At 52.1% G+C, this 121,896-nt stretch overlaps 3 protein-coding genes and 1 long non-coding RNA gene across 9 annotated transcripts; 3 read left to right on the forward strand and 1 right to left on the reverse strand.

The window, feature by feature from the left end:
* Window positions 1-27,934: 27,934 nt before the first annotated feature.
* Window positions 27,935-30,199, forward strand: FAM181A (family with sequence similarity 181 member A). Of its 2 annotated transcripts, none has more exons than XM_027957524.3 (2): window positions 27,935-28,072; window positions 28,817-30,199. In XM_027957524.3, the coding sequence occupies exon 2, from the start codon at window positions 28,904-28,906 to the stop codon at window positions 29,783-29,785; it is 882 nt and encodes a 293-aa protein (XP_027813325.3). In that variant the 5' UTR covers window positions 27,935-28,072; window positions 28,817-28,903; the 3' UTR covers window positions 29,786-30,199. The 2 variants fall into 2 exon arrangements, with proteins under 2 accessions (XP_027813325.3, XP_060257880.1); XM_060401897.1 differs by having other exon boundaries at window positions 27,935-28,007.
* Window positions 30,200-34,907: 4,708 nt separating this feature from the next.
* ASB2 (ankyrin repeat and SOCS box containing 2) lies at window positions 34,908-82,955 on the reverse strand. The gene is made up of 10 exons (XM_027957345.3): window positions 82,830-82,955; window positions 69,040-69,316; window positions 60,567-60,665; window positions 56,938-57,104; window positions 55,930-56,085; window positions 53,441-53,686; window positions 49,486-49,657; window positions 42,137-42,701; window positions 40,815-40,968; window positions 34,908-35,590 (listed from the first exon to the last, which is right to left on the reverse strand). Exons 2-10 carry the CDS (start codon window positions 69,243-69,245, stop codon window positions 35,454-35,456), a joined length of 1,902 nt encoding a protein of 633 aa, XP_027813146.2. The 5' UTR covers window positions 69,246-69,316; window positions 82,830-82,955; the 3' UTR covers window positions 34,908-35,453.
* LOC121817117 (uncharacterized) lies at window positions 59,260-60,119 on the forward strand. Its single transcript, XR_006056883.1, has 2 exons — window positions 59,260-59,402; window positions 59,713-60,119. It is a non-coding gene; the product is annotated as an uncharacterized LOC121817117 (long non-coding RNA).
* Window positions 82,956-83,070: 115 nt separating the features above from the next.
* On the forward strand, window positions 83,071-120,975 carry CCDC197 (coiled-coil domain containing 197). 5 transcript variants are annotated; one of them, XM_027957348.2, is made up of 8 exons: window positions 83,071-83,210; window positions 108,390-108,645; window positions 109,899-109,981; window positions 111,746-111,924; window positions 115,185-115,295; window positions 116,731-116,799; window positions 117,096-117,209; window positions 120,721-120,975. In XM_027957348.2, exons 2-8 carry the CDS (start codon window positions 108,539-108,541, stop codon window positions 120,922-120,924), a joined length of 867 nt encoding a protein of 288 aa, XP_027813149.2. In that variant the 5' UTR covers window positions 83,071-83,210; window positions 108,390-108,538; the 3' UTR covers window positions 120,925-120,975. The 5 variants fall into 5 exon arrangements, 4 of the variants coding, with proteins under 4 accessions (XP_027813149.2, XP_027813147.2, XP_042091335.1 ...); XR_009597261.1 differs by lacking the exon at window positions 83,071-83,210 and adding an exon at window positions 102,654-102,737 and having other exon boundaries at window positions 117,096-118,898; window positions 120,721-120,834; XM_027957346.3 differs by lacking the exon at window positions 83,071-83,210 and adding an exon at window positions 102,654-102,737.
* The last annotated feature ends 921 nt before the right edge of the window (window positions 120,976-121,896 follow it).

The following is a 121,896-nucleotide window of genomic DNA, read 5'->3' on the forward strand; positions in this document are numbered from 1 at the left end:
GTCGCACAGAGTCGGACTGAAGCAATTTAGCAGCAGCAGCAGCATAGTTGATTTAAAATGTTGTGTTAATTACTGTTGTACAGCAAAGTAATTCAGTTATATACATACACATATGTGTCCGTTCCTTTTTTTTTTTTTTTTTTTAATTTGGCTGTGCTGGGTCTTAGTTGGGCTTCCCAGTTAGTGCTAGTGGTACAGAACCCACCTGCCAGTGCAGGAGACATAAGAGATGCAGGTTTGATTCCTGGGTTGGGAAGATCCCCTGGAGAAGGAAATGGCACCTCATTGCAGTATTCTTGCCTGGAGCATCCCATGGACAGAGAAGCCTGATCGGCTACAGTCCATAGGGTCGCAAAGAGTCAGACACAACTGCAGCAACTTAGCACAAACGCATGGGTCTTAATTGAGGCAAGCATGATCTTTAGTTGCAGCTTGTGGGGTCTAGTTCCCTGACCAGGAATCCATACTGGGTCCCCTGCATTGGGAGTCCAGCATCTTAGACACTAGACCACCAGGAAAGTCCCTTTTCCTTTTAAAAAAATATTTTCTTTTCTATGATGGTTTATCAATGAGCTGCTTCTAATTCCATGCACTGCTCTCACCCTGGGGCCCTGGGCTGAGGCCTCATGGGCAGAGACCAGGTGCACAGGAGCCTTGAGCTCCATCGCTGTGAGCAGGCCCACTGTTTCTCCTTCACCCTCTGCAGGTTCTGCCACTTCCACCCTGTGCACAGCGTGGCCAGGTCTGGCCTCTGACAGTCTCCCCACTCCCCTCCACAGCCCAGCATCTTTGCAATGTGAGACATTGTGGGGAAAAATGAAACGCCAGCTTCGGGGCTGACACTTGGGTCAGGGCTGGCGGACGTCAGCTCTCAGGCAGGGTAGTGGGCAGCTGGAACTCGGACTGCGTGATGTTTATAGTTTATAAAGTGAGCTGAGCGTGTCTCAGTCTTGGCCTGAACACCTGCTGGCCCGGTTGGCTTGCCAGGCAGAGTCTGTTCTGATTTAGAGCTCTCGGTCTGCCAACTTGATCTTAGAAGCTAACTCTTTTGCTTGTCAAACCCATGGCCGATATAGGATCAAAGGATCTGTGACATCACAGCTGTGTTATCACTGCAGGTTCCCTGTCACTGGACAGGCCAGGAAACTGAGGCCCAGAAAGGGAAGGTGCTGGACCCAGGTGCCAGTACCTGGGGTGGAACAAAGAACCCGAGGGTTAGAGTTTGCTGCCTGTGTTCAAGACCTAGCCACGAGCACTTGGATAAGTCCCTCAGTCTTCCTGTCCCAGTTTCCATCTCTGCAAAATGGGGCTGAAAATAATTCCAAGCTCATTGTTCATGAGACTCAAATGAGCTCTGAGGCAGGTGCTCTGTGAATGATTTTGAGCAATGCGGATTCATGTCCATGGCCCCTGTGAGCTAACCCAAAAAGACCCTTGGTGTTTGTCGAGTGACTTAATGAGCATGGAAAGGGCTCTACGGACTGTAAAGTATGCGTGCATGCTATGCATTATGTTAAGTGGTACTCTGTAATGAGGCTGGATTTCTGCAAATCAGTGAATCTCACCAACCCCATCCATGGGCTAGAGGGTCCCCAAAATGAAGGTCCTGTGTGCTTTTCTCAGCAGCAGATCCAGAGGTTTTATTCATGGGATGTAAAGGCGATACTGATGGTTTAAACAAGAACTGCCCAGCTGTCACGTGCTTCTTGATCAACTGCTTAGTCCAGACATTTAATGCTGGCCTGGCACCCAAGGCAGTCATGAAGCCCTGGTTCACAGGCACAGCCAGGAGGAAGCCACTGATGCTGGAAGTGAGTTCCCAGGGCTCCTGGGACCATGTGGGTTGGACTGGGCCCAGCATAGGGTCTGCTCTGCAGTATGCGGACCCACGGAAAAGTCTCAGCTTCCAAGGCTAGCAGGGAGGGGCTGGGAGAGGCCACATGGCCTCCTCAGTGCTGGAGTCTGTCATGGACCCTGGCAGGGATCATGACCTCTGCATCAGCCATGTGGGGGCTGCTGCAAGCTCCACAGAGAAAAGTGAACTCTGGCAAAAGGAACACAGCTGGACGAGGCCTTGAAGACCCACTTGTCCCAGGTACTTTGCAGAGAAACAGACAGAGGCCCAGAAAGGGGAAGGCCTGCCATGTAACACAGCAGGTCAGCCTTGAACTCAGGTCCTCGCTTTCCTGATACATGGCCTTTCCCAGTCTCTCCAGTGACTTTAGAGAATAGTTTCCAGGCTCCCGGGGGTAGGCACTGCAGCTGCTCTATGTGGGGCATGTCCATGGAACAGCCAGGATGCTCTCAGCAGAGTGGCTGCTTTGCATGCCTCCCTCATGCTCTAGTCTAAAGATATGGCATTGCCTGGAGTTGTGCAATGCGTAGCCTGTGCAACTGTACATAGCAGCCCTGTCTGGACTTACACAAAATAGACTTCTATGACAGGTCAGAGGGCATGTCCAGAAGTGGCCTATTTGCCGTGTAGACATCCCCATCAATTTTGCTAGCTGATGTTTTCCTTAAGAAGTAGGAATATACTCTAGTTACACAACTCAGGAAGGTCCACACTCTCAGGACCTTACCTCATCCACCCTTTCATTTACTGCATAAATAAGGAAAACAAGGCTGAGAGGCGAGAAGTGATTTGTATATGATCACACAGTGAGTTGGTCCCAATTATTCTTGAGCTACTCCTCTGCAGACCCCTCTGGGGCCCTTGAAGTTTCTGTGAGTCTGCCCTTGGTTTCTCTCCCTTGGAATTCCACCTGTGTCCCCTGCAGTCCTGGCTGTGTACTCACCTCCACATCCTCATTCATCTGCTCTGTGCGCCTCTGCAGAGGGATCTTTCCTTGAACATTGACTCCCTACCCCTTCTCTGGGTCCTTTTGCCAATCCTTCCTGCTCCCTCTGCTCCAGATGCCACCAGCTGTCGGGCGCCCTGTCCCCTGCCCCCTCCTCCTTCCCTCTGACCACTCTGATTTTTCTGCAGTCCTCGGCCCGTCCGTTGCTGCTGTGGACCCATGTCCCGTAGATCCCGCAGCCTAAACATCTCCAGTATCTGGCCCTGCCTCCCACCTCTGCTGTCACTTCTGCTGCTCTATCCCCCTGCTGCTCCTGCCATCTGGTCTCCCTGTCCCTCAGTCCATGCCCTCGAGGAAGTGAGAAGTCTTCAGAGGTCCTTGTAAATTTCTGTGTAAAATCTGAACAGCTCAGCCTGGCTTAGGAGCCCTTCCAGGTCCAGCCCCTGTGAGACTACCCCACCCATTGCCCACCTTCTGCTCCCTTCTTTCCAGCCTTATCAGATGTTTGTGGCCCCATCAGGCTTTGGCATTATTCTGTCCCTTTCACACGTGCTCTCACTTCCTGGGCATCCTCTCACCTCCTCGAAGACCCAGCTCGAGAGTCCCCTCTGCCACACATCAACCCTAAACCACTTTTCTGGTAAGGGTAGTGTTCAAAGCACAAAGACTCCCCGTCTTATCCACTACCCCAAGGCATCTCAGCAGGACACAGGCCTGAGGTTTTGGGGCTGAACTCTCTGCATGGTCATGCTATATCTACCCCCAGAACATTCTGGAAAGCCTGCCTTGCATGAGAGTGATGTTTGTATGGGAATAGCTTGAAATCTGCTTTCATTTGTTGAGTGCCTCATGGACACGCACCGGGCTTCTGGAAGTGGTTGGAAGCCGTGGCCTTGCCCAGCAGCTCACAGTGGATCACCGCACCCCAGCAGGTGTCCTGCGAGGCCGTCACCTCCCAGGCAGGGCTGTAACTGTTTGCATGGTCTGCCTCCCACCAGAATGAGTGCAGGGTGGTGCAGGTGTCTTGGCGACCTTTCTTTTGCCCTGGAGGAAGATGGCTCTGGTGCAAGGGGCGAGCTCTGGGCCAGTGCTGAGGGTCAGGACCCCGCCTTCGTGAGCATTCTGTGTCGAGACGTACTCCCCTCCACCTGCTTGCCTGCTAGCAGGGAGGACCCTCACCGATGGATCTGCCTGCTCTGGACCTTTTGCTTCTGACTCTGCCTCCCAGGCGGTGCTTGTCAACAGTCTCCCAGAGGATGCGACTCTGGTCTGGCATTCGGAACTTTGGGGCTGCCATTCCCACGGGGCTCCACACTCAGTATTGTTATAATAACTCTGTGAGGTAGGAGGCTATTAACACACCTGTTCACAGGTGTGTGAGTAAGGAAGCGTAAGGGAGACTCAGAGATAAGAGGCGACACGCTCAGGACACCTGAGCAGGCCTCTCCCTCCAGTCCTTGTGCTTCTGCACCTGCTGAAAATTTAGGATCTGAACTTTCACTGTTCGGCGGATTCAATTTACAAGGAGAGGGGAGGATGGAGACCAACACGATCGCTCTGCGCTCTTCCAGACCCTGTGGGTGGAAACCTACTGGACCCTGAAGCGCTGGTTAGCGATGCCTGGGGCCACCTGGTGGCGGCCCTGGGAACTGCAGACAGGTACCCAGGAGGCCATAAGGAGCTTGACCAGCACCAGCCCTTAGACCCCCAATTTGTGCACCCTTGGGTGGCAGAGGCCCTTCCATTTATCACGGCAGCAAGATGGCTCTACAGAGGGCCCAACATCCATCTGAGGTGTTTGCTCCTTTGGATTCTGGTTTAGAAATCTAGAGTCTTTAAGTTGGGTCTGGCTGGGTTCCAAGCAAGTCCGGGCCCTTTGGGAACTCCATTTCCCCACTTGTCAGTGAAAAGGCTGGTTTTGATCTCTGAGGAATCCTCTTGGCTTGAACATTTCCTATGTCATGACTGAGGACAACAGATGGCATTCAGACTTTCTCAAGTATGAAGTTCAGGATCTGGGAAGAGGACCCAGATCCCAGAGCTGGGAAATGTGCTTCGTCCACTCCAGGAAGGAGGGAAAGACAGGCTGAACCATGCCCAGCTCTCCTCTGGGACTCCTGTGTTCACCAGGCGTTCTCTGTAGATGTTCAAATTAAAATATAATTGAAAAATGAGGCTGTAGCTCTGGGATGAAGGGTGGCAGGGCCCAGGGCTGCTGACTTAATCAGGCGGCTTAATGTCATTACATCTGTGTTAATAAGAGGCGCCGCGGCTGCGGGAGGGGGCTGCTCGCTGGGGCCCGGACGCTTTCCATCTGACGGGGCTTCTCTTCTGCTGCCTTTCACGGCACTTGGGTTCTTTCTCCATTCCGGAGAATTCCCTGGAGTGAGATGAACATATGGGCCAAGATGGACTTTTATATATGTGTTCAGCCACTAAGTCATGTCTGCTTCTCTTTGAAAGCTTGAGCAGGAAAAGCTGCCTGGTTTGTAACCTGGGAAGAAGTGATGGTTTATCCTCAGGGAGACTCTGCAAGGGGCCCCGGCCCAGCCCTGGAGAAGGCACCCCTTTCCCTCTCCCCCTCCTCTCTCTGACTCATATTCTCTGCCCCCTTCCGTATCCTTAGCATCCCTTCCTCTTCAGCTGCTCCTTTCCCAACATGTTTGACAATGGCCCCACCAAGCCCCAGACAAACAGAAGCTGGCACGACTGCTTTGGGCTCTGTTGCTGTCTAGTCGCCAAGTCTTGTCTGAATGTGTGACCCAAGGACTGTGACCCATGGGCTCCTCCAGCAAGAATGCTGGAGTGAGTTGCCATTTCCTTCTCCAGGGGATCTTCCCAACGCAGGGAATCGAACCTGGTCTCCTGAGTCCCCTGCATTTGTAGGTGGATTCTTTACCATTGAGCCACCAGGGAAGTCTGTCTCCCAAATGCTGGGGTCCTCTGGACCCTGGGCCCTGGGCCTCATTTTATTTAGGAAAATTTAACAGAGAAAAATTCTCATAGGAAAATGATGACATCACATACCTGCATTACTCTGAATTAACCACTGTTAGTATGTAACACATCATCTTAGTTAGTATCGGACACAATTGTGGCTTCAGGGAGGGAAGACCAGCCTGGGGAGACCAGTTAAGCGCCTGTCTTTATGCAGGAGCTCATTTAAGTACTGCTGTGGACTGATCACTAAAATCAAGTCAGTAGAAAAAGTTAGCACAGACTCATGGTCAGAAGGACTGTGCTGCCCTTTGTGGATAGGGTACACAAACAGATGGAGCTGGAAAATATTCTTGTCCACACAAGCAGCTGGAGCTGCCTAGACTATCTCTGTGGAAATGTGGCTACCTACAGAGAGGGGGATGATTGGATAGCATCACGGATTCGATGGACATGAACTTGGGCAAACGCCGGGAGGCAGTGAGGGACAGGGAGGCCTGGCGTGCTGCAGTCCATGGGGGTCTCAAAGAGTCGGACATGATTTAGTGACTGAACAACTGCAATAACACAGAGAAGGGACCTTGGAGGCTGGGGCAGGGGAGGATGTGACAGTCACTTTTTACTTTCTATTCTAGATCTTTAGGGAACCAGGCATGTGTGTAACTCTACTGTCCACGGGGAATGATGGGGTTCCAGAAGCAGGGTGGGCTCAAGTCTAGAGTCCAAGGCTCATCCTTTGGACCATGCGTATCATGAATGATCTGTCCAGAAGCGGACGAGCACTGCCTTCCTTTCTCCTGCATCTTCACTCATGGTGACATCCTTCCTGCTAGAGCCAGGGAGACCTGGCTTCTCACCAAATCGGAGACGACCCAAGGAGACCCAAGGTCTTTGATAAAGAAGCGGAAAATCACTGCTGTGTCTCCTCATATGATGGATTCGCCCCACTGGAGCATCTGTCGTGTGTCGCCAGCTCACCAGGAACCCTGCCTGGGAATCTGGGGAGCGCGAGGAGGTGGGCAGACAGGGACGCCTTCTGCTTCCACCTCCAGCCCTGTCTCTGGGCAATGCTCCCTTCTCTCTCTAAAGCTGCCGTAGAACAGCGGTCTGCTCGTCTCTCTGAAGGAGGTGCAGGTTCCACAATGCCCTGCATCTTCCTGATCCTGGGTTGCCATGTGCTCCTTCCAGTCTGTGTCCAGGACAGGCTCCAGCCCCTGGCTGGGAGCACCCCGAGGCCCAGACTGGCAGGTGAGGGCTGGGTTCCTGACCAACCAGAGGGGGGCCAGGGGGAGAGGCCATGTCTCCCAGTGGGACTCTGTACAGGACGCACAGTGTGCAGTGAAGGAGCAAGGACCTGGCCTTCCTGCCTGCCTTAGCCCCCTTTCTGGGCTCTGGTCTCCGGCCCCTGTGCGCCCGCCCCCCCCCCCCCCCCGCCCCGCCCCAGGGTGTTTCAGCCCCACCCGCTGGCTGTCCCCAGGACTGCTGCTGCTGCGCCTGGATCCTTGCTCCTGGTACAAGCTTTACTTCTCCCCACTTGGGTGCTAGCACCCTCCTGGAGAGCCCTACTCTGTCGCAGGGACCAGTGAAGTCTCTTCCAGGATAATCTCTTGCACCCACTCGCACACCTTGAACTTGGAATCCACGCAGGCGGGGCTGGAAGCCGATGAGAGTGGCAAGCCTGCGTCCTGCCGGCTCTGGGGGCCGAGTCCTTTAACTGCTCCTCCAGCAGGGGGCGCCTTGGGGCACCATCTCCCACTGCCCGGGGCCGACAAGGGGGCCATACAGGGTTGGACCTGTCTGGACCACAGGGTGACCAGCTGACACTCAAAGCTGCCCACCCTGCACCCCCAGTGTTAAGTGCCGGGGTTCCCACTAGCTGCTCTGTAGTTTGAGTTGCTGTCAGTAAGCCACTGTGGGCCATGATGTGCCAGTTCCAAGCTCTGAGCCAAGCCCATCCCCAGCACAGGCAGGTCACAGCACTGCCTGGTGACCTGGTCAGGCCCCTCCCACCTCTGAGCCTCCCCATCTGTAAAACAAAAGATCAGGAAGCATCTTCTCTAAGACTCGTGCAGTCATGCAAAGGCCTTCTTGTCGTCATCTTGCCTGACACTGCAGACATGAGATTTTACTAAAGAAATATCCCCTTGCCTGTCCATGGGGATCTAGGCATTGCCTGTGTTTCTAATTGTCAAGTTCCCCTCCAGTAGTGACAACCTCCTTCTACCTAAAATGCTTAGAAACACACTGCAGTCAGGAGGGGCTGGGACAGCTTAACTCACTCTTTGTTTACCTTGCTTCTCAAGGGGGCCTGAGGCCCCTGGATGGACTAAGGGCAGGACATGTGATCTCCTTTAGGGCACCTAGGAAGCAATTAGGGAAGTCCCAGGTGGTGTTAGTGGTTAAGAACCCACCTGCCAATGCAGGAGATGTAAGAGACACGGGTTCGATCCCTGGGTCAGGAAGATCCCCTGAAGTAGAGCATGACAACCCACTCCAGTATTTTTGCTCAGAGAATCTCATGCACAGAGGAGCCTGGCAGGCTATAGTCCATAGGGTTGCAAAGAGTCAGACACTACTGAAGCAACTTAGCATGCAGGAAGTAATTTCCCCAGCCTGAGGGGAAGAGAAGGGGAGGCAAGTATAGAATAATAGAAACCCAGAGAGAAGCCCAAGTGGGTGCTGTGGGAACTCCAAGGGGTTAATCAATTGTGAATGGCGAGTACTGGGAGACTTCCTGGAGGGGGTGATACTTGGGCTGTGTCTTGATGGATGAGTAGGAGTTTTCCAGAAAGAAGTCGGGGTACAACAGGTGGAGGGCATGATACCTGCAAAGGAGAAAAAATAAAGGGCAGCATGAAGACTTCAAAGTCCTGGAGTGCAGACTTTGGCTCTTGCCCCACATGACTTCAGAGAACTAGCGCTTGGACACGAGGTGGGGGATGGTGGAGGGAAATGAGCCCCGAAGGGACAAGAGTGCCCCCTTTCTTCTCCCTGCTGCCACCAGCCTTCAGGCTGCAGTCTAGCTCCCTCCCAGACTCCACGTCCAAGCCTCAATTTGCTAAAGAATCTGTCAACTCAAATCCCCAAAGGAGGCGCTCTTGACTCCCTCACCTCTGCTGACCCTGCTCGGTGCCCTGCAAATCTCGTCTAATTGCTGGTCCCCTGGCTTCAGTGGGATCCCCTTTAAAAACCCACCCTCTATGTGGCCCCAGTTGACTTTCCTGGTGGAGTCACTTGTTTGTGGCATCCACAAATCCAAGCACCAAACTCCAAAGTTGTTCCCATCTGCCCTGCAATCCAGCTCTCCAAGGCGTGTGGAAATCATATTACAAAACCCTCCAGCCCAGCCTGCATCCACATCCCCAACCGCCCTGTTGGTCTCCCCTCCCCCACCACTTCAGCGCCCAGGCCCAGTGCCTACAGCTAGAGATCTCCCCTGTGCCCCGAGTCCCCTACCCCGTCCCAAATTATTCAAGCTCTCCAGGCCCCAGCTGTTCTCAGCACCTGGCCCTGCCTTGTCTGCAGAAACACCAATGAAGGCAGCGGCCCAGGCCCTCCGCTTGCTTTTTTCTGCCTCTGACCCACCAGCCCTGGTGCTTCCCTGTGACCGTGCCTGGCATGCTATCCTCCTGTTTCTAGGGGAGCTATGAGTACATTAAAGTTTCTTTCAATGGCATCGGCCTCTGTGTGGTGCCTCAGTCACTTTTATGATAAATTCTAAGACCTGGGCACAACTCAGCAATCTCCTCTAACTCCCAGGCCTTAGACACTGGTCCATCGTGGTCTCCCACACTCGCGCTTTCCCTAAGAATCCAAGCTCACGTTTCTACCTGCCCTCATGACACTCCAGATCCATGTCTAAGTGATATATCAGGTTTATGGTGGCTAGACCTGAACTCTGGATTTCCTCCCACAAACTCACTCCTGCCTCTGCTTTTCTTTTCCCAGAAAATATCCCTCCTGTTCATCTGCTTGCTCAGGTCAAAGATCACTCCCTTTTTCTTGAAAGCCCATGCATCCCCACATCAGGGGCTCTCTCTGGGAGATACCTACTCTTACCTTGACATTCAGGTCCCAGATTACATGTCCCCTCCCCAGAAAGGCCCTCCCTGACCTGTCTCATGGCCCCTGTTATTCCCTGCTTGGGAATCAAGGCCAGAAGCTTGGATGTGTTCAGGATCTGTCTTTTGCACATGATGGAATGGGCTGGGCTCTCCTAGGCGTCTGCTGTGTCCCAGCATCCCAGGGAAGCCCGGGCACAGAGTAACACCTCGGAGCGCCTCTGCTGGGTGTCCGGCGGAATGGCCCAAAAGTCCTCAGGCCTGGGGGCTCAGGCACCTGGCGTGTATTCTTGGGAGGGAGGAGCAAAGAAGAAGCTTAGAGAGGATAGGGAGGAGGTCGTGGCCAAGCCAGCGAGAGAGGCAGCTGACACTCGGGCTGACCCTGGCCCAGGACCCAGAGCGCTGTCAACTCCAGCCATTCACTTCCTGATTCATACGCGTCCATGTCCACTCTCTTTTTTTTAAAGAAAACTATTTTTATTTTTTTGGCTGTGCCAGTTCTTAGTTGCAGCATCTGGGACGGACTCTTAGCCACTGGACCAGCAGGGAAGTCCCCAAGTCCACGCTTCTTTACAGTCACATACATCTGAATGAGATGTGGTCATCTCAGCCTTCAAAGCCATTTGAAATCTGGTTAAAATGGGCATTTAAGGTGGCTTCCCTAGGAAGAGGTCTGGGAAGGGTGCCTGATAGGTATACGAGCCTCCAGTTTCTCATGGTAGTGGGTGGTGATCCCACTCCTCCTTGACCAGGGAGAGAAAGACCCTCCCCAAATCCTGCTGAGCCTTTGATCCTGGACCCAGAGCCCAGGACCCTCAGCAGGCCTCCCATCTCGGGGCAGAGGCGGGGACTCCCAGGTCAATCAGAGCCCCAGAGAGGCCGCTTGGTCTCTGACAATGCTTCCCCACTTATCTGAGTGAGATCTCAGATGGTTCCATCCTGCCCTCCAGGAGGAGAATGCCTTTGGGAGGAGTGGAGACTAGCACACTTGGTGATGCATGGCCAGGCGAGGAGAGAACGCAAAGCAAAGTGAACCACAGGCTTTGGAACGTAAGCGTGCTTTTGGGCTCCTTGAAAGTGGTCCACTGAACCCCAGGAGGGTGTGGTTATGGTATCGAGGGGCTCCCTTCTCACTCCACCCCCGCCCCAGACCAGAAGGACTCTTTGGAAAAATGAAATTTGAAGCTAGCTTGTCATCTGTGAGTCTAAAATGATGGAAAAGGGGTGATGAGGCAATGCCAACATTCAAACAGTGCTTTTCACCCCAGAGTCGGGTCCTCCTGGCCGGCAGCCTCAGGGTGCAGGGGGCACGGTGCCCATAGCCACCTGGGATCATTTCCATAGACTTTAATCTTCTAAGAGCTGCAGGATGGTCTCCAGGGAGCCTGGCTTGTCTTTCTTCTTGCTTTTATTCTAATAGGTCTTATACGAGAAACTTAAAATGACTCCGGGGAAGCTGAGGAAGGAAAAGGGGAGGGCTGCCCTGGCGGGGTCAGCAGCAGGAGCCCTGCAGGGACTGTCATTAGGGACCCAGGAAATGCATCTGCAAGCAGGTCAAGGAAGGAAGGTTGCATGCTGGAGACCGTGACCTGGAGGCTTACTGAGTAGAGCCTCGTGAGAGACGAAAACTCTGGTGCTGCAATATATTGTTTAATACCCATGTTGGTGTAGGTTTTTTTTTTGTTTGTTTGTTTTTTTTTTTTTTTAGCATTTCCAGCCTGCTTCCATTGTTAGTTGCTGTATCCTTTTTCATTCTAAGAGGAGGTAGAATAGGCATGAATTGTTATTCCCATTTACAGATGGGGAGAAGGGTCCAGAGTGGGGATCCTCACCCAAAGGCATGGGTCTCCCCCTGTGACTTCTTTGAACCAGGGGCTTTCTTTACTTGGACAACTCCTTTGCTTCTTTGAGAATGCAAATCAGGAGAACCGGCCTCCAGAAACTGCCCTGGGCTCCCACCCTCATCCCCAGTAACGTGATGAAGTACACCTTGTCATCAGTGTTGTAACTAAGTCCCCCTCCCCTCCTGGAACATTCCCTCCGAGAGGCAGGTGACTCCCTTGGGCCCTGCTCCATCTCCCAGGCCTGGCCTCACCCTCCTACCAGCAAGTGCTGAGCAGATGTCAGTGGGTAGATGTTTGGGGGTGTGGGTGGAAGCAATGAACAAACATCAATGTGATCCTGAACCCCCTGCTCAGCAGAAACAAGGAGGGGCTTCCACGGATCCCAGATCTATTCAGAAATGGAGACTAGATCTTCCTGGGGTGGGAGGTGGGAGGTGGGGGCAGGAAGGAGGTGGGCAGGGGCTCTGGAAGGTGCTGGATGGGGTGGGACGTGAAGGGCTCCCTTCAGAAGCCTGATGGGGTGGGAGCTTGGGCTGCCTGCCCGGGAGACCATGAACCTTGGAGCAGAAGGACCTAAAGTCTCCCTCACCTGGAACTCAGGAGACTCTGAACAATTCAGAGGGCGCCCCCTTGTGGTCACTTGAGGTCAAAGCCGAGCACCCACAGACGAACCCCGCATTTTCCTCTCCCAGCCAACCAACAGTGCAGAAAAAAAGGCTCAAAAGAGAGGGTGGGAGCTCTGCTTTCAGAGTCAGGAAGCTTGACCTCACATGCCACTCGTTCACCAGGGTGCTTTGGACAAGCCGTTTCACCTCTCAGCTTTAGTTTCCTCACCTGATTAATAAGGAGGTCACATGAAATGAAAGGGGATGGATGACAGAGGATGAGATGGTTGGATGGCATCACCAACTCGATGGACATGAGTCTGAGCAAGCTGCAGGAGTTGGTGATGGACAGGGAAGCCTGTCCAGGCGTGCTGCAGTCCATGGGTCGCAAAGAGTCAGACACGACTGAGCGACTGAGCTGAACTGGACTGATGAAATGAATGGGAAATGCTGCCCACCGGCCAGCCGTGGGCTAAGCACAGGCCTGTGTTATCTGGGCTTCTTCAAGGGCAAGGCTGGTAGGCGACAGAGGAAAAACTGAGGCTCAGATTGGTTGAGTGGCTTGTCTTTAGTCACCCAGCTGGTAAGTGGCAGGACTGGGCACGCCCCCCACCCCAACTCCCATGGGTTTCTCATGGCCTCCAAAGTCCCTGCTATTTCTGTCCTGTGGTTCACGGTGTAGCTGGAGAGAGAGATTCGCAGGAGCCCTTAGGGTCCTGGCAGGCAGCTAAGACAGGAAGTGAAGAATCAGTTGGCCAGGCTTTCAGGCCACAGTGCTAAGTTGCTTCAGTTGTGTCCGACTCTTTGCGACCCTGTGGGCCATATCCTGCTCCTCCGTCCAAGGGAGTCTCCAGGCAAGAATACTGGGGTGGGTTGCCATTTCCTCCTCCAGCGGATCTCCCCAACCCAGGGATCGAACCCACGTCTCTTATGTCTCCTACACTGGCAGGCAGTTCTTTAGCACTAGGGCCTCTTGGGAAGCCCTAAGTAAGCTCATATACAAAATGCACCGTCAGGACCCTGGTGGCACAGTGGTTAAGACTCCATCATCCCTATGCAGAGGACCTGGGTTCAATCTCTGGTCAGGGAACTAAAATCCCACATGCCACATGGTGTGGCCAAAAATTTAAAGCACTATCTATGGGAGTTCCCTGGTGGCCTATGGTTGGGATTCCAGGCTTTCACTGCCGCGGCTCAGGTTCAGTCTCTGGGCAGGGAACTGAAATCCCACAGGCTGCATGGCATGACCCCCCCCCACCCCCCCCCCCCCGACACACACACAAAAACAAACAAACCCCAAACCAAAATGTACTGTCTTTGCAGAAGAAATTATGACCACCACTCAAGTAACCATCAAAAAACTATGTTCTCTGGAACATAGGAGAAGATCCCAGGAGAAGATCCAGCTGCCCCAGGGCTCAGTTCTTATCCTCTGCCCTGCGGTGGTGGAGGATTTGGGGAGTGAACCTGAGCTCCTGTGTGTCTCCTTATAGATGGATGTAGTGCTCTGACAAGGGCTTACTGGTTTCAAGGGAAGCTCCCGACAGGGGGCGTCTGATAGGGACTCACAGGGACCCAGGGGGGCAGGTTGAGTGGGAATGGAGGGGAAGCTGATGGCAGGGCAGAGACCCTCCTACACTGCTCTAGGTGTCTTAAGGGGAGTTAGAAGTGCTCCAGCACTGAGGTTTTGGATTTGCTTTTTCTGGTCCAGGCTTTGGACATTCCCTCCAACGAGATGACCATTTCATAGGATCGAGGAAAGAAGAAAAGAAGGAGTGACTCTCTAACATCATTCACCTGTGTCCTCCCGGGCACTGTTCATCAACATCTGAGTTAACCTTCACTTTAACTATTTCAAAATTAATTATTTACCTTATTGTAATAGATGTCAATTAATATTTTAACTGAATTGAATTAAAAGCAAAAATAAACTCTGTAACTATCGTGTAAGTTTCACCATTATATTGCAAAGCTTTTCTGTGTTGCTGCTGCTGCTAAGTCGCTTCAGTCGTGTCTGACTCTGTGCGACCCCATAGACGGCAGCCCACCAGGATCCCCTGTCTCTAGGATTCTCCAGGCAAGAACACTGGACTGGGTTGCCATTTCCTTCTCCAATGCATCAAAGTGAAAAGTGAAAGTGAAGTTGCTCAGTCACATCCGACTCTTAGCAACCCCATGGACTGCAGCCTACCAGGCTCCTCCGTCCATGGGAGTTTCCAGGCAAAAGTACTGGAGTGGGTTGCCATTGCCTTCTGTGTTAGGAGAGTATTATTTTTCTGTCACATGTAAACATTTCAAACATCACCATGTCTGCATCTCCCTCTAAGTTAGAATGTGTTAATTTTTTTTTTTTTAATATGATGAGAACTTCATGACATGGAAGTGGTACAGGGCTTGCCTGAACCCAGGCTGAGTTTCCCTGGGGACTGCATCCATTCATAACGGGACTCAGCCTCCTTGGGGAGAGACCTGGCAAAGGAAACTGAGTCAGAGGCCCAGAGGTATGGGCCAGACCAGTGTCCCGGAGTGTGGGAAACATTCATTCATTGAGAACTTACTTCTCCAGCACCACGTGTGCCGTACTGTTCTAGGCACTGGGACAATCAAGTTAGCAGGAGTCCAAGTTCCTGCCTTCCGTGTGGCTGACCTCTAGTGGCGTCAGGCAGTAAAGCAGGTGAGTAAACATCCACAGGGCTTCATGGAGGTGAGTGCGACGGGAAGAATAAAGCAGAGAACGCAGCAGGAGGATAGGGGGGGATAAAGACATAAATGGAGTTTTCTATAAAGGACCGGATGGTAAATACTTCTGGCTTTGTACGCCCTCTGGTGTCTGTCGCAGCCACTCTTGCCCCTAAGCGGCATAGATGGATCAGGGCATGGCTGTGTCCCAGTAAAACTTTATTTATATCACTAGGTGGCGGGAAGGGAGTTCCTGAAAGCTGGAACAGCAAATGCAAAGATGGAGTGCCTGGTGATTGAGAAAAAGCAAGGAGAACTGTGGTTGCATGAAACAAACCCAGGAACACAGTACAAGGGGGGTGATGTTGGCCAGAAGACCTCAGGTCTGGCGTGGGGGCAGAGGTGAGCGGGCACTGCGTTCACCACGGTAACTCTTCTCATTTATTTATCTGTTTGTTCATTTGGCTGCTTGGGGTCTTAGCTGTGGGGTGTGGGATCTTTCACTGCAGAGTGTGGATCCGCCAGTTGTGGTGTGTGGTCTCCATGTGGGGATCTTAGTTCCCTGACCAGGGATCGAACCTGTGTCTCTTGCATTGCAAGGAGGATTCTTAACCTCTGGATCACTGAGGAAGTCCCGTGGTAACTCTTCTTCCTCCCCTCCTACCTAGTCAGGACCCGTGAAGGACCCTGGGAAGGGAATCCACGAAGCAGGCTTGAAGAGCCCATTTGCTAGTTACGTAATTGTTCCTCTCCTGTGGCAAGACTTTGTTCAGAGGATCCTTTAAAGATATATTTTGGGTTGGATTTGGGTGACATACAGAATTGCAATCAGAGGTCAGGAAGCGAAAGTTAGATGATGAAAAGGAGTCCACTGTGCAGGACCAAAGAGGAGCAGATGCCCCAGGTGGGAAGTACAGGGCTGGAAATCCAAGAGGCCAGACAAGACAAGAGGGGACAATGCCCCCCAACTTCTCTGAGGGGTGCAGTGGTGTAGACACAGACTGAGGTCAGACCCAGCCCTTCTCCTGCTCAGTACAGTGACAGTAAAGCATTTGAACTCCCCAAACCTCAGTTTCTTAACCTGTCAAATGGGAAAGCTAACTCTCATCTTAGAAAGTTTCATTCATTCATTCGTTCACTGAGGATTAAATGAGACGGCAGGTATAAAACTCTCAGCACATTGTGGGGTTCAAGGGGCGTCAGGCCCCTGCCCCACCACCTTTCTCTGGGGGAATCCCATTCCCAGGGGGCAGAGGCTCCTCTTTGAAGATGAGAGTGTGTTGTTTGTGCAAAGCAGCCAAGAGGGAGAGCTGTGGCCAGGAGGGCCAAGCATTGCAGAGGCACCTGCTGTTTACACATCGGGAGGCGACTGTCGAGTTTCCAAGATGGCTTGGAAGCCAACCAGTCATTTTGCTCCATATTCTAGTTTGTTCACTGAATCATATTCGACAGGCTTTATTATGCGCCTACTGCATGCAAATACGGCTTCCCAGGTGGCGCTAGTGGTAAAGAACCCACCTGCCAGAGCAGGAGATGGAGGAGAAGAGGGTTCAATCCCTGGGTCAGGAAGATCCTCTAGAGGAGAGTATGGCAACCTACTCCAGTATTCCTGCCTGAAGAATCCCATGGACAGAGGAGCCTGGTGGGCTACAGTCCGTGGGGTCACAAAGTGTAGGACACGACCGAAGCGACTTAGCACACGCGCGTGCAAATACACACGGAGGACAACTTCCTTTCTCGCCTTACCCTGCCCTGCTCCCTGGGGCGACCTCCCCCCTCCATTGCACTAGAGTTCTTTCTGGCTCCATTCTCCAGCATTCCTAACACCCCAGTCTCAGTCTGTTGAACTGAATCAGTGAACTCTGGCCTGGAGCGAGGGAGCTCTTGAGTCCTTGGGGAGTCACTTCCCTTCTCTTTGCCCTGTTCCCTTAATGAAAACCCCAGAGACTGGGTTACCAGCATGTCAACCTTAGCATCCTGTGATGGGTTACCAGAATGCCGAGTTTTGCATCCTGTGATCTCAGACCGGATCCAGGGACACCTAGCTAATCCAGGCCCGTGGAAGACATCACTAGCTGATTACGGCATTCTCACTGCTAAGCCCCGAGGGGCCCTCGGAATCTTTCCAGGGGCACCCGCCAGCCATCACCAATCAAATCCGAGTTGGCAGTTGAGATTAAACGGACTTTTCTTCCCGGGCTGGTGTCCTGGGTGAGGTGAAGAGACACATCAGAAAGGCGCCAGAAGATACAGTCAAGGTGATGGGGCATGTGAAGGGTGGCAGGGACCAGAATGGGATCTCTCATGGTGAGAAGTGGAACCCTGGTCCACTGGGGGCGTCCACAGGGGCACTGAGATACTACTTCCATGTCACTCCAGCCCCTCTATGGGTGAGACAAGCCCAAGGTGGACTTCACCTGGGTAGTTTTGGACCCAGCACAAAGGGGAAGCGAAGGAGAGGGAAGGGCATCAACTATGAGCCAGGCACCTCGTTAGTCTTTTTCCAAGATGATATTTCTTACTTCCCATTATCTGCCCTGCCAGGGAACTTCATTTTAAAGATGAAGAACCTGAGACTCAGAGCTTATTATCATAAAACTATGATAATCTGCTGGGGTTGAACTCCAGCTTCACCTCTTCTAGCTGTGATGTCTTGGGCAAGTCCCCTAGTCAGCCTGTGGCTCAGTCTTCTCATCTGTAGAGTGGGGATGATAGCAACAGCCAGCTTGTTATGAAGGAGTTGATACAGATAACATTTTTGGAACATTCTCTACAGCGTAGAAATAAGAGGTCTATTTGCTAGGCTGTAAGCATGGATGTCTTATTTATTTTGACATCTCTTGTGCTTCATAGAATGCCTTGCACATAGTAGGTGCTCATTAAATACTTTGGAACCAAACCACTGGGCTCTGACTATCCTTAGAAGAGTCCTGCGTAACTCTCCATGTCTCCATTTCACAGAGAGAAAAACTGAAGCTCGGTGTGATTAGCTGACCTGCCCAAAGTGCCAGAGTTAAGAAGTGGTGGAGCCAGCCTCCACTCCAGGTGTATCCCCCAGAGTGCTTCCCTAAGGGGCTTTACCCTTCACTTTTTCCTTAAGATGTCTCTAAGTCTCACCTGCTGCTCAGCCCCTGAACAGAGGATATATAACCATGTGACATGAGGATGCACAAGTGGACAGTGATTCTGGCCAGAAGGAATTCATTAGCCAGTGAAGTCTGAAAGCTAGATCTATAAAGAAAATGAGGTGTTTGATAAGTGTGTTCCAAGCTAACTTTGATTCCAGGCAGTGGGACGTAAAAAAAATGAATATGATATCAAGTGGATTAAGAGAGTTCAAGGTGCCCTTAAGCTGGGTAGGGATTGAACACAGGTTTTACCTTATTTGTTTAGTCGAGGCTGCTGAAAGGTACAGCGCCACTGCAGGGGTCAGCAGGAGAGGGTGTTGTGATCTATTAGTGATGTCTGCATGGGGAAGGAAGTGACCAATGGGGATGGAAGTGAACAACAGGCGTCCGATGACCATCTGTAAAGGAAATGATAAAAGGCTGGTTCCTTGGCTGGGATCTGGCCCCAAACCTGGTGGCAAAGGGTCCTGAGCCTTTCCTCTATCTCCTGATGCTCACTCAGTGACTGAGGTGTTTTGTGAATGGCCAGCCTCCAGAACAATCAGGAGCACTGATTTTAGAGAAACTGAGCATGGGCAAAGAGCAGAGCCCTCCTTGGTGAGGCAGACACGTGTCTGTCTTATTCTTCCTAACCACATCTGAAAGTTTGCTTTAGTGTCCAGTTCAGTCACTCAGTTGTGTCCGACTCTTTGCAACTCCATGGACTGCAGCATGCCAGGCTTCTCTGTCCATTACCAACTCCCAGAGCTTGCTCAGACTCACATCCATTGAGTCAGTGATGCCATCCAACCAGCTCATCCTCTGTTGTCCCTTTCGCCTCCTGCCTTCAATCTTTCCCAGCATCAGTGTCTTTTCCAATGAGTTAGTTCTTCGCATTAGGTGGCCAAAATACCAGAGTTTCAGCTTCAGCATCAATCCTTCCAATGAATATTCAGGACTGATTTCCTTTAGGATGGACTGGTTTAACCTCCTTGAAGTCCAAGGGACTCTCAGGAGTTTTCTCCAACACCGCCATTCAAAAGCATCAGTTCTTTGGCACTCAGCTTTCTTTTTTTTTTTTTTTTGCCTCGGTCCCTCCTCCTCTCAGCTTTCTTTATGGTCCAACTCTCACATCCATATATGACCACTGGAAAAATCGTAGCTTCGACTAGATTGACCTTTGTTGGCTGAGCAATGTCTCTGCTTTTTAATAAGCTGTCTAGTTTGGTCATAGCTTTTTATCTAAGGAGCAAGTGTCTTTTAATTTCATGGCTGCAGTCACTATCTGCAGTGATTTTGGAGCCCCCAAAATTAAAGTCCCTCACTTGTTTTCCCATCTATTTGCCATGAAGTGATGGGACTGGATGTCATGATCTTAGTTTTCTGAATGTTGAGTTTTAAGCCTGCTTATTCGCTCTCCTCTTTCACTTTCATCAAGAGGCTCTTTAGTTCTTTGCTTTCTGCCATAAGGGTAGTGCTTTAGTGTACTAAGTGACTTCTAGTCTTGGAACTATAATGAGGCTTTGGACCTGGACAGGTTTCCAGGCTCTCTGAGAATCTTCACCTGCCTAATTTATCTGTCCTGGAAAGAGTCTCAGAGAGCACCCAGGGACTGAACTTCCCAGCCTGACTGCACATTAGAATCAACTGGTTAAAAAAAAAACAACAACAACAGGGTCTGACTCACCTCCCTCATCCCATCCAAGAAAAGATTCTGAATTTGCTGGTCTGGGGAAGGGCCTGGCATCAGATAGAGAAGCACTGATCTAAGACAACAGTAAAATGATGGTAACATGATGAAAATAACAAGTTATGTATGTACACTGAAATATGTAGGGCAACCACTAAAAAAGAAAAAAAAAACTATATGAAGAGATACATTAAAAAAAAAAAAACAGAAAACAAATGACCACATGTCAGATTTAAGCCCTAACATTTCATCAGTTAATGTAACTTAAATGGCATAAAAATTAGAAGAGATTGGCAGAGTTGATTAATATAATGATCCAATCACATATTGTCCCACAAGAGACTCACTTCAAATATAACTGTAATAGGCAGGTTGAAGGTAGAAAGATGAATAAAGATATATTATGCAAGTATTAATTTTTTAAAAATCAGGAGTGGCTATATTAATACCAAGTAAAGTAGATGTTAGAACAGAGAGAACTACCAGGGATAAAGAGAAGCATTATGTAATACTTAAAGTGTCAATCAACAAAGAAACAGAAAACACAGCCATCCTAAATGTCTGTGCATCAAAAAACAGAACTGCAAAGTATATGAAGTAAACCCCACGAGGCTGAAAGGAAAAGACAAGTCCACAATTATAGTTGATACTTAGACACCCCTCTTTCAGCAACTGATAGAACTACTATCTGATAGAAACAGAAAACCAGCAAAGATATAAAAGAACTGAACAGCATCATCAGCCAGCAGGATCTAATTGACATATAACTCTCCAGCCACCAAGAGCAGAATATACATTCTTCTCAGGTGTTTGTGGAATATTTGCTAGGATAGACCATATCCTGGCTCATTAAACAAACGTCCACAAATTTAAAAGAATTTAAATTACACTATGCATGTTCTCTGACCCTAATGAAATCAAATTAGAATCAATAGCGGAAAGATCTCCTCAAATCTCTAGATGCTAGAAATTAAAACAACATATTTCACGAATATATGGGCGAGAGAGATTTATTACGAGGCACTGACTCATGCAATTATAGAGGCTAAGAGATCCTATGGTCTCTTAGTGTGCCAAATGCAAGCTAGAGGCCCAGCAAAGCTGGTAGTGTGCTTCCAGTCTGCGTACAAAGGTCTGAGAACCAGGTGAGCTGAATATGTCAATCCTGGTTCAGTTCAATGGCAGGAGAAGACTGATGTTCCTGCTCAAGCAGGGAACCGGGAAGAAAATAAATCCTTTGCTTTTTGTTTTGTTCAGGTCCTCCACAGATTGCGTGGTGCCCGCCCACACTGGGAAGGGCAATGCCTTCTTCTCAGTCCAGTATTTCAAATTCTCATCTCTTACAGAAACACCCTGACAGACACACCCAGAACTCATGACTAACCAGACATCTGGGCACCTCGTAATGGAGTCAAGTTGACACGTAAAATCAACCATCACAGGGTCGAAGAGGATGTATCAAGGGAAATACAAAAATGTACTGAACCGATTGAAAATGGAAATAAAACATGTCAAAGTATGTGAGATGCAGCTAAAGCAGCCCTGAGAGGAAATTTTATAGCGCCAACTTTTTACATTAGGAAAGAAAATCTCTATAATCTAAGTTCAGGAAACCAGAAAAAGAGAAACAAAACAAATCCAAAGAAGAAGAAAGTTAAATAATAAAGACTAGAAATCAATGAAATTGAAAACAGAACACAATAGAGAAAATCAATAAAATGCTTGTTCTTTGAAAGATCAATAAGATTGTTTAGCAAGGCTGACAAAAAAAGACACAAATCACTAGCATCAAGGATGAAATGGGATTGTACTGCAGATCCGACAGATATCAAAAGGATGATAAGAGAAAAAACATGAACAACTCTGCGCACATAAATTCAATAACCTAGAGGAGATGGGTCCATTCTTGAAAGACTACGAACTCCCAAAGTGCATCCAATAGGAAGGAGATATTCTGAGTGACTCTATAAATATTGAAGACATTGAATCCACGGTTAAAAACCTCCCTCAAAATAAATCCCCAGGCCTGGATATTCTCATGGGAGAATCTTATCAAACATTTGATGAGTTAGCATCAATATTACACCCTTCTAGGGGAAAACATGCAAAGGAAACACCTCCCAATTCGTTTTATGAGGCCAGTGTTATCATGAAGCCAACACTAGGGGAAAAAATTACAAAAAAACAAGCCTATAGACTAATACATTCAATAAACACAGGGAAAAGCAAAGAAAAAAACTCTGCAACAAAATGTTAGCATATTCAGCTTATATTAAAAGAATTCTACACCCCAAGTGAATAGGATATTTTCCCCAGGAATGCAAAGCTGGTTCAGTATTTGAATATCAATCAGTATGATCCACCATATCAATAGGATAAACAAGAAAAACAACATGATCATATAAACTGATGGAAAAAAATTACTTGACAATATTCAACACACATTTGTGATTTATAAAAAAAAAACACACACACAAATGTCTGCACATTAGGAATAAAAGAAAACTTTCTCAATTAGATGAAGAGCATCTACAAAAATCCTATAGCTAACATCAGACTGACTGCATTCCCCCTAACACCTAGGACAAGGCACAGATGTCTGTGCTCACCTCATCCAGCATAAAATTCTTTCCTGAACCCTGATCTTTCTGAGACCCCACATGATGAATGAAAATTCAACGCCCCATCCTCTCTTCCTTGAGAGTTGGGTTGTCAGACTTACCAGCTCTTTCATATCACTTTCAAGAAAGCACAGGGGAATGCAAGGGAGTACATCTAACTTTATTATGCTGTTTGTTCTAATTTATGTTAAGAAAAAGCATATTTGCTAAGTTTGGAACCTTTGTAAATAACACTGACTTGTGACACACCAGCCCCTCACCAATGTCCGTGTGTGCAAAAATGGAGGCTGAGAACCGCTTATGTAATCCAGCCGTGAAACTGAGGCCCAGAGAGAGTGAGTGACTGGTCCAAGATCACACAGCCAGCTATAGGTAGAGTTCAGAGAGCTTGTCTCCATAGCCAGTGGTGAAATTGCTTCCAATATGGGACTTAATCACACTGACATTTGTCCCTGTCACTGCAGCCAGGGACACAGGGACTGTCTGAGCTGGGCTATGACTTCTCCTAGGTCATTATGAGGTCTCCAGTCGCTCTGAGGGCCCAGCCATGCTGATGTTCAGCCTCAGTTGTAAGGCAAGCTTCGCCAAGACAGGAAGCCCGCGGCTCAGCAGCCACATTTCAACCCCACACCTCCCATTCCAAGGAAGCAGGAAGCCTGTCTGCTCTGATTACAGTTGACAGCAAGCCTCAGGCTGGTCTTTGATAGAAATACTCCCATTATATAAAGAGGTTACATAAATCATCTTGTGATTTCTGCATCACACATCCACAGAGGTGCTGGTTGGACCACTGTGCCCTCGCCCTCCATGTAGCCTTTGTATGTTTCCTGAGCTGGGGTGGTTGGACAGTACAGCTGATGTCAGACTGTAATCTATAGACCCTTGTTTCAACATTCCCTGTCATCAAAACAACTTCCTTGTTCTGATCTACTGTTTGCAAAATAAATAGGAAGCATGCATTTGTGTGTGCAAAAATCAATCTGTGTTCACTGCACACCACTGCCGCTATTTTACATGTTAACCTCCCACACAATATTTAATGGGTTTCTCTGCATAAAAGCAGTTTGAAAGCCCACTGCCCCCAGATCACCTCCCCAGGTTCCCTCTGGCTTGGCTGGCACAAGACGTGGCCAAATGCTTCCTTTAGTTTTCAGGTTCAGGTCACACCTGCGTCAGCTAACTCCAGAAGAGGGCCGTGTCAGATGACATCTAAAGATTCTGTAAGGGTGGCCCCTAGTAGTTTGTTTAAGAAACAGAGGAAAGTTAGTGTTCATTTCGCTGGCGGTTGGGCAGAAAATGGGTGCTTAATCATCCAGACAAAGTTGATCTGTTCCGTAGTAAGTTGCCTCGGGAAGAAAGGAGCAAGCCAAGCGAGCCCACCCTGGCCTCTCTGGTCCCTGGCACATGACGGGTACTGAATGGAGTCCCTCGTGATGAACGGTGTGGATAAATTTGAGGCGGGGTTAACATGACTGGAATGTCGGAGATCAGCGGATGGTTGGGACAGGACCCTCAAGTCCAAGTCAGTACAGCTGGCTTGCCTTCAACAGAGCTTTCTAGGGCCCCTGCTGCGGTGTAGGGGGTCGCAATTGGGAAACAGTGCCTCCTGTTTGAAGACACACGGAGCACATGATTGGTCATCAAGTGCAAGCATGGCAGCCACAAGTGTCCGTCATGAAGGCCTGATCTTTGCCAAGGCCATGCTAGGCACTGGAGATACAGAAATGAGCCAGCGGACAAGCTCCCTGCTTTCGTGGAGCTCACACAGGTGGCGCTGGATGGGTGGGCTTTATAAACAATAATACTAGACTGGGAGCAGTTGCTTCTAGTCCACAGGGTAAATTCTATGTGATGGGATGTCCAAAGTACTTAATTCATAAAACATTTAGTGAGAAGCTGCTTTCTTGGGCTCCAAAACCACTGCGGACAGTGACTGCAGCCACAAAATTAAGACTCTTGCTCCTTGGAAGAAAAGCTATGACAAACCTAGACAGCATATTAAAAAACAGAGACATTACTTTGCCGACAGAGGTCCATATAGTCAAAGCTATGGTTTTTCCAGTAGTTATGTACAGATGTGAGAGGTGAACCATAAAGAAGGCTGAGTGCCAAAGAATTGATGCTTTTGAATTGTGGTGCTGGAGAAGACTCTTGAGAGTCCCTTGGACTGCAAGGAGGTCAAAATAGTCAACTCTAAAGGAAATCAACCCTCTATACTCATCAGAACTGATGCTGAAGCTGAAGCTCCAATACTTTGGCCACTTGATGTGGAGAGCTGACTCACTGGAAAAGATCCTAATGCTGGGAGGGATTGAGGGCAAGAGGAGAAGGGGCTGACAGAGGATAAGATGGCTGGATGGTATCACTGACTTAATGCACATGAGTTTGAGCAAGCAAGGAGGCAGCGAAGGACAGGGAAGCCTGGCGTGCTCCAGTCCATGGGGTCTCAAAGAGTCAGACATGACTTAGCGACTGAACAACGATAATCCTCTGTGCCAGGCTTCTGCGTTAAACCAAGGAGATTAGACTTCTTCTTTGAATCTGAAAATGGAGGATGAGAGCATATATAATTCTGGCACGTTGGTGAAAGATTTCCTGGATGTTTGAGCTGGGCCTGAAAGAGTGCTGAGGGGACAGGGTTGCCTGAGTTGGGCCCAAGAAGCAGAAGTCTGAAGCTTGTCTTTGTGTCACCCACTGTGAACAGGGAGAACAACTGCTTCCCTGCACAGACCCAGGACCACACTGAGAGAATGACTGTGGAAATTCTCTCCAGAGCAAGGCATGGGTATTATCAGTGATGCGTTTCCACCTGTGTATACAGGCCATCAGAAAATCATGGAGAAGGCTTCCTCAGCAAGGGTCACAGGCAGTCCCAGCGGTATGGCCTGAGGCCTGGGGTGGGGCTGCGTCCATGCACGGTAGTGGTTCACGTTCTCAGGCCACAGTTCAAGCCATAGTCGCCACCTCTCCCCTCGCCTGATCACCCATCGCTGTAGCTCCCATGTTCCTGAGTCAGAAGTTGAGAGTCACGTCCTGAGGAAGGACAGAAGAGCTGAAGCCAGGACTTGACACAGAAAACCCAGTCTGAGAGGCCGTCCAACCCAACAGCTCAGGGGAGCGTCATGGCCTGGCGGGACTGACATGGGCTTTGTATACAGATAGTCCTGGCTTCAGGTTCAAGTTCTACCAGTTAGTAGCTGTGCGCGCTTGGGAAACTAACTGCCTCTTGGGCTGCCCATCTGGGCTGGCCACACCCACACCCTCGGAGCTGTCCCAGGGCCACGTGAGCTGGGCCAGGTGCGTGCATCTCAGTGGGGACCAGGTGCTCTACAAGTGTCCATTATCTTCACCCTGTTTTTCTCTCTCCCCCTTCCTTCCTCGCTCTCTCCTTTATTTAGTGGAAGAACAGCCCCTATCAAGAGCTCTGGAGATTTTTAAAGATGCAGACTCAAGTCCCACAGAGCTCAGGGACCTGTTGGGGATGGGAGTCCATCATTGGTGGATGGGGATGACGTCATGGGCAGGCGGCGTCGGGTAGGCTGGAGGGACGGCAGGCTGGTCTCTGAGGAAGCTGACATCCGAGCAGAGTGTGCAGAGAGCATCCCCACGCTCCTAGAGGAGGGAACCTTCCAGACAGAGAGGCTGGTGGGAGCAGACACAGAGGGTCCGGAGGCCAGGCGGGACTGGGGCTGGGGTAATTTGAGGTCAATCTCCCAGCAAGAGAATGACGGAGAAGGTGGCTCCTGGGCCGGCGCTAGGTTGTGGAGGGGCTGGAATTCATATGAGGCTGGGTGCCCCCGGCAGCAGGCAGTGTGGAGCCATGATGAGAGCTGCTCCAGAGCCTAATCGGGTGACCTCGGGCAGCAGAGTGCTTTTTCCAGCTGTGTGGGCAGGGCACTTTGGAGCGGAAAGGATGTCTCCTGCGTCTACCAGTCAGGGTGGGCTGGACGGTGCTGCAGAAGCAAATAACCGCTACATCTCAGGGTGGTTTAGCCCTCGGGCAGGCAGAGGCTGCTGCAGATAGGGGCCCACAGTCCGAATGCTGCAGCCCAGGGTCAAGCCTTCATCCCAGCAGCAGGGGAAGAGGGCCTGGAGTCGCTACAGCGGGCTCCTCAGGGCCTAAACTGTCTCCTCCAAACCCCTCATTCAGCCTGTGGGGACCCTCAGGCCAGAGTGGGGTGACTTGGGGCCTCCGTGCTGCCTGCAGGCACCTGGCGCTGGGAGTGGCTGCCCTTTGGCCGGCAGGAAGGGGTGGGAGCATTAGTGGTGGGTGAGTCCTCCTGCCCTGCCAGCGCTCTCAGTCTGGGGATGGGGAGGGGGCTTTGGAGAGCATCCTTGGCATTTTAGTTTGTGATGTCAAGGTGTGGGCTTGTGTTGGTTGGCTAGGGGGCAGGAGGGGAAGGTGGCAGAGGGGAGGGAGAGGAGGAGAGGAAAGAAGAGGCAGAGGGTGGCATGCCGGGGGCCCACCCAGCTGGCTGGCACGGAGGCCTCACCCATCTGGATTTCCCAGGCAGTCTCCCTCCGCCTGCAGCCTCACCTTCCTTCGGGCCAGTCGGTGGGCAGGGCCAGCGGCCGGCCCCGGGTTCCCTTGCTCGCTCGGAGCGGCCCTGCTTGCGGCCCCGCCGGCGTTGGCACGGTGACAGTAGCCAAGTGTGCAAACTTGTGCCATTGTCCCCAGGCCAAGGGGAGCCATGGAGACTGGCTAATATGACACAGGAAAATGTTTGCTGATGGCAATTCTATGGGCTTTGTCCACCTCTTTCTCCATCATGACGACTCGATTTAAGTCCCTAACTGTTTGACTACAAATGCTAGGGGACCGTGCAACGCCAACCTTTTGTCCGGCCTCACTGAATGGGCAATTCAGGCTTTGTGCAGCTCAATTGAGGAAGCAAACATAAAGACAAGATTCCTGAGAGCTCCGGCCCCCTTCCCATGGATATCCCAGCACCTCGTTAGAGGGCCCTTCCCTGGCCACCTTTCCAACATCAGCGTGCTGCCCGCCCTCGCAGCCCCGCCAGTGCCCATGCCTTGGGAAGGGGGTGGGGAGAGAGAGAAAGAGAGGGAGAGAGAGAGACAGACAGGGCGAGTGAGCCACTCAACACTCAAGGACAGCGGGGAAAGCAGCCCGCCCTGGCTTACCCCGTCCGATTGTCTGTCTGCACTGGAGCATGGCAGCTGCAGGCCCGGAGTCTTGGGGGTAGGTTTGCAAGCCCATCTTCTCTGGGTCCAGCCCCTCCTCAATCTTGGACCTTATAAATACATACACACACACACACACACACACACACACACACATATGCGTACGCACACGACACACCCCGCCCCCTCAAGAAACCAGGGAACCGAGGTCAAGGGGAGGAGGGGCGTGGAGGCTGAGAAGGGAGAGTGGGCTGAAGGGTAGAAATTTACCGGGAAATGATTGCATTTGGGAGCTGTCTTTTTTGTGATGGTCCCCATGGTGACAATTTGTGACGGCAAAGAATGTGGGAACGGGGCCGCCGCCTGCTTGGGATGCTTTGTATCTGGAGAGGCGCTCCTGATTGGCCTGAGGGCCCCCCAGCTCCGGGGACCCGTCGTCCTCCATTCAGCCCACTCGAGGGCGGCACAACTGCCTCCAGCCGGACCACGGAGCTCGCCGGCCGCACCAGGCCTGGCCCAGGTCTGCGGCGTGGGGGAAACCTCTGCCGGGCCGCCTTGGCGGGGTCCCGGGCCCCTGCACCCTTGGTCAGTGGGGAGGCCCAGGCGGCTCAGGCCCCACTGGGTGGGGGGCGTGGGGCTGGCCGGGGCCTGGGGGAGGGGCGGGGGGCTGCGGGGTGGTGGCCGAGGAGGCATGAAATTGCTGCAGATGCTTCTACGGGGGAGCCCCCGCTGCCCGCAGCCTGCGATCAGCCCGCCAGGCAGGCCTCGGCTTGAGTGCCAGACAGGGGTCCTGCCTGTCCTGCGTGAGACCTGTGGGTGGAGCGTGGGGACCGAGGGGGGGCTGCGGCTGCTAGCAGGACTTGGGGGCGGGGGTGGGAGGAGGAGGGGGCACCGCCAGGCAACCAGGGGGCTTGGCCTTGCCTTAAAGTGGAGCGGCTGCCTCGGCTCAGAAAATGAAAACCTTGCTGGCAAGTCATGCCCTTCGGGCAGCGTGGTGTGTGGGGAGACATGCACCATTGCTGGTGGGCTCCCGCCCCAGCAATGCCACTTGGTAGGGCCAGGTGGCCTTGGGCAAGTTGACTGACCTGTCTCAGCCTCACCTGCAGATGCGGAGCTCTGTTGAAGATGAAATGGGTTTCTTCCCATTGCATCCCAGAGGCTCTGGGAAATGCTTAGCAGCCTGAATGGGTATCCCATGACCCAGGGACTCTATCTAGGGCTGAGGGGGGCTGAGGTGGGGACCACTGCTGTCTGCAGCTATGTGGCCTTTGGGGAGGGTAGAGTGTGGATGCTCGGAGAGACACCAACGGCTGCTGTGTCCTTCGCCAGGTTGGCTCTGTGCTCTTCCCTGGAGCTGCCAGCTGCCTGGAAAACCCAGCCTCTTCATGGAAAGCCCGGGGCAGTGGCGCTCTGGTGATGGCATCCGACAGTGACGTGAAGATGCTGCTAAACTTCGTGAACCTGGCGTCCAGCGACATCAAGGCGGCCCTGGACAAGTCTGCGCCCTGCCGCCGCTCAGTGGACCACCGCAAGTACCTGCAGAAGCAGCTCAAACGCTTCTCCCAGAAGTATTCCCGGCTCCCGCGGGGACTCCCAGGCAGAGGGGCCGAGCCTCACCTGAAAAGGGGGCCCGAGGACCGGCCCGGGAGGCCGCTGCACCTCGAATCTGGCCACGGTTCCAGCCCCAGCGGGGGTGGGGGCTACAAGGAGAAGGCACTGGGGAACCCGGACCGGGAGGAAAGCCTCTCTAAGGAGCGGACCCTCCATGGGCCGGATCCAGGAGCTGCCAGGCCTGGCCAGGTGCCCATGAGGAAAAGACAGCTGCCTGCTTCCTTCTGGGAAGAGCCACGGCCCACCCACAGCTACCCCGTGGGGCTGGAGGGGGGACTGGGACCCCGGGAGGGACCTCCCTATGAGGGTAAGAAACACTGTAAAGGCTTGGAGCCCCTGGGGCCCGAGACCGCCCCGGTGCCCACCTCCCCCAGGGCACCGGCTGAAAAGGAGCCACTCAAGATGCCCGGGGTTTCCCTGGTGGGCCGCGTCAGTGCCTGGAGCTGCTGCCCCTTCCAGTACCATGGACAGCCCATCTACCCAAGCCCTCCAGGAGCCCTGCCCCAGAGCCCGATGCCCAGCCTGGGCCTCTGGCGGAAAAGTGCAGCTTCCCCTGGCGAGCTGGCCCACTTCTGCAAGGACGCGGAGGGCCCGGGGCAGAAAGTGTACAGACCTGTGGTTCTGAAACCCATCCCCACCAAGCCGGCCGTGCCCCCACCCATCTTCAACGTCTTCGGCTACCTCTAGCCAGGTGGGGAGGGCCTTGGCTCCCTCCTCTGGCCTGCAGGGTATAGGGGACCCCCAGGAGCGAGCGCTTCTCGTGAGGAGTGGGCTGGGTGAGAACCATCCCTTTGCATCGAGGGGAGAAGGGCAGGGCAGGATGGGGCAGGGGCTTCTTCTCGGGCAGCCGTGCAGCCAGCCCGCACAGCCTCTGGAGGCCAGCCCCTCCGCAAGCAGGCCAGTGCCCAACAGATCACCCGTGTGCCCGTGCAGACCTCAGGTGGCTGGGGCCCTTGCCCTGGCCCTCCGGCCACCCCAGAAGCCAGCGTTACACCACCTGTTCACGTGCTACCCACTGTGTAAGCCAGTCTCAGTATTGCTCTTCTTGTTCTTTGTAAATACTAAGAAGGTTAAGAGAATAAAGACATTTCTTTTTCAGTTTCCACATTCTCAGGTTCATGAAGTTGACTGGTCCCCCAGCCTAGGAAATGCTGGCTATGCCCAGGTGGAGGGCTGCTTACAGAGGCTGTCGTGGGTGGCTGGGGGCGTTGCCCAGAGTGGCCCAGAGGCCTCCGTGATGCCTGGAATGGGCCTGGGAGCCTGACAGCTCAACCTGAAGGAGGGTGGAGGGGATTCCTGGGAAAGGGGGCTCTGGTTCCCCATGTCAGAAAGTAGAGGCCAGGGGAGGCATGGAGCCCCAGAGGGCCCAAACTGCTCTGGAGAATAGGAACTGGTACTGGAGTGTGGGGGGTGGGTAGGGAGGGGTGAATCTGTCCTCCTGGTTCTGCCGTGGGATGTAGGGCTGGACCCTTCCTCTCCGGGCCTCCCTGCCCCACCTGCGGGATGAGGGGTGAGATGAGAATAGGCCCCTCGGTGGCACCTCCCACCCCATCACAGCCTCAGAGCAGAGGCTGGGCCAAGGCAGTCACGTTCGACCCTGGTCAGAGGGGAAGGTCAGGCCGAACCGGAACGGGGCCTCTTGTGAACAAAATAACTGGTTGTCTGACCAAGTTGTTTCTCTTGTATTCTTCGGTTCTGTGTCCGCAGGCAAAGTCATCATCAGCACTGTCATCGCCATTACCTCTAGCTAATTCAGATTCCTAGGTTTCCTGCCGCTGGCTCTCTTCCCAGGCCTGATGCAGCCCTTGGCACATACTAGGCGCCCATCAGTGGAAAGATGAGGGCCTCTGCCAGCGACCATGCACACAGAGGGGCACTGCTGGTGGGTAGTGGCCCTTGGTTTGGCCCCGATCGCCCCCAAACCAGCCAAGCCACTGGAGGCCTCAGCGTGGCTCCGTGGCTGAGAGCGTGGGGGCTGCCACAGAGGCTGAGCGTCTCATTTCCTCAAAGCACCGTTCTCATGACTGGGACCGGGGCAGGGGGCCAGCCTGGTGGGGGACTCCACACCCACATCGACAGCATAACGTTGAACAGGTTATTTCCCATTCTGTGCCTCAGTTTCCTCCTCTGTAAGAGTGCATGCGTGCTGGGTCTCAGTTGTGTCCAACTCTGGAGTGGGTTACCGTTTCTTTCTCCAGGGCATCTTCCCAATCCAGGGGTTGAACTTGCATCTCTTATGTCTCCTGCATTGGCAGGTGGGTTCTTTAGCACTAGTACCACCTGGGAAGCCACTCCGTAAAGGAGGGACTAGATAAAGATAGCAATCAGATGCACCCATGGCTTCTGCATCCAAAGCGAGCCTCATAACTGGTTACAGATGCTCCCTTTACAGGTCCAGATATGGCCTCAGAATCCTTCCTAACACAGGACTCCAAATTAGTGATTGCTAAGGGCCTGCAGGTTCCCCTGAAGTGAGGCATCCCCAGGGATGGAGCAGCTTGCTCACTGGGAAAGTGGGTGGGTTTCTGGTGTTTTATGTCTGATGGTCTCAGAGGATGTCAGAGCCGCGAGGCCACATGACACAAGCAGGGTTGTTTTGCATGACCGTCTGGTTCATGGGGTAAGGAGTCCTCAGCCGGGACCCTCACCTCAGTCTGCCCCACTCTTAAAGAACAGAGAGGGTCCCTGGAGGAGGCATGTCCCCTCTTTCCTGACTCGCACGTCATTACAAAGGTCCTTGCAAGATCCATTGTGATAAGGTTCAGCCCCTCCACACAGTACAGCAGGGTGTTAAACGCTCTAATCCTGGCCCTGCCACCTAGCAGCTGAGTGACCTTGGGCAAGTTACTTGACCTCTCTGTGCCAGAGTTTCTTCGTCTGGAAAATGTGATTGAAAATTAAAAACAGAAAAAAGGAAAATAGGCCTGCCACGTGGGTAGCTGTGGGGATGGTGAGAGCACGAGGCAGTCTACTGTGACACAAAGGAGGAAAAGCTGCACCCACCCAAAGTCACCCAGTTATTTGACTATGTCTCTAGGTCCTTCCACGCCAACATTTCAATGTTTATAGACTGGGTGGCCTGCAGGAATGGGTTCCGGGGGCCATCGAACCAGCCAACTCCTTCAGAGAAGGAGCCCCACTCTGGGAGGCATGTTTCCTTGGGTTCTGCTCCAGCGCACTGAGCTTGGGGCCCCACAGCGCCTCTGGGGTTCAACCCTTCCCAGGGGGTATACCTGGTGGTGCTTCAGTCACACCCTGGGAGCCTTATCTGGAAGCAGAAACCTTTACCAGGGTGCCACTCAACAGAAGCACCCGACATCATAATTCCCCATGTGGAAGCAAGCTGGGGATAAGACACACCTTGGAAATTCTCAGTATGATAACAGACAGACAGCTGCAGCTGCAGAAGTAGCTGCTCCCTTAACCAAAACAGCACCGGGCCACATGTGCTTCTGCCTACGACATGGAGCCACTTCCGGGACTTTGACTGTTGGGTAAGGCTGTCTACACATCTCTGAGGCTGAAATCTTCCCAGGGGCTGGGTAAGCATGGGAGTGCCGGCTGTACAGTCCTCTTGACAGCAGATATGGTCAAAAAAGGAAACCCCTGGCACAGTCTGAGCACCGACCAATCAGGATTGACCCCAGAAGCAGTGGGACATTAACCCTTTAGCTGCTGGATTATGCGGAGGTGGTTGGAGGACTGGGAGGGGAACCTGCGAAGGCCATGCCTGGGTGAGGCACTGGAGGGGAAGGACCCTGACCAGCGGCTGTGACTGACTGGTATGGACGTACAGCAATATTCTAAGAACCAAGGTGACTCCGGGGCCTCCCAGGCTGGAGATGGTGCCAATGTTGAATGCAGGCTTCCCTGGTGGCTCAGCTGGTAAAGAACCCACTAGCCAATGCAGGAGATGCAAGAGACTGCAGGCTTGATCCCTGGGTCGGGAAGATCCCCTGGAGAAGGAAATGGCAACCCGCTCTGGTATTTTTGCCTGGAGAACTCCATGGACAGAGGAGCCTGACAGGCTATATACTTCATGGGGTCGCAAAGAGTTGGACATGACTGAGCATGCATGCACACACACACACACACACACACACACACACACACACGCTGAATGCAGAGGCTGAACTGTCCCTCCCGCCTCCTGCCATCTCCTCAAGCCTCGCCTCCTCCAGGGGAGACCTCCCTCTGACCAGTGTCCCCATCCTGCCCGATGCCCAAGGCCCCTGTCTGTTAGGACCCCCTAGGACATAAGGTGACCTAAGTGCTGGAGTTTTGAGAGTCTGCCTGATGCCCAGCCCCATCCTGAACACACTCAAGCATCTTTCTGTTCCATCCCACCCTAGACTGCCGCCATGCCCTCTGGCTCCTGGTCAGCGGAGGCATTCTGCAGTCAGGGTCTTCCTGACTGTGCACCGAGCCCCGGCCACTTCTCCTGGACCCCAGGGTTGAACATCCCCAGTCTGGGAGGGCGCAGGCTTCCTTCGGGATTGCTTCAGGATCTCTGCAGCACGAGACCTCGAGACTCTAGCTGACCACTGCTGGGCTGGACCCCCGGGGATTTGCTGTGTGTACCCAGGCAAGTCCCTTCCCCTCTCTGGGCCTGTTTTCCCATCTGTACCAGGGAGGAGGGGCAAGAAGCAGCCAGATCCCTGAAACCCCTGGCTGGAAGGTGTTACTTGGCAGACTCGGCCTCTTTAGGAAGGCACTGGGACTTACTGGTTCCATGGAAAACCAAGATGTAAGAGCCGGAAAGGCCACCAAGGGCCACAAGGCTGGGAACCCAAGGCCCCAGAGGTGCAAGCCCAGGCGAAGCCAGGCCTGGGACCAGTGCTCTCACAACCTGCCCAGCTGCTCATCTCCAAAGGCCATAAATAACCTTTGATCTCCGTTAAGCCTCTCCTAGAGGAGGCCCGAGCAGGCTCTTCAGCAAGGTCACCTGCTCTGCTGTCACCTGAGTGGCTTTAATCACACGGGGGAAGACAGTGCCTATGAGCTACTGTGTGTGCTCACTCAGTCATATCTGATTCTTTGCGACCCCATCGGCTGCAGCCCACCAGGCTCCTCTGCCCATGTGATTCTCCAGGCAAGAACACTGGAGTGGGTTGCCATTTCTTTCTCCAGAGTGTGACTTCCACGGAAAAACAGGGTGGTGTAAGAGAGACTCAGATCTCGAGAACATGCCCTAAGTGCCAATCCTCAGTGCTCTCACCTGCAACACCCAAAACGGGCTGGCGGCTCCTGCCCGGCTTCCCCCAAGTCATGGGAGGATAGGAGGATGTGGCGGAGGGCACAGGGCTGGCTTCCTGCCTCTCAAGCGTGGGGCCTTTGAGAGGAGAGACGACAGCCTCCCTCTGGCACCTGCTCACAGGAGCCAGTACTTAGATGGCTTTCCCCTCGTATCTCAGCCTTTGTTGCCAAATGGGTGAGTTAAGACGTGAAGACAGTGCCAGGGAATGTGTGCGTAAGACAAGGCCAGGTGTCAGGAGACTTGTAGGCTCTGAGACCCTGTTTGTGATGAAGCTCTGGTTTCTATGGCAACGGAACCAGGAGAGAGAAAGCAATGTTGCCAGCTTCGATCACAGGGCAGCCAGCTGCCCCCTCTCCTCTGGCCATCAGGTCTCTTCTGGTGAATGAAGGACACATGCTCTGGGGCCTTTCAGAAGTCCAAACCAAAGTGATGTGATCAGGGCTCCACGTGCCCTGTCCCAGCCCCCGGTCCCACCCTCACTCCCACCAGGAGCTGGACTGAGGACCTCAAGGCCCTGGAGGGGGCTGGTGAGAGACTTCACTGGGCAGGCTGTCATCTGTGCAACATTTATTGTACCTAAGGAAGCCCTCCGGGCCCGAGGTCTCCCACCCTGCTCCCCTGGGCCACAGCTTTGGGGAGAGAACTGAGTCAAGTGGAGAGTTTCACAGAGCACAGGGGGAGGGGCACGGGGCAGCTCTGCAGCGAGGTGGCCCAGCAAAGACAGAATCACCCCAGAAAGAAAGCTCTCCAACCACAGCCTGGAGGTGGGGTCAGGGCTTCGCTGCCAGCCCCCTTGCCTTCCCCTGACCACCCCAAGTTCTGCCCTGGTCCCGCCTCTCGGCCCCAGGAATGGAGCTTTCTGCCATTCCCAATGGCAGAGCCGGTCTGGGATTTCCTCATCCAAGTGAAAGCCAACCCAGTTCTTCTCCTGCTCGATACATCTGTCCTCTGCTCTGGGCAAAGCTCTGGCCCAGAGACCTCTGAGAGCCCGGCAGCTCCCAGCCACATCTGTCCCCGGGCCCCCTGGATTTGGAGACACGGCTGTCCTGAGACTCAGCGAAACCGTCTGAGGAGCTGCTCCGCCCCTGCGTGCTCTGGTTACTGGGTGTTCTCGTATTTCAGGTATCTGATCAGCCTGCCTGGAAGCGGCAACGTGTCCAGGAGTTTGATGCGGTATTTCCCGATGGCCTTTCGAACTCGCAGCCGGCAAAGATGAGCCAGGGGTCTTGGAGGTTCTGGAAAAGACAGAAAGAGAGATGCTGATTGGTCGCTTGCACCTGGCAGAGGGTTGGCATCTCTGACCCCTGGCTTGTGGGAAGCACCTGACCCGTGTGGCTGGCTAAGAGAGGAGATGCCCTGATTCCCCCATGCTCACGGTCCCTGCCAACTGAAAAGGTGCCATACTTCATTCATCTGCACAGCCCAAGGAAGAAGGAGGGCAGGTTTGATGTTGTTGTTTAGTTGCTAAGTCGTGTTCAACTCTTTTGTGATCCCATGGACGGTAGCCCACCAGGTTCCTCTGTCCATGGGATTTCCCAAGTAAGAATAATACTGGAGTGGGAGGCCATTTCCTTCTCCAGGGGATCGTCCTGACCCAGGGATTGAGCGCACGTCTCCTGCATTGGCAGGTGGATTCTTTACCACTGAGCCACCAGGGAAGCCCAAGGAGGGCAGGTACCAAACCCATTTCACAGGTGAGGGCTTAGCAAGAATCACGCCTGGCACTGGAGCTTGTCCTGGGCTCCCTCCTCTACGTGTCAGCCCAGACCCTGCCCTTCCTCATAGCCTCAGCAAATACGACCTCCTAAGTGACCCCACGCGTCCAGTTCAGCCCTGGGTTCTAGGAGGTGCAGAGAAGTCAGGATCAACAGGCAGGGACTGAGCAGGTCCCAGAATCCTACCAGGCCGCCTCTTCCAGGAGGCCCCCAGGGATACTTCATTAAGTGGAGCTTTCTCAGCTAAGGGGTGGGGGGGTGGAGAGAAGGGGGTAAGATTACCCCGTGATGCATCTAGTAATGGGGTAATTAATTTCAGCTCCGGGAACAGGGTAGGCATTTGATGAATCAAAGAACTCCATCCATTCATTCATTCAACACACACATGCTGACCCCTTCACTGCACTTGGCCCTGTGCTTGGGACAGAGGTACAGGGGTATCCACTCAGGAGCTTTGGGGAAAGCCTTCCATACCAGATGGTGCATCTGAAAGGTCTCGATGGGTGGGTAGGAAGTTGCCAGGTCGGGGACAGAGGCAGGGCAGTCCAAGCAGGGGAAGCAGCAGTGCCAAGCCAAAGAGACCGCCCAGGGGAGACGGGAATGCAGAGGGAACGTGGGGAGGGTGGAGAGGCCAGGGCGCCACAGTGTAGCCTCTCCAGCCGCCCCATCAGGGCATTTCTGACACTTCCACTGCCCTCTGATCTCAGGACAGAGCCTGCCCTGGAAAGCACAGCCCCTTTCTCAGCAGAGCAAAGGCTGAGCTTGTGGGAAGGCAAAAGGCTGCTGGCAGGCAGAGGACACAAGGCCTCCAAGGCTGGCATCCTGGCTGGCTTTGGAGCCTCTGATATCAACAACACAGCATTAAATGAAAGTCAGTCAGTCAGTTCAGTCACTCAGCTGTGTCCGTCTCCTTGTGACCCCATGGACTGCAGCACGCCAGGCTTCCCTGTCCCAGAGCTTGCTCAAACTCAAGTCCATCCAGTCAGTGATATCAGCCAACCATCTCATCCTCTGTTGTCCCCTTCTCCTCCTGCCCTCAATCTTTCCCACCATCAGGGTCTTTCCCAATGAGTTAGTCCTTGGCATCAGGTGGCCAAAGTATAGGAGTTTCAGCTTCAGCATCAGTCCTTCCAATGAACACCCAGGACTGATCTCCTTTAGGATGAACTGGTTTGATCTCCTTGCAGTCCAAGGGACTTCTCAAGAGTCTTCTCCAATACCACAGTTCAAAAGCATCAATTCTTTGGCACTCAGATTTCTTTATAGTCCAACTCTCATATCCATACATGACTACTGGAAAACCATAGCCTTGACTAGACGGACCTTTGTTGGCAAAGTAATGTCTCTGCCTTTTAATATTTTGTCTAGCTTTTCCTCCAAGGAGCAATTGTCTTTTAATTTCATGGCTACAGTTACCACTTGCAGTGATTTTGGAGCCCCCAAAAATAAAATCTCTCACTGTTTACATTGTTTCTCCATCTATTTGCCATGAAGTGATGGGACTGGATGCCATGATCTTAGTTTTCTCAATGTTGAGCTTTAAGCCAACTTTTTCACTCTCCTCTTTCACTTTCATCAAGAGGCTCTTTAGTTCATCTTCACTTTCTGCCATAAGGGTGGTGTCATCTATATATCTGAGGTTATTGATATTTCTCCCGGCAATCTTGATTCCAGCTTGTGCTTCATCCAGCCTGGGATTTCGCATGATATAAACTGCATATAAGTTAAATAAGCAGGGTGACAATATACAACCTTGATGTACTCCTTTCCCTATTTGGAACCAGTCTGTTGTTCCATGTCCAGTTCTAACTGTTGCTTCTTGATCTCCATACAGATTTCTCAGGAGGCAGTTCAGGTAGTCTGGTATTCCTGTCTCTTGAAGAATTTTCCAGTTTGTTGTGATTAACACAGTCAAAGGCTTTGGTGTAGTCAATAAAGCAGCAGTAGATGTTTTTCGGGAACTCTCTTGCTTTCTTGATGATCCAACGGATGTTGGCAATTTGATCTCTGGTTCCTCTGCCTTTTCTAAATCCTGTTTGAACATCTGGAAGTTCTCGGTTCATGTACTATTAAAGCCTAGCTTGGAGAATTTTGAGCATCACTTTGCTAGTGTGTGAGATGAGTGCAACTGTGTGTTAATTTGAACATTCTTTGGCATTGCCTTTCTTTGGGACTGGAATGAAACTGACCTTTTCCAGTCCTGTGGCCACTGCTGAGTTTTCCAAATTTGCTGCCGTGTTGAGTGCAGCACTTTATAGCATCATCTTTAGGATTTGAAATAGCTCCACTGGAATTCCATCACCTCCACTAGCTTTGTAGTAGTGATGCTTCCTAAGGGCCACTTGGCTTTACATTCCAGGATGTCTGGCTCTAGGTGAGTGATCACACCATGGTGGTTATCTGGGTCATGAAGATCTATTTTGTACAGTTCTTCTGTATATTCTTGCCACCTCTTAATATCTTCTGCTTCTCTTAGGTCCATACCACTTCTCTCCTTTATTGTGCCCATCTTTGCAGGAAATGTTCCCTTGGTATCTCTAATTTTCTTGAAGAGATATCTGGTTTTTCCCATTCTATTGTTTTTCTTTATTTCTTTGTATTGATCACTGAGGAAGGTTTTTTTTTTATCTCTTCATGCTATTCTTTGGAACTCTGCATTCAGATGGGCATATCTTTCCTTTTCTCCTTTGCCTTTAGCTTCTCTTCTTTTCTCAGCTATTTGTAAGGCCTCCTCAAACAACCATTTTGCCTTTCCGCATTTCTTTTTCTTGGGGATGGTCTTGATCGCTGCCTCCTGTACAATGTCATGAACCTCCATCCACAGTTCTTCAGGCACTCTGTCTATCAGATCTAACCCCTTGAAGCTATTTGTCACTTCCACTGTATAATCGTAAGAGATTTGATTTAGGTCATACCTAAATGGTCTAGTGGTGTTCCCTACTTCGGAGTCTCTGATATCAACAACACAGCATTAAATGAAAAGAACTATTTGTTCTTCTTGTTAATAAATGTTTATAGCACAATAAAAGGTTTTGCAATTTTTCCCCCCAGGGACAGTTTAGCTGTTCATTACCCTTCCCAGGCAGGGCAGGTCCGGAAGAAAGTGAGAGGTGGGATTCTCAGCAAGAACCGCTCTACTCTCTAGTGGCCTCTAGTGGCCAGTCCCAGTGACAGCAACCATTTATGAATTCAATGAATGTTTTATTGAGAATTTGGCGCTCCCAGCCAGTAAGCAAGTCAATACCACCCTCCTTCCTGTGTCGCCCTGGCATGGGTCTCTCTCTCCACGCCCCCTCCATCGCCTTTCCAGTAACTTTATCAAGGGCCTCAATTCAAGTGCTCCCAGGCATTTGTGCAAATGGAAAATCCTACCAGAAACTTTAGACTTAAAGGGGCCAGGGGATCAAGGAGGAACTCGGCAAGACCGGGCACTGGGCTGTGGGACACCTGGACAGGTAACGAGGCAGCATTCTCACTGGGGACAGCAGCAGCAGCGGTGGGATAAAAATAACTTTCTGCAAGTCGGCCTCTGTGCCTCGTGATCGACAAGCAGCCGGAGACGGGACTGTGCCCTTCAGACCCAGAGGAAACCCTGGGGCAGTTGGTTCTCCTTGGGACAGGCATATCCTCAGTATCAGCTGAAGCACCCAGTTCAACTGTTCCTGACGCCTCACCTGCGCAGGTGAGCTCCACAATTCCTTAGAGGGTTTTCTGGCCTGACAGCCAGGCTGCCTCAACTACACTGCACACAGCTGTTGGAACGTGGCCAAAGCCCACCTCATTGTGTCAGGCGCATCCCACTTGCAAACACCCCAGGCTGGCAGAGCTGGAGGAGCTGGACATTGAGCACGTCCAGCTTGCTCTGTTTGGACAGGGCCCCTGAGGTCAAGGGGTGTCCTGCCCACGATCACCCACCAAGCCCCTGGTTCCAGAGCTCTGGGGGCCTGCCTCCTAGACCAGTGCTGCTCCAGGGGTGCCCTGGGAGCATGTTGAAATGTACACGTTTAGGCCCTGCCCCAGACCTGCCAGGCTAGCCTCTGCATTTTAAATAAGACGCTCAAGTGCTTTGTGTGCATTTTACAGCTTGAGATGCCAGAGCCCATCACTTCCTCATCTACCCACCACACGGCTTCCCAGTGGCCCACAAACCTGGACAACTTACCCTAAAGATCCTGACACCCCTCAGGGAGCTGGGGTTTTTGTTTAACACACCCTTTAGTGGATCTCGGAGAAGGCAACAGCACCCCACTCCAGTACTCTTGCCTGGCAAACCCCATGGACGGAGGAGCCTGGTGGGCTGCAGTCCATGGGGTCTCTAGGAGTCGGACACGACTGAGTGACTTCCCTTTCACTTTTCACTTTCATGCATTGGAGAAGGAAATGGCAACCTACTCCAGTGTTCTTGCCTGGAGAATCCCAGGGACAGGGGAGCCTGGTGGGCGGCCGTCTCTGGGGTCGCACAGAGTCGGACATGACTGAGGCGACTTAGCACTTAGTGGATCAAATCTGGATTTGAATACCCGCTCTGCCACTAACTAGTGATAAGACGTTTGCCCAAGTGACGTCTCTCTGGGGTTGGTCTCCTCATTTACAAAACAAGGGATCATGGAGACACTGGATGAGACACTCAGAGCCTGGCATGAGAAGGTGCTCATCAAATGCCAGGAGCAGTCACAGGCCCCGAGTCCTGGGCCTGAGTCAGGCAGGGGCATCTGCCAGCAGCAGCAGCAGCGGCAGCCCGTACCTGCTTTCTCCTTAATGACAGCCCAGTCCTCGAAGCTGTCAATATGCTCCTTCAGCCGCGAGCAGAGCTGCACGTTGCCCACGTAGTCCAAGAGGACATCGATGATGGGCCCTGCCCAGCGGCTCACTTCCGGGGCAGACAGGAACTCGCAGAACTGAAAGAGAACACACACCAGCGCTGGGGTGCCCAGGATCAAGAGCACTGCCTCAGCAAGCTCATCCTACAGGCCGGAACCCATAGCCAGTGAGGGCAGGGGACATGTCCGAGCACAGACACCAGGCAAGCCCAGGGTAGAATCTAGCTCTCCAGATCCACACCTCTCTCTCATCAACACAGGCCTCTGCTGCCCAAAGTGGGAGGTGGGCAGCTTGGGCCCCCTAAGCCTCAACTTCCTTGTCTAGAAAATGGGTATATGACACTCACTTGAAGGGTTTTTTTAAATGAGAATTAAGGCAATATAAACACAAACTTCGTTGCACATAGAAGATGGCCCTTAAGTGATGCCATTAGCCATTGTTAATAGCTCTAAGAGAAGAGTGTTTCTAACTTCCTTTTTAAAGATTTGTTTTTTCCACCTATGGTGGGTTTTTGTCGCTGCACACAGGCTTTCTCTAGCTGCAGCAAGCGGGGGCTACTCTTCATTGCGGTCTGCAGGCTTCTCGTTGCACAGGCTCTAGGCACGCAGGCTTCCATAGTTGCGACTCAGGCTTAGTTGCTCAGTGGTATGTGAGATCTGGGACCAGGGATGGAACCAGTATCCCTTGCAGTGTTGAATTCTTAACCATTGGACCACTAGGGAAGTGCCTCTAACTTCCTGTTCTTTGGACTTTGACTTATTAAATCACACCATGGGCAGGTCTTGCCTCTGGGGTCACTGACTTTCTGTAGCTCACCTGCTCTTCTATTAGGCCTGTTCTCACCTCTACCCGGATCTCGGTCCATCACCGTGATATTCCAGGTGTAGGTTTGCTGGGGGTGGTGAACCCCTCAGTTTTTCAGAGTTCCCCACCAATCGCCTGCCGAACTGTTCCCTCCCCTAATAGAGAGGACGGAAATGCTCCTGCGAACCGCTAAGGCCTGCTGCCTCTAAAGGAGGTTAACCACTGAATTTCCACTGCCTCCAAAGGGTGCTAAACGCCAGCTCACATGCCCTCCAAAGTGCACTAACCGTTAGTCCACACTGCCTCTAAATCCTGTTCACCACCGTCTCCAGCTGCCTCCCAAGTGCAGTCCACCCTGCCGAGGGTCCCCCCTGCCTCCAGTCCCCTCGGCCTCGGGAGCCCGCTGGGCCTGGCCGCAGTCCCCGCGGCGCGCCCCCCTACCTGGACCGCGCTGGGCGCCTTGTCGGAGGCAGGCGCATCATTGAACCTGTTGGAGGGCGGCGGGGCGGGCGGGTGCGGGCCGTTGCCATACAGGCACGAGAAGCAGGGCTCGCCGTTGCAGCCGAGGTCCATGAGGAACTTGAGCAGCGACAAGCACTTCATGGCGAACATGATGGTGGCGGGGAAGGAGGTGGGGTGCGTGGCGATGTAGGCGTCGATGTTGGCACCGTGGTCCAGCAGCAGCTGCATGGTGCGCAGGCAGCCGTGTCGGATGGCCACGAGCAGGGGGTTGATGACGTCGCGGTTGGGGTCGGCGCCGGCGAGCAGCAGCAGCTCGGTGGCGTACACGTTGTTGTTGACCACGGCGAAGTAGAGCGCCGAGCTGCGGCGGTCCTCGTAGAGGCGCGCGCGCTCGGGGGCTAGCGGCGCGTTCACGTCGAAGCGCGCGCCCAGCAGGGCCTCGAGCACCTCGTCGTTGTTGCGCTCGGCCGCCAGGTGCAGCGGGCTGATGCCGCTACGGCGCACGCGCGTGCGGCTGGTCACCGGCAGCAGCATCTGCACGATCCTGCGGGTGGGGCGGGCACGCGCGGGTCACGGCACCGGACCCACCGGCAGGGGGCGCCGAGGGGCCCAGGCTCAGACGCTCGCAACCGCTGCGTGGGAGCGGCAGGGCCCATCAGCAGGGGGCGCCGTGGAGACGGCCAGTCTCAACAATTCCACTGGAGGGAGAGGGGGTCCACTTTACAGATAAGGAAACAGGCTCAGAGAGCTTCCACCACGTTCTCAAAACCTCAGAGCCGGTAACGAGTGGAGCTGGGCTTCAAACCCAGAACCCCTAAAGTTAGTGTGAAGTGAAAGTCACTCAGTCGTGTCTGACTCTTTGCGACCCTATGGACTATACAGTCCATGGAATTCTCCAGGCCAGAATACTAGAGTGTGCAGCCATTCGCTTCTCCAGGGGATCTTCCCAACCCAGGGATCGAACCCAGATCTCCCACATTGAAGGCGGATTCTTTAGAAGCTGAGCCACAAGCCTCCAAAGTCTGAGCCCTTTAAAAATCTCAGCCAGATTGGACTGCAGTTTCAAGAATCTCTTGCTGACTTCTTTCAGGCTAAGGGGTATTTCTAGAGGAATTGACTGGAAGGCCCCCAGACCTAGAGTGGGAAAACAATGAAGTTGTGCAGACCCTGCCCTGCCTACGTCAGTGGAGCGGGGCGGAGGTGGGGGGGGTGTGTTTGGGGGGTGGGGACAGCCCTATCCAAGGGCTCACTATGTGCCAGGACACCGTCCAAAGGCTTTACCCGCATTATTTGGTTTAATCTCCACAACAACCCATAAAGTGTGTCTTGTCATTCACATTTGTTTCAGATGAGAAAAATCCGTGCTCAGTGATGTTAGGGGACTTGCCCAGGCCATATGTTGGGAGACACAAACCAGGACTTGTCCCCTCCCCTGACTCCAGGGCTAAGCTGTCCTATATCTCTGTTTTGCTGCCCCGAGGACTTGAGGGAGCCGCCAGGTCCTGGGGAACAGGAAGGGACAAACGTGTCTGTCCCAACCACTCCTGCCCGAGGCCCCGGTCAGCCCTCAGTGACCATGAGGTCGTCTCCCCTGTCCTGTGGATCTCAATGCCTCTTCCCCTGAAGGCTGATTCTAGCCTCTCCCAGGCTCGCTGCCCTGCCTATGGCCTGGAGAGGGCTGATCAGCTGCGGCTGAGGCTGGAGATTCCTGCCAGTCCTGACTGTGGTCTCTCCTGTTGAATCAGGTGCTGTTCTCAGCAGTTAACCTACAGTAATCTATTATAATATATCCTCCCAACAGCCCTATGAGGTGTGTACTAGTATTAATCTTACTTACAGAAGAGGAACCAGAAACCCAGAGAGGGCAAGTGACTTGCCCTGGGACACACAGCCAGCCAGTAGTAGGTGATGGTGGCAAGGTTTGAACCCAGGTAGGCTGATTCCCCCTAGAGTAGCTGTCTCCAACTTTTTCGGCATCAAGGACTAGCTTCACAGAACACAGTTTTTCCATGGACTGGGGATGGGGGGATGGTTTCAAGCGCATTCTATTTATTGTGCGCTTTATTTCTATTGTTACTGCATCAGCTCCACCTCAGATCATCAGGCAGTAGATCCCAGAGGTCGGGGCCCCTTGCCCTAGAGTGAGCCACACTCTTAGCCACTCCCCTACTTCTTGTGTAGCCAGTGGTCAGGTGACAGCTGCTATGTCACAGGGTTTTGAATTCCTGACAATGCATTAACTTGCCTGACCCATTTTACCTTCTCTACAGCCCAGTGGGGCTGCCCAACTGGGTCTGTGGCCTTCTTTATGACAGAGGGGGCTCAGAGAGATGAAGCGACGGATCAAAGGCCATAGAGCCGTTCTGGGGCTTGACCCCAGGACTCCTGACCTCTTGTGTTTGCTCTCTTCCCCTAAACCCCGGCCACCTGCCAAGCTCTTGCCACTGACATGATTCCAGATCCTAATTTCCCCAACCCCTGCTGACCAGTGACCTCGGGTGGGCTTCAAGGAGGTGACCACAGCAGGGCAAGCAGGTGCACCAAGCCTGTTCCCAAGCCTCTCTGTCTCTTGGCACTTGGGTTTCCTGGGCTTCTGGCTTCCTGGAAATCTGATGCCAGGGATCTCCCATTAGGATCCCAGTGGAAAGTATTATTATGGTTAGTGATGCTGTGTTTGCTTAAAATCTGCCTCTCAAACCTCAAAAGGAAATTCACACACCCAGGGGGGCTAATTGCCTCCTAATTTCTATTTGTGCAGGCTCAGGAGGCCTGACCTCACTCTGTAGAGGTGCTGGTCAAAGGCAGGGCCAGGGCCTCACCCTGGACCGCAGCCATCGCTGACAAATGCTCTGTAACAGCCGTAACGTGCCCAACCACAGGAAAAAGAGCGAGGGGGACAGCCCAGGGCCGCTGGCCAGATGGGCTGATATCTGGCAGGTCACAGCTGGTCTCCAGTGGTCCCCTGTCGAACCAAGGCAAAGTGGCAGAAATGTGGGAACATGACTGGAGGCAGCCTAGGTCCCAGAAGCATCATCTTAATAACAGTGAAATCATCTAATTGTTGTACACTTCTGTAGGACATGGCCAAGCTGAGAGTCAGTGTGTCATGCTGCGTGGGGCCTGGAGATCAGTGTGTCCAGCCTCCCATTTTACAGGGGGTGAAACTGAGACCTGAATATGGGGGTGGGGAGAGAGTGAGGTTGGCCTGGAGGTAGATAGCAAAGCCCAGGCAGAATGAAGGTGTTGGTGGCCCCAGCGCATGTCTGCATGTCATCATTCCTCTCTCCCAGCCCAGTTGGTGGGAAGAAGGCAGGAGAATGAAGGCTGGACCCAATAAGACAGGCTGGGACCTTCCTACTTCTCCCATAGGCAGCCCTGGGACTACAGGAGCTCGAACTGCAACTTAAGTAGACAGCAAAAGTGCCCGTTGCCTGGTACAAGTTTTGGTGTCTGGGAGGCCCAGTGTCCCATCCGTCTCTTCTTTCCCCAGCACAGAGGCTGCACCCACCAGCTCAGCCTCCTGGGTCACCAGGTCATGGTGGTGTGACCTTTGCCAGCATTCAGTGTAAATTTGACCATGGACTTGACTTTCACAAGGGAACAAGCTGCCCACAAATGGCTCCGCTCCCAGTAACACTGGGCAGCGGTGTGTCAACCCAGCTCTGTATTTGTGTGTGTGTGTTGGGGGGATTCTCTCTCCTCTGAGGCTGTGTGGAGCCAGAAAAGACTCCACAGAGGAGAATCTGCCTGAGGGTGTCCCCAAGGGCACAGTGGAACTTCTGTCCATGAGGGGTCCCTCTGGGGGAAAGTCTGCAGCTTTTCTCCTGGGAGCTAGAGCAGGGAAGCAGTTTTCCCAGAAAGAGTTTTAAAGGTCTTGCAAAGGTAATATTAATTAGAAGTAAAAGAGAAAGTATATTTTAAAATGAGGAGGCCAGAAGTAAAGTCCAAGGGCAAGTCTGTGTTATATGTCAGCCACAAAATTGAGTCTAAGATACTGGTTCTCTCCTGGGATGCCCCATAAAATCATCTGCAGCCTCAGCCCCAACCCAGATTGCTTTGAGTGAGATCTCTGAGGCTGGGGCCCAAGCGTTGGGACTTTAAGAGTTCGCCAGGGTCCCAGTGTGTAGCCAAGGTTGAGATCCAGTGGTTGCAGTGCTATTCTAAATTCAGTTTAAAGGAACCTTGGGCCATCTGCTCTTGTCTAATACCAACAGTTTCTTAATAAATCTATCTTTGGTGCTAGCTTCCCTGGTGGCTCAGATGGTAAAGAGTCTGCCTGCAGTGTGGGAGACCTGGGTTCGATCTCTGGGTTGGGAAGATCCCCTGGAGAAGGAAATGGCAAACCACTCCAGTATTTTGGCCTGGAAAATCCCATGGACGGAGGAGCCTGGCGGGCTACAGCCCACGGGGTCCCAAAGAGTCGGACACGACTGAGTGACTTCACTTTCTTACACTTGGTGCTGAGTTTTAATCTCAAAAGTTGCGTTTGCTAAACTGGAAATGAAAACTAAGAAAAAAGTATATCTTGGAGGTGCCTAAGATTTTGGGGTCTTGGGGGCTTCTTTCTCAGCCACACCTAAATGTCACGCTCTGCAGTAAATGCACTGAATTTACCATCTGGCGAACACAGACCCCAGCTGCGGGAGCTACTTTCTGTGCCATGGACGGGCAGGGTGTCCTGGCCGGCAGCTGAGTGTGGAAAGCCTAGAGAATGTCACAGCAGATCCCCGAGCAGCCAAGGAAGGACGGCATGGAGAGGGCCACATGCCACATGCCCTGGGGTGAGTGCAGCACTGGGGCTTTGCCTGGCAGGGGCCCTGCCAGGTGACAGAAGCTCGTGGGAACCTGGTTTTACCTTTTTGTAGGGCAGCCCTCAAACTGCGGCCTGATCCCTCTCACTCTTGGGGTCCAGAAGAACCTGGGATCTGAGAATGGAGGGTGAACAACCAGAGAAATGGCTTTGGGGGTCAGCACGAGTCTCAGGCAGGAGACTTTCCAGGAGCATACATCATTCACATAGGTGGTTCCAGAGAGGCCCAGCCTTGCTCCCTGGCCAGCCTTAGGCATGCCCAGTGCTCCGTCAAACTGTCCACTAGCTAAGGCCAGACTGCTGGCTCCTGGGCCCACCTGAAGGCATTGGGTGTGATTGAACAATGCCAAGTGACAATCCCAGCTCTGCCATGCTCTGGCACGTCACTTCCCATCTCTGACCTCGGGTCCCTCCTCTGCAAAATCATGCTTCATTACATCAGTGTTCCCCCTAAAGGTCTGACTGGGCTGTATCTGGTTGGCTGGGAGCTTTTCAAAGATAAAGGCATGGGCTGCTTCTCTCCTGGAGATTCTGGTTTTGTGTGTCTGGGAGGTGTCATTTAAAAAACAGCCCAGAGTGACTGTGCTGTACAGGCAGGTTTGGAGAGCCAGTGGACCAGGAGATTTCGAGAGTCAACCCTTCTCTCTCTTTCCCTCTGGATCTTTCTAGAGTCGGACTAAGATAAACCATGTTTGTTGACTGCTGCTGGATCTTTTTGCAACTGGAGAGCGAGATGCTATCTTACCCATCACCTCTGCCTGAGTTGATGTTGAGTTGAGTTGCTTTTGTCCTTCCACTGGCTTCACTGAAAAATGATGGAATTTACCCTTCCTACATAAGAGAACACAGACCCAGGAAGCACCTACTGTGTGCTGCACTCTGCTGGGCGCTTTATTTCTACTCTACACACATGTGCATCCATTTCACGTGCATCCAGTCCCCACAATAGCCCCCCCCCCCCAGGCAGTCCGGCTACTTCGTATTTTACAGAGGAGGGAATTGAGGCTCAGAAAGGTTGAATAACTTCCCCAAGGCCTCAGTAGGAATTGAAACCCACATCTGTCTGCCTCATAGCCTGCTACGTGGCCCAGAGAAGGTGAGGTCTCCTGTGTGCATGGATGGGGTGGGGAGGCATCCTTGGCTGGTCATTTGTGTGGGTACCTGCAGAGCAGGGCCTGGAGCCCTGAGGGTCAGCTCTGTCTCCTGTGTCTCCGTTCCATTCCTCAGGGTGTCATTCTCACCCCCATCTCCCTGAGCGGAGACCACCCACACCCCCCAGCATGCACAATCTTCTCCCTGTTGGGGACAGGGCTGCATTTCCTCCTGAAGTGTGTCATCTGGGATACAGGAGATGGGATTATAGGTGAGAAGGTTTTTATTATTATTATTATTAATTGTAAATTGGTAATTTGAACAATTTAATGTTTCCTTTTGAAAATAAATTCATTTAAAATGAAAATGTCTTTAAGGGACCATACTAAGAAGTGAAGGTATAGACATCTAAAAGCAGGAAGAAAGTCTGTGAATGCTCAGTTTAGGGAACACTGGTCAAGTGGAAATTACTGGGCCCATGCATCTTTCACGGTTAGCTGGAGTTCCACCCCCTGGGCCAGGCTCTCCTGACCCTCCAGCTAGTAGTGGTGCGGGTGGAAGTTTAACATCTTGCTCTTCGGGGGAAGGAGGGGGCTCTGATTTCTAACAATCACCAGTTTCCATGAAGTAAATACTCTCACCAAGGCCGATTTCAGACTACCAAGGTGATCAATCAGCTCACAGCAGTTGCACAAGCCAGGTCTAGCACACCTCTGCCCTCTGCTTCCAGCCCACACTAGTCTCGAGGACCACCATGCAACTCAGCCCTGCGTGCTTTTTCATTTTCATGAGCGTGTTTCTGTGTGTGTGCATGCATGCATCTTCCCTCTCACCAGACTGCTCCCTGAGAGCTTTAGCTTCTTTCATCTCTTTCAAAGTACCTAACACATAATAAGTGCTCAGCAAAAACTAGCTAGTACCAATGGTACTATTTGTATTATTGTAGATGTTCCCTGCATCGTTGCTTACTGCCTGAGAGGCTATTTTTGCATCCCCAACAGAAATATCCCCTAGTCTGGATTCCTATCCGGCTTCCTGTGTGGAATCTGGTAGACATAAGGTTCGGAACAAGTGAGCTCCTGTCATGTACAAGCTGAGTGATCTTGGGCAAGTCACTCAACCTCTCTGTGTCTTAGCTTCCTCATTTTGGAAAAAAAAAAAAGAAGGTAATCATATCTACCTCAGTAGACCTGTTAATGGAATTATGAAAAGTAGAGTTGTTAAAAGGATTAAATATGTTTATAATGTAAAGTGCTGGTAAGTGCCTCATAGGAGTTTGCGATTATTATTGTTGTTGCCATTGTTGTAAGCGTTCACTCTAGCTTGCTAACTGCTTGGTGGTATTCCACTTTTCCACCTAAACCGTGACCTGGGCCCTGAACTCTCCGGCCCTCCCTACCCCCCAGTGGGCGGGGCCTGGGCTGACCTGTAGTTACCCTTCTTGGAGGCGATGTGCAGCGGGAGCATGCCGTCCTTGTTGGTCTTGTTGGCGTCCGCACCCTGTGACAGCAGGAACTCCACCACCTCCTCGTGCCCGTTCTTGCAGGCCTCGTAGAGGGCGGACGCGCTGTCGCTGGCCTGTGTGTTGATGTCAGCGCCTGGAGAAGGAGAGGCAGATTGGTGAGTGATCAGGCCGGTCACTGTCCTTGATGTAACGCCCACCTCGGGCTGGGTGCTGCTGCCATAACCACCCTGACACACTGGATCACCCGGAGGACCCCCAGCCCCTTTCTGCTACACTGAGACCCTGGGCCGCCAGCCTGAACTGCCATAGTCATGCTGGGATTTACCAGCCATTTGCTCTATGCCGGGCCCTCCCTGGTGGCTCATGTGGTAAAGAATTTGCCTGCAATTCAGGAGACCTGGGTTTGATCCCTGGGTTGGGAAGATCCCCTGGAGAAGGGAATGGCAACCCACTCCAGTATTCTTGCCTGGAGAATTCCATGGATAGAGGACCCTGGCAGGCAATGGTCCATATTGTTGCAAAGAGTCAGACTCGACTGAGCGACTAAGACACACACATGGAGCTGTACATGTGCTGTCTCTTTGAGTCCACAACATATGCTAACCCCATGCCATCAGAAGCAACTTTATCTCCACGTTACAGACAAGAAAATTGAAGCACGTGTGTGTGTGTGTGCTAAGTCCTTTCAGTCAAGCCCAACTCTTGGCGACCCTATGGACTGTAGCCTGCCTGGCTCCTCTGTCTATGGGATTCTCCAAGCAAGAATACTGCGGTGGCTTGCCAGGCCCTCCTCCAGGGGATCTTCCTGATCCAGTAATCGAACCTGCATCTCTTATGTCTCTTGCACTGAAGCACAGAGAACCTCTGCAACTGGCCCCAGACCCCACAGCTCATAAGGGAAGAGCCAAAACGTGAACCTAGACGGTCTGCAGAAGCCCTGGCAGATGTTCTGATGGCATAGACAATGCTCCTAACGCTCATTCCACCTAAAACGATCCAGATCCTGCCCTGAGGAAGGCCCTCACAGTTCTAGGGGGGCACAGAGCCGCCTCATAAAGAAAAAACCCCCATACCTTTATTAATTAGGATTTATTTGCTCTTCTCTGCCTGGTGGCTCAGATGGTAAAGAATCCACCTGCAATGTGGGAGACCCCGGATCAATCCCCGGGTGGGGAAGATCCCCTGGAGGAGGGCATGGAAACCCACCCCAGTATTCTTGCCTGAAGACTCCCATGAACAGAGGAACCTGGTGGGCTACAGTCCATGGGGTCCCAAAGAGCTGGAGACGAGTGAAGTGACTGAGCATGCATGCAGCATGCCTTCCGTTTCAAAGATTAAGAGAGGAATTTATTAACAGCCATGGCTTCTGTCTCCTCTGAAAGAAACACTACACCACGCTGCCAGGAGGAGGCATCAGTCTGGCAATGGTCTCCCTTCAGCCCAATCTCCTACATTTGCTCCATCTCCTGGTGGTGATGGAGAGGGAAGGCAGGTGTTTCTCTGCAGAGAAAAGTGCAGTCTGTTCCCCAGCCCCTATTCTGATAGGAAATGGAACTGAGATAGCAGTGAAATATCAGCAAGGGCTGAAATCAGAAGCATCTGTTAAACCACAGATCCCCTCTGGGCAGTCAGCTTATCACAAGCTCTCTGATAATTTTAATATTTGATGACTGCTTTCTGGTCTAGTGGAAATATCACAGGTTTTCATGACAGACAGCAGCTGAAGTTTCTGTTTCATGCTTTACGAGCTCTATGGCCTCAAACAGCCTTTAGGAACCTCAGTTTTCTCACCTGTTGACTGAGAAAAATAGTACCTAGCAACCAGGGTTACTGTGAGGTTATCTAAGTAAGATAATGGAATTAAATATCTGCTATAGACAAAAACATGTATGTCCCCCCAAGATTCATATGAAACCTAATCCTCAGTATGATGGTGTTAGGAGGCGGAGCCTTTGAGGGGTGATTAGGTTATATGGGTGGGGCCCTCATGAATGGGATTAGTGCCCTAATAGAAGAGACCACAGAGAGCTCCCTTGCTCCTTCCCCCATGTGAGGACACAGGAAGAAGATGGATGTCTAGGAGGTAGAAACAGGCTCTCATGGGACGCTGAGTCTAATGGCACCTTGATCTTGGACTTCCCAGCCTCCAAACCTGTGAGAAATAAACCTCTGTTGTCTATAAGCCATCCAGTCTGTGGTATGCTGTGACAGCCACCTGAGTGGATTAAGACAACCTCCCTGCCCAGAGCCTGACACAGAGAGGGTGCTCAGCAGACACGAGTTCCCCCAGGACTAAGGGCTGGGACCCAGGCACTGCTCCTGCCTCCACCCGAGGGAGAGTTGGCAAGTGGCTGCAACACCCCTGAGCTCCGGAAGACTTGCTCCCCAAAAGCCTGGACCCCCGCCAGCAAAGCCGCCTGCTCACACAAGAAAAATATTTAGATTTGCAAATGGACTCAGCCCTCAACGGGAACAGACTCTGACTCAGGGTGTCAGCAGGAGAGCTGGGCAGATGTTCAGTGCTAGCCTGCTCCTCTCACCCGCGGAGCGCCTGGCCCTTTGTCCAGCCTCCTTGCCTGGCTCCCAGGACCCTGCCTGTGCTCTTTCGCCTCTGGCTGGTCAGTCCAGATTTGTCCCCAGTGGCAAGGATGTGCCCTGGGTCTGTTTTCCCAACAGCTTGGGCACGTGCTGAGTAAATGGATGCTTATTCAGGCCAAGTCCCAGGATGGAAATTCTCGAGCCCTGGGGCGGGGTGGTGGAGTGCAAAGAGCATGCAGTTTGGGGTCAGATGATGGCAGTCAGAATCCAGGCTCCGATTGTGACCAACCATTTAATCTCTCTGAGCCTCAGTCTCCTCCACTCCCTGCCTCCTAGACTACAGAGAAAACCCCTCGGGCCTATGCTGTGTTCCTGCTTAGTGCAGGACCTGTCACGCAGCAGGTCCTTGAAAGCTTCTTCCAGCTCAGCCCCCAGGTCTGGCTTGCTTCTGGTGTCTGGTTCTCTAGCGGAAAGGTCATTTCCACGGGAGTGAGAAGAGAGATCAAAAGAGTTCTCGGGGAAAATCAGAATATTATGATCTTTTTAACCGAAAGAATGTCTGCCATCATCTCAGAGTCTTCTGTTACTGGGAAGTAATAATCTGGGCAATATTATTTTATTTTATCCCATTAAGTGAACAAAGATTTTTAAGAGGCAAAGAGTACAAAGACCAGGGTCTAAATCCAAGTTCTGCCACGAATTTGTTGTGTGACTTTGGACAAATCACGTTCTCATCCTTGCCCTTGGTTTCATCACCTATAAAGTGAGTTGCTGTTCTTTAATAACAAAGTTGTGTCTGACTCTTTTGTGACCCCATAGACTGTAGCCTGCCAGGTTCCTCTGTCCATGGGATTTTCAAGCAAGAATACTAGAGTGGGTTGTCATTTCCTTCTTCATATAAAGCGAGGAGGTGACCTAAATGTTGTCTGAAGTTCCTTCTGGCCCTGAAGGGTGATGTGATGGAAAGAGAAGTTGTTGAGGTGTTGGGAGGCTAAGATTCTGGCTAGTCCATAAGTAATTTGCTGCGTGACTATTGATAGATAAGTCACTTCCTCTTTCTAGGCCTCAGATTCCTCATTTGTAAAATGAGGATGTTGGACTAGGTGAGAGAAGGCTAACATGGGGCAGGTGTACCACACCCCTCCAAGGGTGTTCCTAATTGCAGGCGTCACTGGTGGATCTCAACTTGTTTCCAGCTGAGCCTAGGCACAACCTCAGAGTCCTTCTTAACACAGCACTCCCGGAAGATGCTGTCACTCAATCAGAGTATGTCCATAGATGACACCTAAACTTGCTTTCCCTTAGAGTTAATCTGAGGTCCTTCTCAGCTGTGCTCCTTGGGAACTTCATGACCCAGGCAGGGACCCTTACTACTCACCGTGTTTGGCCAGGAATCTCAGTGCCTCCAGCTGCCCACTCTGGGCAGCCACGAACAAGGGGGTGATGCCATAGGCATTCTTGGCTTCCACCTTGGCGCCTCCGCTCACCAGGATCTCCATGACCTCCAGGTCATTGCGAGCCACAGACTCGTGCAGAGCCGTCCAGCCTCGGTTACAGCGGTGGTTGGTGTCCGCCTTGTACTGCACCAGAATCCTCACTGCCTCCACATTCTTGCGCTCACAGGCTGTGCCCAGCAAGAAGCAAGATGGTCAGCGGGGCCCCTGGCAGGACCTGGGCAGCCACGCCTTCATTCATTCATTTGTCTATCCAACCATTCATTCATCAGCCAGAAGTGAATTCATGCAACAAATATCTGCTGAGTCTCCACTAAGTTCCAGTCCCTTCACTAAACCTAGGATATACAACTATAGTAATAGTAATTAGCAATAATATCCTGATGTGTGTATAGCACTGGTTATGCGCCTGTACTCTATTCTAAGCACTTCACGTGGTTAATTTAGTTCTCCCAAACACCCTTAAAGGATGCTGTGTTGTCTCTTTTCACAGAGGAGGACAGTGAGGCACAGAGAAGTTAAGTGACTTGCCCAGGGTCACACAGTAAGTGACAGAACTGGGATTCAAATCCAGGTAGTCAGGTCTGGAGTCTCTGTCCCCTGGAAGGTTCCAGAAGGCCCCTAACTCATCTCCCTTTCCGGTGTTACCTGTTTCAGTCCTCCATGAGGCCAGAAGAAGAGGAGGGCAGTGTCACATTCCCGCTCAAAACACTTCCTCAAAGGCTGCTCAGTTAAAATTTGTCTTCTGAGTGCAGCTCATCAAGTCTTTCTCAACCTGCTCAAACCTCCCTTTTAAGCCTTATCTGGCTCTGGACTCTAAATGTACCCTTAGTGCTGGCAGAGCTGTTCCAAGGGAGACCGAGAACTTGTCCAAATTAACCACCCCTGGAAACTTCTCTGAGTCAGTTAGGGAGGTGGGGAGACGGAAGAGGGGCTTCCTAGGTGGCTCAGTGATAAAGAATCTGCCCGCAAATGCAGGAGACACAGGTTCGATCCCTGGGTTGGGAAGATTCCCTGAAGTAGGGGATGGCAACCCATTCCAGTGTTCTTGCCTGGGAAATCCCATGGGCAGAGGAGCCTGGTGGGTTACAGTCTGTGGGGTGGCAAAGAATCAGACACGACTGAGAGACTGAACGTGCATGCACATGAAGGAAGAGGGGCTGCCTGTGTAGCGTTTCAAACAGGACCCCAAGACCTCACGGCTTCTCTAAGCCTTGGGCTCTTTCACCTGTAAAGCACAGGTAACGAAACCTTCCTGAGAGGATGCTGTGGGAGAATGGAGTGGGGCAAGGTACAAAGGCTCTAGGGTGGAGCTCGTGCAGGATCAGGGTTCAGGCTTCAGCTGTGAGTCATTCAGCATCTTGGGAGCCCTTTCTGGGACAGCTGGGGCTCTGGGTGATGGCTCCAGTGCCCGGGGGACATGAGTTCTAGGGAAGACACCTCCGCCGCAGGTCTGCAGTGGATCCAGTTCCTGCTGCCGATGGGATATTCCAGGTTTTAGAGGCCAGACACACGGGAAATTGGGAATTTCTGTCGTTTTTCAAAGTGTAGAGGCCCTGTGCTTTTTGCAAGACCTGGAGCTGATTGTTTACATGCATAGGCATGGACTAGACATCACTAGAGCGTGATGCTGGCATCCAGCCCTCAGAGTTAGATCCCAGGTCTGCCCTTCCTGGCCGTGTGATCCTGGGTGCCTCCCGTCTGCTCTCTATGCCTTAAGGCCTCATCTGTAAACTGGGGAAGCTAGCGGTGCTTGCTTCATATGTGGATGGATGTGAGGGTTAGAAAAAAGAACAGAGCCTGGTGTATAGTAAACACTTGATAATTGCCAGCTGTTATGATTATTCGGATTTTGACTCTGGGCACTGCTAGGGCAGCTGGTGACTGTCCTTGGATGACATATTGAGTAAGTTGGAGGTTTTCATTTTCTCAAAAATCCTGGAGCAACAAATTCCCTCTCATGCCTCTTCACTTTTGCCTATGCCGTTCCCTTTGCTCATCCAGCTGGTGAGTCCCTCCTGTTCAGGCTCAGCTCTGGGACCCCCTCCTGTGAGGGTGCCCTCTCCCACATCCTGGTCCCTCCCCCATGCTCCCTTGTGTCAAGCTCTTCGGTGCCAGTGGCTGACAGAATCAATGTATATCACCTGTGAGTCACACGGACGATCACACGGGCACGGGCCATGTCTTTTCATCTCTGAGTCCTCAGTGTGCCAGGCCCATGGGAGAACTTGGGAAATATTGCCTGAATACGGGCACGAATGAGTGGTTCAGGTATGTAAGTTATACACCTGAATGAGGCTGTGCCATCACAGTAGACCCCACAGTAGGTGGGGAGGGTTGTACACTTTGCAAGCAAATCCTCCTGATACGCCTCTGGACCTTTCCTGGGGGAAGCCCACGCCCCTGGGCTCACCTTTGTAGAGCGGTGTCTCTCGGGACTTGTTGGAGATGTCGGGCTCGGCGCCAGCCTGGAGCAGGAATTGGAGGCAGTCCACGTGTCCCCTGCAGGTCGCCAGGTAAAGGGCCGTTTCCTCCTGCAGGGTGCGCTGGTCGATGACTGCCGGGTATGCTGTGGAGGACAGACCAGGAAATTCATGAAGGAGGAAGATACCCATCTGTCCCTCCAACACAGAGTTTGTCCCGATTCCCTCCCATTCTGAGGACAGACACCTGTGGCCTCCGCCTGAATTTACCAACCAGACTGCCTTCTTCCTCTTGGTCCTGGATTCAGCCACTTACAACAGGGCTGTTTCAGCTTCCTGGTCATATTAATCCAGCTCAGATGCCACCTCCTCTGGGAAGCCTTCCCTGATTGAACCCCCTCCTTCTCTGAACCCAGCCTTCCCTCACACTCCCACCAGCCACTGCCGCTCTTTCTGCTCTGGCGTGTGATGGGCTGCCTGGGGTCCCTTTCTGGATCCCTGAGGGCAGAGATAGATCCTGCTTGCAGGTGTTCCCCACCCTCATCTAGCCTGGGGGGAGGTCAAGTCTCCAGAGAGGAGGCATGAGTTGCCCAGCATCTCACAGCTGTTGGAGATGGCCTTGGCAGGGCACAGACACAGCTGTGGTATTTTCCACACCAGATCAACCCTGGAACATTCTGGGACAAGCTGGCACTCTCAGAAGTCAGCCCTCCCTCAGTCCTCTTCTAGGAAATAGACTCTCCTGTCCTGGAGGGCTGGAGAGGTGGCAGGATGGGGTGGAGGGGACCCACCTCATCATGGGAGGGCGGAGTTGGGGAGACAGGGGACACGTCACTTCCTCCCTTCCAACGTGCTGACTTTAACTCTGCAAGGCGGGGTGGTACCTTGGCCTTGCCCCCGGTCACCACGCTTGTTGTGGGCCAAAGCTCCAGAAGGAAAGTGCCACCACCCATGGGTCCCAATCCCACCTGTGGCCGCAGCCCAACCCGCCGCCTCACCTCGGTGCAGGGCCTTCAGGCAGTTCAGCTGGCCGTAGTAGGCTGCCTCGTGCAGCGGCAGCCAGCCCTCCTTGTTGGGTTCTGAGAGGTTCTTGCCCGCCTTGATCATAGCCGTCAAGGCCTCTTCATCGCCTTCCTTGACGGCCTTTAGCACGGGGTCCACGGGCCTGTAAGAGCAAGGGGCGGGTCATTCTTCAGGACCGGGGCGGACGGAGGCAGGGCCAGGAGCGGGGTTGGCCGTGGGATCACACAGCCCTGCTTGTCCCCGCTGCTCTGGGACAGGTGCTCAGCCCCTGCAGCCGTGTCCTCTCGATGAGGAGAATAATCCTTCCTAACCCCCACAGGCGAGCCCTGGGAAGCCTGCCCTGACCTCAGGCCTGACCTTGGCCCTCCAGCTCTCAGCCCCATCACAGCTTCCTTGGCCTGCCTGCCCGTGTCAGCCTCTCGCTGCCTCCGGTCATAAGCCATCGACTCATCACTTGTGTTTACATGTCTTTGATCATTCGCCTACCATCTGTATGTCTCCTTCACTGGACTGTGAGCTTCAAGACCATAGGGCCTGTGTCTTTCTTTTATCCCTCATGATTTGATTCCCAGGGCCCAGCTCAGTGGCTGGTCCTTAACAGGTGTTTAATAAATATTTGCTGCTTGAAAGAAAGAGCGAGAAAGAACATAGAAGGAAGGGAGGGAGAGAGGAAGAAGAATTCAGAATTTTAAGAACCGTAACAGGGAATTCTCTAGGGCCCAGTGGTTAGTGCTCCGCCCTTCCACTGCAAGGGGCACAGGTTCAATCCTTGTTCAGGGAACTAAAATCTCACATACCTTGCCACCAAGCAAACAAACAAAAAACCAAACCAACCAAACAGACCCCTAATTCTTTCACTCCTTCACCTCTTCTATTTCCCAAAAGACAGTTTCTTCCCTGTTAGAATTTTTATTGTTTCTTTGGGAATTTTATTTGCATCTCTTTCAAAACAACTTTGCAATGATTTCCTTTGAGCATTTGGAGGCATGAAAGTGAAAGTCGCTCAGTCGTGTCTGACTCTTTGTGATCCTATGGATCACATAGCCCATGGAATTCTCCAAGCCAGAATACTGGTGTGGGTCCCCTTATTCTTCTCCAAGGGATCTTCCCAACCCAGGGATCAAACCCAGGTCTCTCTCACTGCAGGCAGATTCTTTACCAGCTGAGCCACAAGGGAAGCCCAAGAATACTGGAGTGGGTAGCCTATCCTTTCTCCAGGGAATCTTCCCAACCCAGGTATCGAACCGGGGTCTCCTGCATTGCAGGCAGATTCTTTATCAACTGGCTATCAGGGAATCCCTATTTGGAGGCAAATCAATCTATGAAAATAAATATGCGGGCTCTGGATCAGGCCTCGCCTGTGTTCCATACCCTTGTGAGCCCCTTGAACTTGGAGCGTTTCCACGTCTTTACCTCTGAGTTGGGCACCACAGGGGGAAACTCTACAAGAAACACAGCAAGCTCATTCACCTTCACAGATGGAAACCAAGGGTCCCTTTTACAAGGAGCTCCTTGGTGGCCAACAGAGAATTAGGGCGCCCCTCTGTCCCTGCAGCTTTCAGTGCCTGGCTCTGCTGCACCAAGACCATCGTACCAGAGGATTCGGGCATCCAGTGCTGGCCTCCAAAGTGATGGGCGGCCAGCCCCATGGGAGTTTTAATGATAGTTAAACACCTTCCCTGCACATAGCGCTCCAGAGTGTACCAAATGCCTCCACCTCAGGGCCTATTTGCGCTGAGATGGAAGCACAGACCCTTCAGAGTGGGACTATTCACAGTGAGTATCTCTCTGGGGTCTGCCCAACCCTTTTCCTTACTCCAGATCCTCCTCACCCCTAGAACTTTTAGCTGCTACAAGATTTAAATGCCTGGAGGACTAATACATCTGAAGCCTTCACAATTTAAAACTCGTCAACGTCAAAAAGATTCCAGGGCTAAGGTGAAAGGTAATTGCTTAGCTTGACTCATCCAAGCCACTTCACTTGTTCATTCATTCATTCATCCATTCTCGGAGCTGACTTCCTCCATCCTTAGAGAGCCAGTGAGGGCCGTGACTGCTATGGTTCCACCCTTGGGAAACATGCTGCATGAATGTCCCTATCTCCCTGATGGAGGAGGTGAGACCAGAGGCCAGCCTGGTCCCAGGACCCTCATCCCTGTCAGGGGCCTGGATAGGCCCGGAACGTCTGCAGGGCCAGCCCCTTCACCCTCCCAGCTGCTTCCTGCAGCGAGAGCAGCACTTCCTCCCGGCTCTCAGCCTCTCTGGTTATTAATAGCTTCAGAGCACAGATGCTGGTTAAGTTACAGATCCAGCAAGGACGATGGGTAACTGACCAGATAAGCCCTGGAGTCCCCATCAACGCCATCACTGCCACCTTGATGAGCTCCTCCTACGAGCGGCCAGAGCAGCCCCTGTTGGTGTCAGGAAAGGCCCCGGTGGGGTAGGTGTCCCGTCTCCCCCGGAAGGTCTCCTGTGGGACCCGGCTGAAGTGGAAAGGATGAGGGCTGGCTGTTTTTGTGGCCTCGGTGGTGTGTAGTGTCATGAGAATGCTCTCAGGATCTGCCGTCCAGCTTGGGTCTTGTCCAGCTGTGGTGTAAGGACCCTGGAGCACTCAGGCACACACACCGCTGGCTTGTCTGTGAGCTCAGCCAAAGTGCCCGCCTCGAGGGTGGGGGGAGCTGTTGGGGTGTTAGACCATCAGAGACTAAGAAGCCACACAGGACCCTGGAGGCCACTCTGTCCTAACACAGGACGGAGACTCAGAGAGGGACAGCAACTCGTGGACAGTCGCGCAGGAAGTGGCAGGAACGCAGAGACCAGACGATCAAAATCCTACCTGCAGCACCAAGGAGGAGGTGGGATGGCAGGGCTTGCGAAGGGCTGAGAAGAAGAAGTAAAGCATTGGCCAATCGCCTCCTCCTCACAACGTAACTGATCCAGGATACAGGGGCTCCAGCAATGGGACCCCTCTTTGTCTTTTAGCTGCTTCTAGGGTCTATGTCGGGGAGCAGAGACAGAACTCGCATAGAGCTATTTTCAAGGACACACCTAGCCCAGATCCTAGTACTAGGCAAAGAGAGCCCCTCCTGTGGCTCAGATTGTTTCTCCGTTTTAACACCTGGCGCTTAATAAATAAAAGCAACAAAGCAAAACCGAACTTGTGGGTGTGGGCTTTGTGGATGTGCTCAGACAGACCCATGCTGATGACAGGGGGAAAGTGAGACAGACAAGCAGCAGATTCATCAGCCTCAGCTCTGAGCCTCTGGGGTCCTGGGGCTGTCTCCCCAGTCTCCCTCTCACTGGGTCCCCAGGTTCAGAGCCCTGTGGGGTGACTCCAGTACACAGGGCCCATTTGAGGGGGCGGCACACCAAGGGGATAATCACAAGCTCAGCCTGGCTGGCAGGTCTTTGAGGATAGAGTCTGTGACCACCAAGCCTGGGTTGACTGGAGCCTCTGAGTCTCAGGGGGACATACCTGGAAGAGGTGTGTGTCTGGGAGGAGGGGGTCCCATCCTGGGGCCAGTGGGCCTGCCCTCCACCCCCAACCCCAGTCTGGAGGAGAGTGAGCTTGGATGGTCTGGGGGCCACGGCGGGGGGCACTTACGCCAGCTGGGAGGACTTGCTGCGGTTGTATTTCTGCATAACCTCCTGGAACAGGCCCCTGGGGGCTGAGGTCGGGGCGCTCTCAGGAGACACAGCGGACCTGGAGGGTGCAGGGCAGGAGTGAAAGAGGGAAAAGTATTCCGTGTATGAGAAGCGGGTCATGGCCGGAGGCAGGAACGGGGATGGAGGGAGAGCGAGGGGGAGACTGACAGACAGACACAGGGCTCTGAACCAAAGCAGATGGCCGGGTCCTCCCTGTGTCTGGACGCAGCTGCTGTGTCTCCAGATTATTTTTGGCCCTTGGAGGAAGCCCTGGGAGATTTAAATGACCATATAAGACAACAATGAGGTTAACCTCACCCCACGCCCCAGGTCCCCCCTCCCCAGCCAACCACGCGGGAGGCAGATATGAAGCAAGGTGACATTCTTCACCCAGAAGATGTGAGAAGTAGTCAGTGGCAGGTCCCAGGATGAAAAGCGCTCAGTTTTGGGGTGGGCTGGGCTGGGTCCCAACAAGAGATGGACAAGAAATTCACTGGGGTGGGGGATGAGGAGAGCAAAGCTGGGGCGCCAAGCCAGGTCAGCGCCCCACCCCCACCTCACCGGCTCCTCATTAGAGGGTCCTGCCATCCCAGGGTTAGAACAAACAGTGCAGAGGGCACATCAGAAGGATGCATGAGGGTCCCGAGAGCCAGGGCTTGGAGTCAGACTGACATGGGTTCAAATCCAGCTCTGGCACTTCCTGGCTATGTGACCTTGAATAGGTACCCCTTCTCTGGGATTCAGGCTGGTGAGGCCTGAGTGCGTGAACGGTGTAAAGGGCTTATCAGAGGGCCGGGCACAGGGCTCGACACGTGTCCACCATTGATCATATCACATTTTCGTCTCTCTGGGCTCCGTTTTCCCACCCCCCACCCCGGGCTGTTGTAAGGACAGGAGGGTCAAAAGGAGGGGTGGTGGCCTCTGTACAGATCTGAACTGGTTGGAGCTGGCATGGGAACAGGGCTTGCTGGCCCCTCTTCCAGCAGATTGGGGGCCCTGGGGCCATGGACACCCCAGAGGACCCAGTCTGGTCTCCTGCGCTCCTCTTGGGGTGCCTTGAAGGATTGGGGAGGATGCTGGTACAGGTGACCAGCCCCCTGTGGGCCACGGAGGTGCTGGAACTGTAGGCCCTGCAGATTTTGTGGGCACCCTCAGCCAGGTGGGGACACGGGGAAGGGTGAGGAGCAGAGAGATGGGCAGGACGCCAGCACCTGTCCCGCGTGGTTCATCACTGCAGCACGGTCATCACTTCCCGCCTTCCTTCTCCTCGACCTGTTCCTGAGCACCACGAGGCCGAGTGTGATGCCACGAATGCTAGAGTGGGTGCCGATGCCACTGCTTTGTCTAGACGTGGAGGCTGAGGCTCCAGGAAGTGAGAAACTGCCCCAGGCCCACACGCAGCTGCGAAGTCGCTGCCTGCCTGTCCGTGGAGCTCTGACGATGGGCTCTATTCCCCAGAGGCTTGGTCTCTCCCTCTCTCCCACCCCTTTAGCCCCTCTCCGGCCCTTAGTCCACCACACTGACAGGCCCTGCAACTGGGAACAAGCCCCCACCCCTCTGTGCCTCAGTTTCCTCTTTTGCAAAATGAGGAGGCGGGACCAGACTGGGGGTCCCCTCGCTGGTGTGGTGGTTGTGGAGCTTTCACTGCAGTGAGCTCACGTGGGAACTCAGGAGGTCATACACATCTAAGGCCATGTCCTGGGGAGGGGGCTCAGAGCCTGGGCCTGCCAGGGTCCTCTCCCCCAGCCCCAAGAGCTGCTGCTTCAGCGTCACTGCTGCACTTGCTGCGTGTATATGCGCTCAGTTGCTCAGTCATGTCTGACTCTTTGCAACCCTGTGGACTGTAGCCCGCCAGGCTTCTCTGTCCAAGGGGATTCTCCAGGCAAGAATACTGGAGTGGGTTGCCTTTTCCGCCTCCAGGGAATCTTCCCGACTCACGGATCAAGCTCGAGTCCCCTGTGTTGGCAGGTGTATTCTTTACTCCTGGCCCTGAAAAGGGGAGACTTCTGGGCACAGTGGCAGTCCCCAGCCCGGGGGTCATGACAAAGCCCTGGGCTTCTACATCTGCAAGGTCCTGGGGACCCAGTCATTCTCATCATGGGTCCATGTGTGGCCTCATTACTTTTTGCTGTTAGACTGATTCTAGCCAGGTAAAAAGCATTGATAGCAGCCCACTCTCACCCTGAAATGAGGACATTTCACTGATGGCATAAAAGTAACAGCAAGAAAGGGACAGTGAGGCTGGTGGGGGTGGTAGTGAGGTGGTGACGGTGACTTTCCCTCATGAAGTCTCAGGGCAGCACCTTCTTTCCATCCTCCCGGCTCCCTGGATGGAGGCAGGGGGCAGATTGCTCCCACAGGTGGAGGAGGAAACAGACAGACCAGGCTTGTTTCAAGGAGACCTTCCCAGCTCCTGCTGGTCCCACACCGTGCACTAGGCCCCAGGCAGTGCAGATTGTTGATGTAATCCTCAAGATGTTCAGAGACCTACAGTGTTGGGGGGCCAGGACACCCACCACCACCAGATTGCAGGGGAGGGCCTGGGAGAGAGGCCGGAGGATTAGCTCTGGGAGCTCTGAAATCAGGCATTAACTGGGCTGGAGGGGCAGATAGAGTGAGTGCTCAGAGCTGGAAAGCATGTGGGGCCCCCAACTGGGTTCCGTGTTCTTTCTGCTCAAGCCTGCCGACCCCACTTCCCCTCAGGTCTGGAGCAGGGAAATTCCCAGCAAAGAAAACCACCAGGGCTGAGTCATCCGAGGTGAGAGGGACCTGGCAGGATGTGGGCACAGGTCATGACCTGGAAGGGGCCCAGGAAGGGTCCCCCGTCCTCTGTGTGGGCGGGCAGGTCGGGGTTGGGGTGTGTCCGCATAGCCAGGTCCCTGTCCTGGAATCCAGCCCATCCCGATCCTGGCTTCAGACACGGGTCAGACTCGGTGAGAGTGGGGAACCAGGCAGTGATGACAAGGTCCCCTAATTTCTCAGTGAGTCCTGTCGGAGTTTACAAGATGCTCAGGCCAGTCCCAGGAAGGGTGTTAATTTGGCCTGGACCTGGGTGAACGCAGGTGTCAAGCAGGCATCTTAATGGCAGAGGGAGCTGATAACAAGACTCTTCCCTGTGCCTGCCACCCTACCAAGCAGCGTCTGATACCTGCTCTCTCATCTGGTCCTTACACGAACCCTGTGTCCAGCACAGGTGTCACGAGTACAGGGTCTGGCACACAGTCAAGTGTTAGTCACTTAGTCGTGTCTCACTCTTTGCAAACCCGAGGACTGTAGCCTGCCACTCTCCTCTGTCCGTGGGATTCTCCAGGCAAGAATACTGGTGTGGGTAGCCATTCCCTTCCACAGAGGATCTTCCTGACCCAGGGATCGAACCTGAGTCTCCTGCATTGCAGGCAGATTCTCTACTGTTTGAGCCCCCAGGGAAGTACACAGTAGGTGCTTGATAAATTTCAATGAATATTACAAAACAAGCAAACGAAAACCTTTGAAAGGGTAATGCCATCTATGGCAGTCTTGGTGGTGTGTGGTTATAGGCCAAGACCTCAGATTCCTGGAGAGCCAGCCCTCTGTACTCATGGTTAGAGAGAGGGAGAGCTCACATGAGCCCACTACCTCCATGCCCAGGCTGCCCATGAGCTCTGTCCCCTCTCATCCACTGGCCAACTCATCCTTTCTGGGCTGGCCAGAGAGGACTCACAGGTAGAGGAGAATGCGAGTTCCGATGGCAGCAACTTCTGCCTTCCCATCGAAGGCTAAGATTCACTGAGAGCTTGCTGTGTACTGAGTCTTATGATAGGCATGTGGCACAAACTACTTCATTTCATCCTCTAGACCACTTTGTGAAGGTGATATAATTGGCTCCCTTTTGCAGATGAGGAAACTGAGGCTCAAAGAGGTTCACTTCCTCTAGCCTGTTTGATGAACTCCTATTCATCCTGCAAAGCCCACCTCCTAGACTAAGAAATAAATCAACTCTTCCTGTGTCCCTCTGACACTGAAGCAAGCCTCTTTGCTGCATCCATCCTATTCGATCATTGTATACCTCTGAGCCTTGCCCTCGTTAGACTGCAAGCTTAGGGAAAGCAGGGACCAGGCCTGATTCACATACAAGTGCCAAGAATGAAGCTGGAACATCATAATTGTACAGTAAAAGTGGCCTCTTTGAATTGTTTGCAGCTGTGCATACATCAGCTCAAGCAAGTTCCTGCCTCATGCTTTCATCTTCTCAGAAATGTAACCTTAAATAAAATGCAGAAGTTTGAAAACTGGAAGACCCAGCCTTCTAGACCCATTTGAACTGGTTCATATCGGTAACCCTGGACTCCCTGCTTCATGAGAGCATGAATCCTGTTTTTTTATTGGATAGGAAGTTCATCTTCCATTCAGAGAGTCCTCAGTGGGCCAAGGTTTGGCAAATGATAGTCATACATACTCAAGCCAAATCCTTTACCTTGGGTTCAGGGATCAGGGTTCAACCCTTTACCCTCTGGTAGAGGAGAAGCAAATTGGTAAATGACTTTAAGAGGGAATATTATATTTTCTCTGAAATGCTGAGCTGGCTTTCATTTCTAGGATCCCAAAGCGCCAGTTGACCTTTATGTCCTCATTTGTCGTTTTGGTCACAAGCAGGTAACAATAAATTGTATTTCTAGAGAATTTTCAGAGAAGGCAATGGCACCCCCCTCCAGTACTCTTGCCTGGAGAATCCCATGGATGGAGGAGCCTGGTAGGCTGCAGTCCATGGAGTTGCTAAGAGTCAGACACGACTGAGCGACTTCACTTTCATTTTTCACTTTCATGCATTGGAGAAGGAAATGGCAACCCACTCCAGTGTTCTTGCCTGGAGAATCCCAGGGACAGAGGAGCCTGTTGGGCTGCTGTCTATGGGGTCGATAGAGTCGGACACGACTGACGCGACATAGCAGCAGTAGCAGCAGAGAATTTTATTGGATTCAAAGTACACTGATTTGCATAACAACATTCACTGGGCATCTATAGTGATCCAGGCTCTTTGCCAGGCACTCACTGGAAAAGAGTCTGGTGCTGGGAGGGATTAGGGGCAGGAGGAGAAGGGGACGACAGAGGATGAGATGGCTGGATGGCATCACCGACTCGATGGACTGAGTGAACTCCGGGAGTTGGTGATGGACAGGGAGGCCTGGCGTGCTGCGATTCATGGGGTCGCAAAGAGCCGGACACGACTGAGCGACTGAACTGAACTGAACTGAGGATACAAAAGTGAGTAATATCTGTTCCCTGTCCCCAAGGAGGTCACACAGTGTCACTGGGGACACTCTCAGGAGGCCAGATAATGACACAAAAGCTTGTCCAGGAAACGGAGGCTGTCATGAGATGAGCAGTCAGGGTACACAGGGAGGAAGTGGGGGGAAGTCGTTCAGGCGGCAGGATGTTGCGGGGGACTTCAACACCTACCTCATCTGATTTGCTTTTCGTAAGAAAAGGTGGCAGGTGAGCCTAGGCAAGTTTTGTTATTACCATTTTAGGGATAAGGCTGCTGGGGCTCAGAAAAGTCAAGTCACTTGCCTGAGGTCACACAGCCACTAGTGACAGAGGGAAGACCCACTGTACACCCCCTTCCCTTTCCGGTCTAATCAGCCACCGCCTCACTCGGGTCTGCATTCACCCATTCATCCGCCTACAAAGAGCTCTGCGGTGTTGCCACAGATCAGGCCCCATGTGCTAGACATGGGGCCTCACAGAAAGGAAGACGAGTGAGGCTCCAGCCTTCATGGAGTTCACAGGTGAACGGCAGAAATAAAAAGATAGAAGCTGTAAGTCATTGTCAGGGCAGCGAAGTAAGCAGCCAGGAAAGTAAGAATGCAACCTGCTTGATCGGGGAGCCTGCTCAGAGATGGAGAGAGGCTGGCCACGGGGAGCCTCTGAGGGCCTGTGTGATGCCCGCCTTCTAGACTGCTGTGGGTGCACTTAGGTGGACACGGTGATATTCGGGGATAAATGTGCTCAACGACTCTCTTGGGCCCTATACTTACTCTCAGGCTGTGTCTGAATGCAAGTCCATATGTCTCTTGTGGGGGTGGGACCCTAAATCTCAGTGGGGAGGAGGCCCTTGGAAGCGGAGGAGGGACAGGAAACAGAGGCCTCTGTAGCATCAGCACAGCCGGCTAAGTGTCTGAAACTCAGGGCGGGTCAGACCTTGGTTTGGGTCCTGGCCCTGCGGAGCGCCTGCGTTGTCACATGTAAACCGGATCCTGAGACATCCACCTTCCGTGGCTTCTCTCAGGGTCAGATGAATGCTTGTGGGCTGAGCTTGCAGGGCAGGAGAGGAGAATTTCATTAAAAATCCCATGAAAGGTACTTGCTTTCCCAGCAGCTCTGCCTCCTTTCAGAGACAAAAGGGCAGAACAGAACCCAGGCGGCTGCAGGTCACCTCCAGGGTGCGGAGAGGCAGGCTCAGTCCTCCTGCCCTGCACGACTCTGCCTGGGTCTTAGGTGAGGACCACGTGGCCCCGCAGAAGCCCTTTCCCTGCTGTGTGAGAGGTTTTTCTCAGGATAAATGTTTACACCCCATGGTGGACCTCTACTTTCTACCCTGAGAAGAAGGAGGAGGTCAAGGCCCAGTGCTAATATTTTCAAGGGTCCCCAGGACTCCTGGGGGGTGGTTCCCACACTGGGGAGAAGGCTGCAGAGGTGGCCCCAGGATACATGGTTTGAGCTGCAGCTAGGATGATGGTAGGATGCTTTTCTATCTGATCCCCCTGAGGAAGAGGAACCTGTGGTCTGACTTAGGGTGAACCAGCCAGAACAGGAACCAGGGCTTCTAGAACATGAGCTACCACGATCTTGGCTTTGGACTTCTGCATTTCAGATTGAGTCCCAGAATGGGACTTCCTTATGCACAGCTCAGTAACTTGGAGCCTTCATCTGAGGAGGTTATCTGCCTGCCCCTTTAGGGAATGGATGCCTGAGTGGTGGGCATCCCAGGCCTTTGCTCAGCCTGCCTGGCAGAAGTGGTCTAGTCTCCGAAGGGCCAAAGTCACCCTTTGATCAGGGGACAGGGTCAAGGTGTACCATCACCCACCTTCATCCCTATCCACTGGTTCTGGGCATCAGAAAGTCTGTTTATTGTTGCTGCTGTTATTACTATTATTGTTTGAGGTTCAGAGAGGTTAAGTGACTTGCCCGAGGTCACACAGGAAGTCAACTGGCTGTTGAAGACAATAAGACTTGAGGCCTATGACTCAAGGTAACACCCACACAACTGTTATATCACTTCCTACTCCCATGGAGAATGGACACATGAATACGTATGGCTGAGTCCCTTCGCTGTTCACCTGAAACGATCACAACTATATCCCAATTGTTAATCGGCTATACCCCATTATAAAATATTTCTGGTGTTAAAAAATAATAATAATAATAAAATTTTAAAGAATTCCTGCAAATACACACTTGTCTTGGACTCCATGCTGAGCAAAAGCATTTTTTAAAATGAATATGCTTCTTCTCTAAAAGCATTATAAGATCCAGTGCCATTTTAAGATCCCAATTGCCTCCCTGCCTCTCATCTCCTATGAAGGGGGTAGGTGTCTAGACCTGCCTCTGGACATGCTACATGTCCAGCATGTAACCACATACGGCTACTGAGCCCTTGAGATGTGGCTAGTCTGAATTGAGATGGGCTGTGAATGCAAAATGCGCACTGACTCCCAGAGACTTGATAGGAAAGGGAATGTAAATATCTCATTCGTAAGCTTCATATTAATGACACTTGGAAATGATAATATTTTAGATACAAGTTAATTTCATCTGTTTCTCATTACTTTTTAGTGTAGCTCTTGGGATATTTAAATTGCACCTGTGAAATTACAGTTGAGGCCCACACCATAATTCTACTGATGCAAACTGGCGCTGCTGTAGATGGTCTGGCTAATGGGATGATGAGGTCATACCGAGATGGGGGAGCCAGAACGGAAGGTAAGATAGCTTTGCCAGGCAAATATTCCTGCTTCTCAGACATGTATTTCCAGGGAGACAGCATAGATAGGGTTGTAAACTCTGGCCAGATTCAGCACCTCAGTTCCACTGCATCCAATCATAAAGCCAGTGATACGAGACTAAGCTATGGGCTTTGGAACCAGACAGGTCAATGTCTGCAACACAGTCTGCCAGCTGTGTGACCCTGCACTAGTTACTCAGCCCTGAGCTTCAGTTTCCTCATCTGTAAAATAGGAATATAGCATAGAGATTCCTAGAAGGTCCTTAAGAGGATAAAATGAGGCAAAGTGCGTATAGCACCCAGGGCAGTGCCTGGCACCTTCAGAGCTCAGTAAGCTTAGATAACAACTGTAAGTCATTACAGTGTGAAAATACAGCTTAGAGACCAGGCGACTTTGGTCTTGGGTTAACAGTGTTTGGGATCTGCACCCGATTGGATGCCCCTTGCTCACCTGGTCCATGGATAGAAGTGGGCGGGTTCACGGTTGACGCGTGTGGGCACAGTGGTCTCAGTGGTGGCTGGGCCCCGAGTCTTGTCAGCCAGGCTCTGCTCAATGGCCATCTGGACAAGCTCGTCCTCGCTCAGGCTGCTGTACAGGTTGTATTCCTCTTGCCCAATGGCGCGCGGTCTGCCCCGAGCACTGATCTCCGTGGCCATCCTCTTCCACCCCTCACCTCCACCTCCAGAAGACACTCAGCAGGGAGGAGCCAGCATCAAACCAGAAAACTCTGTGAGAAGATCAAAGCCATCCTGGTAACTAAGAGTTTGGAAAACAGCTGTGTTTATACACAGGGAAGGCTACGCTTGTAGCAATCACACAATCATGTTTCATCCTTTCGCTTTGTCATATGATCTACCCAATCACCCATTCATCTGTACATCCATCCATCCATCCACTCATCAGTCTGCCAGCCCGACTATCCATCTAACCAACCACCCACCTGTCCAATTATTCATCCTCTCTCGGATCTAGCTGTCCACTTATCCACTCATTTATCCATTCGCCCTCCCATTCGTTCACCTCACCATCCATTTGTCCAACCCTCTAATAATGTATCCATCCATGCTCCTACCCAACCACTCATCCGTCTATCCAACCATCCAGTCATTCACCCGTCTCTCCACTATTTAACCTCTGATGTATTTGTCTGTCCCCCGCCCAGTCATTTATCCACTCAGCCACCTATACATCTATGTATTCAACCAACCATCCACTCATCCACGGTTTATTTTTCCATCCCAGACAGCCTATCTATGCACGCATGCATGTATCATTAATTGAGAGATTATTTGCTGAGCACTCTTCTAAGCATTGGTGACATAACGATACCAACAGACAGAATCCCTGCGGTCAAGGCACTTACACAACTGTGCTCACATTCCTTCCTTCCAGTTATCCACAACACCTTGTTCCCCACTTCTCTGCCCTGTTCTAGAGTTGAGATTATTAGAGATGAATCATATGCTGTAGTTAAAAATCAGTTGTTAAAATCACTTGCCATGTTGATTCCAGGGACTGTCTTCTCAAAAAAAAAAAAAAAAAGCCTAAAGGTGAAATGGACTTTGCTTGAGTCAACTGCTTTAAGGAAATGAGGCCAAATCAGCTAAGCCTGACTTTTGTTTTGACTGGCTGACATGCAGTGTGACTCTAGGTCAGTGCTTCTGAGCCTTGATTGAAGATTAGAGTCATATAAGGTCTTTTCAAAAAATATGCAAAATACCAGGGCTGTAATTTGGTTTGCTCAGCAAATATTCACCTTCCTCTTCCCCTTGGAGGCAGATTGTTCCCCTGTCCTTCCCCACGGAGATTGGGCTTGGCCTTGTAACTTGTTCTGGCAATGGACGTTGGTGGACATGATAAAGCAGCCAGTTGGAGTGCGTGTGTGCAGTGACACTCACTCCTCTGCCAGCTCCAGGACCACCCCCCGCCCCGGAGCCATTGCCCTTTAGCTGGGCCCCAGAGTGAACCCACTTGGAGCAGCCTTAGCCCAACCCGCATAGAGGAGCTGTGTCCAGTGGGCCTGCAGCTTGAAGCTGAGTAGCCCAGCCTGGCCTGCCCTAGACTAGCCCATGGACCTGCAGACACAGAACACCAGAATAAACTCTTTTTTTTTTTTTTCTTGTTTTGGTTGCACCACATAACTTGTGGGATCTGAGTTCCCTAACCAGAAATTGAACCCCTGCCCTCTGCATTAAGATCATGGAGTCCTAACCACTGGGCCACCAGGGAATTCCTGAGAATGAATTCTTATTGGGGGTGCTGTGTTATGTAGGATTCTTGTGGCTCTAGATAACTGATACTCAAAAGACTATGCCAGGCACTTCACAAAGAAAGCAGCTAAATGGCCAACCACCAAAGGTAAGGGCGCTTCACTTCCTAAGTATTTGGGGAGAATGTAAATTAAGACTCTGATGGAATACCGCTATATACCCACCAGAATGGCTCAAGAGAAGAAAATGGGAAATGATGAGGGTTAGAGAGGATGTGGAGCAACCAGAATGCTCCCTACTCCTGGCAGGAGTGTCAAAATGGGATGGCATTTGCTAATGCTGAGCATATTTATTTCCTTTGACCCTCAAATCCCCACTCCAGGCTCTATGTCCGAGACTTGTATACAAAATGGCAAGTTCAAGAATATCCATAGCAGCACTGTTCGTAATAACCCCCATGGAAACTCCCCAAATGTCTATCACCATTTGAATGGATTACTGCATTATGGTATATTCACGTGATAGATAGTATACATCATTGAAATACTCAAATCGCCGCTATACCCAATAACAGGATGAGTCTCATGAGCCAAACTGAGCAAAAGAAACCAGATAATAAAGAATATACAGACACCATTCAATCTGTATCAAGCTCAAGAACAGGCAAGGAGAGTGGTTACCTTTAGGAGTTAGCAAAGTGAGAGGGACCATGAAGGGGGCCAGTCACACGGTATTTTTTTAAGATTTCTTCTTTGATGAGGACCGTTTAAAAAGTCTTTATTGAGTTTGTTACAATTTTGCTTCTGTTTTATGTTTTGGCTTTTTGGCCCTGAGGCATGTGGAATCTTAGTTCCCTGACCAGGGATCGAACCTGCACCCCCTGCATTGGATGGGGAAGTCCTAGCCACTGGACTGCCTGGGAAGTCCCCTGTATTTCTTGATCTAAGTGGTTTACTATTGGTTGGTTCCCTTTAAATCCTTGGAGCCGTTCAAGTGATCTGTATGCTTCTCTGTGAGTACATTATACCACAATAATATATCTACTTTAAAAGTATATAAAATTGATTCTCTATAAAGGATTGTGTTTGGGCCCCATCTCAGACCCATTACGTCAGAATCTCTGGATTCTGGTGTGTGGCCTGGGTATCACACTTCTTCTGAGAGCTCCACAGGGGACTGGGAACCATCACTTGGCAGAATGACCGGTCATAAAGCACAAGTGGGGCAGGGGAGCACCGCCCGGGGTGGAAGAGGGGCAAGGGATGAGGACACGGGCTGAGTCCTTGGTAGATATTCTTCTCATGACTGTTACCAGGGCTTACCTGGTAGCTCGGTGGTAAAGAATCTGCCTGCCAATGCAGGAGACTGGATTTAATCCCTGACCTGGGATGATCCTCTGGAGAAGGAAATAGCAACCCACTCCAGTATTCTTGCCTGGGAAATCCCATGCACAGAGGAGCCTGGAAGGCTACAGACCATGGGGTCCCAAAGACTCAGACATGACTTAGCGACTGAACACACATCCCCACCCCCACCCCCCACACACAATTACTGTCACGGCCCTAAGAGTAACAACTGTTGGCCTAGAAAGTTCTGCCTGATCTCCTACCTCTACCGTTATTATTTTGCAGCAGCAACAACATCGGTTTTGCTTATTGTATAAATAGCTCAAGACTGGGATCAAGAGACTTGGGTTCATTTCCCAGCTCAGCCATAAGCATCTTCCTCTCTTGGGCCCTTGGTTTTTCCATCTGTTAAATGGCGGGATGGACTAGATCCTGCCCTCTGTCACCGGCACCATGTAGCCAGGTGGTCCCCACAGCCGCCTGGGCCAGACCCTGCTTCTCACACCTCCTTCGCTACCCTGTGCCTAAGGTCCCTGCCTTGGCTTTTCCAGGCCTGGAGTCCAGCTCTACTCCTGACTTGGAACAAGGCAGAGACTCAATACCTGTGGTGCTACCCTGACCGGAAGTGCTGACGCCCAGTGCCTGGCCATTAATGTTTTGATGCCTCCACCTGAGGACATCCCTCTGCTCCAGGCCAGTGGCAAGGGGAAGAGCACTGGACTTAGAGTCAGAGACCCAGGTTATAGTCTCCAAGTTGATGCTCAAGTGCTGTGTGACCTCAGCCACATCCCTGTCCCTCTCTGGGCCTCAGTTTTCCCATTGCAAAAGGAGGGTTTTGGCTAGAAGGTTTCCAGGGCTCTTCCTGTTCTAAACTTTCTGCAACTCATTGAGATGTTTGGTCAGCTCTGTGCTAGTGAAGCCCAAACTCTCTGTCCCTGGGGGTCCCTATGGCCACGTCAACAGATTCTCCATCGTTATGGAGCTTGCTGCTGCTGCTGCTAAGTCGCTTCAGTCGTGTCTGACTCTGTGTGACTCCAGAGACGGCAGCCAACCAGGCTCCCCCATCCCTGGGATTCTCCAGGCAGGGGGAGTAGCGACCCAGGTAGGAGTAGAAGGATCTCAGATCTGAGAGTCAGGAACTCTAGGTCTAGTTTCAATTCTGCAACTCACTAGCTTTGTGACCTTGGTCAAGTCACTTCCCCTTCTGGGCTTCAGCTCTTTTATCAGTAAAAATGGGAATGAGACAACCCACTTCACCACGCTGGGGAAGCCATACCTATGGTGGGTAGGTGCGGGCAGCGGGGAGGAGACCCCTCCAGTCCTTCACCCCAAGATAGCCATTGGCTCTGCAGCCTGGTATGGGTGGTTCAGAGGCACCTGGACAGCACCCAGCTCCAGCAAGCACCCCTTCCCTGACCAGATTTCTAGGAAGGCGAGGGCAGCTAGGTGATGCCATCTCCTGCAGCTAATGCCAGACTCCCCAACCCCCCATCCCCCACCCCCATGGGTGAGACGCATCCAGAGACTTTCCCTTTTATCATTTATCTCATGGCATTGCCCTGACAACAGCCCTAGAAAGTAAGAACGTTTTTTGTTGAATTAACTTACTAAATCTTCTGCATCCTCGAGACTTCCACAAGGACTTGACGTCCCTAGGTACTTGATACCCACACATGGGTGTGATGGATGAAGCAATTACGATTCAGAAAGGGGAAGGGAAAGGTTTGCATGAGGACAGGCAGCTGGAACATAGGGCTTTGGAGCCCAAGCTTCCTACCTCAAATCCAGTGCTCCTTCTGGGAATTTCAGGAACATGGATCAAGGTAAGCAGCACTTATGGGGTTCTGAGCAGGCAGGGGTAATACTGCCATCTTCCTCCAGCCTGGCACCTGCACAGTGGGCATGATGTCAGGCTCTCAGCCCATGCAGGGGAAGTTTCCCAAATGGGAGTTGACCTTGAAGGTTCTTGAAGAAGAGCTTCCCTGTCTTTGGTATGGGACCTGACATCTCTTGATTTTCCCATTGAGATCCTCAGTCTGTGTGCGGCCACAGCACCCTGAACAAGCCCAATCTCATCTGATCTTGGCCTGGTTAGTACTTGGTTGGGAGATCCTCAGCCTTGAGTAAGTCCCCCACCTTTAGAAGCCTCATGTGCAAAAACGGAGACACTGGTAAGGACTGTTGTGAGGAGGTGGTGGCAGCATTAAGAGGGCACAGGCGTAGCGGGCCTAGCACTGGACCTAGCCGTTGGTGTGGCAGCCTGCGATGCCCGGTTGCTTCCCCATCACTGGGCTTCCCCATCACAGGCTAGGGCTGCTGCCAAGGGCACGGGGGTGTCTCCTCGAGGTGAATGGGACTCCTCAGCCTTAGCCTGAGGGGCTGTTAGGGAACAGCCTCTGGGGACACTGGCTGGGTTCAAATCACAGCTTTGCCGGTTATTAGCTATGTGACCCTTAGAAGTTTAGTTTCTCTACCTGTTTAGTTCAGTTCAATTCAGTTCAGTCGCTCAGTCGTGTCCAACTCTTTGTGACCCCATGGATTGCAGCATGGATGGACAGGCCTCCCTGTCCATCACCAACTCCCGGAGTTTATTCAAACTCATATCCATTGAGTTGGTGATGCCATCCAACCATCTCATCCTCTGTCGTCCCCTTCTCCTCCCACCTTCAATCTTTCCCAGCATCAGGGTCTTTTCCAATGAGTCAGTTCAGGTGGCCAAAGTATTGGAGTTTCAGCTTCAGCATCAGTACTTCCAATGAATATTCAGGACTGATTTCCTTTAGAATGGACTGGTTGGATCTCCTTTCAGTCTAAAGGACTCTCAAGAGTCTTCTCCAACACCACAGTTCAAAAGCATCAATTCTTTGGCACTCAGCTTTCTTTATAATCCGACTCTCACATCCATACATGACTACTGGCAAAACCATAGCCTTGACTAGATGGACCTTTGTTGGCAAAGTAATGTCTCTGCTTTTAAATGTGAGGTCTAGGTTGGTCATAACTTTTCTTCCAAGGAGCAAGTGTCTTTTAAATTCATGGCTGCAGTCACCATCTACAGTGATTTTGGAGCCCCCCAAAATAAAGTCAGCCACTGTTTCCCCATCTGTTTGCCATGAAGTGATGGGACCGGATGCCATGATCTTAGTTTTCTGAATGTTGAGTTTTAAGCCAACTTTTTCACTCTCCTCTTTCACTTTCATCAAGAGGCTCTTCAGTTCTTCTTTGCTTTCTGCCATGAGGGTGTTGTCCCTACTTCATGGCAGAGCGACGGTGGGGTGAGGAGGTGAGATCCTGGGTGATGCCCTTCCCCTCTCTTGTCCTCAGCTTCTCCTCATCTTCCTGCTGCTCAGCCTGATTTCTGAGGCTTCGGCTTGGCGGCTGGGCCACCTTCTGGGCCTGAGTCCAGGAAAGAGGCTGGCGGTCTCACAGGACCCTCTGGGAGGCTGATTGAGATAAAAATAGCCCTTTCCCAGGGAAAGTGAGAGTGCAGTGGGCCCTGCCAGTCAAGCTAGGGGCCTGCAGAGGGAGCAGTGTTTTAGCATGGCCCATCCAAAATCAGCTTGGAATAGGGGAGACCAAGGCTTCCAGGGCCCCTCTTTCCCTCCTTTGTGGGTCCCCAAACATTGGCTCCAGGGGAACCCCCACCTCTCCCAGGTGGCATCTGTAAAATGGGGGTAACAGTCGCTGTTAACACAGTGAAGCACTCAGCACAATGCCTGACCCATCCACAGTTGGTGCTCTTCCAAGCTGGGCCTCAGTTTCTACACCTGTAAAATGGGCATAGAAACCTGGGCCCTTGCAAGACTGAAGTGAAGATTAAATAATAGCATTTGAAAAGTGGTCCTTCTTCCTCTGGTTCCTTCCCCTCCCCCCAAATCCAGGCTCCCTGACAGCCAGGGTCTGACTGGGAGCTGGCAGGGGCCTGGGTTCCCACAGATGGGGTGGTGTTTTTGTGGCTGTTTGGGGTGGGAAGAGTGGCTTCTTGATGTCTTAACAGAAATTGGGGCTGGGAGTATGGCTGGGAGTGTCGGGGACAGGAAAGGGCCTGGCAGTCATCTTCCAGGGCACAGAGCTCCACTCTGCTGGGGACCTGAGTCAGAGGTAAGAGCCCAGATAAGCCACTTCCAGCCCTCCGCTCATCTGCCTTCCCTTTGCTTCCTCGTCCACTCACTATCTGTCCCAGATGCCTTCCTGCGGCTTCTCCACCAGGAAGCCTCCCCGATCTGATGGCTAAGGAGCCCTGAGCTGCCTCAAGGGCACTCCTCCTCTCCTAGTACTTTGACTGCCCTCTGTGGGCCTGGCTCCCTGGGGAGTCCAGAGGCATCCACAGAGCAGGGCCGTGTCACATTCGTGCCATAACCCAAGGACCTAACCCAAGGCCAGGTACACAGTAGGTACTTAATAAACGTTAGACAGGCAGGTGAATGAATGATTGGGTCAAACCTTGGAAGCACAGCTATGAGAAGACCCTGCTTTTGGTAGAGAGTATGACCGCAGATGTCTGACTGCCCGGGTTCAAAGCCGACTCTGCCACCAGCTGGCCGTGTCATGGGAAGCAGGCTGTTCCCACCCCCTCTGCCTCACTTTGCCCTTCTGTAATATGGAGACATAGTAGCCTCTGGTCTACAGAGGTACAGTCAGATGAAACAAGGTGACGTGTATAAACATGGGGCAGGCCGCTTAGCACGTGGCCAGTGGCCCAGGAGAACCTGCTAACACTAGTCCACGCTCCTGAGATGCTCTGATTCTCTGCTCTGACTCATTCCTGCCAGGATGCTGTCACCCAGAACTCCTTCCCGGCTGGCAGTTTTCGTGTGAGCCGCTTTCCCCTCAGCTGTGATCAGGAGGGGCGTTAGTCCAGGCAGCCCCGCGGGACCCTGTTGGGCGGGCCCGGGGGTGAGTAACGAGCTCAGAGCTTGGGAAGGAGGGAGATCGCCACGCCCTCCCCAAGCCCAGCCTGGGTGCAGGATGGATTCTGCCCACCACTTCCAAATCCCTCGCTCCTCAGGGCCCCTCCCGCTGCCTCCTCCCTTCCTGCATACACAACCTGCTGTCCTGGGAACTTTGGAAGGACCCACAGCCCGTCCCACTGCTTCTAATCCTGGGTTTGAATTCGTGTGTGAGGTGACCGCCTATAAACAATAGAGGGTGTCTAGTGAGCACTTATTTCCTGGAATAGGCCTGGCACGTAGTAAGGGCTGGATGAGTGTTTCAGGCAGGGTCGACTTATGTATTTTAGGTATGAGTGTGGACTGTCTGAGTCAGCTCTTATGCCAAGCGCTGTGTTTCAGACAGTGCAGCAAGCACTGGGAGAACCACAGCCCTAATGCTTCCCCTTGCAGTTAATTTACACTCTCCTGAACACTGTCTGCTTGAGCCACGTGGTAGATCTATGAGGAGGGTGTTGTTTTTCCCATTCTACAGATGAGGAAACTGAGGCAACAGCAGGGCAAAATTGACAAAGCAGAGACTAGAGGCTACATCTTCTGACTTCACACCTAGTCCTCATCCCATGTAACCAACAGATTTTAGTCATTTTGTAAGCTTTGAATAAAAGGCCAGGTTAAACTGAAGACTATATATATAAAAACACACGCACATAGACGTATACATTCAAAGGGCGCTTTCTTGGCTCAGATGATAGAGTATGGCTGCAATGCAGAAGACCTGAGTTCAATTCCTGGGTCAGAAAGATCCCCTGGAGGAGGAAATGGCAACCCAGTCCAGTATTCTTGCCTGGAGAATCCCATGGACAGAGGAGCCTGGCGGGCTACAGTCCATGAGGTCGCAAAGAGTCAGACACCACTGAGCAACGAACACTTTCACTTTCATATACTAATATATTATAAATGTATATACATCCATGTTATATAAGCATATAATTGTCTACTGATGTATTCCAGGGCCTCCCAAACATGCCATGGCAGTCTGAGGGAGTCCTAACCTCTGACTGCTTGGTGAGCCTGGGGCCATATGAGGAAGTGAGGGATTGGCCTGGACTGTTTCTTGGCCCCCAGGATTCTCAACCCCATTCCTTGTGAAGCCCAGTAAGTTTATGAAGCTTAATCTTTCTGATCTGCTGTTGCCCCAGATCTGGGGGGGTCCTGGGAAATCTGAGGAAACACTTCTAGCTGGAGACTCCTGTTTGTAAAACATTAAAGCATCTCTCGCTTTCCTGGGTCCTAAGGCTTTAAAAGCTAAACCATAGAGAAGGCTGGGGCTCATACTACTATGTATAAAACAGATGAACGAGGACCTTCTGTATAGCACAGGGAACTGTATTTAATATCTTGTAACGACCTAGAAATGAAAGACTCTGAAACAGAATACATACATCAGATTAACCAAAGAGTTCGTTTAGATTTTTCTGTAAGATGTTATGGAAAAACTCTACTGAACTTTCTGGTCAACCCAATATACGTGTATAACTGAATCACTTTGTTGTATACCTGAAACATCATAAATCAACTACACTCTAACTAAAAAAAAAAACAAAAAAACAAAAAAAGCCAGTGCTGTGGGTCCCTGCACCATTTCCTGGACAATTTCACATACTGCACCTTTTGACTTCTCAAGACCCCTGCAGTGGGGGAGGATTCTTCCCATTGCCCAGATGGGGAGACTGAGACCCAGATAGTAAGTGGTAGAGAGCCCCCCTAGTCCTGTTTTCATCAGACTCTCTGACACTGAACGCTTAGGGCAATGGGCAGGGATTAGTCTGGAAGTCTCTGCTAAGGGCTGACCTGGCCTTGCAGGAAGGAGAAGTGGAATTGGGACCATCTTGCTTGGCCCCCAGAGGGGCCCGGGTTAGAGCCCCAGGGTGGGCCTTTGCAACCGGCAGTGCTGACAAGCCTCTGGCTGCTGAGGTCTGGGGCCTCACAGCTGTTAGGATTTGAGCCTTTGTTCAGACTCTAAAGCTCTAAAGCCTCCCCACCCCCAGCTCTTCTAATCTCAGAAACTTTGATGCTGGTGACAGACACACTGCCGGCTTCCCTCGGGAGCTAGGACTCTAGATTTCTGAGGCTGCGCGAGTGTTGTTGGAGGTTACTGAGCTGACCTGTTACTGAGTAACCCTGTTGAAGGTTACCTGACCACTGCTGATCCATAGCCCAGGAGGGAAACTGAGGCCCAGAGACAGGGTGCAACGGGCCCAAGTCACTGAGGGAGGAGGTGACGAACAGGGATTTGAACCTGCCCAAAGCTACATCTGCTCCCACACCACCACACCCCCAGGCCCTCTGTGCCCAGCGTACGCAGAAGAGTCCAAGACTGTCCTAAACGAGCTGAGCACCACTTGCCAACCTGAATCAGGATGAATCACTCACCAGGGGTTAGGACCCTGATGACGTTTTAGAAGATTATGTATTGATTGTTGCAAACTGCGGGCAGAGACTACCCCCAAAACAGGGGGAGAGAAATAGTGAGACGGGGAGACAGGGAAGAAGAAAAAACAAGGGGGGAAAACCTCTTTCCTCTTTTTTGTTGGAAAATATTCCATTTTCCAAGGAGAAGCATGTATTCTGCACAGGCCCAAAGGCCCGCAGTCTAAGGCAGGGCCATGAGCACCAGCTAAGGAAAGCATCAGTGAATGCCAAGTTTCCATTTCATATCTTTGGGTCCCATGCTATTGAGTCCCCAGGCCTCGTGGGTCACCTTCTGCTCAGCCTCCCAAGCGGAGGATGTGTCTCTTACCTCCCAGCCCTGAAGGGGCTGCTCCTGGCACAGCTAGCCCCCTCCCATGCCCCTCCTGGCCCACCTCCTCACTTTTTCCCACAGCAGCAGCTTGGCACATACAGGTCTGGCACGTACGGAGTACTCGAGACCCCCGCCCCGGTTTCTGCCCAGGGCTCAGCGAATGCTAGGCTTTGCCTTGTGCCAGAAGCCTGGGCTGGGGATGAGAAGGGGCCGGGCTCCCCCGTGTAGGTCTGAGCCTCTGATCACTGTTGCCCCAGCCCTCACAGGCCAAGTATGGCCTTGCATGCTAAGTTGCTTCAGTCTTGTCCTACTCTTCGCGACCCTATGGAGTATAGCCCACCAGGCTCCTCTGTCCACGGAATTCTCCAGGCAGCGGGTTGCCAAGCCCTCTTTCAGGGGATCTTCCCCACCCAGGGATCGAACCCGCGTCTCATGTCTCCTGCATTGGTGGGCAGGTTCTTTACCACTAGCGCCATCCAGGAAGCCCAAGTATGGCCTTGCCCAGCCCTATTCTGGGCACCCGGAGAACATGGACTCTTTCTCATCTTGACCCATGGGTAGTAGAATGTTCTGGAAGCTCTAACTCCAGGCTCCAGAAGAGAAAGTCTCAGGTGGTGCAGGGGTGCTCTCCCAGAGCTCTCTCTCTCCTCACCCAGCCTAACCACATACAGGGCTGGCTGGAAATCTTTTATTCTAGATCACTCCAAAATCAGCTAGGATCCTTCTCCTTTTTGTTTCTGTTTGTTTGCTTGCTCTTGTTCTCCTGCCTTTGCTTAAATCTTTTTCTTCTCCTCCCTCTACTTTTCCTGTCTTTTCTACCCTTCTCTTCTGTCTCCTTTTCTTTAAACAATGCAGGCAGGTTAGGAATCACCTGACTTCCGTATGGAAAATCCCATGAACAGAGGAACCTGGGGGGCTATAGCGTCCATAGGGTCATGAAGAGTCAGACATGACTGAGCGACTGAGCATGAGTTCAGTGCTACCATCACCTCCCCACAACGTTTTCCTCGGCCACAAAGCTCTTAACAATTCATTTATACTCCCAAGCATTAATTGGTTCAAAAGAAGGTGCTGAGGATGAGAAGTAAAGATATAAACAAGTCCTGTGACAGCTGCCCCCACCAGGAAGCCTGACCCTCTTCTGCTCAGCAGTGGAAGGACAGTGGGCGGGTCCAGGGATATTTTTGTGCCTCCTTTGGGAAGACTGTTTTGGATTCAGCTTGTTCACATTGTACAGCACCTTATGATGGTTCATTGGTGCCAGGACGGGTCTGTTTACTGCAGTGCTGGTTCCCTGGGGGACCTCAGAGACCATGGCTTAGGCTGTGGGCACTGGAGGCCCATCCGCTAAGAGGCCAGCATTTGAGTCCCATCTCCAACACCTCCTAGCTCTCTGGCTTTAGATGAGACCCTTAACCTCTCGGGACCTCAGTTTCCACCTTTGGGAAATGGGAGTGACCATCATTTCTAATTCGTGCTGCCCAGAAGAGTCAGTGAGAGGAACTAGCACAAGCGCTGGGCCAGCACCTGGCTCACGGTGAATGCTCAGTGAAGGCTCAGGTACGAGTGCTCTTATTCATTGTCAGGTCACCAGGGGTGGATCACACATGGTCCCCACCCCAAGGAGGAGGAAGAAGGTGATGCCCTCCCCTCCTACCAGGCCCTCGTGGGCTGGACTGTTTGTGCAAGAATGGATGATGCAACCTGGAAGGCTGCCAGGTGGTGGCAGCCGCCAGTCCTGGAGGGGGCTGTGCTGTAAACAGGCCTGCCATCAGCTCTCGGGACCTGTCCAACTGTTGCAGAAGTGACTGGAGTCTGCCCCTGGCTGCCCCACTGTGCTCTGCCCTGGGCCTCAGACCGCAGAGGTCAGGGGCTGTGGCTGGTGCGCTGGCCCCGCTGGCTCTGCCTGGGTGCTTGTGAACTCCCTCAACGGCTGCCTCGTGCATAAACTTTCCCGTTGTCGAGGCAAGCTCTTCTATCCTGTGCTGGGGGCTCAACTTCTGACCTGACTCAGGCCTTAATGACTTACCTAAGGGTCTCTGCCTCCCTGCCTCCTCGTTCCCCTGGCTTTGCAGGGAGCTGCCTGAAGTCAGATCCTCCCCACTGCTCCTCTGCTCAAAAATGATCAGAATGTGTTCCATCCTCTTGCCTGGCCTGGTGGCAGCAGTATCTCCTACGCCTGCCCCCATTCCTGACTTCCCCTTCTAGCATCACCACTACTTCTCACCTCCTGACCCTTGGCTATAACCACACGGCTCTCCCTACTATCTCCGCAGACCCACCCCAGCTTGTCTGCCTTTGCCCGAGCAGATCCTCCAGCTGGAGGTCCCTGTCCCACCCACCCTCCGTGCATCTGAGACATCCATCCATCTTTTCAAGGGCCAGCACTTCCTTGAATGCGTCCTCGTGTTTACACACACACCCTTTTTCATTCTTTACGTGGTATCTTAGTTTTGTTTGCAGATTCTATTTCCTTTCCTAAATGCCAAGTTATTGCAAATACAGCTCGTGGCATCCAAGGTTGCTATCACCACCACCACTCCCCCACACACATACACACAATCCTGCCCATACATAGATGTTCCATAGACACTCCATAAATGGCACATGCAATTAATGCCCCCGTGCATGAAAATATCTCCTCCTTCAACCTAAAAGCATTTCTGAAAGTCATTTGTCTGATACAGACATTGCCCAAGGCCTATAGAACCAACAATAGCATCATTGATAACTCCTTTTGCATTGCCATTTTTAGAAGTACACAGTAGAATGATACTCTGAGCAAGAATCCTCTGGAAGATTGGACAAGTACATGCAAACGGCTGATTCTCTGTGCCCCCAATCCAAAATAAAAGTCACCAGCCTGCTTTAATAACTCAAGAGAATAGGAGAAAGAGGGAGACACACAAACATACTTTGACACCACAGCGGTTAAGTCCCAGCCCGACAAGCAGTCTTTCTGCATAAGAAAGTTGAAAGCATGCATTACCTGTTAGGCTCTGAAACAAGGGTAAAATTCAAGGGTAAGAAAAAGGATTTTTCCTGAGAGTGTCTTAATTCAGAACGTGCTCCCTGAGTTTGCCTTCAGCCCTGGCCCTGGGCTTCTGACTGCTCTGCCAGGCAGTTCTGAAACGCTCTCCTTTGAAGCAGGGAGTTTATTTCGGGCCCATCGCATGACCAATGATGGCAAGCCAAACTATAAGATGTTATGAATCTCAGATTTCCTGTTTAAAGATTGCACCGAGGAAGCCACGATCCTGGTCTCCTCCAGGCCGCGTCAATTACGGACTTGACTTCGGAGAGCATCTCGGAGCTTTGGCTCTCCCGTGACGTCATCACTTCTGATCCTTGACACGGAGGCCATATATGGGTATGTTTCTGGAACTCCCCAGGAGGGAGCGAGAGAGGAGAGAGATGCAGAGAGTAAGACACAGAGCTGGGAGAGAAAGCTGGAAGCAAGAGCAAGGAGGGAATTGTGGGAGAGAGGAGAAGGGAAGAGAAGAGAGAGAAAAGCAGAAAAGCGGGAAGAAAGGATGGAGAGAAGAGAGGAGGAAGGAGGGGAGTCGGGGAGGCTGGGAAGGAAGAGGGGACGGAGGGAGACTGAGAGCAGGCTGGAAGGCAGGGAGGAAGAAGGGCTGAGCAAGAGGGAAGCGAGGATGCGCGGTTCACTGCTGGGGCCTTTGTGAGTAGCAGGTGGCAGAGCCTGATATTTGGGGGTCCCAGGGTGGGAATCCAGCTGCTGGAGTCTGTGGGGTGGGCAGGGGAACAGATGAACAAATAAGCCTGTGGGCAAGCCCCGGGCAGCGGCAGTGGAGCCCTTCCTTCAGGCCCAGGGAAGAAATTCTCTGCTTCTGGACTCGATGGAGTAGCCCAAAATGTTAGCCTCGGGTGGCAAAGACTGCACACATACGGGCACACGCCCTGAGCATGCACGATGCCAGGCACCCACATGCCCATGTCTGCGCTCAGATCTCAGGTTACGGAGTCGGGGAAGCTGGAAATGTCACTTGGTCCACTCCTCTAAATGGAAAATAATTTCCATTTCAGAGATCACTTCCCCTTGCAGGATATTGGACTTGCGACCCCACAGAGTGGCTCACTTTGCATATTCCGTCTGGAAATTAGTCTTAGTGAGTTCAGGGAGCCCTGTAGTCGGGTCAGTGTTCTAGAGGCTGACCTGGGGCTGAGGACAGGAGGGGATGATGAGTCCCAGGCTGTCTCCCAGCTACTAGCCTCACCCTCACTTGGGACAGTCCCTCCAGGCCACTGTGGCTGATGACCCCGAAAGGTCAGTTCACACATAGCACCCCTAGGCCATGTGCCATGATAGGGATGCAAGGGGAGAGGGGGCTGTCCAGGGCTTTTTACTGTTTGGGGATTTTTCTTGGCAGGAAGAAGTTCTAGCAGGTTCCATGGAGTGTGTCCTTGGAGTCCTACTTCTTCCTTGGGATCCCTGCCAGATTAAGGGCACAGATACCACTGCTTTCTATGTCACAGATCCCAGATCTGGCCTGCCTGGGAGGACTGGGCTGTGGGCAGGGACAGGGCCCCTTCTCAGGTGGCCCTCTGTCTTGCCCCTCCCTCCTAGTCCAGACAAACCTCATAGAGAAGAAAGCTGGAGAAACTCGGTCTCCAAATCCTGTTGCCTGTGCTTGCACTCAGCTTTTGAAAATTAAGAGCCCGAATTGTGGGTCAAGCATCACAGGGAACAGAAAGTGCATTGAGTGTGGCCAGCAATGGGAGGGGGCTGGCCAGACACACTTTGACTCATGTATGACAATGTCTTCTGGCTGCACCCGGACAACTCTTGCAGCAAATGCTATAATTACCCCCATTTCACAGATGAGAAAACCGAGGCTTGGAGAGACTGGGGATTTAGAATCTATAAGTGATGGTTTAGCAATCTGAACCATGTCTGCCCGATGCAAAAACTGATGCTTTTAGCTGTAGCTCTATCTCCCCAAAGTGAAAGTGTTAGTCGATCAGTCATGTCCAGCTGTTTGTGACCCCATGGACTATAGCCTGCCAGGCTCCTCTGTCCATGGGATTCTCCATGCAAAAATACTGGAGTGGTAGCCATTCCCTTCTCCCAGGCATATTCTCAACCCAGGGATTGAACCCGGGTCTCCCGCATTGTTGTAGGCAGATTCTTTAGCATCTGAGCCACCAGGGAAGCCCCTATCCCCCAGGTAATGAGGAAATCAAATGTTGGAGAACAAGGAGCGCCACAAAGCTTTGACTATAAATCGGTGAACATTTGCTATTCCCCTGGTCCTTCACTCATCCCACGTGGGAGGCCTGATGCTATGGATAAAGGTCCACAGAGTCTGAGACCCAGGTTGGCCTGTCTGTTCACATTACAGGTCAGTCATCTCCAAAATGAAGTTGGGCTAACTTGTTGATTCCCAAGCTAAAGTGCACATTAGAATCCTATTAAACTTAGCCATACCTGCCTCTACCCCAGAGATTCTAATTTAATTCATCCGAGGCAAGGCCTGAATAGCACTGATTTTTTAAAACATTTCACTAAAGTGCAATATGCCCGCAGAAAAGCAGACTTATCACAAGTATATATCCCATCAATTCACAGGCGCCCCAACACCTACATCAAAGAGAGACTACTACCTGCCCTTTCAACGCAACCATCTGCCACCTCCTGCCAAGGGTGACCACTCTTCCTGATGGCTAGTGACTCACATTGTTTTGAACTTCCTACGAGTCACACCAGTGTCTTCCCCCACTGAACAGTGTAGTCTGAGGTCCATCCATATTGTTTCATGTAGTTCCAGATTGTTCCTTCCCATTGCCATGTGGTTTTCCATGCTCTGAATGTATCTCAGTTGGTCCTTTGGGTGGTACCTAGTTTGGAACTATAATGGATATTGTAGCTGTGAACATTCTAGAACATGTCTGTTGGTGAATATCTATGCCTATTTCTGCTGGGCCAACACCTAAGACAGGAATCACTAGGTCATAAAATCAGTATATGTTCAGCTGCAGGAACACAGTTTTCCAAAGGTGGTGTACCAGCTTGCCCTCCCATGGTCTGTGTGCATGAGTTCCAGGTGCTCCATATCCTCACCAACAGTTGGCATTTTCCACCTTTTCTCACATTATCCATTCTGATGGGCAACACTGTTAACTCACTGAGGTTTTCATTTACGTGCCTCAGATTACAAATTACACAAACCTCTGAAAAGTCTTGGCTCCAGGGATATTCAGAGCCTTTGTGCAAGGCCCTGTAGATGGTCCTGTGGAATAGTCCTCCAGGGAAGGTTTATATGAAAACAGAAAGGAGTCAATAGGGGTACAGATGCAGAAGCAGAAACCAAACAACTGGTCAACCTGCAGGGCAATGGAAAGAAGGCCTGGCAGCCAAGAGAAAACCCCAGGGCTCACAGATGGCACCAGGAGGGTCCTCTCCTGATCCCACACAGAGCCTCCCCTCCCTCCCTCTCTAGCTCCTTACCTTGCTTCATTTATCTCCATAGCACTTCTCACCCTCCCCCAGAGTTATGATGTATTTATTTGTCACTCATTATTTACTGCCTGCCTGTCCCATCTGGAATAATGTTTCTGTTCACTGCTGTGCATCAGGGCCTACAATGATGCCTGGTGCATCGTTGGTGCTCATTAAATGACTGTTGCTATATGGGCTCACATGAAAGCCACACAGCTCCTGGGTCTAAACTAGGAAAGGCTGTGTCACAATTTGGCAGCTTCATCCTGGCTCATGGCTGCATAGACACTCACACTCACACACACACATGCACACACATCCCAGACATTTCAGGCTTCCCTCCGTGTTTATTTTAATCTGAATTCGATGAGTAAAGTTGGGGGGAGGGAGGCAGTTCATAGAGCCCCAAGCCTAGTAAAGACCAGAGAGGGAGCCAGTCCAGCATGTTCTCCATATGACGGTGACACCGCTTTCAGGCAGGAGAGAGAGAGAGAAGAGGGGGAGGGTGCTGTGGACTGGGATATGGGACTCAGCGCTGAGTCTTGGAACAGTTTGGACCCAGCGACAGCACATCACCAGCTAAAATAAGCACCCCTGAGGTCTTGGTGCGCTGGCCCCTAGCCCTGGCTGCCTCTTGATATCAGTTTATTTTGGTTTCAAGGGATGAAGAGGGACAAGAAAGAGTCAAATCCACACCCTGGGCAGAGTGCTGGGGTGGAGAGGACGAAAGGCAGGCAGCAGGGGTGGGGAGGGCAGATGAAAGCCCCAGGTCCTGGGAGGCGGGAAACTGCGTCTACAGAAAGGAAGGAGGGGGTGAGGAGAAGGCAGAGAGAAGTCCCCCACCTCCTGCTTTCCTTATGATGAGCACAGTGCCCTCTGGGCTGTGGCTAACCAACAGGTCCTTTCCTCCAGAGCAATCGGGGCCCTCCTCAATCTCCCAGCTCAGGGGGCCAAGGCAGGCTCCTGGAGAGAAGACCGTTTGCTTATTTATAGAGAGCAGAGCAGCTCAGATAGTGAAGAATCTGCCTGCAATCCAGGAGACCCAGGTTCGATCCCTGAGTTGGGAAGATCCCCTGGAGAAGGGGATGGTGACCCACTCCAGTATTCTTGCCTGGAGAATCCCATGGAGACAGGAGCCTGACAGTCCATGGGTCGCAAAGAGTCAGACACAACTGAGCACTAACAGTTTCACTTTTTTTTTTCAGAGAGCAGAGTAAGGGCATGACCTCACCCCTCAGATGGGAGAGTAGGGCAGGTCAGCCTCACACCCCTTCACACCCTAGATATGGAGGTGACACCCCCAAGAATGAGGGGTCATGGCCCCGCAGGACCCCTGGGGACTGGAGAAGGGCTGTCCGATCCCACCCTCCTCCCCTAACAGTCCGTGGGCATGTGAGGGAGGAACAACAGGATCTTGTAAGGGTTTCCATCACAGTGAGCAGATGCAAGACACAGACTCCACTGTGGAACACTGGGCTCTTTTCAGCTGCCCGGGGCTTCCTGGAGCCATGACCGTCCACGACTGACTCTCAGACAAGAGTGGCCAGGACAGGCCAGCAAGACAGCCAGCTTCACAGCTCCCTGCTGTAAACCTCACTCACCATTGTACAAATGGCCAGTCCCCTTTGGCGGGCTGCACTGAGTTACCCTGCCTACACAGAGGAAGGGCGTCTACCTCAACTCTCAGGCTTTAGCCTTCGGATACAGAACCATCTGCAGGAGAAGCCCTGCAGCCTCAGGCCCATCCACCTGTGAGCTCTTTCTCCAGGGAGCGTCTGGCTCTGGAGGATGTCCTAACAGAGGGTGGTCCTGGGCCTGGTGGGGACATGCTCTGTCAGCCCCGTGCAGACAGTGTCTTCCTTGCGGAGACTGAAAGGGCTCCACTGGCGCAACCCATTATCATCGTCCTGTCCTGTTCCCAGCATGGGCACTACGGCTGGTTAACCCCTGCCTGCTGTGGGACCTGCCCGCAGCCCGGCACCTCGTCGAATCTCACTTTCATCTTCTGAGGCTAGGAGAGCACTGACTCTCCTCTCCCATGGCTATTAGGGGATTAGATGAGATCCCAGGACTCAAACATCCCACCTCAGGCCCCACACACAGGAGACGCTCATCCATGGGACTTCTTCCACCCCACCTGCCCCCTGCAGAGGGTCAGTGTGTGCAGAGCGGGACGGCATCTCCCACAGGCCAGACAGGCTCAGGTGACCAGCGAGTGGGCCTTGGACTGATCCATCCTGGAAGCTGCTGGCCCCTGCGCTGGCCAGGCCCCTTGGCCCCTTCCAGGGTCTGATTTCATCATGCCTGAATCACCCTTGGGAGCTCGAGTGAGCTTTGTTAGCTGCCGAGAACAGGTTTTCCATGAACATAAACATGCTTCGAGTGGAGCTGGGAGCTCTCTATTGCCCTTTGGTGAGAGGGAAGGCAACCCATCTCCCAACCAGGGTGAGCCAGCAGCCGGCCGGCCCTCCTGCCCAGGGATGAGCCAGGCTGCGTCAGACGATGCGTTTCCTGCTGGGTCCAGCCTCTCCTGGCCAGCCCAGCACCGTGCAGACAGAGCTGAGGCCAGGCCCTGGGCTGTTCCCTCCACCACTGCAATGGAGCAGGGAGGGCAGGTACCTCTTGTATTTGGTCCCTGGTCAGCCACTCTGGAGGTGGAGCTTGCAGGGAACAAAGTCTCCACTCCAGAAACACAGCTATCACAGCCTGGCATCTCTGCTGGGCAGCTGGCTGTAGGGCTGCTGACCGCTTCACCTTTGCCTTATTCCTCAGGGAATGCAAAGTGGCCAGAGATGTGACATTGCAGAGATGTCATCAGGGCGGCTCTGGGCTTGCTGTGATGAGGGGGGACCTGGGTTCTGGGGGAGTCAGGGCTGATGAGGAGGCAGGCAGTGGATCGGGTGTCCTGTCATCCCAGGCTTGGGGAGGGATGCAGACACCCCCACTGAGCAGCCCCTCCAGGGGTCCAGCCACCTGCATGGCCATCCAAGAGGGAGGCATATAATCCTGATGGAGGAACTGAGACCCTCCAGGGATTCACCTGCTCCTGGTGACGGTGACACCTCCACCCACACCACCTCTGTCCCGCAGAGAACTGACAGATCAGAAGAAGAAGAAATGTCCAAAGCAGAAGGTCCTCGAGGTTCATCTGCACCAGAATCCTTTTTCTGAGAGAAGGGAATATGAGGCTAGAGAGGGCGAGGCTTTGCAGAAACCACAGCTTCCAGAAATTCATTCTGCTTCTCCGCAGCTCCCTCTCAAGCTTATGGTGTGGCCATAGAGGTTGATAATCACATCATGCCCTGGACACAAAAACCCAAGTTGCTGGGCAAGTGGGCAGGAACCCCACTGCGTCAGAGGGAGATGACAAAAGGCAGGCTGGACGTCCCCTGAGCACATTTCCAATGCCTGCTACATCCTGGAGGCTCCCAGAAGTGCTTCCGGGTGGGGAGGTTGTGGTTTGCAACAGACCACAAGCTCCAGTGAAGAGCTGCAGGCTTAAGCACAGGCGACTTGGGTGTCAATGTCATTGTGCTTCCTCGTTCCCGCTCCAGGAGGTCAGGCAGGGACCACTCAGCACAGAATCGCTTGTAAGGTGACTGCCCCAGGTCTCCCTTGCAGAGCCAAGTGGCTAAGAACCAAGACTCCGGAGTCATCTGCCAGCTCCACAACTTTCTAGCTGTGTGATCTTGGATAACTTACTTAATCTCTCTGAGCCTTGGCATTCTGATCTATAAAGTGGGAGAAAAAAATGATAGTACCTATGCCTCATAGGAAAGCTGCAAAGATTAAATTTTATATATAGTGGGCACCCCCACCTTACCCTCGGTTCCACCTTTCATGGTTTCAGTTACCCTCGGTCAACCGCAGTCTGAAAATATTAAATGGAAAATTCCAGAAATAGACAATTCATAAGTTTTAAATTTCAAACTGTTCTGAGTATCAAGATGAACTCTCACACAAAATCTGCTCTGTCTGCGTGGGACCTGAATCATCCCTTTGTCCATCGCATCCGGACGTCGGTCACTTAGTGTCCATCTCAGTTATCAGATTGACTGTCGAGGTATCACAGTGCTTGTGTTCACTAAGTAACCATTTTACTTAATAATGAGCCCAAAATGCAGATGCATTGATGCTGGCAATTTGGATCTGCCAAAGAGAAGTTGTGAAGCCCTTCTTTTAAGTGAAAAGGTGAAAACACACAAATTAATAAGGAGAAAAAAAAATTGTATACTGAGGTTGCTAAGATTTAGGGTGAGAATAAATCTTCTGTGAAATTGTGAAGAAGGATAAAGGAATTGCTGCTAGTTTTGCTGTCGAACTTCAAATTGCAAAAGTTACATCCACAGCGTGTGACGAGTACTTAGTTAAGTTGAAAAGGGCGTTAGATTTGTACAATAGTTATTCTGAGAGAGAGAGAGGGACTTCACTCACATATCTTTTATCACAAGTGGCTCAGCTGGTAAAGAATCTGCCTGCAATGCAGGAGACCCCGGTTTGATTTCTGGGTCGGGAAGGTTCCCTGGAGAAGGGATAGGCTACCCACTCCAATATTCTGGTCTGGAGAATTCCATGAACTGTATAGTCCGTGGGGTCGCAAAGAGTCAGAAAAAACTGAACGACTTTGACTTCACTTTATTGCTATGATTGTTTGGTTTTATTATTGCTTATTGTTGCTAATCTCTTACTGTTCCTAATTTATAAATTTAAACTTCATCTTAGGAATGTATGCGCGCTTCCCAGGTGGCTGTAGTCGTTAGCAACCCACCTGCCAATGCAGGAGACATGAGACACGGATTCGATCCCTGGGTCAGGAAGATACCCTGGAGGAGGGTGTGGCAACCCTCCAGGATTCTTGCCTGGAGAATCCCACGGACAGAGGATCGAGGCGGGCTACAGTCCACAGCGTTGCACAGAGCCGAGCACCACTGAAGCGACTTAGCACGCACACACGCATGTACAGGAAAAAGCAGTACATAGAGATTCAGTACTATCCATGGTTTTGGGCATCTGCTGAGTGCCTTGGAATGTATCCTCCTTGGCTAACAGGGAACTACTGTATATATTTTGGTCACCTGATGTGAACAGCCAACTTATTGGAAAAGTCCCTGATGCTGTGGAAAGATTGAGTGCAGAAGGAGAAGAGGTCATCAGAGGATGAGATGGCTGGATGGCATCACCGGTGCAATGGGCATGCACTTGGGCAAACTCTGGGAGATGGTGAGGAACAGGGAGGCCTGACGTGCTGCAGTCCACGGGGTCACAAAGAGTCAGACACAACTGGGCAACTGAACAACAACTGTATATATTCTTTAGAATAAAGACTTATAAATGTTAGGCGTTATTAACTTAAACTTCCTGAGAGAGACAGAGGGAATGGTTAGTTGAAAGCAGTGGTTCTTAACTGGGGACATTTAGGGAACATTGACAATTCCTGGAGACGTGTCTGGTAGCCACAAGTGAGGATGCTGGGGGTGCCACTGCGTCTGGTGGGGAGAGCTCGGGGATGCTGCCAAACATCCTACAGTCTTCAGGACAGCTTCCCCAGCATAGAATTAAGAGCCCAAATGTGCGCGGTGCAGTGGTGGAGAAGCCTGGCTGGAGGGACGGCGTGTGGAAGGAAGAGGATTGTGGGGTCACTCCCTGCTCAGAGTGACCAGGGCTCTCCCTGTTCCCCAAGGATGGCTTTGGATTTCAGGAATAATTGCCACCAGGAGGGCCAGGTGTTTGGAGTTTAAATACCTTGAGACTGTTATAAAGAAGGCTCGTTGAACCCGTCTCATAAACCGGCCCTGAAGGTCACCAGCAGAGACAAATGCAGCCGTAGTTTGAGCAAAGCAGAAGGAACAGCCTCAGCGATCCCCATGAAGCCTGGGGTTTGCCAGTCAGCAGGAAAGGGGGGGGCTCAGCCCTGCGAGGGCCAGGCATCCCTGCTGGTAGCTCGTGCGTTCAGACACACACACTGATGATGCTTAGATCATCTGGACACTACACATAACTTACCTTCTTTCAGTGAAGAGCTGAATTTAATCTACCTGTTGTGAGGGCCATTGGCCAATGAACTGTTTAGTTGCATCAGTCACGTCCGACTCTTTGCGACCCCATGGACTGTAGCCCTCCAGGCTTCTTTGTTCATGGGATTTCCCAGGCAAGAATACTGGCGTGGGTTGCCATTTCCTTCTCCAGGGAATTGAACCTGAGTCTCCTGCACTGCAGGCGAATTCTTTACTGCTGAGCCACCAGGAAAGCCCCAAAGGGCGTGTTGCCTTCCCACTGGGGGATCGAACCCTGGTCTCCCGCATGACAGGTGGGAATACTCACCACTATACTGATGAGGACAGCAGCAAATCTTATAAGTACTAAATAACTGTCAGTGTCTCTTTTTCCCTAAGAATGTGTACTGGACCTCCCTCTCTTTCTTGGTGCCTCTGTGCACGTGCACGTGTTGGATGAGAGGCAACTAGCACTCTGAAAAGAGCTCAGGCCCACCCACCAGGGTGCTGGTCTTGGCCCTTCTGGAAAGTTCTCTGTGACCTCATGCAGACCTTTCCTCTCTCTGGATCCCTGAGGAAAGAAGAACAGAGCTGCCCCATGAGCTGGTAGGAACCCAGGCCCCTCCAGACTCCGAGAGCCTCTGAAACCAGAAGGAGCAGCCATAAGCGGCTGCACTCCCATCTCTTTGCTCTCCGAGAATAAAAATTCTAAGTCAGTTGGAATTCAAAATCAAGCCTATGTAAATATTTTCAAAACCAGAAATTAAAAAAAAAAAAAAGGGACAACAATGATTTTGAACAAGTCTCTGAGTCCAAGTTGACTCAGTTATTACAGGTGCCGGAAGGAAAACTCTCCTCTGTCTCTGCCTGTTCTTTCCTTTCCCCTCTACCCTCCAGTTCTCCTGGTGCCACTCAAGTCAGCCAGCGTCCCCTCCAAACTGCACTGTCATCGCTCCTGGCCGCTGAAGAGCGTGTGACCTGGGTGCAGCAGGGCTGTGCCAGGGAAGGGGGGGTTGGAGGATGTCTGCCAAGCCCTGGGCTCCTCTTGTTGATGCGGGGCCTGTGGGTGGCCCCAGCTGGCCAGCTGGCCCCTCAGGCTCGTCCCTCTCTCTGGGCCTCCCGCCCTCTATTTAGCAGCAATGCTAAACAGCAGGATCAGGTGTCTGCCATGCCACGCGTCCTGGGAAAGGGGACTGTTGGGGCCCGAAGATAGTCTCCAGGCTGCAGTGCCCAGTGGCCTGGCTCCGGACCCTTGTCGTCAGGTGCCTGTCGGAGTGAGGGTGCTGCGTCCCCCGGGGGCACGTGGATCCTGGGAGAATCAAAACAGGCTGCCTCTGACACGTGCTGCCTGGGCGCCTTGGTGGGCTCTCCAAGGCCCCTGCGGGCAGCCCCTCTCCCATGCCTTCTGCAGCCTCATTCTCTCTGTGCCCCATTCCCACTCCAGCTGTCTGCACGTGGCTGTGTTGGACCCTCCAGGATTGGCAGTGGTCTGTCCCTTCACCCTTCAGGCAGGTTCTATAGAGCGGCTGGTGAGAGGTTAGAGTAGGTGCTGTCCGGGTGGTCTGCTGAGGGTCTGTCTCCCCCTCCCCAACCCCCTGCAATTGCTAGGAGGCTTAGTCCCCTCGGGGCCCCAGGTTCTCAAATGCAAGTCCAGAACCATAAGGAGCACCTTCCTCATGGGGTTGGGATAAGGCTTAAACGAGTAGGTCTAGGGCAGGGTTGGGCTTCCCTGGTGGCTCAGATGGTAAAGAACACACCTGCAATGCAGGAGACTCGGGTTCAACCCCTGGGTCGGGAAGATCCCCCGGAGAACAGCATGGCCACCCACTCCAGTATTCTTGTCTGGAGAATCCCATGGACAGAGGATCCTGGAAGGCTAGAGCCCATGGGGTCACAAAGAGTAGGCACTGTTTACAATAGCCAGGACATGGAAGCAACCTAGATGTCCATTGGCAGATGAATGGATAAGAAAGCTGTGGTACATATACACAATGGAGTATTACTCAGCTGTTAAAAAGAATGCATTTGACTCAGCTCTAATGAGGTGGATGAAGCTGGAGCCTATTATACAGAATAAAGTAAGTCAGAAAGAAAACACCAATACAGTATATTAACCCATATATATGGAATTTAGAAAGATGGTAACAAAGACCCTATATGCAAGACAGCAAAAGAGACACAGAGATAAAGAACAGACTTCTGGACTCTGTGGGAGAAGGCGAGGGTGGGATGATTTGAGCGAACAGCACTGAAACATGTTTATTATCATTTGTGGAATAGATCACCAGTCCAGGTTCGATGCCTGAGACATGGTGCTCAGGGCTGGTGCACTGGGATGACCCTGAGGGATGGGATGGGGAGGGAGGTGGGAGGGGGGTTCAGGATGGGGACACATGTACTCCCATGGCTGATTCACATCAATTTATGGCAAAAACCACTACAATATTGTAAAGTAATTAGCCTCCAATTGAAATAAATAATTTTTAAAACCCCCTAAAACTAAAAACAAAAAAAAGAGTAGGACACGACTGAGCAACTAACACACACGCAGGGCAGGGCTGTGTGAAGCTCACTGACTGTTACTATTTCTGTTTTTATTCTCAAGGCACAAACTAAATGCCATGAGCCCCACCAGGAGCCGGAAGCTGCTGGGAGGTAGAAGTGCTACATCTGAGCCCTGGGGAGACGCAGCCTGGGGGGGCAGGGAGCAGGGGTCAGGAATTGGAGTAGGGAGAGTGAAGAGAGAGGAGTCAGGAAGAGTGGGAGGGGAGTAGGGCGGGAAGAAGGAGGAGAAGGGTTAGCGTGGGGTCAGGAGGCCATCAGACAAGGGAGGAACAGGCCGCCTTGAGTCTCTGCAGAGTGTCTAGGTGCACAGGTGGGTGCGGGGTATCCCAGGCCAAGGGGGAGGCGTGAGCCAAGGCCTGTGGCCTTGAAGCCGGTGGCCAGCTGGGCAACCACAGGAGCTGGGCCTGGCCAGAGGGCAGGCTGTGGGGAAGGGTGCCAAGATGGGCCTTTATTCCTCTCCTATATCGGTCCAAGGTCAGCATTTCAGGGGATCAGTACCTTGCTTCTCAGTCAGCGACCCAGGTTCCCAGGTTGCACTGACACCCCTTAAAGTCTGGCAGGTTTGGGGCGGGGCTGTCACAGATTCCAGGATTCTGGAGTCTGGGAAGACTGAGATCGAGGTGCTGGCAGACCCAGTGTCTGGTGAGGTGGCTTGTGGGTGGCTGCCTGTCTTCTCCCATGGCAAGAAGCAACTGGGGAAGTTTCTCTCCTTTCTACAGCCTAGAGCAAGGAATATGGTGGTGGGAGGGAGGTGTTGGGAGGAGCAAGTGGGGAGAGATGGAGAGAGTGAAGGAGGAAGAGAGACAGAGAAAGAGGGTCTTGGTTGGGAACTACTTGGATGAAAGTTTGGGGTGGGTGTGACTCCCACTTCACTTTGGGCCTTCAGAGTTAGGGAGTATCTCCATACAGCAGAGAGAGAAGGCCGTGGACCCAGGAAGGAGACAGCTGAGGAGGGCATTGTAGAGGACCAGCCCTGTACACGGGGGCAGCGGTGGGTGGGGGACCACCTGCCTGCATTTCCCATGAAGGACAGTCAGGCTCCGAATGATGAATGGTAGGCACTGTAGACAGTGAGCATAATGGAGGGAGGACAGGGGGTGTCCAGTCTGGGTGGAGGTAACCTTGGAGGGCAGGAGAACAGAGGTCCTGAAATTGGTAGAAGTCTTGGGAAAAGCTTTGGACGCAAAGGGCCAGAGATCCTGGTGAGCTTGGAGCCAGTTGGAGCCATGCTTTGATGAGGCAAGGGCCCTGTGAACATCTGCCCACGTCTGCTTGGCCTGCACGTGGGGCCTCTTCCTGGAGGCCTGGGGGCCTGTGTATAGCATCCGTGACTCTGCCCCGTCCTGCCCAGCCTGCTGGGAAAGTCCGCTCTAAGTCTCATCAAGGGGACAGAGCCCAGGGCGGGTTAAGAAGCCCTGGTCTCCTGCCCACAGTGTACTGACTGCTCCTTTGCTCTCAGATCCCTGCTCTGCCCTGCAGTGTCTGGCAGGCTGACCAGGGCATCACCCAAGGCCCCCTGCCCTCTGGCTTTTGACAGGTCCAGTCGATGGGAGGCCAGGTGGGCAGGACAGGGGAGTGAAGTGAAGCGAAAGTCGCTCAGTCGTATCCAACTCTTTGCAACCCCAAGAACTAGAGAGAATTCTCCAGGTCAGAATACTGGAGTGGGTAGCCTTTCCCTTCTCCAGGGGATCTTCCCAACCCAGGGATGGAACCCGGGTCTCCCACATTGCAGGCAGGACAGGGGAGAGGTCCGGTGTCTATTTGCCCAGCTCCTCCTCTGCTTTGGGCACAAGTTCCCAGGGGCTCCGGGCTCCGTGGCTGTGGCTCTTTGGGAGGCTTCTCACCAGGCTCCAGGTCATCATTTCCTCCGGGGGACGGTGCCAGCTTCCCACTGTTCCTGAATTCCAGGTGTCTCAGTCTGTCCTGGTGCCCTTGACCCTGCCCACTTCTCTGTCCATTCATCAGCTCCTCTTCATTCAACCTTTGGCATATGCCTCCTATATCTCATAGATAAAACACAGCATATCTAGTTAAACTTGACTTTCAGACATACAATAAGTACTCCTTTAGTCGAAGTGATGTGGTTGTTTTAGTTACCAAATCGTGTCCAACTCTTTGTGGCTGCATGGACTGTAGCCCACCAGTCCCATGCAATCCTTTGTCCATGGGACTTTCCAGGCAAGAAGACTGGAGTGGGTTGCCATTCCCTTCTCCAGGGGATCTTCCTGACCCAGGGATCGAACCCGCATCTCTTGCATTGGCAGTCAGATTCTTTGCCACTGAGCCACCAGGGAAGCCCAGTCTAAGTATAGTAGTCCCAATTATTGCATAGATACACGACACAGTTCCCTGCTGTTTATCTGAAATTAAAATTTAACGAGATGCACTGTATTTTTCTTTCTAAATCTGGTGATCCCACTTACAAGGCCCCAAATTGGTGGACTAATGTGTCCCTCAGATCACGGGCATTTCCAGTCACCCCTGACTAGAGGAATAGGTTGGGTCTGAAGCACTTACAGTCTGCCTGCATAGACGCAGCTATCAGTTCAGTTCAGTTGCTCAGTCATGTCCGACTCTTTGCGACCCCATGAATCGCAGCACACCAGGCCTCCTTGTCCATCACCAACTCCCAGAGTCCACCCAAACCCATGTCCATTGAGTCAGTGATGCCATCCAACCATCTCATCCTCTGTCGTCCCCTTCTCCTCCCGCCTTCAATCTTTCCCAGCATCAGGGTTTATTCCAATGAGTCAACTCTTCACATCAGGTGGTCAAAGTATTGGAGTTTCAGCTTCAACATCAGTCCTTCCAATGAACACCCAGGACTGATCTCCTTTAGGATGGACTGGTTGGATCTCCTTGCAGTCCAAGGGACTCTCAAGAGTCTTCTCCAACACCACAGTTCCAAAGCATCAATTCTTCAGTGCTCAGCCTTCTTTACAGTCCAACTCTTACATCCATACATGACCACTGGAAAAACCATAGCCTTGACTAGACAGATCTTTGTTGGCAAAGTATGCTTTTTAATATGCTGTCTAGGTTGGTCATAACTTTTCTTCCAAGGAGCAAGCGTCTTTTAATTTCATGGCTGCAGTCACCATCTGCAGTGATTTTGGAGCCCAGAAAAATAAAGTCAGCCACTGTGTCCACTGTTTCCCCATCTATTTGCCACGAAGTGATGGGACTGGATGCCATGATCTTAGTTTTCTTAATGTTGAGCTTTAAGCCAACTTTTTCACTCTCCTCTTTCCCTTTCATCAAGAGGCTCTGTAGTTCTTCACTTTCTGCCATAAGGGTGGAGCTATGGGCTGATTCTTTCTCCTATTGCAGTGGCATCAAGTTTCCCTAAGGGCAAGAACACAGTCTAAAGATGAGGAGACTGACCCCAACACCTCCCCAGTCACATGGCATCAGCCCCTAAAATGCCCCCAAGTCCATGCACAGAGGCCCTCCTGGTCACTGTTCCCATGAGCAGGCCCTGGCTGTCAGTAGTGACATGGCCAAATTCTCAGCCTCAGCTTTGAGCTCACAGCAGAACCCCGAGGGGGCTGGCATCTAGGACAAGGACGCTTGGAGAGAGAGGGCAGGGAGTCAGATGGATTTGAAGTTTCTCAGACTTGTTCCCCTGCCACCAGCTGGAGAAGATGCTCTGCCTTTCTGGGACTCCTGTGATGAGATCAGACCTACCTGGCAATGGTCTTCCATTCTCAGCCCAGGATGCGGAGCCGTCATTACGCCTGTGCAGGTGAAGTAATCAGGAGTGTGATGGCTCACTGTATTCACAGTCCCGGGGATGGGGAAACTGTGGAGCCAGGTTAGAACTTGATTCTCCCTGAGCCCCTTCCTCCTGCTTTCAGAAATCCACCCTCCTTCCTCCTCGCTGCTCCAGCTTGGTCTCCTTCGCCCCATTCACCTACCACTGCCAGCATTTTTAGGGACATTGGGACACCCCCAAGCACCCAGAGAGCCAGCAGAAGTCGTCCCAGCTGGAGACTCAGCCCTCACATGGGGCAGCTCATGGCCCAGGGTCTGGGGGCCTCGACTCCAAGCTGAATGATGGCGTAACTGCCCAGGGTCAGGCAATCCCTGGAAAGTTTGGAAAGTGCTGAGACTCCTCTGGTCCACTGTGAGGGGGCGGCTCTGACAGCTGGGTGCAGGTGGGGGTGGGCGACCCAGAAAGAATGGGCCCTTTTTCCAGCTTGGCTGCAGAGCATTCAAGACAGGGCCTGGCCTTAACCAGAAATGGATGTGGACCTGAAAATGGCACAAATTCTGGCTCTGGGAGTGGACCCATGCCAGGCAGAGTAAGAGTAATAACAGTGGCTTTCTGTGTGGGGGGTTCGTGTGAAAGTCTCTCAGGTGTGTGAGACTTCTTGCAACCCCATGGACTATACAGTCCATGGCATTCTCCAGGCCAGAATACTGGAATGCATAGTCTTTCCCTTCTCCAGGGGATCTTCCCAACCCAGGGATCAAACCCAGGTTTCCCGCCTTGCAGGTGGATTCTTTGCCAGCTGAGCTACAAGGGAAGCCCAAGTGTATGTGTAAATCAGCTAGTTTAATCCCCACAGCTACAGATAAGGTAGGTAGTATGTTAACCCCATTTCACAGAGGAAGAAACTGAGGCTCAGTGAGGTCAGGCAATGTGCCAAGACAGGACAGCCCATGACTGGAGAGGAGCTACTGAGGGATGTCACATCTGCCTTCAGTGCCATGCTGAAATGTGGCATCAGTCTGCTCCAACATTCACAGCGTGGTTATGGAAACACAAGACTCCCTAATGAGGAGCTAGGACTTAACAAGGACACTATGAGGAGACATAGGACTCAGCGTGAGGAAGGGAAGATGTTCTGGCGGTCAGAGTGGCCCAGAGGTGGACAAGGCGACTTTGGGAGGGACTGAGTCCGTGTGGTTGGATATATGCAGGTGAAGAGGCTGGTCCCATTTTCTGAGACCCTGGTAATAACAGACACTGTACTCTGGGTTCTCACAGCTCCATCACACAGGCGCTGCTATACCCAATTTACAGATGAGGAAGCTGAGGTCCAGAGAGATTAAGTGACGATAGTTATGCGTGTGACTGGTGAGGGAGCCATGACTTAAAACCAAAGATCTGTGTCCAAAGCTGTCCATACATCTATTGAGCACCTACTGTGTATCTGGTACTATTCTCCTCTGTGTCTGTGCTCAGTCACTAAGTCCAACTCTTTGGGACCCCACAGAGTGTAGCCCTCCAGGCTTCTCTGTCCATGGGAGTCTCCAGGCAAGGATGCTGAGGGGGGTGGGTTGCCATTCCCTTCTCCAGGGGATCTTCCTGACCCAGAAATTGAACCCGAGTCTCCTACATTAGCAAGCAGATTCTTTACCACTGAGCTACCTGAAAGGTATACTATTCTTTTAGACATTAAGATTCCAGAGGGATCATTCTTTGTCCTGGTGGACATCAGATTCCAGTGAGGAGAGAGACAACCCAGAGTAACAAGACCAAAATAGAACAGAGCAAGAATGTTGTTCAGTCACTAAGTCATGTCTGACTCTTTGTGACCCCATAGACGGCAGCATGCCAGGCTTCTCTGTCCTTCACTGTCTCCCAGAGCTTGCTCAAACCATTGAGTCAGTGACACCATCCAACCATCTCATCCGCTGTCGCCCCCTTTTCCTCCTGCCCTCAGTCTTTCCCAGAATCAGGGTCTTTTCCAAAGTGTTGGCTCTTCACATCAGATGGCCAAAGTATTGGAGCTTCAGCTTCAGTATCAGTCCTTCCAATGAATATCTAAGGTTGATTTCCTTTAGGATTGACCGATTTGATCTCCTCACTGTCCAAAGGACTCTCAAGAGTCTTCTCCAGCACCACAATTTGAAAGCATCAATTTTTTGGTGCTCAGCCTTCTTTATGGTCCAACTCTTATATGATTACGGGAAAAACCATAGCTTTGACCATATAGACCTTTGTTGGCAAAGTGATGGCTCTGCTTTTTAATATGCTGTCTAGATTTGTCATAGCTTTTCTTCCAAAGGGCAAGTATTTTTTAATTTCATGGCTTCAGTCACCTTCTGCGGTGATTTTGGAGCCCAAGAAGATAAAATCTGCCACTGCTTCATTTTTTTCCCCAATTTCCCCATTTTCCATTTTTTCCCAGAACAAGAATGCAGTGAGACCAAAGGCGAGCTGAACTCAAGTGGGTTTGAGATGGTCAGGGGAAGCCACTCTGAGAGGTGCATCTGAGCTCAGATCAAAAAGGCAAGAAGGAGAAAGTATTGATATTACGAAGAGCTGAGAAAACAGTGCTCTGGGCAGAGGAAACCACAGGCACAAAGGCCCTGGGGTGAGCCAGGGGAAGACCAGTGTGGGGAAAATGGCCGAGGTAGCGGACCAGATCACTGGGGACCCGGTCCTCCAGGCTTTAAACTTCTTTTGTAATTATTGGAAGGTTTGTAAGCAGTGGTGTGCTGCAGACGACTCATGCCCACTCCTGACAATCATCCGTTAAATCTTCAGGATTGTTGCCTGTTGTTAAACTATTAGTGGCTTGAAATCAGCCACGGTGGGAGTATTTACACCATGGAAATTGGCAGGCACCACAGGTCATGGCTCTGCACCCTGGGCAGCAGGTGGTTAAGCAGTTATCTGCACCACACTGATTTTAGACAGGGAAGCGGGCAGAGCGGATTTGCACTTGAAGGAACCCTCTCTGGCCGCAGAGGGGAGACTGGCTTTCAGGAGGCAGAGAAGTAGGATGCCAAGCAGGGACGGTCACTGCATTGGTACATGTCGGAGAGATGGGGGTTTGGACCAGTGTGGGCCAGTGGATGGATCTGAGTGGTTTTGAAGGCAGATCCGGTGGGCCTCATTAAGATGACCCCATTACTGAAGCTCAGAGCAAAGAGGTGACCTGCCAGTGTCACAAGGCTGGAGTATGGAGGAGCTGTGACTGAGCCCCGGCCTTTCTGTTCCCTGTACCTCAGTGTTTCCCCAGATTGCCTTGAAGACTCTTCCTGGGGAAGGTTATGTTCTAGGACAAAGGGGAAATAATTAATGGGCGACCCTCAGCCCTAGTGGGCTTCTCAGGTGGCTCCGTGGTAAAGAATGTGCCTGCCAAGCAGGAGACATGGGTTCGATCCCTGGGTAGGAAAGATCCCCTGGAGAAAGAAAAGGGCAACCCACTACCCTCGCTTCTTGTGGTTGGAGCAGGCCCTTCCCACACCTCTTCTCAGGAGGGCAGTTCCTCTGAGCTGCTGTGGGGGGTGTGGGGCGTGGAGGGAGCCAAGATATCATGGCAGGGACATTGAAAGGCCCAGCCTCCCCTGGTGGGCCCTGGGGCCCCAGCCAGTGCCCTGTCCTCTGTCCCAGGAGGGCCCGAGCTGCCCCAGCTCTGGTACCCGAGACCTTCCTGGGAGGGGGCTTGGTTGCGGGAACGCAGAGCAAGGATGAAGGCTGGAGCCGGGACCTCAGAGGAGGAGCAGCCTCTACATGGCTTCCTGGGCCCGGGCTGCTCTGGGTTTGCCAGGGTGGGAGGGAGGGTTAGGGACATAACTGAGAGTCTGTCTCGGTGGGGGTGGGGAGTCTAAGCAGTGCAGGGTCTTAGCAAGATTCTGGCAGAACCGCTATGCTTGTCTGCCTCACGCTCGCTACGCCCCCACCCATCCCCCGCAACACCCCCAGCCACCCGTCACCCCTCCTCACCCCCCACCAGCTACACACACTCCCCACCCCTTCCCTGGAGCCGCCCTTGGCACCAGCCCCAGCAACAGGGCTCAGCTGCTTCAGGCCCTCCCTCTGCGAAAACTCACTCTCAGACAAGCACCCTGTGCCAGGCGGGCACTGCCACTGTGATCTTCTGGAGGGGGCGAGAAGGAAAACTCAGGCTGGTGGAACCAGGTAGAGTTGCTTGCTTTTCTCAAAGAGTTAGGGGAAGGTTTCCCCTCATCCTCTGTCCCCAAAATATTAATCAGCTCCTAAAAGCTTATTCCTATCCTTCTAGTTTCCTCTTTGTACACATACATACACACACACATACACACACATGCTCAAGCACTATTTTTACCAAAATGAGATGCTGTTACATGTTCTATATGGATTATTTCATTTAATCCTAGGTTGTTAATGTCTCTACTTTGCATTTCTGGAAAATGAGGCTCAGAGAGGTTGTGTACTTTTCCTAAGGTCACACAGCTGGTCGAACTGCCTGGCTCCACAGCCTCACTCTGCGTTCTGGGCATCATCACCTCTAGAGGCAAAAGGCCAGCTTTGTCCCTGTTAGGGGGCATTTGGGGGCTGCAGAGCAGGCGGGGCTGGGATTCTGGGCAGAGGCCTGATCTGCCATTCCCTTCTGCTGTGCTGTGAGACTCAAGCCCTGGGGTCAAATTCCAGCCCCACCGTCCTTGTTAAAGCTTTTCAAAAGGGGATTCTATCGCCATTTAATTGTGGCTCTGCCCTTGAAGCAGGCTCACAGCTGTCTATAATAGACAGCTTGACCTTGAATTTCTCTCTCTGGAAGCCCAAGAGATAGAGGCTGCCCTGGGAGGTCTGGAACCTGGGCTCCTCCACAGCGGTGGAACCTTGGCACTTCCTGCCTCCCTCACTTTGATCTCCACTTTTCTGAAGTTCCTTTCAGCCCCGAGGTAAGCTCCTGACTCCTTTCCTGGTCACTGTAGATCGCTGGAGAGGGACGGGGCCGGGGTGGGGCGGGGGGGAGGTTGGGGGGTGCCGGGGGGTGGTGGTGTCAGGGGAATAGGGTTCAGGGCAGCTTAGTGATCTGGAAGGAAGTGGGAGTTTAAAAACAGGTTCTGGACCCCTTAGACCGGGGTCCGAATCCTGAGCAGGACCTATGCAGTTGTGCAAGGCCCACGCTCCCAAGATTCCCAATTGGTTTTACGGCCTGCCATTGCTGTCTTGGAATTCTTAATTTTCTGAGTAAGGGGCCCAGCTTTTTCCTGTTGCGCTGGGTCCCACAGATTGCACAGCCAGCCCTGCTACCTGTTATGAGCCATGTGCCCTTGGCAAGTGACTTCTCCTCATTGATCCTCAGTTTTCTCATCTGCAAAACGGAGCCATGCTTCCACCTTTTGCAAGGATTGTTCTGAGAATTCAAACAGAGACTCCAGGCCAAGAGCCAGGCAGCAGGAAGACCACAGCAGGTGTCGTGCCCTGGAAATTGTGGCTGTCTTTCTGTCGGGCTCTGTGGGGCCCTACATAGTTGTGTCTGACTCTTTGCGACCTTTTGGACTGTAGCCCCCAAGGCTCCTCTGTCCATGGAATTTTCCAGGCAAGAATGCTGGGGCAGGTTGCCATCTCCTTCTCCAGGGGAATCTTCTCGACCCAGGTATCAGACCTGTGTCTCCTCTGTCTCCCACATTGCAGGCAAATTCTTTACCCTCTGAGCCATCCAGGAAGCCCCATCTGTATGGCCAGACAGGGAGAAATATCTCTGGAGCCACATGCAGTCTGTCTCCCAGTCTTGCTCACGGGTGGGACATTTCAGGCCAAAGATAAACTCCTCCCTGGGAAGTGAATGGTCCCACCACCTGCGCAACCCCCTGCCTATGGCTATATTGGGTCAAGTGGTTTAGGGCCCTGCGTTGCTGGGAGATGAGGTTACAGAGGAGGGTGAGCCTGGGAAGAGATGAGGGTCTGGTGAGGCTGTTCCAGCAGCTGCTTTCAGCAGAAGGCGGGTCAGTCATGTGCCCTTAATAAATGAAGACTTGACGCCCAGGGGTGGGGGCGCTGATGGAGCCTCCCCCAGGGCCGCCTCCCTCAGTCTATACCCTTGGAGGACCCCATGTCCCAGCAAAATTCAACCTTCCAGATGCTTCTAGAATCCCAACTTCATAGCTCAGCAATTTCCCAATGGTGAGACCATGGGCAACTTACTTAACCTCTCTGGGCCTCAGTTTCCCCATCTGCAAAATAGCAGTTAAATGGTCCCCCATGTGGGAAGTGCTTACAAGTGTGCAGGAAGCATTAGACATTGCCACTGCTGGCGTGCCCGCCTCCCCTCCACTCTGAGCCTGTCGCAGGCTCTGAAACGGCAGTCTGGCCGTGCCTCTCCTTTAGGTACTTATCGCCTTCAGGATAAAGCCCATACTCCTTATTCCATCTTCTCTGAGCCTCCGTGCAGTGAGCCCTGCCCAGGGTCCATTTCCCCTTCTAGAGTCAACAGCCTCAGGATTTGCCCCAGGAAACCTTCAGCCCCCACGGCAGAGCCCATGATGTGACTGTCAGTCAAGCCAAGGGGCGGGCACATGACCCAGGCTCAGCCAATTGGGCACATTCTCTAAGGACTTGGCCTCTTAAGGATGGAGAAGCTTATGGAAAGAGGTTGGAAGGATTCATTTGGGAGGTTATACCCTGAGTTCCTGCTGTCTGGATCTCCAGGGCTGCCCTGGGACCTGGTCCTCTCTGAACCTGGCTCTTCAGCCTTTCTTCTGATTCTGTGCAATCCCTCACAGCCTCTCACGGATGTCCTCTTTGTCCAGAGTGGCCCTGTCAGTTTCTGTTGCAGGCATCCCAAGGTCCTGGTGGAGATGCTCTGGATCCTGCTGGCAACTTCCCCAGACATATCCCGGCTTTGACCTTCACCTTCAGCTTTTAAGCATCCACCTACTGTCATCACAGGGCTTCCCTTGTAGCTCAGTTGGTAAAGAATCTGCCTGCAGTGCAGGTGACCTGGGTTTGATTCCTGGGTCGGGAAGATCCCCTGGAGAAGGAAATGGCAACCCACTCCAGTATTCTTGCCTGGAGAATCCCCCAGACAGAGGAGCCTGGCGGGCTACAGTCCATGGGGTCATAACAGTCAGACACGACTCAGCCACTAACCCTACTGTTCCCACAGCCCATGTCTGCCACTACGTGTCTCTGAACATTTGTCTCTGCTGGTCCTTCTGCAGGAAAGCCCTTTCCTCCTTACTTCTCCTCACTCATTCTTCTTTTTAAAACTGAAGTATAGTTGATCTACAATGCTGTTTGTTCCAGGTATACAGGAAAGTGACTAAGTTATCCATATGTATCTGTCTATTCTAGTTCAGATTCCCTTCCAATAGAGGTTATTACAAGAACTGAGTCGAGTTCCCTGTGCTAGACAGTAGGGCCTTTTTATTATTATATATATAGTAGTATATATTTGTTAATCCCAAACTCCTAATTCATCTCTCCTCCTCCTTTTCCCTTTGGTAATCCTAAGTCTGTTTTCTATGTCTGAAAGTCTGTTTCTGTTTGGTAAATAGTCATTTGTATATTTTGTTAATTCCGCATGTAAGTGATATCTGCCATTTGTCTTTCTCTGACTTACTCCACTTGTTACAATCACCTCTAGGTCCATCCTCATTCATTCTTATCTTCAAGAACCACCTCATACATGCGTGCTAAGTTGCTTCAGTCATGTCCGACTATTTGCGACCTTGCAACCCCATGTAGCTCGCCAGGCTCCTCTGTCCATGGGATTCTCCAGGCAAGAATACTGGAGTGGGTTGCCTTGCCCTCCTCCAGGGGATCTTCCCTACCCAGGGATCCCACCCACATGTCTTATGTCTCCTGCACTGGCAGGTGGGTTCTTTACCACTAGCACCAACTGGGAAGCCTAAAAACCATCCCAGACACTGTCAAAACTGGGGGCACTTTCTCCACCCCTCCTCCACACACAAGCCCCCACCCCTAGGCCTGGCTCTGACCCTCTGGGCAGCCCCAGGGCTTCTCTCCCTCAGTACCAGCAGCCCTTCATCTGAGCCCAAGGCCAGATCCAGGTCCACCTCTGTTTCTCGGTTGGTCTCAACAAATGCTTTCTGGGCTCCGGAACCATGGAGGGTCAGATAGCTCCCTTGGGATCTGCTCAGGGACTCCTCTGCCAGCTAAGACTAAACCCATTGCCTGCTGATGAAGAGTCATGAGGGGAATGCTGAAGAGTGCAAGCTGGGGAATTGTCCCAGAATAACAACGAGCCCAGCTCCTCTGGGTTGGCCATTGCCCCATCCTCAACCTTTGGTCCAGAGCCTGCCCCAGCCTTAGTCATAGCCCCAGCCCCTGCCCAGCTCCAGCCACAGGCCTGACCTCACACCCTGCCCTCAAGCCCATCCCTGTCTCCACACCTGCAGAGTCCCTCCCCTACCTCTGCCTTCACTGCAGCCCCTCCTGATGGTCTCCCTGGCGAGACCCTCCCAGGCTGCCCTCTGCAGAGCCCCCGCTCTGATTGAATGGGGCCTCCAGTGGGGAAGGCCTGGCCAGACAACTGGGCAGTGAATGGAACAGGTGTATCAGAGGCAGGCACCATGCCCAGGTCCCCGTCAGTGATGGAGGCCCCGCACCAGGTCACAGGGCTGAGCATTAGGCAGGGGCAGGGCCAGGACCAGGTTTAGGTCCAGAAGTTTCCTTCTGTTCCCCCACCTCCCCTGCCACAGGCCAGGCTTCATCCTTAGCCTTGAGGGGGCTGGGGAGAGAGGGGCTGAACTCTCCATGGTTGCTGACTATCCCACCTAGGGAGATACCCAAGCTATAGCTACCCAGAATCAGGTTAAAGGAGGCAAAAAGGGGAGTCCCAGGACAAGCCAGTAGGATTTGGGAAGCTTGCAAGGTAGGGGTATCAAGGAAGATCAGCCTTGAAAGAAGGGTAAAAATAGCCCAAGTTCACCCCCCCGCCCAGGTCACCAATGCCTCTCCACCCCTTCCCCTGGGGAACTGAATCGGGGAGCAAAAGGCCCCCAGGACCTCAGGGAATCAGGCCCTCCACTCCACCCCCAGGTGAATCCTGCAATAGACAACGTCATGAGAACGGAAGCCAGCATTGTGACGTCACAGGTTGGCGATGGCTTTGTGCTCCCGGAGCTGTCGAGTGAGTCAGCCAGGCCCCTTCCTCCTCCGTGTGCTCATGGACCCCTGTCTGACACACTGGGGGCTGGAAAAGTTGACCCAGTAGACCCACCCCTTCTCACCCTGCTCCTCCCATGCACTGGCCTGGCCCAGCAGGTGCCCAGTGAATGCCACGCTTAGGGAGATCGTCTTCTTTTAGCCGTAGCTAGCAAACCAGACTTAGGTGAGTGGCCCAGGAACTCTTTGCAAGGCTGTGTTGAAACTGCCTCTTAACTAGGCCACCTTCCCAGCTTGACCGTGAGCTTATTCCATGTGTCTACCTTGGTCTAGCTCTATGGATGCTCAGAGTATATGATGTCAGTTAAATGCCTAAATGGTTGGCAGGATGGTTGGGGAGAGACAGATGACAAAGGAGCCTCCTCCCTCTGTGGGCTACTCTCTGAGCCTGCCCCAGCTCTGCCCCCTTGGACTCTTTCCTGAATTCTCTTGGAAGCCAGCACATGTTGGAAGTCCCAGGCATCTTGGTGCCCATGGGTCTTGACGGTCCCCATTATGGTGTGACAATGATGATGATGCCACTGCAGAATGGCACCTTTGGTCCCTCCAGAGCTGGAGGCACTGCTCAAAGGCCCCAGACTTTGAATTTAATAAAACTGGAGTCCAAATCAGCCCTGCTGTACATCCTCGAGCTGGTCACAGGGGTCCCCTCTGAACCTTGGTTTCCTTTTCTAGGAAGCAAGATTGGAACCTGACTTCTGAGGACCGTCAGGAGGACTGGAAGAGAAAGCTACTGCCTTGACTGTTGTCGTAGACACCCACCTCCTTCCTGCCTGGCCCACGTGGCCCCATCGTCCAGAGTCGCCCAAGGTGGTGCGGCGGCAATGCCGGCGGCCAGGGACGCAGGCCAGGAGGCTGGCCTGAGTGATTCCGGCAACAAGGACAGGGACCTGCAGGTGCTGTTCCAGGAACTCTGCCAACTGCAGGCCAAGTACGACTTGTCCCGAGCCCCGCTGTGCCCCGGGCCCCGGCCCCAGGGCCACCTGCAGTGGGCTAAGCGGCTGGGACTGAGCAAAAATGCCTGAGGGAGCAATGGAAAAATTCCTCAGGGCAAGGAAATGGCCAGGGGGTGGGGGATGCCTGGGAGTAAGTCAGGAGGGGTAGCTGAATTGTGAGTAGCGAGGGGTGGGGGCGCATAACTCTCCCTCTTTGACGTCAGGCTTTGGCTGGTCCCAGGCCCTGCACAAGCTCAGTCTCGCAGCATGAAGGCAGGGCTGTGGGTGGCCATCCCCATGCACCTGTCAACTCAGCCTTTCCAAAATCAACGTGCGAGGCTGCTGCCCTGGCTCCAAGCAGACGCCCTGGGTCCTTGCCCAGAGAGGCCCTTCATATCAGGCTGCCCATGAAAGCCTGAATTGGGTGCAAAAGGATGCATCTGTGAGTGATTTTTTGGAGAGAAGATCCAACCCATCCATCATACTCTCACAGGGCTTCCAACCCCAACAATGTTTAGCATTGTGGCTCACCCCACATGGTATTTGCAGAGGGGAAGACCATTCTTTCTTGCATTTTTCAAGATGGTGTGGATGAGAAAATAGGGTCTGAGATGCAGAGTGGCTTGCCCTGGGGCAGTCAGTGGTCACTCAAAGATACCTACCATGGCCCTGTCCCCCTCTGCCCACTGCCCTTGACTGCTGACCTTGAATGGGCCCAGAGCAGGAGACTCATCTTGCTTGGTGATGCCCTTGACTGTCAAGAATGGCTGGGCAGTCGCATGTGGCCATCTCCCCTCTGGGGGCTGCTGGGGCCCCGACCTCAGATGTGCTGGGCATCCCAGACCTGGTCCCCACCTTCCTGTGAGGAACTAGTTACCTCTGTTACACATGGCCCACCCAGGCAGAGAGGTGAAACCCCTGGCCAGATCATCGGCTAGCGGGGACTCAGGCCATCTGCCACCTGCTCAGCCTGCAGGAGGGGCTCCGTAGACCCCACGCCAGAAAGTTTCAGCCTTGCTTTTCCCCCAGGTCTCCTTTCTTATGGCCTGACCACAGGCATCTGTTTGGCCTGTCTATGACTCAGTTTACTCAGCAATAAAATGGGGGTGGAGAGACGCAGTCAGTGGCCCACTGATGGGGACAGTGACTGGTCCAGCCCAGATCCACACAGCTCCAGAGACGGGCCCTTGCCAGGGGTCACGGCCTGGGGGCCTCCACACCACGTCCTCACGTCTGGCTCACTCTACAGGCAGAGGAAGCTGAAGAGGGAGGTGGAGAAGCACAAGCTTTTTGAAGACTATCTGATCAAGGTCCTTGAGAAAATCCCCAAGGGTATGTATAGAGCTTTCGCAGAAGGCCTGTCCTCTCTGCGACCACCTCCCAGCCCGGGACGGGGGGACGTGTGACCCCAGTGAACCCCGAGCTCACCTGCTGCATGGGAACCCACAGGCCTGTTTCACCGTGGTCCAGCCAGCCTGGCCACCAGACATGAGACCTGTGTGGCAAGTCCTCAGCGTCTCTGTACAGTGAGAACAATGAGAGTTCTGTGGCCTGGATCACATTTCAGCATCATGCACTGGGTTGGCCAAAAATTCCCTCGGGTTTTCCTGTACCATCTTATGGGAAACCCCGAATGAACTTTCTGGCCACCCCCAAATCACAGTGCCTGATGTTCAGCTAGCATCCAGGAAATGTCAGCTATTGTTATTATCTCACTTGTCTTTGGTTTTGCTCTTAGAAGCTAAAATTACAGACATCTGAAATGGATTTCTGTGTTTCGTTTGATCGTGGTTTGCGCCAGAATCCACTGTGATCAGTGCTGGAAACTTGGTAGGAAAGGGAAGGGAAGTCATAGTTACATATTTGTATTGTTATCATCATATTATTATCATATTATTGTGCCATCAATAATAAAATAACTATTATTGTTTATGAAATATTTACTCTGTGCTAAGCTATAACTCCTCCTTATGAGGTTCCAGGGCTTCCCAGGTAGCTCAGTGGTAAAGAATCTGCCTGTCAAAGAAAGAGATGCAGGAGGTGCAGGTTTGATCCCTGGGTCAGGAAGGTCCCCTGGAAAAGGAAATGGCAATCCAGTATTCTTGCCCGGAGAATCCCACGGACAGTGGAGCCTGGCAGGCTACAGTCCATGAGGTTGCAAACAGTTGGATATGACTGGGTGACTGAGCAGGCATACACATAGGAGCTTCTGGGAACTGTGTTACCCAGGCTCAGAGACGTTAAGGGACTTACCCAAGGTCACCCAGCCAGGAAGTGGTGGAGCTGGGTCTCAGACTTTGGTCTATCTGATTCCAGAGCCACTGTGCTGAGTGCTCTTGAGCTGTGGGAGCTGCAAGGACTCTGCCCTGGAGGTCAGGGAAGGCTTCATGGAGGAGGGGGCCACTCATGGAGCTCAAAGTTTTTCAGCAAAGGGGACCAGCATTGCAGGCAGAGGGAACAGCACAAACGTAGGCTGGAGCCCCGTGTGGTGGGTTTGGGGCTGGTGAGTTCCAGTGTGCTGGAACACCAGGGCCTGGCAGGGGCTGCTGGGAGGTGCAATTGGAAGGTTGAGCAGAACCAGAGAGCCTTGAGCACCGAGCCAAGAAGGGGTGCAGGGCTCCGGGCCGAGCACAAGTCTTGATGTGGACCCAGCGCCCAGGGCTGCTGCCAGCAGCCTGCAAGGTTGGGGTCCTCCTAATTCAGCCATGCAATCCTGTTCAACCCACCCAGAAGGAGCAAACACCAAGGCTGGGGCCTGTTCGCTCAGGGCAGCAACGACCCCTGTCCTCTTCCTGCAGGATCCCCCAGCCAGCAGTTTCTCCTTCCGGTTCCAGGGGGTGGGGCAGGGCGTGGGGAGTCTCCTGCCTCATTTGACAGCGATCCAGAATCCTCATTCAATCCAGAATCCTTGCAGCCTTTCAAATGCTGAGGCTTCCCCTGAAGGGACAGGAGGTGGCTGATGGAGCCTTCTCAACTCTAGGGCTCCAGCTGACAGCAGCAGTCCCCCTGCCACCCACCTTGCGAGCATCACTGCAGGGGGCTGGTAAGCGCTGGACATTCTGTGCCCACCCATCCTGCCACGCACTGTCTCCATAGGCTACAGCCAAGGGGAGGAGCCGGAGGAAACCCCGGTGGCGGCCATGGTGGAGCACTACGGGAAGCTCTTCGCAGTCAGCCAGGACATCCAGAAGCGTCTCGAGGCCTTCCTCGAGATGAACCAGGCCGTCCACAAGAGTCTGGAGTCTCTAGAGGAGGGCCACAGGGCTCTGATCCCGGTAACAGCTGCCTGAAGCCTGGCCCATCCCCCTGGGCAGAGAACTGGGGTGTAGGCACCCACCGCCTTCTGCACCCCAGGAGGCTTGGAGCAGGGGTGGGCTGCTGGGAATCTGGGTGGGGCTGTCACTCCAGAGCCTTGTTCTGAATCCCTTTCCCTCCACTTCTGCTGGGTATCTCCCCTGGAAAACTCAGCTTATACTTAAAAAGTAATCTTTGTGGTAGAAAAGTCAGGAGTGCTAGATTCAGACAGACTGAGGTTCAAATTCCCCTTCAGCCTCTGACTAGCTGCATGACCCTGGGCACAACCCTCTCTGAGCCTCAGTTTCTTCAACTGTGAAATGGGGGCAATACAACCTAGCTGGTAGGCAGTTGTGAGACACCGAACAGAAACTGTCTCAGAGTAAATGCCCCCAGAGGTTATCTCTCTGATATTTGGTTTATCTTCTAATAAATTCAACTTTCACCCCAAGGGATGGGCATTCCATGCAGAAGAAACTTCCCGGAAAAGGCATGGCATGATGAATTTTTGTGCTGCAGCTGGGGCTTGGGGACACGAGAGGACAGAGGATAGGGATGTGGAGAGGGAGAAAATAGGAAAAGAGAGGCTGACGGGTTGGTTGATTCTTGCAAGGACCTGGCTTGGAGTTTGCAGCCAGTCTCTGCCCCCTAGTGGTAGCACTGAAAACCTACACCATCTTTTATCTTTTTTTTTTTTTTTCCTTTGAGGAAGTTCAGTTCAGTTCAGTTGCTCAGTCGTGTCCACTCTTTGTGACCCCATGGACTGCAGCACACCAGGCCTCCCTGTCCATCACCAGCTCTGGAGTTTACCCAAACTCATGTCCATTGAGTCGGTGATGCCATCCATGTCATCGTCGTCCCCTTCTCCTCCTGCCCCCAATCCCTCCCAACATCAGGGTGTTTTCCGATTAGTCAACTCTTCATATGAGGTGGCCAAAGTATCGACATTTCAGCTTCAGCATCAGTACTTCCAGTGAACACCCAGGACTGATTTCCTTTAGGATGGACTGGTTGGATCTCCTTGCAGTCCAAGGGACTCTCAAGAGTCTTTTCCAACACCACAGTTCAAAAGCATCAATTCTTCGGCGCTCAGCTTTCTTCACAGTCCAACTCTCACGTCCATACATGACCACTGGAAAAACCATAGCCTTGACTAGACAAACCTTTGTTGGCAAAGTAATGTCTCTGCTTTTGAATATGCTATCTAGGTTGGTCATAACTTTCCTTTCAAGGAGTAAGCATCTTTTAATTTCATGGCTGCAATCACCATCTGCAATGATTTTGGAGCCCAAAAAAGTAAAGTCAGCCACTATTTCCACTGTTTCCCCATCTATTTCCCATGAAGTGATGGGACCAGATGCCATGATCTTAGTTTTCTGAATGTTGAGTTTTAAGCCAACTTTTTCACTCTCCTCTTTCACTTTCTTCAAGAAACTCTTTAGTTCCTCTTCACTTTCTTCCATTAGGGTGGTGTTATCTGCATATCTGAAGTTATTGATATTTCTCGCGGCTATCTTGATTCCAGCTTGTGCTTCCTCCAGCCCAGCGTTTCTCATGATGTACTCTGCATGTAAGTTAAATAAGCAGGGTGACAATAGACAGCCTTGACATACTCCTTTTCCTATTTGGAACCAGTCTGTTGTTCCATGTCCAGTTCTAACTGTTGCTTCCTGACCTGCATATAGGTTTCTCAAGAGGCAGATCAGGCGCTCTGGTATTCCCATCTCTTTCAGAATTTTCCACAGTTTGATTGTGATCCACACAGTCAAAGACTTTGGCATAGTCAGTAAACCAGAAATAGATGTTTTTCTGGAACTCTCTTGCTTTTCCATGATCCAGCGGATGTTGGCAATTTGATCTCTGGTTCCTCTGCCTTTTCTAAAACCAGCTTCAACATCAGGAAGTTCACGGTTCACGTATTGCTGAAGCCCAGCTTGGAGAATTTTGAGCATTACTTTACTAGCATGTGAGATGAGTGCAATTGTGCAGTAGTTTGAGCATTCTTTGGCATTGCCTTTCTTTGAGATTGGAATGAAAACTGACCTTTTCCAGTCCTGTGGCCCCTGCTGAGTTAAGGGACACTGTGAAAAGCACTTAACATGCTCTATCTCATTCAAATCTCACCCCAGCTCCCCAAGGTAGGTGCTTCTATTCCTAGAGCTGAGACTAGGGGAGGTGAGTGAGGTGTGCAAGGGCAATATCGGACCCCAACTTTACTGAAAATTTTAATATTTTGCTCATCGTGCATTATTTTTTGCATTAACTTTGATTTTAAAAAACATTGCATTAAAATATTGATATTAATTCTGAGCTAAGTGTTGCACTTTAGTCCCAGGCAGGCTATTTTTCTCATTTTCAAAGTAAGGAAACTAGGGCTCAGAAAAGGGAGGAGTCATGTATATCCTGAGTCCCCCAAAACAGCCTCACGGGGCCTGGTGTGGGAGTGTGCCCAGCGCAGCCTGTGCCCCAGAGGCCTTCACAGCCTTATCCCTGACCCAGGGTCCTCCCAGCAGCCCCTGCAGCTGGAAGGGCCCAGACAGGTGGTTTTGCTTATGGAGAGTGAAACAGGGTTCTAGGAGCTGAGCTGGGATTCAAACCCCAGTCAGCCTGAAAAGTGAAAGTGTCTGTCACTCAGTAGAGCTTTCCTGATGATTCAGAGATTAAAGCATCTGCCTGCAATGTGGGGCACCTGGGTTCGATCCCTGGGTCGGGAAGATCTCCTGGAGAAGGAAATGGCAACCCACTCCAGTATTCTTGCCTGGAAAATACCATGGATGGAGGAGCTTGGTGGGCTACAGTCCACGGGGTCGCAAAGAGTCAGACACGACTGAGCGACTTCACTTTCTCTCTTTCATGTCTGACTCTTTGCGACCGCGTGGACTGTAGCCTGCCAGGCTCTTGAGTCCATAGAATTCTCCAGGCAAGAAATACTGGAGTGGGTTGCTATGCCCTCCTCCAGGGGATCTTCCAGACCGTGGGATCGAACCTGGGTGTCCCGCATTGCAGGCAAATTCTTTGCCACCTGAGCCACTGGAGAACACCTAGACATACCTTCCCCTACGTCTGCTGGTGCTTTGAATGGCTCTGACCCTCTCAGAACTTTCTGATCCCCGAACTTTCCACTCCCCACCCTCATCCTCACTCAGACCATCCTGAGCACTGAGCTCCTGGACCAGGCCCAGTGCAGATGCCCCTGGGGAGGGTCTGCTGCACTGAAGTGACCCAACCACCCTCACCATAGCGCCTCAAGATTCGGCTGTGCCAGCTGCAGAGGAGGTGTCACCGCAAGCAGGAGCAGTGGCAGCAGCTGGAACATGGGGTCGCCCACCAGAAAGACATGGGCAGCTGTGAGGTGAGCTCAGTCCGCTGGGCGGGGTGGGGGTGGGGCAAGAGCTGGGGGCTGCTGCCTCCTCCATAATATCAGCCCCCAACACACACACACACACACACACACACACACACACACACACACACATATCCTTACCCACGTCTCCCTCGTGGCTTCTTGTTGTTCAGTTGCATCCGACTCTTTGTGACGCCATGGACTGCAGCACGCCAGGCTTCCCTGTCCTTCACCATCTCCCGGGGTTTGCCCAAGTTCATGTCCATCCAGTCGCTGATGCCTTTCATCCATCTCTTCCTCTGTCTTTCCCTTCTCCTGCCTTCAGTCTTTTGCAGCATCAGGGTCTTTACTAATGAGTCAGTCCTTCGTATCAGGTGGCCAGACTAGAGGAGCTTCAGCTTCAGCATCACTCTTTCCAGTAACTATTCAGGGTTGATTTCCTTTAGGATTGACTGCTCTGATCTGGTGGCTATTAGTTGTCAAAGGACTTCTCTAAGATGAGGCAGATGCTGAGGCCAGGTAGCTGGGATGCCCCCATTCAGGCATGTGCACTCCTAAATAATGTGATTCTTATTCATATTCTATTTCACCTTGGAGAAGAGTGATGCTCAGAAAGAATAAGTCAGGGCTGAAGTCAAGGGACTTGAGGCTATGGTTTTCCCAGTAGTCGTGTATGGATGTGAGAGTTGGACTATAAAGAAAGCTGAGCACCGAAGAATTGATACTTTTGAACTGTGGTGTTGGAGAAGTCTCTTGAGAGTCCTTTGGACTGTGAGGCGATCCAAGCAGTCCATCCTAAAGGAAATCAGTCCTGAATATTCATAGGAAGGACTGATGCTGAAGCTGAAACTCCAATACTTTGGCCACTTGGTGTGAAGAACTGACTCATTTGAAAAGACCCTGATGCTGGGAAAGATTGAAGGCAGGAGGAGAGGGGGACAACAGAGGATGAGATGGTTGGATGCCATCATTGACTCAATGGACATGAGTTTGAGACAGCTCTGGGAGTTGGTGATGGACAGGGAAGCCTGGCGTGCTGCAGTCCATGGGGCTGCAAAGAGTCGGACATGACTAAGCGAATGAACTGAACTGAAGTCAGGGGCCAAGATTTCTGGGTTTAATCCTTTGCTTCTCTTTTCTGGGCTGGGGAATGTGGACTAGTTACCCTATGAACACCTCCTGGGTCCTCCCCATGCCAGAGTCTGCACCCTACCAGCCTCAGGGTTTGCTGGGAGGAGGTGGGGAAGCCAGGCTGGGGAACAGGGCAGTGCTGGGCACCCCACGTAGGCAGGGTGCAGTCGGTGAATGTGAGACCTTCTCGGGCCCCTAGTTTGGATGACATGAGCATTGGAGTCCATGGGCTTCTACTCCCAGCCAAGGAGCCCTGAGGGGGAGCTGGATCGGCCGCAGTTTACAGAGCCTATTCTGGGTCTTTCTCTTTAAGGTGGGAAGCAAGGAAGCCTCAGCTGATGACTCTGAAGACCTGAAGTGCGGGTCTCTGGAGCTGCCCCGAGTGAGGAGCCCTGGGTTCCTCCACGTCCCCCCCAAACAAGCCCGTCCATTGGGTGTGGACCTCAGGTGTCCCCAGCCGGGAGGACCCTCTGGAGAGCCAGTCCATCCTGTGTCCCTCTTTGCAGGGGAGGATACTCTGGCTCCGGGGAGTGGAGGGACTCATCCCAGCCCCTTTGGGTGTGGAGCACAGACAGAGATGAGAAGGCTGGCTCCAGGATGCCTATCTGGCCTGAGCAAGGTGGGGAGAGGGGGCAGGGGATTCTAAGAGGGGGCCCCAGCCTGCTCGCCTTCCTGCAGAACGAGCTGCTCAACTACGTGCAAGTGGCCATCAATGACATGGTCCAGCACTGCTGCTCTGCCCAAGCTGTGCCCAGGGGCATGGGCCTCTTCTCCAAGCTTGACCTGATCCAGGTGAGGACTTGTGCTCCCCAGGCAGGCTTCGACCTGAGCCTGTCCTGGGCCTCGGCTCCTGGTGTGTCTGTGGTGAGCTGCCCTGTTGGCCCTTCCCTCCCTGGCTGCATGGTGCCTGCATGTGTGGGTCTTGGGGTCTTTTTTAGCCTCTCAACAAACTTGTAGTGAGCACCTATTGGTGCTGGGTCAGAGAGTTATAAAGGAACTCTTGCCCTGCCTGGTCTTAATGTGTAGTCCCACTTTGTTACATCACATACACACACACAAACACACATGGGGTACACACTCATATACATAGTCATATGGTCTCGCCGAACACCCTGCAATATCCATGAAACTTTCACTGACACACCTGCAAACCAACACACCAAGATGCTCACAGATGTGGTCATGTATTTGCACAGGGAGGGACATTTCAGTGACTGAGGGAGCCTCAGTGCTCCCGATGAGCACTGATGAGCTCCCGATGAGGACCGAGCGGTCCTCATCTTAAACTTCAGGGTCTCCTCAAGTCCGCTGAGCTTTGCCTTCTCACTGGGAGGGTCCCCACCCAGGGTCCCCACCCCCATCAGTCATCCACACCCCCATCAGTCATAATGCTGATTCTGCAAAAGTGGAGGTCAGGTCATCAGACTGGCTTCCACCAATGACAGCATACCTTGTTTTAGTTTTAATAATACCTTTAATGAGATATACTTCCAGTGCCCTAAGATTTATCCATTCAGAGGGCTCACTTCACTCTTTTCAGTACAGTCAAAACTGCACCATCATTCATAGCATCTCATTCCTGAATCCTTTTGCTACTCCCCCAAATAATACATTTTGTGTCTGGTTTCTTTCACTTTGCATAATGTCTTCATTATATAAATCATTCCCTTTTATGACTGAATAATACTCCATTGTATGGGCAGACCACTCTCGTTTATCCGGTAGGCAACTGATGGGCATTTGGGTTGTCTTCATTTGGTGGCTCTTATAAATATGCCTCTATTGCCCATGTTCTTTAAAAAATATTTATTTATTTGGCTGCACTGAGTCTTAGTTGCAGCATGGGGGATTTTTTGATCTTCATTGCAATATGTATGATCTTTTAAAGTTGCAGAATGTGGGATCTAGTTCCCTGACCAGGGGTCAAACCTGGGCCCCCTGCCTTGGGAGTGAGTCTTAGCCACTGAACCACCAAGAAAGTCCCCATGGCCATGTACTTGTGTGAACATAACTTTCTCAATTATCTTGGGTAAATGCTTAGGAGTGGAATTTCTGATTCACGTGGTAACTCTATGTTTAACGTTTTGAGGAACTGCCAAACTGGTTTCCAAGGTGGCTGTGTAATTTTACAATCCTGTGAGCAAAGTATGAGACGTCCAGTGTCTTCATATCCTCGATGGTCTGTCTCTGATAATTTAGCCATCCTAGTGGATCTCTTGCCTGGAAAATCCCATGGACGGAGGAGCCTGGTGGGCTGCAGTCCATGGGGTCGCGAAGAGTCGGACACGACTGAGCAACTTCACTTTCACTTTTCACTTTCACTTTTCACTTTCAGGCATTGGAGAAGGAAATGGCAACCCACTCCAGTGTTCTTGCTTGGAGAATCCCAGGGACGGGGGAGCCTGGTGGGCTGCCATCTATGGGGTCACACAGAGTCGGACACGACTGAAGTGACTTAGCAGCAGCAGTGGATATAAAGTGGTATTTCATTGTGATTTCGATTTTAATCTCTCTGATGATGAATAATGTGTAACATAAACATGTGCTTATTGTCCATTTGCATATCTTCTTTGGAGAAATGTCTACTCAGATCCTTTTCCCATTTTTTTAAACTGGATTATTTGTCTTTTTTATTGTCGAGTTGTAAATATTCTTTACATACTCTGAATATAAGTTCCTTATCAAATATATTATTTGAAAATATTTTCTCTCATTCTACTGGTTGTCTGTTCACTTTGATGATGTCCTTTAGAGCACAAAGATTTCAATTTTGATGAAATCCAATGTACATATTTTTATTTTAGTTACTTGGGCTTCACACATCATATCTAAGAAACTATTGCCTAATCCAAGGTCATGAAGATTTATATCTAAGTTTTCTTGTAAGATATTTGTAGTTTTAGGTTTGTGATGTAATTTTAGTTAATTTTTGTATATGGTATCAAATGGGGGTCCAATTTCATTATTTTGCATAAGGATATTCAGTTGTCCTGTTACCATTTGCTGAAAGGACTACTCTTTCCTCATTGAATTGTCTCCTCATCCTTGTCAAAAATCAACTGGCTGCAAATGTGAAGGTTTATCTCTGGACTCTTAATCCTATTCTGTTGGTTCTCACATCTGTGCTTAGCCAATACCGCACTGTCTGGATCACTATAGCTTTGTAGTAAGTTTTATAATTGGGAAGTGAATCTTCCAGCTTTATTCTTCCTTTTTTTTTTCTTTTTGAGGTTATTTGACTCTTGTAACAGCATGCCTTGTTTTGTGTGTGTAATTTCAACATCTGTGTGGGTTTCAGGCTCAGTGTGACCAAGGCTCAGTGGCACAAGGACCATCCTTTCCACCCTCCCCTATTTCCCCTTCAGCGCTGGCTTCATCCTAAGCCATCACTTGCTTTCCTCATTCATGGCAGGTTCAGTGGAGTAGTTTGAATTCAGGATTGTTAGTGCCTCTGGGACCTGCTGCTGCCTGCTAAGTTGCTTCAGTCATGTCCGACTCTTTGCAACTCAATGGACTGTAGCCCACCAAGATGCTCTGTCCATGGGATTTATCAGGACACTGGGGGGAGGGTGGGCAAGTCCCATGGCCTGTGTTGTCCAGCAGTGATGGTCCACAGTGCATGAGGCTGCATCTTAATTGAGAAGAACTTCTCACAAGAATGTCATGGACAGTATCAGGACCACCTTGCTCCGTGGCACAGCTCACACTGAATGCCACATATTCGGCATCCCCTGGGGTATACCTCCTTCATGTCGGACACGAATGAACATTTGAGAAAGGGCTCATTTGCTCTTATATTCACAGTGTATTAATTTCATCTTCTTTCCAAGAAAAAGGAGGAAATTACCCAGTGATGTCAAGGGGTCCTAAGGATCTCCCTCAACAGTCAATCAGTCAAGACTTATAGTCACACTTATGCCCGGGAAAGAGTTAGAGGTAGAGGAAATAAAAGTCACTGGGCCTTTAAGAAATGAGTGCCCCTCAGAGAGAGAGGGGCTGTGGGCAGTCAGGGTGGGCTCCTTGGAGGAAGTGGTGAGAAGAGGCAACCCCGTTCAGGAAGCCACACAAGGACCTGGACTCAGCCATCCACCTCTGCCACTGCTGGGCTGTGTCGTTTCAGGAAAACCAATTAACCTCTCTGAACCCCAGTTTGCTCACTTGCCAGTTGGCATTAATACCACATCCTTGTTGGGGCCCTTGTGAAAGGACGTGTGGGTCAACCTTTGGTGGTGGTTTGGTGTCTGGGAAGTGGCGTCCAGGGCCGGCACCCAGTCAGGTGCCAGAGATTTCTTTTTCCTTCCAGGAATTCATGTTGGACAAAATGGAGACTGTGAGATTCGTCTCACTGCTCACGGGACCCATTGTGTGCTGGACAGCAAACAACCCCAAGGACCAGGGCCTCAGAAGCTACCCCAGGCCCTTCAGGAAACAGTCAGCGAGTGAAGACTCAACCCCCAGGAGCCTCTTCCCCAGCACCCAGACCTCAGAGTGCTTCAGCCTATGCTGAGGCAGCCCGGGGCCTCCAGGCTGCCAGCATCACAACCAAATCCCTACCTGCTTGGCCTCTTTTCTTTACCCACCTGGGCTCCTGGGTCGGGGGGTGGGGGCGGCAGTTGGGGGCGGCGGGGGGGCGTGGGTGGCCAGCAGGCGGGGGCGGGGCAGTGAGAGAGCAGAATTGGATCCTGAGGCCAGGAGGGGCTGAGGGGGCGCTGTTCTCCACATTTGGGGACTGATAGGGATCAAGGTGGGGCTTCCCTGGTAGCTCAGCTGGTAAAGAATCCGCCTGCAATGCAAGTCGGGAAGATCCCCTGGAGAAGGGACAGGCTACCCACTCCAGTATTCTTGGGCTTCCCTGGTGGCTCAGATGGTCAAGAATAGCCTGCAATGTGGGAGTCCTGGGTTCGATCCCTGGGTTGGGGAAGATCTCTCAGACGAGGGCATGGCAACCCACTCTGGTATTCTTGCCTGGAAAAGCCCCATGGACAGAGGAACCTGTCGGGGCTATAGTCCAAGGGGTCACAAAGAATTGGACACGACTGAGCGACTAAGCACAGCACATCACAGGGATCAAGATGAAGCCTGCCTGGGACCATGGACAAGCGAAGGGGGTCGGGGGGAGGTCCCGAGTTGGAGGCAGGAGCCAGGTGGGAGGTACAAAGCTGGAGATCTGTACCGGAAGTGAGGGATGCATTTCTCACTATTGTGAGTGGATCTGTTTGAGACCAGGGAGCTTTGGATAAATGTCTGATTATTGGGAACACAGGAGTCATGGGAGACGCCCAGAGCCATAGGATGCGTGGGAGCTGGCCTGACCCACAGCAGGGTGGAGGGAACTCAGTTTGTAGGGGGACATCTCATCACTGGCTCCCAAAAGCTGGATACCAAGCCAGTGCCTACTGCCCACCCAAGGGTCCCGGAGCTTCCTGGCATGAGTGCTACTCTCAGGGAGACCAGGGCAAGGCAATGCCCTTCTCGGGGC

The sequence above is a fragment of the Ovis aries genome, chromosome 18, assembly GCF_016772045.2.
Source record: "Ovis aries strain OAR_USU_Benz2616 breed Rambouillet chromosome 18, ARS-UI_Ramb_v3.0, whole genome shotgun sequence".
Lineage (NCBI taxonomy): Eukaryota > Metazoa > Chordata > Mammalia > Artiodactyla > Bovidae > Ovis > Ovis aries.

Excerpts from the sequence above, each read along its gene's own strand:
- FAM181A (XM_027957524.3), top strand. The coding sequence starts at position 28,904 with ATGGCATCCGACAGTGACGTGAAGATGCTGCTAAACTTCGTGAACCTG.
- ASB2 (XM_027957345.3), bottom strand. The coding sequence starts at position 69,245 with ATGGCCACGGAGATCAGTGCTCGGGGCAGACCGCGCGCCATTGGGCAA. Across the intron at positions 56,086-56,937 it reads CCTGAAGGCCCTGCACCGAG|CATACCCGGCAGTCATCGAC; the intron begins GTGAGGCGGCGG and ends TGTCCTCCACAG. Across the intron at positions 40,969-42,136 it reads AGGCGCCCAGCGCGGTCCAG|TTCTGCGAGTTCCTGTCTGC; the intron begins GTAGGGGGGCGC and ends GTTCTCTTTCAG.
- CCDC197 (XM_027957348.2), top strand. The coding sequence starts at position 108,539 with ATGCCGGCGGCCAGGGACGCAGGCCAGGAGGCTGGCCTGAGTGATTCC. Across the intron at positions 111,925-115,184 it reads GCCACAGGGCTCTGATCCCG|CGCCTCAAGATTCGGCTGTG; the intron begins GTAACAGCTGCC and ends CCCTCACCATAG. Across the intron at positions 115,296-116,730 it reads AAGACATGGGCAGCTGTGAG|GTGGGAAGCAAGGAAGCCTC; the intron begins GTGAGCTCAGTC and ends TTTCTCTTTAAG.